At 43.7% G+C, this 121,896-nt stretch overlaps 6 protein-coding genes, 1 long non-coding RNA gene, 1 other non-coding gene and 3 pseudogenes across 18 annotated transcripts in view, besides 15 other annotated features; 7 read left to right on the forward strand and 4 right to left on the reverse strand.

Annotated features, from left to right (window-relative positions):
• Positions 1-6,976, reverse strand: part of WFDC10B (WAP four-disulfide core domain 10B) — a 20,369-nt gene extending 13,393 nt beyond the window's left edge. For both annotated transcript variants that reach the window (NM_172131.2, NM_172006.2), the window contains exons 1-2: positions 6,875-6,976; positions 6,454-6,518 (exon numbers count right to left, since the gene is read on the reverse strand). In NM_172131.2, the coding sequence (NP_742143.1) occupies positions 6,454-6,518; positions 6,875-6,948 (139 nt within the window). In that variant the 5' untranslated portion in view covers positions 6,949-6,976. The remainder of the gene's footprint in view (positions 1-6,453; positions 6,519-6,874) is intronic.
• On the forward strand, positions 3,995-10,774 carry WFDC13 (WAP four-disulfide core domain 13). The gene is made up of 4 exons (NM_172005.2): positions 3,995-4,168; positions 6,401-6,551; positions 7,820-7,884; positions 9,815-10,774. Exons 1-3 carry the CDS (start codon positions 4,081-4,083, stop codon positions 7,860-7,862), a joined length of 282 nt encoding a protein of 93 aa, NP_742002.1. The 5' UTR covers positions 3,995-4,080; the 3' UTR covers positions 7,863-7,884; positions 9,815-10,774.
• MIR3617 (microRNA 3617) lies at positions 7,059-7,137 on the reverse strand. Its single transcript, NR_037411.1, has one exon. It is a non-coding gene; the product is annotated as a microRNA 3617 (primary transcript).
• A 13,529-nt stretch (positions 10,775-24,303) lies between the features above and the next one.
• On the forward strand, positions 24,304-27,787 carry SPINT4 (serine peptidase inhibitor, Kunitz type 4). The gene is made up of 3 exons (NM_178455.3): positions 24,304-24,439; positions 25,837-26,014; positions 27,586-27,787. The coding sequence occupies exons 1-3, from the start codon at positions 24,325-24,327 to the stop codon at positions 27,590-27,592; spliced, it is 300 nt and encodes a 99-aa protein (NP_848550.1). The 5' UTR covers positions 24,304-24,324; the 3' UTR covers positions 27,593-27,787.
• On the reverse strand, positions 47,331-48,161 carry HNRNPA1P3 (heterogeneous nuclear ribonucleoprotein A1 pseudogene 3; annotated as a pseudogene).
• On the forward strand, positions 51,877-52,031 carry SPINT5P (serine peptidase inhibitor, Kunitz type 5, pseudogene; annotated as a pseudogene).
• LOC124904915 (uncharacterized) lies at positions 64,018-69,537 on the forward strand. The gene is made up of 2 exons (XR_007067610.1): positions 64,018-64,284; positions 67,115-69,537. It is a non-coding gene; the product is annotated as an uncharacterized LOC124904915 (long non-coding RNA).
• Positions 64,824-65,756: an enhancer, noted in NCBI's record as "H3K27ac-H3K4me1 hESC enhancer chr20:44391506-44392438 (GRCh37/hg19 assembly coordinates)". NCBI's record gives its function as "activates a minimal SCP1, AML or CMV promoter by ChIP-STARR-seq in primed H9 embryonic stem cells {active_cell/tissue: H9 hESC(primed)}" and the evidence as "EXISTENCE:reporter gene assay evidence [ECO:0000049][PMID:30033119]".
• Positions 66,690-67,622: an enhancer, noted in NCBI's record as "OCT4-NANOG-H3K27ac hESC enhancer chr20:44393372-44394304 (GRCh37/hg19 assembly coordinates)". NCBI's record gives its function as "activates a minimal SCP1, AML or CMV promoter by ChIP-STARR-seq in primed H9 embryonic stem cells {active_cell/tissue: H9 hESC(primed)}" and the evidence as "EXISTENCE:reporter gene assay evidence [ECO:0000049][PMID:30033119]".
• Positions 67,623-68,554: an enhancer, noted in NCBI's record as "OCT4-NANOG-H3K27ac hESC enhancer chr20:44394305-44395236 (GRCh37/hg19 assembly coordinates)". NCBI's record gives its function as "activates a minimal SCP1, AML or CMV promoter by ChIP-STARR-seq in primed H9 embryonic stem cells {active_cell/tissue: H9 hESC(primed)}" and the evidence as "EXISTENCE:reporter gene assay evidence [ECO:0000049][PMID:30033119]".
• Positions 73,024-73,617: an enhancer, noted in NCBI's record as "H3K27ac hESC enhancer chr20:44399706-44400299 (GRCh37/hg19 assembly coordinates)". NCBI's record gives its function as "activates a minimal SCP1, AML or CMV promoter by ChIP-STARR-seq in primed H9 embryonic stem cells {active_cell/tissue: H9 hESC(primed)}" and the evidence as "EXISTENCE:reporter gene assay evidence [ECO:0000049][PMID:30033119]".
• Positions 73,618-74,210: an enhancer, noted in NCBI's record as "H3K27ac hESC enhancer chr20:44400300-44400892 (GRCh37/hg19 assembly coordinates)". NCBI's record gives its function as "activates a minimal SCP1, AML or CMV promoter by ChIP-STARR-seq in primed H9 embryonic stem cells {active_cell/tissue: H9 hESC(primed)}" and the evidence as "EXISTENCE:reporter gene assay evidence [ECO:0000049][PMID:30033119]".
• WFDC3 (WAP four-disulfide core domain 3) lies at positions 76,170-93,840 on the reverse strand. Of its 2 annotated transcripts, none has more exons than NM_080614.2 (7): positions 93,789-93,840; positions 91,851-91,939; positions 90,888-91,016; positions 89,793-89,939; positions 79,032-79,166; positions 77,374-77,559; positions 76,170-76,401 (listed from the first exon to the last, which is right to left on the reverse strand). In NM_080614.2, the coding sequence occupies exons 2-7, from the start codon at positions 91,930-91,932 to the stop codon at positions 76,385-76,387; spliced, it is 696 nt and encodes a 231-aa protein (NP_542181.1). In that variant the 5' UTR covers positions 91,933-91,939; positions 93,789-93,840; the 3' UTR covers positions 76,170-76,384. The 2 variants fall into 2 exon arrangements, with proteins under 2 accessions (NP_542181.1, XP_011526855.1); XM_011528553.3 differs by having other exon boundaries at positions 93,664-93,840.
• Positions 77,534-77,703: an enhancer, noted in NCBI's record as "experimental_60389 CRE fragment used in MPRA reporter constructs". NCBI's record gives its function as "activates a minimal promoter by MPRAs in K562 erythroleukemia cells, with activity observed for both the introgressed and non-introgressed 20:44404301 variant alleles {active_cell/tissue: K562}" and the evidence as "EXISTENCE:reporter gene assay evidence [ECO:0000049][PMID:34662402]".
• Positions 79,907-80,201: an enhancer, noted in NCBI's record as "tiled region #12827; HepG2 Activating non-DNase unmatched - State 21:Repr, and K562 Activating DNase matched - State 8:EnhW". NCBI's record gives its function as "activates a minimal TATA promoter and a strong SV40 promoter by Sharpr-MPRA in HepG2 and K562 cells {active_cell/tissue: HepG2 | K562}" and the evidence as "EXISTENCE:reporter gene assay evidence [ECO:0000049][PMID:27701403]".
• Positions 80,655-80,779, forward strand: RNU6ATAC38P (RNA, U6atac small nuclear 38, pseudogene; annotated as a pseudogene).
• Positions 81,897-82,397: an enhancer, noted in NCBI's record as "H3K4me1 hESC enhancer chr20:44408579-44409079 (GRCh37/hg19 assembly coordinates)". NCBI's record gives its function as "activates a minimal SCP1, AML or CMV promoter by ChIP-STARR-seq in naive H9 embryonic stem cells {active_cell/tissue: H9 hESC(naive)}" and the evidence as "EXISTENCE:reporter gene assay evidence [ECO:0000049][PMID:30033119]".
• Positions 83,247-83,541: a silencer, noted in NCBI's record as "tiled region #6194; HepG2 Repressive non-DNase unmatched - State 20:ReprD, and K562 Repressive non-DNase unmatched - State 23:Low". NCBI's record gives its function as "represses a minimal TATA promoter and a strong SV40 promoter by Sharpr-MPRA in HepG2 and K562 cells {active_cell/tissue: HepG2 | K562}" and the evidence as "EXISTENCE:reporter gene assay evidence [ECO:0000049][PMID:27701403]".
• Positions 85,800-85,969: an enhancer, noted in NCBI's record as "experimental_60411 CRE fragment used in MPRA reporter constructs". NCBI's record gives its function as "activates a minimal promoter by MPRAs in K562 erythroleukemia cells, with activity observed for both the introgressed and non-introgressed 20:44412567 variant alleles {active_cell/tissue: K562}" and the evidence as "EXISTENCE:reporter gene assay evidence [ECO:0000049][PMID:34662402]".
• Positions 93,911-113,375, forward strand: DNTTIP1 (deoxynucleotidyltransferase terminal interacting protein 1). Of its 2 annotated transcripts, none has more exons than NM_052951.3 (13): positions 93,911-94,066; positions 94,634-94,704; positions 95,878-95,974; positions 97,302-97,400; positions 103,031-103,099; positions 103,359-103,415; positions 103,956-104,014; positions 105,290-105,335; positions 107,103-107,161; positions 107,263-107,323; positions 111,071-111,142; positions 112,842-112,897; positions 113,014-113,375. In NM_052951.3, the coding sequence occupies exons 1-13, from the start codon at positions 93,962-93,964 to the stop codon at positions 113,150-113,152; spliced, it is 990 nt and encodes a 329-aa protein (NP_443183.1). In that variant the 5' UTR covers positions 93,911-93,961; the 3' UTR covers positions 113,153-113,375. The 2 variants fall into 2 exon arrangements, with proteins under 2 accessions (NP_443183.1, XP_024307591.1); XM_024451823.2 differs by lacking the exon at positions 93,911-94,066 and adding an exon at positions 94,145-94,233.
• Positions 93,994-94,263: a silencer, noted in NCBI's record as "silent region_12960". NCBI's record gives its function as "represses an Ori minimal core promoter by ATAC-STARR-seq in GM12878 lymphoblastoid cells {active_cell/tissue: GM12878}" and the evidence as "EXISTENCE:reporter gene assay evidence [ECO:0000049][PMID:35858748]".
• Positions 94,474-94,613: a silencer, noted in NCBI's record as "silent region_12961". NCBI's record gives its function as "represses an Ori minimal core promoter by ATAC-STARR-seq in GM12878 lymphoblastoid cells {active_cell/tissue: GM12878}" and the evidence as "EXISTENCE:reporter gene assay evidence [ECO:0000049][PMID:35858748]".
• Positions 112,207-112,376: an enhancer, noted in NCBI's record as "experimental_60428 CRE fragment used in MPRA reporter constructs". NCBI's record gives its function as "activates a minimal promoter by MPRAs in K562 erythroleukemia cells, with activity observed for the non-introgressed 20:44438974 variant allele {active_cell/tissue: K562}" and the evidence as "EXISTENCE:reporter gene assay evidence [ECO:0000049][PMID:34662402]".
• Positions 114,404-114,593: a silencer, noted in NCBI's record as "silent region_12962". NCBI's record gives its function as "represses an Ori minimal core promoter by ATAC-STARR-seq in GM12878 lymphoblastoid cells {active_cell/tissue: GM12878}" and the evidence as "EXISTENCE:reporter gene assay evidence [ECO:0000049][PMID:35858748]".
• Positions 114,601-118,909, forward strand: UBE2C (ubiquitin conjugating enzyme E2 C). Of its 8 annotated transcripts, none has more exons than NR_104037.2 (6): positions 114,601-114,753; positions 115,394-115,421; positions 116,341-116,350; positions 117,618-117,702; positions 117,811-117,870; positions 118,666-118,909. NR_104037.2 is itself a non-coding variant. In NM_181799.3 (6 exons), the coding sequence occupies exons 1-6, from the start codon at positions 114,653-114,655 to the stop codon at positions 118,722-118,724; spliced, it is 486 nt and encodes a 161-aa protein (NP_861515.1). In that variant the 5' UTR covers positions 114,601-114,652; the 3' UTR covers positions 118,725-118,909. The 8 variants fall into 8 exon arrangements, 6 of the variants coding, with proteins under 6 accessions (NP_861515.1, NP_008950.1, NP_001268671.1 ...); NM_181799.3 differs by lacking the exon at positions 117,618-117,702 and adding an exon at positions 117,347-117,497 and having other exon boundaries at positions 116,341-116,427; NM_007019.4 differs by having other exon boundaries at positions 116,341-116,427; positions 117,498-117,702.
• Positions 120,572-121,220: an enhancer, noted in NCBI's record as "H3K27ac hESC enhancer chr20:44447254-44447902 (GRCh37/hg19 assembly coordinates)". NCBI's record gives its function as "activates a minimal SCP1, AML or CMV promoter by ChIP-STARR-seq in primed H9 embryonic stem cells {active_cell/tissue: H9 hESC(primed)}" and the evidence as "EXISTENCE:reporter gene assay evidence [ECO:0000049][PMID:30033119]".

The following is a 121,896-nucleotide window of genomic DNA, read 5'->3' on the forward strand; positions in this document are numbered from 1 at the left end:
GGATTTTTCTTTATTTGAGAAACAGAAAACTTGATCCTCGAGTTCATACAAAACTGCCTTTTCATTGTTGTACTTTGTAGGGTCTCCCATTTCCCCCATTTTGTGCGTTCTGAGTGAAAAACAGAGAGTGCCTTGTTGGCTGTGTGACCCAGCCAGTTGCATGTTTTTCCCAGCAAGGCTGAACCGAAGCCAAGGCTTTGGATAGCCAAAGCAGTCTTCAAAAAGTAGAATTCACACTTCCTGATTCAAAAATAAGCCAATGATTTAAATATAAAAGCTACAGAATTCTTAGAAGAAATGTAGAAGTAAATCTTCATGACTATGGATTGGGCAATGGATTCTTAGAAAAGACACCAAAAGCACAGTAACAAAAGAAAAAAAAATCGGACTTCATCAAAGTTAAAAATTTTTGTGCCTCAAATGACTATCAAAAAAGTGAAAAGACAGCCTATGGAATGGGAGAAAATATTTGAAAAAATCATCTATCTGGTGAGTATCCAGAATATATTAAAGAACTCTTATGACTCAAGAAGAAAAAAAAAAAAAAACCCAATTACAAAATGGGCAAAGGACTTGAATATACATTTCTTCAAAGAAAATATAAAAATGACCAACAAGCACATGAAAATATGCTCAATATCGGCTGGGCACGGTGGCTCATGCCTGTAATCCCAGCACTTCGGGAGGCCAAAGCAGGTGGATCACCTGAGGTCAGGAGTCCAAGACCAGCCTCGCCAACATGGTGAAACCCTGTCTCTACTAAAAATACAAAAATTTGTCAGGTGTGGGTGGCAGGCGCCTGTAATCCCAGCTACTCAGGAGGCTGAGGCAGGAGAATCGCTTGAACCCAGGAGGTGGAGGTTGCAGTGAGCTGAGATCACACCACTGCACTCCAGCCTGGGCGACAGAGTGAGAATCCATCTAAAAAAAAAAAAAAGAAGAAGGAGGAGAAGGAGGGGGAGGGGGAAGAAGAAGAAGAAAGAAATGCTCAACATCATTAGTTATTAGGGAAATACAAATAAAAACCATGAGATACCACTTCACATTTTTTGACTGGCTATAATTTCTAAAAAGGAAAATAATAAGTGCTGACAAGCATGTGGAGAAATTGGAACCCTCGTGCATAGCTGATAGAAGTATTAAATTGTTCAGCCGCTGTGGGAAGAGTTTGGAGTTTCCTCAAAAAAGTAAACATACAAAGTTAAACATATGACCCAGCAGTTCTACTCCCAAATATTTACCCAAATGAGTTAAAAATATATACTCAAAAAAATATTCATCTACAAATGTTCATAGCTGCATTATTTGCAATTGCCAAAGCAAGGAAACAGCTGAAATGTCCATCAACAGATGAATGGATAAACAATTGTGATATATATATATACAATGGAGTATTATTCACCCATAAAATGGAATGAAGTACTGGTGCATGCTACATAGTAAATGAACCTCAAAAACTACAGAAATAACATTTCCTACCCAATTGTTTTGGAAAAAATTCAAAAGCATGACAACACGTTCTGTTAGTGAGACTGTAGGAAACGTGCACAGTCACATTGTTGGTGGCATTACAAAAAGGTATAATCTTTATGAAGTAGAAATCGGCAATATCTAGCCAAACTATATGTGCATTTATCCTCTTTTTTCTCTTTTGAGACAAAGTCTAGCTCTGTCACCCAGGCTGGAGTGCAGTGGCTTGATCTTGGCTCACTGCAACCTCTGCCTCCCGGGTTCAAGCGATTCTTCTGCCTCAGCCTCCTGAGTAGCTGGGACTACAGGCATGTGCCACCACGCCCATCTAATTTTTGTATTTTTAGTAGAGATGGGGTTTCACCATGTTGACCAGGCTGGTCTCGAACTCCTGACATCATGATCTGCCCTCCTCAGCCTCCCAAAGTGCTGGGATTACAGGCGTGAGCCACCGCACCCAGCCGTGCATTTATCCTTTTAACCAATGATCACACTTTTAGAAATTTACTGATATTATACCTCCAACAATACAGAAAATTATGCATAATTGTTCATTGCAGCATTATTTATAATAGCAAAATCTTGGAAACTACCTAAATGCCCAAATATAGGAGACTGGCTATATGACTAAGGTGTATGTCAAATGCAGCTGTAATAGAGGAAAAATTGTTATGAACTACTGGAGAGCAGTTTTCAGGATATATTGTTAAATGAAAACAACAAGGTGCAAATGGGTATATTCGTGCAAGAAAAACAGAGTTGAGAGTTCAAGTAACTAATTATCTTAAATCAAGAATTTATAGAGAATTGATAAAGAAGGGCTGCTACTCAGCACATCCTATGAAGTCAGCATAAACTTGCTATGAAACCAAGCAAGGACAATATGAGAAAGACAAGTTACAGGCCCAGTTCATTATGAACATAGATGTAAAATACCTTAAAAATAGCAAACTAAACCAAACAATATAAAAATGATAATATTCAATGATCACCTTATATTACCATAGAAATGGCTTAATGTTTGAAAATCTGAATGTTCACTGCATTAACAGATTAAAGGATATAAAAATGTTATCATCTCAATATACATAGAAAAAAGCAATACATATAATCTGACATAAACTAATTTAAAATTTCTTGTTAGGAATGAAAGAAAAATTTCTAAACCTGATAGAGGGTACTTATGAGAAACCTAAAGTGGAGACAATTCTAAAAGGGGAAACAAGAAGTTTTCATTTTAAATCAGGTATCAGACAAAAATACACACTATCACCACTTACATATGATGTACTCAAGGGCCTAGCGAGCACAGTGAGGCATTAAAAATGGCATAAAGTTTGAAGAAGAAAACTATAACTGCTTATTTGCCTATGATAAACACTGAAGAGAACACACAAAGAAACCATAATAAACAATGGGAGAATTTAGCAAGCTAACTAGTTACAAATTTGTGGAAAGAAGAAAAGATCCAAGCTTTAAAGAGAGGAAAGCAAGTTTGAAATAGTATTTGTAGAAAGTGGGAACACTGGCTTACTGAAGAAACTTAGTAAGATTGCCAGACCCTTTTTGGTTTGGTGATGGTGCATCTATTGTGCTGTTTAGTAGCCCAGTTGAGTTATTTTCCCCCAGCAACAATTATCTGCCTAGGTTCAAGCTTCAATGAAATTGATGGTTGGATTCATTCAGGGTTGCAGTTTTTGTAGGTAGATTCAAGCAAGGAGATTTAAATGACAGGTTCTGAGTCCTACATTGATAGAAAGAAAAGTAAACGCCTATAGGGGAGGACTACGAAATAGGGAAGTGAAGAGTCAATGTTTATTGGTTTCAGTGAGGTCAAATAATTGTCATGGTGGAGATTTTTGAGCAAACTGGAAAGTTAACTTCTCTACATTAGCAGTAAACAAAAGGAATTAGTTGAAAAGTTATGATAACATTTACAATTTCCTTTTAAAAACTTCAAGCCTCAGACCAGGCGCGGTGGCTCACACCTGTAATCCTAGCACTTTGAGAGGCTGAGGAGGGCAGATCACCTGAGGTCAGGAGTTCAAGACTAGCCTGGATAACACAGTGAAACCCCATCTCTACTAAAAATACAAAAATTAGCTGGACATGGTGGTACACGCCTGTAATCCCAGCAACTCAGGAGTCTGAGACACAAGAATTGCTTGAACCTGGGAGGAAGAGGCTGCAGTGAGCAGAGATCGCACCACTGCACTCCAGCCTGGGTGACAGAGCCAGACTCCATCATCTCAAAAAAAAAAAAAAAAAATTCAATCCTCTGTGAATAAATATAACATGTACAATTTCCACAGGGGAAAATTATAAAAAAATGTTAAGGGACATGAATAAGATCTAGATACAGATGAAAGAGATAGCAAGGTCAAGATTAGGGGAATAAAGGAGGATATGAAAACACTACGTGACCCTGGAGTGGGTGTGATTGGGAGGTGCTTGGATTCCTGCCCTGCCGGTTTTGATTGGAGTACACGGTGAAAGGCTAGTCACACTGGGCCTCCACTTTGCCCTCTTTCCTTCTCTTCTCCTCACAGCAGTGCCTGGTCAAACCCAGCAACCCTTGGCCAGAACTTACTCACCCATCCCACTGACACCATGAAGCCTGTGCTGCCTCTCCAGTTCCTGGTGGTGTTCTGCCTAGCACTGCAGCTGGTGCCTGGGAGTCCCAAGCAGCGTGTTCTGAGTAGGTGCTGGATCTGGGCCCAAGGAGGGAAGTAACATGTGTGGATAGGAGAGGATCTGAGGGCTGACAGTCTGTCACACCTCTTGGAAAAATACCGTGTCATGTTCAAGGGCCCAAGCTTTATTGTTGGCAAGATCTAGGTTTGAATCCCTGCTCTGTTGCTGAGTGACCTTGGGCATAGTATCTGGGCCTCAGGTTTTTATCCTTATAATGAATACAGGAGGAGAACAGATAATGCATGCAGACATAGCTCACTCTTACTAAACCATGGTAAATGCTCAGTAATATTAAATGCTGTAAATGTGATCAGCCTCATCATCCAGCTTAGTCTTGCTGCCCGTGGCTCCTTCATGGATGCTTGGACTCACTTTTCAAGCAATAAAACAGAGAGACAACGAAGTTGGTAGAACTCAAGCTAGAATCTACATAACCTTGGCCTTGGAGGATGTTTTGGGAAGGAGGGAAAGGAAGTCTTGCCTTTTATTCCACATTTTCAAACTCCAGAGGTACTGTACAATTACCGGTAATTAGCATCAATGGGACAGTGTAGAGTCCATCTCAGCAGCCACCACTGCCCAGCTCAACTCAAAAGAGCTCTGGCTCTAGTAATGTTGACCTTAACCAATACCAAGTGGGAAAAGAACTGTTATTCATCATACATCCACTCTTCTATGGGGAAAACATCTTCAGAATACTGGCGGCTCAGAAGAGGGATAAGTGTGGTAGCTCATGTGTCTGGGGAGGCTAGGTCCTGCTTAAGAAGTTTCAGAAAAGGCATGCAGGTTTGTAGGACTAAGAGGGACTAAGCAAGCTACAAGAAAATAGGAGTGCCCAGGGTAGAGTTAATTGGAGAATCAGAATTTGAGGAAAGGCACAAAGAGGCTTTCTAAAAGACTGGTAAATGCTGTGAGTGAAGTTGGGACCAGATACCCAGAAGAGGGGTCAAGACTTGAAAAGGGTGACCTCTCTGAGATCTCTGGATCATGGTGTCTATCTCTAAACTGCTCTGTTGAGCCCCAAGCTCTTCAAAGTGTGGATTAGTTCCAATTTCTTGCAGTGCCCCAGTGAGCTATAGAATAGCTGAGAGGCCAGGGGTGAGTACTAGTTATTGGTCTCTGTTAAATTGTCAACAGCTTGAACCTCAGCTTCTTTTACCCCAATTCTGGTGCCATTTGCTACTACAGTTATAGTCATGACCTCTTTCTTCATTCATTCCTTTCAAATCATCATAATATCCTATAGATTTCCTTCTAATTGCAAATATTTGCAGAGGAATAGACCCACAATTCCTCTATTTGCAATAGAATGCCCCACTTTTGACTTTTGCCCCCAAAGAAAGGGAGAATCACAAGGTACAAAAATTAGGACCTGGAAGGGCTTGGGGAAAGGGATTAATGGGGCCCATCTTTAGAGTCCAGGAATAGAAAGGAGATTGTGGGTTGTGGACTTAGGGAAGACTCTCCCAGGGCAGGTAGGTCTTAGCTTTGAACTGAAATACTTGGGGGTAGGGGAGGAAATAGGAAGTCAACATAATGATGCTTATTCTTCTCTAACAGTAGAAAGTGGGGCATCCTGGTGCTCTGGCCTCCTGATCGAGAGACACCAAGGAAGAAAAAAGCTGAATCTTTGAACGCCATTCTGAAATCCCCACCCTTCTTACCATGAAAGAAGTCACTCCCAGAACTTACTTGTGAATTGGGTCCCAGCTCTCTGATCCAGTACCTTCAGTTTAATGCATGGTCTTCATCCTTTACCAAAACTTACCTTTCACTCATTCTTCCTGTACACAAATAACCCATGTTAGGTTAACCCCAGGGTAAACTATGTTGTTAATGAGAAGCTCTACAACTTGCTCAAGACCACACAATGAATCAGTGCAGAACGAACATACAAACCTCTTTCTTGTTCACCACATACACCATTGATACCCTTGATATGGACACAACCATAGTCAATGGGGGCTTGGCATCTGAACTACAAGGATGGTGAATGACCAATGGGTGCAGGGTTCTACCAAACTCTGTTCTTGATCAAAAAATATCCATGCCCTGCTTCCCTGCTCAGAACTCAGAGGAAGGCAGCAGCTGAGGACAAAACCTGATGCCACCACCCTGGAACCATGCAAGGCAGATGAGGGTGGCAGGTTTCCTGGCAGTTCCCTGGGCTTTCTGAGTTCTGAACATTACTCCAGCCTGTTGGTGAGGCCCTTCTCTTACTTGTTCTGTGTTCCAGAGTATATCTTGGAACCTCCACCCTGCATATCAGCACCTGAAAACTGTACTCACCTGTGTACAATGCAGGAAGATTGCGAGAAAGGATTTCAGTGCTGTTCCTCCTTCTGTGGGATAGTCTGTTCATCAGAAACATTTCAAAAGCGCAACAGGTAAGAGATATCTCATATCCAGGTCTGATCCTAGAGCTGCTGGTGGGAGCCCAGCAGAAGAGTCCCTTACCAGCAACTGTGCTGGATCTCTCCTTTTTTTTTTTTTTCCTTGGTGGCCATGTTGCCAACATGCCCCTTCTCTTGACCAAGGATAATTTCCATAAAAGTCCTGATTAGAAAAGCCCTCCTCCCCTCCCAATCACCACATCCCATCACCATATCCGTGAATTTCTGACTCTGCCTCTCTGAACACACCCACAAATGCCTTTATCCACAGACCTTCCCCCGACCCAGAATCCACCCTTATCCCAGGGACACTGTACCTGCAGGTGTAACCAAAATCCCAAAGCAAAATTTGTCCTACACTTTTGCTTGCCCTCCTTTCACAAGACACCATCCTTTGGCCACCAGTGTTCTTGGGCTCTGGAGATCCAGCCCAAAGGAAGTTTTGATTAATTGTCCAGACATTAACACTAGCCGCAAGCCTGCTAAATGGAGTGTGCTCCCAGGGCAGAGAAAGGACATAGGGTGCTGATGAGACATATGGTTTCTAATCCCATCTTGCAACTATGTCTTTCTATGACCTTGAGTAAGACAATTCCCTCTTTTTTACTTTCTTTTTCTCATGAGTAAAATAAGTACTCTTGTTTTTTCCTGCTTTGCAAGGCCCATATGAAATTTCAAAAGACTCACAGTGGAAGACTCAACCAATGAGCCCTTTGAGGGAAGCCTGGCAGTCTTGTTCCCTGCTGTATTCCCTACCATGAGCAGAATACCCAGCATGAGATAATGTGCAGAGTGATTAAGCATGGGCTCAAAGCCAAACACCTGGGCTCAAATCCTGGCTTCTTAGCTAAGTGACCTTAAGTGATCTTAGACAAGCTAATTAACCTCTCTCTGGGCATCAACTTCCTCATCCTTAAGACTGGAACAATAATAGTGAGGTTAAAATAGACAATCCATGTAAGCTTTAAAACATTACTTGCCAACATAATTGCTGTGAATTTTGGGGATTAGGCAACCACTTCTCTTTGAAGAGACTAGCCCTTGCAATTAAATTCCACATCTTTCAATGCTCTACATTGGAATGCAGAAGCATAAATATAACTCTTTGGTGTCATTGAGTTTTTTGAGGTTCTGCCTTCCCTATGGCAAGAGAAATGAGCTTCATGGTCTAATATTAATGGTGGAAGTAATTGAAAGAAAAATATATATCTCTAAAAGTAAAACTTCACTAGTTAATATTTGAAAATATTTTTCTTCTACAGAATCAAACACAAGGGCTCAGAAGTCATCATGCCTGCCAACTGAGGCATATTTCCTAGATCATTTTGTAAGTACAGGGATTTGGTCTCGCCTTCCTCATGTGAGATTCCCAGGGATGCTCACTTTCTTCCTGTAGCCTCACCAGGGGCACTACATTCCCACAAGCTCAGAATGGCCTCTCATTACCTGATTGCCTCCTCCTCCATCATTCCCCTCCAAGGGCTATCTTTGCACTCCCTGGGGGAGGCACGGTGCAGTCCAGCATGAATTCTGCAACACAGAGCAATGTAAGGAACCAAGTCATGGCCCAGGGGGAACCCAGGGCACTCAGATCTGAGGCTTTGTCAAGGAACAAGCTCTTCTAGCCTCCGGGTTGACAGCACCCTGGGCAGGGACTCAAGCTGAGCCCTTCACGCTCTGAGACTTTGGTCTGCTCACTGTACCTCTCTGAGACAGTCACCTCCCTCATGTGAAATATGAAGAAAACATCCATGCCTTGGGGTATTGGGAGGACAACACAAGGCCATGTAGATGGAAGAACTTGGTCTCTGCAAAGGTAGAAACTGCCAGCAACTCACTTACAAGGTCACTCATTCAGGTTCCAGTTTTTTCTCTGAAAAAAGAGGGAGTGGGCCGGGTATGGTGACTCACACCTGTAACCCCAGCACTTTCGGAGGCCAAGGTGGACGGATCACGAGGTCAGGAGTTCAAGACCAGCCTGACCAACAGAGTGAAACCCTGTCTCTACTAAAAATACAAAAATTAGTTGGGTGTGATGGTGCACACCTGGAATCCCAGCTACTCAGGAGGCTGAAGCAGGAGAATTGCTTGAACCCAGGAGGCAGAGGTTGCAGTGAGCCAAGAGTGCACCATTGCACTCCAGCCTGGGCGACAGAGTGAGACTCCGTCTCAAAAAAAAAAAAAGAGGGAGTGGGAATCATCTTTATTATTTTACTGATGCTTCAAGAATGGTGAACAAAATGGAGTCCTGTGGAATTCCACCACCAAAAAAATGATAGTATTCATAAGTTGGTGGATTTCGTTTCAGAGTATTTGAAAGAAAAAGTTAGAAGTTTAGGGTCTTCTAATGGGCCTTCTGATGTCTCCAGATGTTCCAAATTAGAATGGTGGTCTTTCAGCTTAGTCCTTTTATTAACCCTGTACAAAGGAGCGTGATAAATAGTAGCAGGTGGAGGCCAGTGGAGCAGTTTAGACGCATGAGCACTTGCCCAGGCTCCGGTGAGCCCACCATGCTGCGGATGAGCTCCCACTCATGCTTCAAGGTTTCTATTAAATTAAACACTCCATAGAAACTTCACCAGTTCACTCCAGACAGAATTAGTCCCTCTCTTTGTCTTTTGTAGTGTCCTATCTTTGGCCTACCATAACCTAGTGACCCCTGATCCAGGGCAGGAAATACTGTTCAGAAAAATCTATAGACTCTTTTACTACCAGAAACTGACCATATGTGGTTCGAGTTGACCTGAGTGAGGCAGGTCTCTTACATACAGGTTGGCTATCACTGTTTTAATAATCTGAGTTTGATCTATCCAATACTGTAGGCACTGGTCACGAGAGGCTATTTAAATGTTAATTCATATGAATTACAATAAAATAAAATATTCAATCAGTTCCTTAGCCTTATTTTCCATTTCAAGTGTTTAATAACCACATGTGGTTAGTAGCTACCATATTACACATTATAAATACAGAACACAGAAAGTTCTAATGGAAAGCATTGCTTTAAGCTACATAAAGCTGATGTCTAAAAAATGATGGCTAATTAAAGGTGATCATGACAGAGGACACCCTCTATGACAGCCTCATGTTAGACTCCAGGAAAAGTTTTTGGGGGCTATTTCTTTAAGGAGTTCCTAAGCATAGCCTGACAACAGACAGTTCAATGACAGTAATTCTCTAGAGACCCAACATGATGTCCAAGGATGTTTAAAGAATCAAGAAGAATAAATGGACTAATTATCTTTCCTTCCCCACAGGCCTCTACGATGTTTTTTCTTGGTCCACCTTTAGGAAGGTATTGAGAAGCAAGAAACTGGAGGCCCAATATCTAACCTGCAAATCGTTTTTGAGTTTGGCAATAAAGGCTAATCTACCATAAAACTCTTGAAGCTTAAGCTTTAGGTCAACACTTGCAAGAGCCCCTTCCAAAGCTCAGCACAGTTTCCTCCTGGGATGAGGAGAGGAATCAGAAACCCCACTTTGGCATAGAGACAAGCAGCACTGTTCCAGTCCAGGGATGCTGTGTGTGCCCTGGTGGTGGTCTTAAGGACCTACCACATCAACATCTGGACAACCCTCACTGATTACCTGCCCTTGGTTGCACTCATCAGGCTAATTGATCCCATATTTAACCTCAAGGAGAAATATCAACCAGACACTGCATGGCAACCTCCTTGGGGCCAGCCTTCAAGGCTTCATGGCCATATCATGAACCCAGGACAGGCACAGTGGGGGTGGTGAGGACCTGATAGAGTTGGATCAGTGACTAAGAGGCTGCAATAAGGTGCCATGAAATCAAAATCAAAGGGCTAGAACTCTCCAAGGTCTTGCCCCCGGCATGTAGCACCACCTGAGCCAGAAACTGCAGAGGACATGACAGTGTGGCATTACTGATAAGTTATGGAAATGGAAATAATCTTTCCTAAACTACCAATAATAACTTTAAATTTTTGATCAACCATGCTAGAGCAAAGATTGAATTATCCTTCTGTTCTCTCTACAGAAATGATATAAAAACTATAGTCATAAGAAGAGACAATCAAAAATAATCAGCCATAAAATATTAAAAAGGTATTATAAAGGTATTTAAAATAATAATAATAAAGTGTTATTTTCCTGGGATTCATGATATTTGATATATTCGTAAGCTTTTGTTAAGTTTGTAATTTGTTGCAATTTCTTTTTCATTTCAAATAAATATTCACTTACGTGTCTAATTTTGTATTAGTAGTTCTGCATTATTTTTCTAAAACAAGGTATCCATAATTATACAAGCATCAAGCTCCACAAAGCCTGGGCCTTTCTCTGCTTGCCTCCATTCCTTCCAACTCTGTACCAGTGAGCCTTGTGTTCCTCATTAGGAAAACAGCATAAGCAATTGTTCTTCATTTTCACAAGACTGTACAAAAAGATTAAACAATATAATATGCATAAAAATATGTTGTACGCACTGTGACAGAAATATGAATGGTTATGATTATTGTTAACATTTTGAGGACTTACTGCAAAGGGTGAGATATAAGGAATGGCATTAAGGAAGAAGAAAAATGGATTTTCACCCCTTCATCAGTGAATATAATCTATACACCATGACTTCTCACTTAACCATAGTTGTGCTACTATGGCACATCATCTAAATTCTTCAAAACTTGAATTTTTCATGCTTAAAATAGAGATAACACCACTTACCTTACGTAATTTGTGATACTAAGTTCTTGATTGTAGTCTGGTGGTTGGGAGGCTTAATTAAATAACCAGTAACTCAGCAGTATCAACTTGCTTTGAAGGGAACATGGCTGGACTGGAAAGTACCTGACACACAACCACACAGGACAGGCTGACCCTCCAGGATGAAATCTTGAAGGGATGTTTCAGCCAATCATGAGTTTATTTAGTTTATTAAGAACAAGTGACAGGCATGGGGAATCTTGGAAAAGATGCTCTAATAGATAGGTCCAACTCTTCCCCAGGGGAGTGAATAAAGATGAAAAGCTAAGAGACAAGAATTTGGCCACAATGAAGCCAGAATAAAACTGTTCAAAAAATAACAATGCTTATGGATATCTTGCAAATTCTTGCTGGGAGTTCTCTTCTCAGTCCATCCCAGCAGAGATGGTGAAAGATCAGTAGTTCAGTAGGGGCTATACCAAGTCAATAAGGATACTTGGGAGACACAATGAAAAAAGAGTCACTTTTTCTTGCTGTCACCTGGGAAGAAGATAAATATGAAGACTATGGCCCTTTGGAGAGCACTCTTGTACTCTGTCACTGCCTCCTATAAGTGCTTAGTCAACAATCCAACATAATTTTAGGTTTGCTGGGAAAGGTGGGTTTGGCTGTGTTAGGAATGGAATTTACAATTTTGAAGGTGAAATCTTGTTTGTTCATGGGTTCTGCTTCCCAGCCTTGCAGCCAAGACTCGTATACAACTTTTGAGGACAAAACTTTAATTCATTTCTATATACCCAACATTGAGAATAGTTACTGAAATATAGCAGGAGCTCAATAAGTAAGTACCTTTTAATGAGATGAGAAAGGATAAAATGCTAAAATATTGAGGCAGGGGAATTGCTTGAATCCAGGGGGTGGATGTTGCAGTGAGCCGAGATCATGCTACTTCACTCCAGCCTGGATGAAAGAGTAAAACTTTGTCTCCAAAAGAAAAAAAAAGAAAGAAAGAAAGAAAAAGCACTTGAGAAAAATTCAACATTTTTTTCATAATAAAAGCTCTCAACGAATTAGGTATACAAGCCACGTATCTCTATATAACAAAGGCCATGTATAACAAGCCCATAGCTAACATCATACTCAATGATGAAAAGCTGAAAGCTTTGCCTCTAAGATCAGGAATAAGACAAGGATGCCTACTCTCACCGCTTCTATTCAACAAAATACTTGAAATCCTATCCAGAAAGATTAGGCAAGAAGAACAAATAAAAGGCATCCAACAGGAAATTTTCCAATAGGAAAATTGTCTCTGTTTACAGATAGCATCTTATGTATACAAAACTCTAAAGACTTGATAACAAAAATAACTGTTAGAATTAATAAATTCAATAAAAGTGCAGGATAAAATCATCAATATACAAAAATTAGTTGAATTTCTCTACACTAACTACAAACTATCCATAAAAGAAATCAAGAAAAATAATCCCATTTACAATAGCATCAAAAAGAATAAAATAGGAGTAAATATAACCAAAGAGGTGAAGGATCTGTACACTAAAAACTATAGAATATTGATAAAAGAAAGTATAGATGACACACAAAAAATGAAAAGATATCCCATGTTCATGAGTTGGAGAAATTAATATTGTTAAAATGTTCATAATGCTTAAATTACTCCACAGATTCAATGCAATCTCTAACAAAATTCCAAAGATATTTTCACAGAAATAGAAAAAACAATCCTAAAATTCATGTGAGCCACAAAAGACACTGAATAGCTAAAGAAATTCTGAGCAAAAAGGACAAAGCTGGAAGCATCACACGTCATGATTTTAAACTATATTGCAAACTACAGTAATCCAAACAGTATGGTACTAGCATAAAAACAGACACATATGGCAACGAAACAGAATAGAGAGCCCAGAATTAAACCCTTGCACGTACAGTCAACTAACTTCCAACAAAGGCACCAAGAATATACAATGGGGAAAGGATAATCTCTTCATTAAATGATGTTAGGAAAACTTACACCATACACAAAAATCAATTCAAAATGGACTAAAGACTTAAACATAAGACCTGAAACTGTAAAACTCTTAGAAGAAAACATAGGGACAAAGTTCCATTGGTCTGGACAATGATTTTTTTTTATTTGAAACCAAAAGCACAAGAAACAAAAACACAAATAAGGGAGACCACATTTTCTGCACAGCAAAGGAAACAATCAACAAAATGAAAATGCAACCTATGGAATGGAGAAAATCTTTGTAAAAAATACATTTGATAACAGTTAATATGCAAAATATATAAAGAACTCCTACAACTCAATAACAAAAAATAAAAAATAAAAAAATAGTAAAAGTCCCCAAACAGACATTTTTTCAAAGACATACAAATGGCCAACAAGTCTATGAAAAGATGTTCAACATCATTAATCATTATGAAAATGCAAATCAAAACCACATGAGCTATGACATCACACCTGCCAGGTGCCTATTATCAAAACAAAAGATAAGTGTTGGCAAGGATATGGAGAAAAGGAAACCCTTGCACACCATTAGTGGGAATTCAAAATGGTGCAGCCACTATGCAAAACAGAGTGAATGTTCCTTTTAAAATTAAAAATTGAACTACCATGTGATCCACTAATCCCACTTTTGAATATTTATTCAAAATTACTGAAATCAGGATCTCAAAGAGATATTAACACTTAGCACCTCTATGTTCATTGCAGCACTAGTCACAACAGCCAAGATGTGAAAACAATCTTATGTACGTTGACAGATGAAGACATTTTTTTGAAATGTAGTATATGCATACAATGGAATACTATTCAGCCTTTTAAAAAAAGGAAATTCTGCAATATGTCACAACATAGATGAACCTTGAGGACATTATGCCAAGTGAAAAAAGCCAGTCACAGGAAGATAAATACTTCACGACTCCACTTATATGAAGTATCTAAAATAGTCAAATTTATAGAATCAATAGTGGAACAGTGGTTGCCAGGGCCTGGGTGGAGGTGAAATGGATAATTAGTAATTAACAGGCATAAAGTTTCAGTCAAGCAAAAGAAATAAGCTCTAGGGATCTAGTATACAACACTGTACCTATAGTCAACAAAAACGTATCATACACTTAAAAATATGTTAAAACAGTAGACTTCATGTTAAGTGCTTTTACCACAATAAAATAAAATTTGAAAAAAGAAAGAATAGGGGCTGGGCACAGTGGCTCATGCCTGTAATCCCAGCACTTTGGGAGGCCAAGGCAGGCAGATCATGAGGTCAGGAGTTTGAGACCAGCCTGGCCAACATGGTGAAACCCCATCTCTACTAAAAATACAAAAATTAGCCAGACGTAGTGGTGCACGCCTGTAATCCCAGCTACTCAGGAGGCCGAGATGGGAGAATTGCTTGAACCCAGTGGGCAGAGGTTGCAGTCAGCCAAGATCACGCCACTGCACTCCAGCCTGGATGACAGAGTGAGACTCCATTTCAAAAAAAGAAGAAGAAGAAGGAATAGGAAGTCATTAAACAAGTTTACTAAGTAGAAACAATCTCCTAAAACAGAAAACACCAAGTCCACATGATTTTCAGAAAAGTTCAATCAAATCTTCAAGGAATAAACCATTTCAATCTTATATGAAATCATCCAGAGACTAGAAATGACTATTCCTGAATTCAGTCTTTGAGGCCATATAGTCTTAGTGCTCAAACCAAATAAGGAGAGCATGAGAAATGAAAACTACTGGCCAATCTAACTCACAAACGTAGATAGAAAAATCTTATACAGCATATTAGCAAACTAAATTCAGTAGTGTATAAAAAGATTATTTAGCATAAGCAACTTTATCCCAGAAATGCAAGAGTAAAAATGAGAAAAACCTACAAATACAATTCACCGTATAACAATTTAAAAGCCATGTGATTATCCCAACAGATGCAAAAAATAGTTTTATAAAATTCAAATTTTGACAGATTACATTTTTAACACACTGGGAATATAAGGGAATATCCTTAACAAGATAAAGTGTAGGTATTTTTTTTAAATAAAACCTACAGTATACATCATTCTTAAAGGTGAAACTATTAGAAGCAGTCCCTTAAAATCTGCAAAAAAAAGACAGGGATGACCACTACACTGCTTCTATTCCACAATGTACTAAAGATTCTAGCCAGAGTGATGTTAAAAAATAGAAATTTAAAGCATTCATAATTGGAATAGAAGGCACAAAACCATCATTAGTCACAGATGATAACTGCCTATTTTTGTAGAAGGCAAAGAGAACCACATACAAATTATTTAGAAATAACAACAGAATATAGGAAGGTGACTGGATATAAGATTAATATATAAAATGAATTACATTTTTGTACACCAGAAAAACATAGAAAGAAATATAATGTTTAAAGATACCATTTAAGATGGCCAATTACAGGCAGCTGCGGTCACAGCACTGCTGAGGAAGGAGAGCAGCAAAGTGAATTCACCACCTTCAACTGAAATATCCAGGTTCTCACATTGGGACTGACTAAGCAATCAGCTCAACCCATGGAGAGCGAAGAAAAGCAGGGTGGGGTGAGGGCCCACCTGGAGCAACATGGAGCCGAAGGAACCCCCATCCCCAAACAAGGGAGGCAGTGAGTGATTGTGCGACCCTGCCTGGGAAACCACACTTCTCGCACAGATCTTTGCAACCTGCAGATGACGAGATCCCCTCATGAGCCTACATGAGCAGCGCCTTGGATTCAATGCACAGAGCTGTGTGGAGTCTCAGCAGAGCAGCAATCCAGCACACACAGAGACCCAGGAGTTTTACATACTCTGGCCTCGGGATCCCCAACAAGGGGGCAGATCCATCTGTATATTCCCCTAGGAAGGTGGCTGAATCCAGGGAGCCAAGCAGCATCATTCTGCAGGCCCCACTTCCACAGCACCTCACAAGTTGGGACCTGCTGGCTTGGAGTTCCAGCCACAGTGGCAGTAGGCGGAGTCTGCCTGAGACTGGGGGAGTTTCCAGGACCTGGGGGGAGGGGTGGCTGCCATTTCTGCAGTTTGGTCAACTAGTATTTCAGCTTGCCAGCTCTGGACAGTCCAGGCAGTCTGGACTAGTCCCCTTCTATGCAGCACACCTGCTTTGCCAGATCGTGACAGACTGCTTCTTTAAGCAGGATCCTGATCCATTCCTCCTCACTGGGTGGGGCCTCCCTGCTGGGAGCCCTCAGTCACCCCAGCCAGGCTTATATGGACAGAATTCCGATCTCTCCCTGGGATGGAGCTCCTATGGGGAGAGGTGGCCACCATCTCTGCAGTTGAGTTGACTCAGCTGTTCCAGCCTGCCAGCTCTGGAGAGTCTAGGTGGTCCAGACAAGGAAGGGTCCCCACCAACACAGCACACCTGCTCTACCAAAAAGCAGCCAGACTGATTCTGTAAGCAGGTCCCTGATCCCATTCCTCCTGACTGGGTGAGACCTCCCAACAGGGGTCTCCAGACACCTCCTACAGGAGCATTCAGGCCAGCAACAGGTCAGTACCCCCTGGGATGGAGCTTCCAGAAGAGAAGCGGGCTTTGCTGTTTCGCAGCCTTCACTGGTGATACCTAGAGTTACAGGAAAAGCCAAGGCAGCTAAGGTCTGGAATGGACCCCTAGAAAGCCACAGCAGTCCTACAGGTGCTAACAGTCAGTGGCCTGTTAAAAGAAAAACAAACAAATAGAAAACAACAACAACAAAAACCCCACCAAAAAACCCCACTCAAAGGTCAGCAACCACAGAAAATCTAAGGTAGATAAGCCCACAAATAAGAGAAAAAAAATCAATGCAAAAATGCTGAAAACTCAAAAAGCAAGAATGCTTCTTCTCCTCCAAATGACCACAATACCTTTCCAGCAAGTGCACAGAACTGGGCTGAGGCTGAGATGACAGATGAGATGAAGCTTCAGAAGGTGGGTAATAATGAACTTTGCTGAGCTAAAGGAGCATGTTGTAACCCAATGCAAAGAAGCTAGGAATCATGATAAAACAACACAGGAGCTGACAACCAGAGCAGCCAGTTTAGAGAGGAACATAACTGACCTGAAGGAGCTATAAAATACAACACAAGAACTTCACAATGCAATCACAAGTATAAATAGCAGAATAGACCAAGCAGAGGAAAGGATCTCAGAGCCTGAAGACTATCTATCTGAAATAATAGAGGCAGACAAGAATAGAGAAAAAAGAAAGAAAAGCAATAAATAAAAACTGAGAAATATGGGATTATATAAAAAGACTGAACCAGCCAGGCACGGTGGCTCACACCTGTAATCCTAGGACTTTGAGAGACTGAGGCGGGTGGATTGCCTGAGGTCAGGAGTTCGAGACCAGCCTGGTCAACATGGCGAAACCCCATCTCTACTAAAAATGCAAAAATTAGCTGAGCATGGTGGCAGGTGCTTGTAATCCCAGCTACTCAGGAGGCAGAGGCAGGAGAATCGCTTGAACCCAGGGGGCAGAGATTGCAGCGAGCTGAGATTGCGCCACTTCACTCCAGCCTGGGTGTAAGAATGAAACTCCATCTTGGAAAAAAAAAACTGAACCTACAACTGATTGGGATACCTGAAAGAGATGGACAGAATGGAATCAAGTTGGAAAACATCCTTCAGGATATCATCCAGGAGAACTCCCCAACCTAGCAAGACAGGCCAACATTCAAATTCAGGAAATGCAGAGAGCCCCACTAAGATACCCCATGAGAAGATCAACCCCAAGAAACATAATTATCAGATTCTCCAAGGTCAAAATGAAAGAAAAATGTTAAGGGCAGCCAGAGAGAAAGGCCAGGTCACCTTCAAAGGGAAGTCCATCAGACTAACAGTGAACCTTTCCGCAGAAACCCTACAAGCCAGAAGAGATTGGGGGCCAATATTCAACATTCTTAAAGAAAAAAATTTCCAACCCAGAATTTCATATCTTGCCAAACTAAGCTTCATAAGCAAAGGAGAAATAAGATTCTTTTCAGACAAGCAAATGCTGAGAGAATGCATCACCACCAGGCCTGTCTTGCAAGAGCACCTTGCAAGGAAGGAAGGAAGCACTAAATATAGAAAGGAAAAACCATTACCAGCCACTACAAAAACACACTGAAGTACACAGACCACTGACACTATGAAGCAACCATATAAACAAGTCTGCAAAATAACCAGCTAGCATCATGATGACAGGATCAAATTCACACATAATGCTAACCTTAAATGTGAATGGCTAAATGCCCCCAATTAAAAGACACAGAGTGGCAAGCTGGATAAAGAGCCAAGGTCCATCAGTATGCTGTCTCACAAGCAAAGATGCACATGGGTTCAAAATAAAGGGAGGGAGGAAAATTTACCAAACAATTGGAAAACAGAAAAAAGCAGGGGTTGCAATCCTAGTTTCTGAGAAAACAGACTTTAAACCAACAAAGACTTTAAAAAGACAAAAAAGGGCACTATATAATGGTAAACGGTTCAATTCAACAAGAAGAGCTAACTATCCTAAATATATATGCACCCAATACAGGACCACCCAGATTCATAAAGCAAGTTCTTAGAGACCTATGAAGAGACTTAGACTTCCACACAATAATAGTGGGAGACTTTAACCCCCCACTGACAATATTAGACAGATTATCAAGACAGAAAATTAATAAAGATATTCAGGACTTGAACTCAGCTCTGAATCAAGCAGACCTGATAGATATCTACAGAACATTACACCCAAAAACAACAGAATATGCATTCTTCTCATCACCACATGGCACTTACTCCAAAATTGATTACATAATCAAAAGTAAAACAATCCTCAACAAGGGCAAAAGAACTGAAATCATAACAGTCTCTCAGACCACAGCACAATCAAATTAGGATTCAAGATTAAGAAATTCACTCAAAACAACACAACTACATGGAAATTGAACAAGCTGCTCCTGAATGACTCCTAGGTAAATGATAAGGTTAAGGCAGCAATCAAGAAATTCTTTGAAACTAATGAGAACCAAGAGACAACATACCAGAATCTCTAGGATCCAGCTAAAGCAGTGTTGAGAGGGAAATTTATAGCACTAAATGCCCACCTCAAAAACCTAGAAAGATCTCAAGTTAACAATCTAACATTACAACTAAAAGAAGCAGAGAACCAAGAGCAAACAAACCCCCAAACTAGAAGAAAACAAGAAATAACCAAAATCAGAGCTGAACCGAAGGAGATAGAGATACAAAAAAACCCCTTCAAAAAATGAACAAGTCCAGGAGCTGATTTTTGAAAAAAAAATCAATAAAATTGATAGACTGCAAGATAGACTAATAAAGAAGAAAAAAGAGAAGAATCAAATAAACACAATTAGAAATGATAAGGGAGACATCACCACTGATCCCACAGAAATACAAACTACCATTTGAGAATACTATAAACATCTCTATGCACATAAAATAGAAAATCCAGAAGAAACTGATAAATTCCTGGACACATACACCCTCCCAAGACTGAACCAGGAAGAAATCAAAACACTGAATAGACCAATAACGAGTTCTGAAACTGAGACAGTAATAAACAGCCTATCAACAACAACAACAACAAAAAGCCCAGGACCAGATGGATTCACAGCTGAATTCTACCAGGGGCACAAAGAAAAGCTGATACCAGCCAGGCACGGTGGCTCACATCTGTAATCCCAACAATTACACATCTGTAATACCAGCCAGGCACGGTGGCTCACATCTATAATCTGTAATCAGAGGCTGAGGCAGGTCTCTACTAAAAACACAAAAACTAGCTATGCATGGTGATGCATACCTGTAATCCCAGATACTCGGGGGGCCTGAGACAGGAGAATCGCTTGAACCTGGGAGGCGGCGGTTGCAGTGAGCCGAAATCACACCACTGCATTCCAGCCTGGGTGACGGAGTGAGACTCCATCTCAAAAAAAAAAAAAAGAGAAAAGAAAAGAAAAAAAGAAAAGCTGGTACCATTTCTACAGAAACTATTCCAAAAAACTGAAAAGGAGGGACTCCTCCCTAACTCATTTTATGAGGCCAGCATCATCCTGATACCAAAACCTGGCAGAGATACAACAAAAAAAGAAAACTTCAGACCAATACCCCTGATGAACATTGATGCAAAAGTCCTCAATAAAATACTGGCAAACCAAATCCAGCAGCACATCAAAAAGCTTATCCACCATGATCAAGTTGGCTTCATCCCCAGGATGCAACATTAGTTCAACATATGCAAATCAATAAATGTGATTCATCACATAAACACAGCTAAAGACAAAAACCACATGATTATCTCAATAAACACAGAAAAGGCCTTCAATAAAATTCAACATCCCTTCATGTTAAAAATGCTCAATGAACTAGATATTGAAGGAAAATACCTCAAAATAATAAGAGCCATATATGACAAACCCACAGCCAATATCATACTGAATGGGGAAAAGCTGGAAGCATTCCCCCTTGAAAACTAGCACAAGAAAAGGATACCCTCTCTCATCACTCCTTATTCAATATAGTATTGGAAGTTCTGACCAGGACAATCAGGCAAGAGAAAGAAATAAAGCACATTCAAACAGGAAGAGAGGAAGTCAAATCATCTTTGTTTGCAGATGACATAATCCTAGATGTAGAAAACCCCATCGTCTTAGCCCAAAAGCGTCTTAAACTGATAAGCAACTTTAGCAAACTCTCAGGATACAAAATCTGAGTGCAAAAATTGCTAGCATTCCTATATACCAAAAACAGGCAAGCAGAGAGCCAAATCATAAATGAACTCCCATTCACAATTGCCACAAAAAGAATAAAATACCTAGGAATACAGCTAACAAGTGAAGAGCTTCTTCAAGGAAAACTACAAACCACTGCTCAAGGAAATCACAGAGGACACAAAAAAATGGAAAAACATTCCACACTCATGGATAGGAAGAATCAATGTTGTGAAAATGGCCATACTACCCAAAGTAATTTATAGATTCAATGCTATTCCCATTAAACTACTATTGACATTCTTGACAGAATTAGAAAAATCTATTTTAAAATTCATATGGAACCAAAAAAAGAGCCTGAACAGCCAAGACAATCCTAAGCAAAAAGAACAAAGCCAGAGGCATCATGTTATCCAACTTCAAACTATACTACAACGCTACAATAACCAAAGCAGCATGGTACTGGTACAAGAACAGACACATAGAAAAATGGAACTGAATAGAGGGAACTAAGAAATAAGGCTGCACATCTACAACCATCTGATATTCAGCAAACCTGACAAAAACAAGCAATGAGAAAAGGATTCCCTATTTAATAAATGGTGCTGAAAAAAGTGGCTAGCCACATGCAGAAAATTGAAACTGGACTCCTTCCTTATACCACATACAAGAATTAACTCAAGATGGATTAAAGACTTAAATGTAAAACCCAAAACTACAAAACCCCTAGAAGAAAATCTAGGCAATACCATTCAGGACGTAGGCATGGGCAAAGATTTCATGATGAAAACACCAAAGCAATTGCAACAAAAGCAAAAATTGACAAATGGGATCTAATTAAACTAAAGAGCTTCTGCACAGCAAAAGAAACTATCATCAGAGTGAACAGACAACCTACAGAAATGGAGTATATTTTTGCAATCTATCCGTCTGACAAAGTTCTAGTATCCAGAGTCTACAAGAAACTTAAACAAATTTATAAGAAAAAAACAAACAATCCCATTAAAAAGTGGGCAAAGGACTTGAACAGGCACTTCTCAAAAGAAGACATATATGTGGCCAACAAACATATGAAACAAGGCTCAACATCGCTGATCATTAGAGAAACGAAAATCAAAACCACAATGAGATACCATCTCATACCAGTCAGAATGGTGATTATTAAAAAGTAAAAAAAAAAACAAAAAACACAGATGCTGGAGAGGTTGTAGAGAAAAAGGAACACTTTTACACTGTTAGTGGGCGTGTAAATTAGTTCAACTATTGTGGAAAACAGTGTGGAGATTCCTCAAAGATCTAGAGGCAGAAATACCATCTGACCCAATAATCCCATTACTGGGTATATACCCAAAGGAACATAAATCATTCTATTATAAAGACACATGCATGCATATGTTCATTGCAGCACTATTCACAATAGCAAAGACATGAATCAATCCAAATGCCCATCAATGATAGACTGGATAAAGAAAATGTGATACTGAAATATATATATATACACACACACACCATGGAATTCTATGCAGCCATAAAAAGAAATGAGATCATGTCCTTTGCAGGGATATGGATGGAGCTCGAAGCAGTTATCCTCAGCAAACTAACACAGGAGCAGAAAACCAAACACTGCATGTTCTCACTTACAAGTGGTAGCTGAATGATGAGAACACATGGACACATAAGTGGAACAACACACACTGGAGCATATCATGGGGGTGGTAGGGAGAGGGAGAACATCAAGAAGAATACCTGGTGAATGCTGGGCTTAATACCTAGGTGTAGGGATGATCTGTGCAGCAAATCACCATGGCACACATGGTTTATGTATGTAACAAACCTGCACATCCTGCACATGTACCGCTGAAATTAAAATAAAAGTTGAAGATTTTTTTAAAAGATAGCATTTACAATAATATTAAAAATATAAATAAGATTGTAACACCTGCATGAGAAATGTCATAAACCTTTCTTTAAAATATTAATGAAGGTCAAAATAGATGGAAATATATATATCAAAGACAATATTATAAGGATATCATTCTTTTCCAATTGATTTGTAGATCCAGTGCAATTCAAATGAATATCCAAAATAGGTGTTTTGTTTTTGTTTTTGTTTTTGTTTTCGTTTTCGGTCAGAGTCTTGCTCTGTCACCCAGGCTGGAGTGCAATGGCACAGTCTCAGCTCACTACAACCTCTGCCTCCCAGTTCAAGCAATTCTCATGCCGCAGCCTCCCAAGTAGCTGAGATTACAGGAACTCACCACCATAACCAGCTAATTTTTGTATTTTTAGTAGAGACGGGGTTTTGCCATGTTGACCAGGCTGGTCTCCAACTCCTGACCTCATGGGATTCACCCACCTCAGCCTCCCAAAGTGCTGGGATTACAGGCATGAGCCACCACGCCTGGCCCGAAACAGGTCTTTTGAATAACTTGATAAACTGACTAAAATTTATATGAAAATACAAAATCCTAAGATAAACAAAGTTCAAGAGATTAAGTGTGGCTTTGGAGTGGGGGTATACAGTGGAGTGAAATAAAGGGCTCAGAAGCAATCCCACATAATTAAGCAAAATTATTTTGCAGTTAAATAGAAGAGGAACTCATTAATAAATAGGTCTGGAACCACTGAAAAATGAAAAAGGATCCTTATGTTATACCTTACCAAAAAATCAACATCAGGTGGTTTTAGGGTGTAAAGGTAAGCCAAAACTTCAAAACTTTTAGGAGAAAACAGATCCAAGATGTCCTCATGTTCCTAGATAACATAGTGTAGTGTGACTAAGAACAAAAACTCTGAAGCCAAGTTCAAATCTTGTCTCTACCACATAATAAATGAGTGACCTTGTACATGTAACCTAATCTCTGTCTCCATTTCATCCTTAAATGATGGTAATAACTGTACTTACTTCATAGGGTGTATATGATGATAAAGTATATACAAATTACTTAAAAATAGCACCTGGAATTAAGTAGTACTCTAGGTTATAACTAACCCTGTTACTATTATTATAGTGCTATTGCACTCTTTCTCTTGTGCCATGATTAGTTTCTTCTGTGCATAAAAGGTCAAAAAGAGAAAGGAAGAAATCCCTTTTTAATTCCTCACTCTGATGATTCTACCCTTCATGATTAAATATATGCAGAAGCTCTGATCCTTAAGTTTCTATTGCTTCTAGATGAACATGGGACTCACTATCAAGGGTCTAATCAGTTTGGGGCCTTCAGCTTCATGGCTGGGTACCCAAGCACTCACTGTTCAACTCAACACCTAGTAATGTCCAGTCCTGGCCCTTGGGGTAGGTGAGCTCAACCGTCTCAAGTATCAAGCCCAAAATATAACATCAGGTGATACCACAACTATCCTGCCTGCTGCTTGCTGCACCATGAAGTCTGCCAAGCTGGGATTTCTTCTAAGATTCTTCATCTTCTGCTCATTGAATACCCTGTTATTGGGTGGTGTTAATAAAATTGCGGAGAAGATATGTGGAGACCTCAAAGGTATGAAGCTAAGGCAGAAAATAAATCCAAAGGTCAATTATGAATGAGAGAGAAGGTATTGGGAGAAAAGTGTGTTATCTAGGTAGTCCAGGAAGGTCTTCCTTTCATGACAATACCCATAGACACTTAGTCCCTTGACTCAGGGCATTACTTACACTAGGGGTCCTCTGGATGTTTGATGAGAAAAAACAGAAATGACACAAAGTCCTTTCCAGATGGAGACCTCTTTTATAGGAGGTCCAAAGGACTGGAAGTATTTTGAATCAGAGGTTGTGTGACAAATTTCAAAGATCCCAGACCATTGATGATTATGTATTGGGATGAGAGAGAAAGGGGGTTGGAGACAGAGCAAATTAAGACATTTTCAGTATCTGGGCTATGGACATATACAGAACTCTTGGACAGATGATTCCTGTTTAGAGGAGCTCACAATGTAAATGTGAGAGGCAATGAGACTTTCTTCCATAGATAGTGTGTGAAGGCTCAGCGCTTCCAGGGGACGAGAAAGTAGCACAGTTTATACCGTAAGTCAGACACTTCAAGTTCTGGACCTGTTCACTTAGCAGATATGTGCCCTTGGACAAGTCACTCAACCACTTATTATTCTCTTAGTCTCAGTTTCCCCATGTGTAAAATGAAGATCAGAAAAGTGCCTGCTGCAGAGGGTGTTTGTGAGTATGAAATAAGATTATGCACATAACTTTACCAGAGAGTAAATTCCAGGCTGGCTGCTTGAGTAAGGTGGATTGTCAATACAACCATGATTGTGGCTGTTCCAACCACTTACTACCCAACTCTTAACAATAAAAACAGAGGGTTTGCCTCTGAGAAGGCAAGAAAGGAGAAGATGACGGGGTATGAGGATGAACGAGCATCACCCCAAGGTTATGCATTTTAGCATTTTAGTATGCATCCTGCTTTAAAGATAGCAGCAGCCATGGTTACTTAAATTTTGAAGTATAGGTAGTATAGTGAATGTATGAAACTGGGGAGGAGGCACTCTGAATTGCATGTCCTATGTGGGCAATTAAAAGGAAAGGAAGATGATGTGGGGAAGCAGGAGGATACTGTACTTTAATAAACTGTAAGATAGGAAATGTAGGGAAGCTCATCGCCCTGCACAAGCTAGTGGTGGAACCTCCTTTTTCACTGATCACTACTTCTCCTTCTCCAATACACTGCTCACGACAACAACCTGGAATTTTAACCAATTTGCATTGTGCAAGGGCAACATTTCCAAGCAACTCTAACTCCAAGAGAAAACCACATCTTTCAGAGTCCTTGAATATGAGAATAGTTCCAGGCTAAACGTAGGAATTTTTAAGGGCCCATAAAGACAAGTTCTCCTGCTGAGTCCTTACCAATTCCCACTAACTCAATGGGAACCTCTCATGCAGATCCCTGCAAATTGGACATGAATTTTGGAAGCTGCTATGAAGTTCACTTTAGATATTTCTACAACAGAACCTCCAAAAGATGTGAAACTTTTGTCTTCTCCGGCTGTAATGGCAACCTTAACAACTTCAAGCTTAAAATAGAACGTGAAGTAGCCTGTGTTGCAAAATACAAACCACCGTAAGGAATCTAATCCTGTCCTTGGTCCTTGGGGGTAGTAAAAGAAGAGGTTTTGACATCCTAAGATAGAGAAAATTGATCAGGGGCTAACCTTGCTTGGAGTGGGAAGAGGGAGGATTGCTCAAATAAGAAGTTTTAACAGTTGGGTTGGCCGGGCGCAGTGGCTCATGCCTGTAACCCCAGCACTTTGGGAGGCTGAGGTGGGTGTATCACCTGAGGTCAGGAGTTCAAGACCAGCCTGACCAACATGGAGAAACCCCATCTTTACTAAAAATACAAAATTAGCCAGGCATAGTGTCGCATGCCTGTAATCCCAGCTACTCGGGAGGCTGAGGCAGGAGAATCACTTGAACCCGGGAGGGTTCAAGAAGTTCAGAGGGTTCAGAGGTTGCGGCGAGCCGAGATCGCGCCATCCATTGCACTCCAGCCTGGGCAATAAGAGCAAAACTCCATCTAAAAAAAAAAAAAAAAAAAAACCACATTTGGGTGGGCTGTCAGGATCATTTGCTCATTTTGCAGTTAGGAAATCAAATGCCCAGAGAGAAAATAATAGCCACCATCTATTGGACAATTACTGTGTGTCAGGCACTGCACTAAGCAATTAACATATATTGATATAATTTAAAATTATATCAAGGTAGGGCCAGGCGTGGTGGCTCACGCCTGTAATCCCAGTACTTTGAGAGGCCGAGGTGGGCGGATCACAAGGTCAGGAGATCGAGACCATCCTGGCTAACACAGTGAAACCCCGTCTCTACCAAATATACAAAAAATTTGCCAGGCGTGGTGGCAGGCGCCTGTAGTCCCAGCTACTCGGGAGGCTGAGGCAGGAGAATGGTGTGAACCCGGGAGGCGGAGCTTGCAGTGAGCCAAGATCATGCCACTGCACTCCAGCCTGGGAGACAAAGTGAGACTCCATCTCAAAAAAAAAAAAAAAAATATATATATATATATATATATATATATATATCAATAGATATATATCATTATTTTTATGTGACAGATGAAGAAACCAAGTACAGTACAAGTAACCAAGCATCTCGAGGTCACATTATTAAATGGCACAGCAGGGTTTCTAACCAGAGCTGACAGTCACAATGGTCTTGACAATCTTACATGGACAAGGTCACCCAAACCAAATTCTTGCACTCTCATACCTTTGAACTCTTCATAGCAACTTGCTGCTTTATACAACTAAGCTCCCAGCCCATGCTTGACTATTTCCCAATCATTGGAAATAGAAGGTCAATGGTGCCTAACAGGGCTGTGGTTTGGCTGATTCCCAGGAGAACTGGCTGGAGAGTGGCCTTGGGAGTAACTAGAAAGCAGAAATGTTGTTTTGTTTATTTTATATTCCTAGTGGATCTTTTCAGTGCCTGGCACATACTAAGCAATGATTAAGTGTTAAGTGAATGAAAAAGTGAAAGATTAATCAATAAAATAAGGGAAACATTGAGATAGAAGGCATCCTCTGTGCTTTCCCTAGGATAAAAAATGACCTGCATTAATCCAGGGAGACCTTCAAAAACCTGTAACACCGATTTGGGTTTTTCTTTCCTTTGCTTAAACAGGAGGTGAGAGGATGTGAACTCATGAAGTTGTCTGCTGCACCATCCGAAATAAAGACACAAGAAAATTCAGACTGATTTTGAAATCTTTGTAATATTTCCATAATGCTTTAAGCTTCCATATGTTTGCTATTTTCCTGACCCTAGTTTTGTCTTTCCTGGAAATTAACTGTATGATCATTAGAATGAAAGAGTCTTTCTGTCAGCCCTGGCTCTCTTAATTTCTCTCCACTTGTCTTATCTGGATTTGCAGAGCTGAAATGTCAGCTGGTCCCATCCATTGATTTCCCCCTCACTCCTGAGCCATCCCTTACATATGCACACTTAGCTTCATTTATCCTAAACTGCTAAACTGTTTCAGGTTTGACAAGTCTGTACAGGTTTGCATCACCTCCCCTGTCAAATTGAACTGGTTAGTGGAACCAAAGTACCAAACCTATACTCCCTTTTGATCTTGAAATCAAACCTAGCAGCGAACTGCACACTTATGTGAAATGTCCCTGCACTCATAACAAATTTTTCTTTGTCGTGTTTCCTGATTCAAGTCCCTCAATTAGTTTAATTACCTCCCAACCTGGTCCCTGTTTAGGAGTAATTATATGGACCTCTGTCATTGCTATTTGACTTGATTATAGTCAGTCCTTCTGGAAAAGAATCCTCAACTTCAGTCCAGTGACTGTGTTTCAGCTACCAAAAAATGATTATCCAAACACAGGTTCCCAAATCTTCTGCATATAATGCTACAAGGTTTGGCATGGCCATGATCAGCCTAGCTGTAAGATTTACAAGTTGACCACTTCACCTCTGAATTTTTTCAGGCATCCAAACTGAACCTGCACTGAAGTAGGAAAACCTATCCTGGCACCTGTTATTACCCTCTGCATATCTACCATGTCCATCTTATAGACAAAGCCAATCCCTCACCTGTGAATCACAACCTGGAACAGGGGTAGCTAGGGCCAACATTGTAAACCAGTGAGACCATAACTAGACACACAAGCCTGATCTCTGCTCCATCTTAAGACTAGGAAGATCAATGCCCTAAATTAAGATGCTTTTCTGCAAAAATTCTGGTAACTACAAGATCATACCCTCAACCAGACAGGGTTTATTCTGAGCAGGTAAAGTGCTAATAACCCAGTTGATTCTGGCATATTTCATCTTCAATGAAGATCCTAAAATTATAGATCATTCTTGAGCCCAGCCAGCTGCAAGACCCTAAAATAATAGAGATGAGACTAATCTAATTAGTCCACATACACAGAAGTTCTGAGATTTTCCTGTTATGAATCATGAAACTGGGTGTCCCAGAAGCAGACAGTCTTTCAGGGACAAGATAGCATATTTCGGGAGCCTGTTTGCTTCCTACTTCAGCCAACTCCTTGAAAAGTCAGAGAAGTAAAAAAGAGGTGTACAGATATGAATAAAGTCAAGACTAAGAATCCTCTGAGGAAAGAAGGCAATTGTATCCTGGTGAGAAAAGGAAATAGATGCCCAGGACAGATTGTTGAGCATCAAAAGTGAGATAATGAGTTGAGTAAGAGCTTTTGAGGCTTTCGAGTTGTGTTATTCTCCCCACCACAAAGATCTGGATCAGTCATTGCCTGCTCTCTTGCCAAATCACTAACAGCCACAAAATACCAGATAACATAGTGGTCGTTCCAGAGTCCAGCTAGAGAAGTATAAAAGCATAAAAGAAGTGAGAAGCATAAAAACAGGTGCAACTGAGCTAGCCAGACACAGAGTTTACTGTTTTCTCTTCCTCCTATATACAGTAAGGTTTATGTGACTAAAACTAAGAGGAAGAAAGGTTCCTAGAAAATACATCTAGGACAGAAGTGTAGATATTTTCTCTGGTTGGAGGTGGGGGGAGGAAGATAGAGAAATAATGTTATTTAGGAAGAAGCAAATGGAGTAAGGAAGCCCAGGCTGTATCACTGTAAAGTCTCTTCTCTGGAATCATCTACCACCACCACAACCACCCTTGAATCCACCAAGAGCAGCACAAGTTAAAAAAGTTGGGCTTTGGGGAGCTAAGCTATTAAAGTGCAAAGGCATAAGAAGAAGGCTGGGCTCAGTGGTTCTAGCCTGGATTCCTAGCAGAAACCACTGCTCAAGGAAATCAGACAGGAAATAAAAAATGGACAAACATTCCATGCTCATGGATAGAAAAAAATCAATATTGTGAAAATGGCCATACTGCCCAGAGTAATTTATAGATTCAATGCTATTCCCATTAAACTACCATTGATATTCTTCATTAAATTAGAAGAAAACTATTTTAAAATTCATATGGAACCAAAGAAGAGTCTGAATAGCCAAGGAAATCCTATGCAAAAAGAACAAAGCTGAAGGCATCATGTTACCAGATTTCAAACTGTGCTACAAGGCTGCAATAACCAAAACAGCATGGCACTAGTACAAGAACAGACACATAGAACAATGGAACAGAATAGAGAACTCAGAAATAAGACCACACAGCTACAACCATCTGATCTTTGACAAACCTGACAAAAAAAAAAGCAATGGGAAAAGGATTCCCTATTTAGTAAATGGTGCTGGGAGAATTGGCTAGCCATGTGCAGAAAATTGACACTGGACTCTTTCCCTATACCTCATACAAGAATTAACTCAAGATGTATTAAAGATTTAAATGTAAAACCCAAAACTATAAAAACCCTAGAAGAAAATCTAGGCAATACCATTCAGGATTTAGGCATGGACAAAGATCTCATGGTGAAATTGCCAAAAGCAATTGCTACAAAAATAAATAAATAGCAAAATTAAAAAAGCAATTGCAACAAAAGCAAAAATTGACAAATGAGATCTAATTAAACTAAAGAGCTTCTGCACAGCAAAAAAAAAACTATCATCAGACTGAACAGGCAACTTACAAAAATGGAGTAAATTTTTGCAATCTATCCATCTGACAAAGTCCTAATATCAAGAATCTACAAAGAATTTAAACAAACTTACAAGAAAAAAACAAACAATCCCATTAAAAAGTGGGCAAAGGACATGAACAGATACTTCTCAAAAGAAGATAAAATATGCAGCCAACAAACATATGTAAAAAAGCTCAACATCACTGATCATTAGAGAAATGAAAATCAAAACCACAGTGAGATACCATCTCATGCTAGTTGGAATGGCGATGCTGGAGAGGTTGCAGAAAAATAAGAATGCTTTTACACTGTTGGTGGGAATTCAGTTAGCTGAACCATTATGGAAGACAGTGTGGTAATTTCTCAAAGACCTAGAGACAGAAATACCATTTGACCCAGAAATCCCATTACTGGGTATATACCCAAAGGAATATAAATCATTCTATTATAAAGATCCATGCATGCATATGTTCACTGCAGCACTGTTTCAAGGAATTATTTATTTTCATTCTTAATTTCTTCCTTCACCCATTCAGGAGTATGTTGTTTAATTTTCATGAGTTTGCATAGTTTCAAATGTTCCTCTTGTTATTGATGTCTAGTTTTATTCATTTTGGTCATATAAGATACATGATATGATTTCAATTTTTTTTATTATACTTTAAGTTCTAGGGTACATGTGCACAACGTGCAGGTTTGTTACGTATGTATACATGTGCCATGTTGGTGTGCTGTACCCATTAACTCTTCATTTACATTAGGTATATCTCCTAATGCTATCCCTCCCCCCTCCCCCCACCCCACATCAAGCCCCAGTGTGTGATGTTCCCCTTCCTGTGTCCAAGTGTTCTCATTGTTCAATTCCCACCTATGAGTGAGAACATGCGGTGTTTGGTTTTTTGTCCTTGTGATAGTTTGCTGAGAATGATGGTTTCCAGCTTCATCCATGTCCCTACAAAGGACATGAACTCATCATTTTTTATGGCTGCATAGTATTCCATGGTGTATATGTGCCACACTTTCCTAATCCAGTCTATCATTGTTGGACGTTTGGCTTGGTTCCAAGTCTTTGCTATTGTGAGTAGTGCCGCAATAAACCTACGTGTGCATGTGTCTTTATAGCAGCATGATTTATATTCCTTTGGGTATATACCCAGTAATGGGATGGCTAGGTCAAATGGTATTTCTAGTTCTAGATCCCTGAGGAATCGCCACACTGTCTTCCACAATGGTTGAACTAGTTTACAGTCCCACCAACAGTGTAAAAGTGTTCCTATTTCTCCACATCCTCTCCAGCACCCGTTGTTTCCTGACTTTTTAATGGTCGCCATTCTAACTAGTGTGAGATGATATCTCACTGTGGTTTTGATTTGCATTTCTCTGATGGCCAGTGATGATTAGCATTTTTTCATGTGTCTGTTGGCTGCATAAATGTCTTCTTTTGAGAAGTGTCTGTTCATATCCTTCGCCCACTTTTTGATGGGTTTTTTTTTCTTGTAAATTTGTTTGAGTTCTTTGTAGATTCTGGATATTAGCCCTTTGTCAGATGAGTACTTTTTGTTACTTGTTTCATGTCCTAACATATGATCAGTCCTGAAGAATGTTCCACATGCCAAAGAAAAGAATGTGTATCATTCAGTTACAGGATGAAATGTTCTGTAAATGTCTGTTAGGTTCATTTGGTCTATGGTACAGTTTTAAACCAAAGTTTTTTTGTTGATTCTCTGTTTAGATATCTGTCCAATGCTGAAAGTGGGGTGTTGAAATCCCCAGTGATTATTGTATTGGGGTCTATCCCCTTAGATCTAATAATATTTGCTTTATAAATATGAGTGTTGTGGTATTGGGTGCATATACAATTATTTTATCTTACTAAATTGATTCCTTTATTATTATATAATGTCCTTCTTTGTCTACAGATTTTTACTTGAAGTCTGTTTTATCTAAGTAGAGCTATTCCTTGCTTTTGTTTCCCTTGGCATGGATTATCTTTTTCCATTCCTTCACTTCAGTCTATGTGTGTCTTTACAGCTGAGGTGAGTTTCTTGTGGGCATCATATAGTTGGGTTTTGTTTTTTATCCATTCAACTAGTCTAAACCTTTTAAATGGGGAAATTAATTAATTTACACTCAAGGTTATTATTGATAGGTGAGAACTTACTCATCTTTTTTTTGTTGTTTTCTAGTTCTTTTTTTTTTTTTTTTTTCTTGAGACGGAGTCTCACTCCATCACCAGGCTGGAGTGCAGTGGCACGATCTCAGCTCACTGCAACCTCCGCTTCCCAGGTTCAAGCAATTCTCCTGCCTCAGCCTCCTGAGTAGCCGGGATTACAGGCACGTGCCACCACACCCAGCTAATTTTTCTATTTTTAGTAGAGACTGGGTTTCACCATGTTGGTCAGGCTTGTCTCGATCTCGTGACCTCGTGATCCACCCGCCTTGGCCTCCCAAAGTGCTGGGATTACAGGCATGAGCCACCGCGCCCAGCCTTTCTGGTTCTTTTATAGTTCCTTTGTTCCTTACTTTCTCTCTTATTATTTTTGCAGGTAGGTGGTTTTCTGTAGTGGTAAGATTTGATTCTCTTTTTCCTTTGTGTATTGGCTCTTCTAGTGAGTTTTATCATTTTATGTTTTCATGATGGTGGCTATTGTCTTTTCACTTCCAGATATAAGACTCCCTTGAGCAGTTCATGTAAGACCAGTCTAGTAGTAATGAATTCTTAGTTTTTGTTTGTCTGTGTAAGATCTTATTTCTTTTTTTTTTTTTTTTTTTTTTTTTTTTTGAGACAGAGTCTTGCTCTGTCGCCCAGGCTGGAGTGCAGTGGGGCGATCTCAGCTCATTGCAAGCTCTGCCTCCCAGGTTCACACCATTCTCCTGCCTCAGCCTCCTGAGTAGCTGGGACTACAGGCGCCCGCCACAATGCCCACCTAATTTTTTGTATTTTTAGTAGAGATGGGGTTTCACCGTGTTAGCCAGGATGGTCTTGAAGATCTTATTTCTTCTTCATTTTTTTTTTTGACAGGCTCTCATTCTGTTACCTAGTCTGGAGTGCACTGGCACAATCATGGCTCACTATAGCCTCAACCTCCCAGACTCAACCAAATCTCTCACCTTCTTTTGGCTAGCTGGGACTACAGGCACACACCATCATGCCCAGATAATTTTTTATATTTTGGTAGAGACAGGGTCTCACTATGTTGCCTAGGCTGGTCTTGAACTCCTGGGCTCAAGTGATCCTCCCACCTCAGCCTCCCAAATTACTGGGATTACAGGCATGAACCACGACATTCAGCCTCTCCTTCATTTCTGAAGGATAATGTTGCTGGGTATGATATTCTTAATTGGCAGAGTTTTATTTTTATTTCAGTACTTTAAATATGTCATACCATTTTCTCCTGACCTGTAAGGTTTATGCTGAGAAATATGATAGTCTAATGGAGATTCATAGCTAATGGTAATTCCCCTATATGTGACTTAATGCTTTTCTCTTGCTGCTTTTAAAATTCTTTCTTTGTCTTTGACTTTTGACAAGTTAACTATAATGTGCCTCAGAGAGGACCTGTTTGGGCTGAATCAATCTGGGGTTCTTTGAGCTTCCTGGACCTGAATGTCCATCTCTCCCAAGACTTGGGAAGTCTTCTGACATTATTTTATTAAATATGTTTTCCTTACCTTTTCCCTTTCTTCTCTTTCTGGAACACCCATAATATGCATATTGTGCACTTAATGGAAAATGGAATTCCACAAATCCTGTAGGCTTTCTTCATTCTTTTTTTCTCTTTTCTTTTTTAATCTGCCTATGTTATTTCAAAAGTCCTGTCTTCAAGTTCAGAAATTCTTTTCTTCTGCTTGGGCTAGTCTGTTGTTGAAGCTCTCAATTGTGTTTTTTATTTCATTCATTGAATTCTTCAGCTCTAAGGTTTGTTTGGCTCTCTTTATGATATCTATCTCTTCATTGAATTTCTCATTCAAATAATGAATTCTGTTCCTAATTTTGTTGACTCATCTATCTGCATTCTCTTATATCTCACTGAGTTTCCTTAAGATTATTATTTTTAATTCTTTTTTAGCATGTCATATATTTCCTTATGCTTAGGGTCTGTTATGGAAGAATTATTGTTTTCCTTTTGAGGTAACATGTTTCCTTGGTTTTTCATGGTTGATGTGTCCCTACATTGATTTCTATATATCTGGTAGAAAAGTTGCCTCTTACAATTTTATAGAGTAGGTTTTGTAAGGAAAGACTTATTCATTTTCATAGGTATTGACTCAGTGGAGTTCATTGGCCTTGGTTCTAGGTGGATGCAGTAGTATAGTATCCATTTAGTTTCTTCTACCTTAGTCCACACTAATAGTGTTTGTGAATTTCTCAGCGGCCTAGGCTAAGAGAGTTTGTGATAATAGTAGTGAACTTTGCCAGAAATGGGCTTTCTAGGCTTTTCTCAGGTGGGGAGTGCATGTGTGTTTCTCAGGTGGGTCAGCCAAATTGGGGTTGGGGCCACAGAGCTGTTATTCTGGCTGGGAGCACTGGCATGCAGTTGCTCAGTCAATCTGGACGTGTGTCTGCCAGGAGCAACCCACAGGGCTGTTTCTCAAGCCCAGCATATGGGTGTACAGCTGCTTGTAAAGGAGTCTTTACTAAAAGAACAAATCACCTAGCTGACCTATGGAGTGATTCCCTTCAAGCATGGTAACAAATCAGTGTCTTAGCAAACTAGATAGTCAGAAGGTGGAAGTCCCTCTTGTTAAACTTATACAAAATTTACAGCCTAAAATTCCTTGAAACAAATTTTCCAATCTTTCTTCTTCAAAATACTTTATGACATGGGCAGACCCTTATCCACTGCCCAAAAATCTGTTGCCCCCACCACATGAAATGAATGAGGACAAGTTCATTTGGGCTTGTTTGGGCTGTTATAACAAAATTCAGTAGATTGGATGGCTTATAGGCAATAGAAATTTCTCACAGTTCTGAAGACTGAGAAGTCTAAGATCTAAGATCTAGGTCTAAGTATAAAATCAAGGTACCAGCAGATTTGAGATCTGGTAAGACCAGAACTATTTCTTAGTTCATAAATGATAACTTCTCCCTGTGCTCTCACATGGTAGAAGGGGTAAACAAGCTCACTTAGGCTCATTTTAGAAGGGCACTAATCCCATTACTTAGGGCTCTGACCTCATGACATAATCACCTCCCAAAAAGTCCCATCTCCTAATACTATCACCTTGGAGTTAGGATTTCAACATATGTATTTGAGGGTATATGAACATTCAGAGCATCGAACTAAGAGTATAAAGTTTAAATGTTCTCACCACAAAAAAACTACATGAGGTGATAGATATGTTAATTATTTTGACCATAGTAATCACTTTGCAATGTGTATATGTATGCATGTGTGTATATAGTATATATATATATACACACATATATATTAAAACATTACATTGTACACCTCAAATATATACAATTTTTATTTGTCAATTATACTTCAATACAGTTGGGGGAATTAAAAAATAAAGTTTCAAGAGAAAAAAGAATTTATCTACTTAATACAAAACCATGAGTAGTATACAAAAGGTTCCAGGTACCAGTCATAAATAACAATTTTAAAATGGCTCAACACCCTTTCATGATAAAAAAAAACTCTCAACAAATTGGGTGTAAAAGGAATATATCTCAACACAATAACGGCCATATATGACAAGTCCTCAGGAAACATTATACTAAACAGTGAAAAATTGAAAGCCTTTCCTCTGAAATCCAGAACAAGACAAGGATGTCCATTCTTCCTACTTCTATTCAACATATTATTGAAAGTCCCAGCCAGAGCAATTAGTCAAGAGGGAAAAAAGGGCATCAAATAAGAAAGGAACAAGTAAAATTGTTGGTATTTGCTGATTACACAATCTTATATATAGAAAACCCTAAAGATTCCACCAAAAAACTGTTAGAACTAATAAATGAATATGGTAAAGTTGTAGGATACAAAATCAACACAAAAAGATCATTAGCATTTCTATACACTAATAATGAACTATCCAAAAGAGAAAACAAAAGAACAATCCCATTTATAATAGCTACTAAAGAATAAAATAATCAGAAATAAATATAAACAAGGAGATAAAAGACCTGTACATGGAACCCTATAAAACATTAATGAAAGAAATTAAAGAAGACACAAATAAATGGAAAGATATCCCATGTTTATGGGATGGAAGAATTAATATCGTGGAAATATTCATCTACCCAAAGCAATTTACATAGTCATTGCCATCTCTATCAAAATCCCAATGTCATTCTTCACATAAATAAGAAAAAAATCCCAAATTCATATGGAACCACAAAAAAAATAGCCAAGGCAATCATGAGGGAAAAAAAAAAAAAAAACGTAGAGGCATCATACTACTAATTTCAAACTATACTACAAAGTGATAAAAATGGCACTGACATAAAAATAGACACATTGACCAATAGAATAAAGAGTGCAGAAATGAACTCATACATATACAGTCATTTGACATTCAACAAAGGTGCCAAAAATACACAATAGGAAAAGGAAAGTCTCTCCAATAAATGGTGTTGGGAAAATTGGATATCCAAATGTAGAAGAATGAAATTGGACCCTTATCTCACACCATATACAAAAATGAACTAAAATGGGTTAAAGACTTATACACATAATGGGAGGCAGAGGTTGCAGTGAGCTGAGATCATGCCACTGCACTCTGGCCTGGGCAACAAAAGCAAAACTCTGTCTCAAAAAAAAAAAAAGACTTACACAGAAGACCTGAAACTGTAAAACTACTACAAGAAAACAGAGGGGAAAAAAACTACAGGACATTGGTCTGGGCAATGATTTTTCAGATTTGGCCTCAAAAGCACAGGCAACAAAAGCAAAAATAGACAAATGGGATTACATTAAACTAAGAAGCTTCTGCACAATAAAGGAAACAACTAACAGAGTGAACAGATGCTCTACAGTTTCGGAGAAAATACCTGCAAGCCATGTATTTCATAGGGGGCTAATATTCAAAATACATAAGGAATTCAAACAACTCTTTAGCAAGAAAACAACCCCATTTAAAAAATGGACAAGGGACCTGAATGTTTCTCAAAAGAAGACACACACATGGCCAACAGATATACAAAAAAAAAGCTCAATGTTCCTAACCATTAGAAAAATGCAAATTAAAACCACAATGAGTATCATCTTGAGAGGTGACAACATGCTGGTGGCCCTCGCTCGCTCTCAGTGCTATCTTGGCCTCGGTGTCTGTTCTGGCTGTGCTTGAGAAGCCCTTCAGCCTGCAGCTGCACTGTGGGAGCCTCTCTCTGGGATGGCCGAGGCTGGGGCTGGCTCCCTCTGCTTGCGGGGTGGTGTGGAGGGAGAGGCACGGGCAGGAACCAGGGCTGCATGTGGCACTCGTGGGCCAGCGTGAGTTCCGAGTGGGTGTGGGCTCAGCAGGCCCTGCACTTGGAGTGGCCGGCCGGCACCGCCGGCCCTGGGCAATGAGGGGCTTAGCACCTGGGCCAGCAGCTGCAGAAGGTGTGCCGGGTCCCCCAGCGCTGCCGACCCACCTCCGCTGCACTCAAATTCTCGCTGGGCCTCGGCCGCCTCCCCATGGGGCAGGGCTTGGGACCTGCAGCCCACCATGCCTAAGCCCCCGACAGTGGGCTCCCACATAGCCGGAGCCTCCCTGATGGGCACCGCCCCCTGCTCCATGGCTCCCGGTCCCATCGACTGCCCAAGGGCTGAGGAGTGCGGGCGCATGGCGCGGGACCGGCAGGCAGCTCCACCTGCGGCCCCAGAGCGGGACCCACTGGGTGAAACCAGCTGCACTCCTGAGTCTAGTGGGGACTTGGAGATCCTTTATGTCTAGCTAGGGGATTGTAAACACACCAATCAGCACTCTGTGTCTAGCTCAGGGTTTGTGGATGCACCAATCGGCACTCTCTATCTAGCTAATCTGGTGGGGACTTGGATAACCTTTATGTCTAGCTAAGGGATTGTGAATACACCAATCAGCACTCTGTATCTAGCTCAAGGTTTGTAAATGCACCAATCAGCACTGTGTGTCTAGCTCAGAGTTTGTAAATACACCAATCAGCACTCTGTATCTAGCTAATCTAGTGGGGACATGGAGAACTTTTGTGTCTAGCTCAGGGATTGTAAATACACCAATCAGCACCCTGTCAAAATGGACCAATCAGCTCTGTTTAAAACAGACCAATCGGCTCTCTGTAAAATGGACCAATCAGCAGGATGTGGGTGGGGCCAGATAAGAGAATAAAAGCAGGCTGCTGGAGCCAGCAGTGGCAACCGGCTCAGGTCCCCTTCCACACTGTGGAAGCTTTGTTCTTTCACTCTTTGCAATAAATCTTGCTACTGCTCACTGTTTGGTCCACACTGCCTTTATGAGCTGTAACACTCACCACAAAGGTCTATAGATTCACTCCTGATGCCATCGAGACCACGAACCTACCGGGAGGAATGAACAACTCCAGACATGCCGCCTTAAGAGCTGTAACCCTCACCACAAAGGTCTGCAGCTTCACTCCTAAGCCAGCGAGACCACAAACCCACCAGAAGGAAGAAACTCCAAACACATCCAAACATCAGAAGGAACGAACTCTGGACATGCCGCCTTTAAGAACTGTGACAGTCAGGCCAGGCGTTGTGGCTCATGCCTGTAATCCCAGCACTTTGGGAGGCCAACGTGGGTGGATCAAGAGGTCAGGAGATCAAGAACATCCTGGCTAACACAGTGGAACCCCATCTCTACTAAAAATAGAAAAAAATTAGCTAGGCGTGGTGGCACACACCTGTAGTCCCAGCTACTCGGGAGGCTGAGACAGGAGAATCGCTTGAACCCAGAAGGCAGAGGTGGCAGTGAGCCGAGATCGCGCCACTGTACTCCATCCTGGGTGACAGAGCGAGACTCTGTCTCAAAAAAAAAGAACTGTAACAGTCACCGCGAGGGTCTGCGGCTTCATTCTTAAAGTCAGTGAGACCAAGAACCCACCAATTCCGGACACAATCTCACACCTGTCAGAATGGCCATTGTCAAAAAAATGAAAAATATCAAGTGTTGGCAGGATGCGGAGAAAAGGAAACCCTTGTACACTGTTAACAGGAATGTAAATTAGTACAGACATTATGGACAACATTATAGAGGCACCTCAAAAAATTAGAATAGAATTAACCTATGACCCAGCAATCCCACTTCTGGGTATTTACTCAAAAGATTGAAACCAGTATGTTGAAGAGATGTCTGCACTCCTATGTTCATTGCATCGACTATTCACAATAGCCAAGTTGTGGAATCAGCCTAACTTTCCATCAACAAATGAATGGATAAAGAAAATGTGTGTTTAGTTATGTACAATGGAATACTATTCAGCCCTTAAAAAGAAATTCATCCTGCTCAACCTGGTCCTAATGCTGCCCTGGCTGCTCAGCTGACCTCCTTTTACCTTCTGATACCTGGATATCCCTCTCCTGTTCAGCCCCACAGTTCCCAACAATTTGGTTCCTGCTCCATGATCAGCATTTTCAATAAACCAGACACTCCAGAGAAAAAAAAAAAAAGAAAGAAATTCAGTCAGTTGTGACAACATGGGTGAAACTGAAGAACATTATCCTAAATTAAAATAAGTCTACACAGAAAGACAAATACCATATGTTCTCACTTACATGTAGAATCTAAAACAATCAAACTCATAGAAGCAGAATTAGAATGGTGGTTACCAGAGGCTGGAGTGTTGGGGGAAATGGGGAGATGATTGTAAAGGGTACAAAGCCTCAGACTAGAAGGATAAGATTTTTTCAAGATCTATTAACACAATGTGGTGAATATAGTTAATAATAGTATATTGTGCACTTCAAAATCACTAAGAGTAGATTTCAAATGTTCTCACCACAAAAAAATAAGTATTTGAGATTATGAATATGTTAATTTGGTTGATTTGATTATTCCAATCAAATCATAAATTATAACATCACTTTGTACCCCATAAATATATACAACAAGCTCGACACAGTGGCTCCTGCCCATAACCCCAGCACTTTGGAAGACTGAGGCAGGAGGATTGCTTGAGCCCAGGAGTTCAAGACCAGCCTGGGCAACATAGTGAGACATTGTCTCTACAAAAAAAAAAAAAAAAAAAAAACACAAAATTAGTCGGGTGTGGTGGTGCCCACCTGTAATTCCAGCTACTCAGGAGGCTGAGGGGGGAGGATTGCTTGAGCCCAGGAGATCGAGGCTAGTGTGAGCCAAGATCATGCCACTGCACTCCAGCCTGGGTGACAGAGCAAGACCCCAAGTCAAAAAAAAACCTATATATAGTTATAGTTTACAAAACTATATATATAGTTATATATAGTTATAGTTTACAAAACTATATATAGTTATATATATAGTTATAGTTTACAAAACTATATATAGTTATATATAGTTATAGTTTACAAAACTATATATAGTTATATATATAGTTATAGTTTACAAAACTATATATAGTTATATATATAGTTTACAAAACTGTATATATAGTTATATATAGTTTACAAAACTGTATATATAGTTATATATAGTTTACAAAATTGTATATATAGTTATATATATGGTTTACAAAACTATATATAGTTATATATATGGTTTACAAAACTGTATATATAGTTATATATATGGTTTACAAAACTGTATATATAGTTATATATATGGTTTACAAAACTATATATGTAACATATACAAGTTATAGTTGCATATATATATATAGATACACACACAACTATAACTTGTCGAAAATGAATTTTTTTTAAAAAGCCCAAAAAATGGCTCAATATAAACAAATCCCAGTGTAGAAAATGCCTCAGTTCCCCGAGATTTACAATAATGATCACAGCCCCCAACTGTCCCATCCTTAATTTTCTCAAGTTTATATGTTTAGGCAACTTAGGGCACTATGAATGGGAAGGACAATTCTACAAGGAAAAGTTGGAATGCTATTATTAGATGTGAAATATACTGATGAGCAGACCTAAACAACTGCTGTTCACTACCTCCCAACCCTTGACTATTCCATGCATATACTCTCTCCTTTCTGTTCATAAATATGTTTAATGCCTTGGTCTAACATCACAAAAAGTACTTACCTACTCCTTAAAGGGAGACAATCGAAAGTCAGCTCCGACTCCTTCAACTGGCTACAAGTATAAAATCTCTAAATGAGCTCTATCTGTATATTACCAATAAATACTGTGAAAAAAGTGGTTAATTATATCATAAACCAACATACCCTATATAAAACAATAAAAGAAATAAAAAATAAATGCTTGAAAAATATTAATGCTACAACACAATGATTAGGAAAATACAGGTAGCTTTATTTGTGCTGTTCATTATAAGCCCGTAATAGCTGACTTGCGTTAACAATCCTCCTCTATTATGCATTTCATACTTTTGTGTTTAGCCAATACCACAAATAAGCTGTGTTCTTTATGTAAAACTTCATTTCTGTGTGATATTAGCTTTTGAGAGAACTGCCTGGGCAGGCTTTACATTTTCCCATCTTTTGGACTTTAATGGCTCCCATTATATTTTACAACTGAGATGGGGTACAATTATATGTATATATTTTTCAAGGTAGCTAAGGTGAAAATTAACCCTATTTTATCTTCACAGTTTCAAAAATTGCAGGCAAACTGTAATACCCATCTTTTGTCAATTTTTTTATTCTTATGAAGAGACTGAAGTGGCCAGATATAAATGTCAACTCTGAATTGAACAGGTCCATTTTTTAATTGCTTGATGAAAGTATTCCCCCATTTAGACACAAAAACAATCAAACCAGTAGAGTGCATAATCATAAGAATGGGAAGCAAAACTATTACAAAGTAGAATCTTAAATACTACCTACACCAACTTGGTCCCCAAACCTATGTGTTTTGACGATGCTACAAAGAACATAAGCTCAGGGCTTATACTGCATACAGCAAGGGAAATCCCCAGCCTTGAAACATAGTTGCATCTTCAACTTTATAAGACAATATGCCTCTAGAGATGGTAATACACTAGGTAAGTAGATACATAAGCACTAATATATTTTCTTACTTCTTGTAGTGGGAAGTAAGTTCCTAAAACAGGCAGGAACAATATAGTATTATTTGCTAAGATGACCATAAGGTATTGGACAAGCCCATCAAAGCTGATATTAACAAGATATGGTGGATGAAAAAAGCAAATCTAATGGGATGATTACAAAATTCTAGGTCAGGCACGGTGGCTTATGCCTGTAATCCCAGCACTCTGGGAGGCTGAGGCGAGCAGATTGCTTGAGTCCAGGAGTTTGAGACCAGCCTGAGCAACATAGTGAAATCCATCCCTACTAAAAATACAAAATTATCCAGGCATGGTGGCACATGCTTGTAATCCCAGCTACTCAGAAGGCTGAGGTGGGAGAATCACCTGAGCGGGGGAGATCAAACCTGCAGTAAGCTGGGATCACACCACTACATTCCAGCCTGGGCAACCAGAGTGAGATCCTGTGTTTAAAAAAAAAAAAAGTATAGGCTGGGCATGGTGGCTCACACACATAATTTCAGCACTTTGGGAGGCTGAGACAAGAGGATCACTTGAGCTCAGGTGGTCAAAACTGCAGTGAGTCATGACTGCACCACTGCAGTCTAGCCTAGGTGACAGAGCAAGACCCTGTCTCAAAAAAAAAACCTGAAAAACATGACATTTTGGACCAGGTAATTTTTTTTTCAAGTTCTGAAGATGAACAGTGGTAAGGAATCCACAACAATGTGAATGTACTTAATGTCACTGAAATGTACACTTTAAAATGGTTAAAATGGTAAATTTGGCCAGGTGTGGTGGCTCACGCCTGTAATCCTAGCACTTTGGGAGGCTGAGGATGGCGATCACCTGAGGTCCAGAGTTCAAGACCAATCTGGCCTACATGGTGAAACCCCATCTCTACTAAAAATTGGGTGGGTGTCATGGCACACACCTGTAATCCCAGCTACTTGGGACACTGAGGCAGGAGAATCACTTGAGCCTGGGAGGCAAAGGTTGCAGTGAGCTGAGATGGCACCACTGCACTCCAGCCTGGGTAACAGAATGAGACGCTGTCTAAATAAATAAATAAATAGGTAAACTTTATGTGATGTATATTTAAGTACAATAAAAAACCGAGTCTAAGTTCATTATAACAGCATAGTAATGAGGAAAAATGTCCCAAATGATCTATTTGGTTCTTTTGTAACATGGGACTAAATTAGTATCATACCAACAAGGACACTTAAAAGTTGAAAGTCACTTGGGTTAAATTTATGCACAGTTTCTGTGTCTAAGACTATGGCTATATCAAGCCCATTACTTGGTTAATGGACTGCCTGAGCAAGAAGATAGATGGAATTTACAGAGTGACATATCTGGTCCATCTGATTATTAAGGATATCTTCTATACTGAGGACCCCTGATAAACAGTTACATGAAACATGAATAATCTCACATTATAGATCCATTTATTCAACAAATTTTTTTTTTTTAGATGGAGTCTTGCTCTGTCACCAGGCTGGAGTACAGTGGCGCGATCTCGGCTCACTGCAACCTCCGACTCCCTGGTTCAAGTGATTCTCCTGCCTCAGCCTCCCAAGTAGCTGGGATTACCAGCACATGCCACCATATCCAGCTAATTTTTGTATTTTTAGTAAAGACAGGGTTTCACCCTGTTGGCCGGGATGGTCTCGATCTCCCGACCTCGTGATCCACCCATGTCGGCCTCCCAAAGTGCTGGGATTACAGGCGTGAGTCACCGCGCCCGGCCCAACAAATTATTCTGTGTGTGTGTGTGTGTGTGTGTGTGTGTGTGTGTGTGTGTGTGTAGACAGGGTTTCACTATGTTGCCCAGGTTGGTCTCCTACCCCTGGGCTTAAGACATCCTCCTGCTTCAGCCTCCCAAAGTGCTGGTATTATAAGCGTGAGCCATTGCACCCAGCTGTCAATAAATTATTCTTGACAAATTAATATGTCATAATAGAATTTCCATTCACATTGTCCTTCTCTAAAACTTGTTCTCACCAACTTTCTAGTCTTACTTATTCCGCTACCCTTGCAATACAAGGTCATTCCAACCACTCCCAAATCCATGAATTAGGCTATCTTTGCTTGCAGGTAAAATAGACAAGAATGCATTTTCCTCAAGTTCTGCCTACTGGGAAATTTTTCATTCCCCGCTGTCCTTCAGGGCAAATGAGTTAAAGCAGCTTGTTTACAATTAGTCCTAAAACACATTTCACTGGAGAACTTGCGCAAACCAGGCAACAATTTTTCCAACATTAGACATCTGGTCTTCAGGAATTCTCAAAGAAGCCATAAGTGTGGATTTCAAATTCTGTGACAACACAACAAAAACGGGATATTTCATGGGCTGGGAATATAATCTACTTGCTCATAAAACTTACTTGCACCTTTAGGGCCATAGTATACCTGGTAAAATGTAGAGTCCTTTTTTTTTTTTTTTTTAATGAACTGCTTATGGGTTCAATGGGTACTCCAAGATTTTCTCAAGCATCTTTCCTTCACAGGCCTTTACCAAACAAACAGGAAGTTAATGATCCTCACTGTTTTCCATCTCATAACATTTTCACTCAATGTCTTAAGGCCCACACTCTCGAATGGAACATATCATCTCTCCCTGGGGACATGCAGCTCAAAATATTCACTCCCACACTCACACATGATCATACAGGCACTTCAGGAACCCAACATTTAAATAATACTGTCATTAGGAAGCCCTCCTTCTCAACACACACGGGCAGAACACAAGGCATCTGGCACTTGGGAACATATTTATCCCGCCATTGTAGCCTAGGGTCTTTGCCACTCAACCCTGCCACCACCCAGCCTTATCTTAATTGGAACAATGAAGCTGGTGATATGGAGGAGCAAAAACATTAGCTTTGTTGGAAACATGGAACCAGCACCTTCAGATTCCTTTTACTCAAAGCTCTGGTCCTAACCTTTCTCCACACTGTGGGGAATGTAGTCTTGCCAACACCAGACAGTTAGCCTCTACCCATTGACTATAAAATCAGATTTCAACTCTTTTATACAACTTCTTTATGAAAACCTTGAAAAAAAGAATCGTATCTTATTTGGCTCCCTTTAACAATATATTATACAACAGAGAAACTAAATATCTGTATATTGATTATGCTAACATGCAGGACAGGATCAAAACTAACACAATAGAATTCAAATATGCAAAATCATTCAGAGTTATTGGAAAGGTAAAAATGCAAGTTTAACATTTTTTCAAAGATAATGTCCTGGCTATATCTATATTGAGGTTCCCTACATTTGGTGCTACATAGAATTTATGTTATTAATCTTATGGAGCTATAGTGTCAGGATATATAACAGAATTGATACTTTATTTATACTAGCTGGACCTTTTAAATACCTTCTCATTTATAATGCCCAAATGGAAAATAATAATTTATTTCCTTAGCAAGGCAAATCTTCACACTAATAAGAGAATTGAATTAAGATTTGCCCAATATGAACCAAAATCCTTGAACATTAAAACCCTGGATTCCCTCACTCTTTTTTTTTTTTTTTTTTTTTTTTGAGACAGAGTCTCACTCTGTCGCCCAGGCTGGAGTGCAGTGGCACCACCTCGGCTCACTGCAAGCTCCACCTCCCGGGTTCACGTCATTCTCCTACCTCAGCCTCCCGAGTAGCTGGGACTACAGGTGCCCGCCATCACGCCTGGCTAATTTTTTGTGTTTTTAGTAGAGACGGGGTTTCACCTTGTTAGCCAGGATGGTCTCAATCTCCTGACCTTGTGATCCGCCCACCTTGGCCTCCCAAAGTACTGGGATTACAGGCGTAAGCCACCGTGCCTGGCCTCCCTCACTCTTACCCAAATACTCACAGCTCCCAATCCTCCCATTCATGAGTTGTTTCTGTCTACACTCATGAGAAATAATGGACACTGTGACTGAGAGTCCATTACATGAAAGGGCAGTTCTACAAAGAAAAATTAGGATGCTGGCTGGCCATGGTGGCTCATGCCTGTAATCCCAGCACTATGGGATTACAAAGCGGGTGGATCACCTGAGGTCAGGAGTTCGAAACCAGCCTGGCCAACGTAGTGAAACCTCATCTCTACTAAAAATACAAAAAATTAGCCAGGTGTGGTTGTGGGTGCCTGTAATCCTAGCTACTTGGGAGGCTGAGGCAGGAGAATTGCTTGAACACAGGCAGCAGAGGTTGTAGTAAGCCGAGATAGCGCCATTGCACTCCAGCCTTGGCAATAGAGTGAGATTCCATCTCTAAAAACATATATATACACACATATATATATACATATACATACATATATGTGTGTACATATACATACATATATGTGTGTACATATACATACATATATGTGTGTATATATACATACATATATATGTGTATATATATACATATATACACATATACATATGTATATGTGTATATATATACATGTATATATGTGTGTGTATATGATTGATATTTAAATTAGTAGACTGAGTAAAAGAGATTACCCTTCATGATGCAGGTGGGCCTCATCCAATCAGTTGAAAGCCTTAAGAGGAAATAGGCTGAGGTCCCACAGAGGAAGGAGGTATTCTGACTCCAGACTGCCTTTGAACTCAAAACTGCAACATCAACACATTCCTGAACCTCCAGCCTGCCAGCATGCCCTGCAAATTTCAGATTTGTCCATCCCTACAATCACACAAGCCAATTCCCTAACATTGGTTTTGTTTCATTGATTCTGTTCCTCTGGAGTACCCTAATACATAGACTTTAAAACAAAAATTATAACTAGAAGTACATTTTACAAAAAGAAAAGACAGATTTACTCAGCATCATTATCAGACTATGACATTTAGCAATCAACAGCATGGGTGCAAAAAAAAAATCTACTTTAAAACCCTTTGTTGGAATGCTTTATACTTTCCACAGAACTGAAACTAAAATAACATGTTATTCAATTAGTCACAAATATAGTCCTTGAGTTTTTTGCCTATACACATGAATATTTGTCTAAAGCATGTCTTCTTTGTAGCAGCTAGGCCCTGCCACCACTGTGCTTGGCTGCATTCACAAATCTGTTGTAACCTGTAGCTTCCCTGTCACTTCTCTGGCTCTCCTCTCCTGCTAAGCTTTGTTTCCCGGCAGTAATTAAAATCTTCTGCCACTGCCATAGCTACTACTGCTACTGGAACCTCCATGGCCACCTTGGTTTTGTGGTTTGGCAAAGTATTGTCCTCCACCACCATAGGGGTCAGAGCTTCTGCCTCCAAAGTTGCCTCCCTTCATGATTCCAAAATTTGAAGACTGATTTTTGTAATTGTCAAAATCATTGTAGCTTCCACTACCTCCAAAATTACTTCCATCATTACCAAATGCATTATAGCCATTCCCACTGCCACCATATCCACCACCACCATGGCTGCCACCAAAGCCACCACAACCACTGAAGTTTCCTCCACGACCAAAATTGTCATTCCCACTGAAGCCACCTCCAGGACCACCACCAAAATTTCCAGAACCACTTCGAACTCTTTGGCTAGATGAAGTACTACCCATCTCTTGCTTCGACTGGGCTTTCGTAACTTCTAAGCTGTGGCTATTCACAGTATTGTAATTTTTTTTTTTTTTAAGATGGAGTCTCACTCTGTCACCTAGGCTGGAGTGCAGTGGCATGATCTCTGCTCACTGCAGCCTCTGTCTCCCAGGTTCCAGCGATTCTACTGCCTCAGGCTCCCAAGTAGCCAGGATTACAGGCACACACCACCATGCCCAGCTAATTTTTGTATTTTTAGTAGAGACGGGGTTTCACCATGTTGGCTAGGTTGGTCTTGAACTCCTGGCCTCAAGTGATCTGCCTGCCTCCCCCTCCCAAAGTGCTGGGATTACAGGTGTGAGCCACTGCACCCAGTCAAGCATGTTTCTAAGAAAAGGGCAAACAATTCTCAAAGAGGCCCCTAATATCTAAAACCAGTTTAGAATCCCTGCCCTAGGTGAATACAGGAAACATTGTCAAAACTAAAAGGAAACTTGTAGGGCATCTTAATCAATCAGCCAAGATGGGTGCCAAAGCCCAAAGCCAGGTAGAGGCTTGTGCAAGATCACAAGCAGAGGCGCAGTTTGAAGCTAGATTCTCCCACTCTTAAACTAGTGCTGGACAGACTGAGGCCTAGCAAGTTGGCTACAGAGCCCTAGCAGATTCCTGTCTCCACACTGAGCCAGGAGGGGTTGCTGCCCAGGGATACCGACAGCCATACTTAAGCTGGACAAGGCACATGCTCTTGGTGGAAGCAAACACGTCCGCTACCTCATACAGAAATAAAAATGATTATAAAGGAATCCTGGGAATATCTGTATGCTAAAAAATTAGATAACTTAGATGAAATGAACGAATTCTTAAAAAGATAACAACTACCAAAACTGACTTAAAATAAATGGGAAATCTGAATAGATCTGTAAAGAGTAGACACCAAATCACTAATCAAAAAATATTCCACAAAGGAAATCCCAAGCTCAGATGATTTCAATGGAGAACTCTACCAAACTTTTACAGAATTAACTCTAATCATTTACAAACTCTTCCAAAATATAGAAGAGGATGGAATACTTTCCAACTCATTCTATGAGGCCAGTACTACAGACAAAGATATCATAAAAAAGAAAACTACAGACCAATAGTCCCTATGAATATAGGCACAAAAATTCTCAAAAAATATTAGTAAAAAGATTCAGCCACATATAAAAAAAGATTATATGCCATAATGAAATCCAATGGAATTTGTCCCAAGAATGCCAGGTTATTCAAGCATGCAAAAATCAATGTAATATACCACTTTAACAGAGCAAAGGGCATAACCAACATAATCAACTCAATAGACACAGAAAAAAAAATTGACAAAAATCTGTCAACCTTTTATGATAAAAACACTCCTCAAATTAAGAATAGAACTTCCTCAACCTAAAAAAGCACATTTATGAAAAATCCCGAGATAACATCATACTTAATGGGAGAAATTAAAAAGTTTTCCTTTAAGATCAGGAGCAAGACTATTTCCTGGTAAATTTTTCCTCTCCTCCGTGTTTGAGTTCTATCCATTTCACATTTCTATTACCGAACGTGTTTATTTCTTCTATGTTTTTTCCAGCCATTATTGGCAGTTTTGTCTATTTTAATGGTATTTTTAAAATACAAACTTTTAGTTTTATTTGGCAATTTTAGTGTTTCTTTTTTTCTAATTCACTAATTTCAACTACTTTCTTCAATTATCCTCTACTTTCTCTTTACTTACTTTGCTGTTTTGTTCCAGTTTCTTAGGTTCAAGCCTTAGTTAATTTGCTTTCAAGTATTCACATGTATATATTAAAGCATTGGTAAGAATTTATTTACAACTGTTCATTATAGAGATGTTGATGTCCCGAGCAATAGTGGTCATGATCCCTAGATGTGGAGGAAAGAAGGGGGGAAGGCTGAGGTTAATCAGTAGGGTTCTGGTAAAGCATGGTCTTTCAAGCTACATGGCTGGGTACCCAAGAACTTAACTGTTCTGCTCACAAGGCTGATTCTGGATGCACCAGAACTCTGCCCAGGCTTAAGCCCTGGAAAGATAAAAATCAGAGATATGAATTCAACTCCTCACATGAGAAGGACAGCTAACCCTTCAGATATTTCAGTCAAGTCCGGGATTCTTCTATCTGCTGTCTGCAACATCATGAAGCCTGAATGGGCTCACTTTTCTCTATGGCTCCTCATCTTGTCCATGCTTCTCCACACACCTTCAGGGAACATATTTCCTCCACAACTCAGAAAACAGTTACGTGAAAGTGGACATCTTGGAGGTAAAGAAAAACAGAAAGGGCAGACCAATGTGACACTGTGAAGGAGAGGGAGGTCTGGGCAGCCTGGGTGATGTTGCTGCCAGTAATTAGAATCAAGTCTCCTTTTTATCTCAAACCGTATGGCTCTAGGACATCTGATTCAGAGAATTACATTGAGTTTCCTCTATGGAGTGGAGAAGGAGGAAGACAGAAAGCAGAATCAACTTAAGTTTTAACCATGAGATTTCAGTATAAGAGTGGGGGTTATGAAAATGGGATTGATTTCAGAGGTGTCCAAGAAATTCCTTTGTTGGGGTGTGTGTCTGTACATTAGATGAGTTTTGAGTCTATTCAACACATATGTGTAGAACCACTATGTTATATTCCACTGATACAGATATGCAGAGGCCATCATTCCCCCATATATGTATAGAGCACTCCTATCCTACTTATTTAAATTAATTTGTTCTTCATTCAAATTAACATGAGCATCTGTGAAACACTCAAGGCAAAAGGGGCAAGTTCCCAATCATGGATAAGAATTGCAGTTGGGCGGCCAGGCGCAGTAGCTCACCCTTGTAATCCCAGCACTTTGGGAGGCCAAGGCAGGCGGATCACCTGAGGTCAGGAGTTTGAGAACAGCCTGTCCAATGTGGCGAAACCCCATCTGTACTAAAAATACAAAAATTAGCCGGGTGTGGTGGCGCATGCCTGTAGTCCCAGCTACTTGGGAGGCTGAGGCACAAGAATCACTTGAACCCAGGCAGCAGAGGTTGCAGTGAGAGCCGTGATAGCGCCACTACACTCCCTCCTGGGCAACAGAGCGAGGCTCCATCTCAATTAAAAAAAAAATTTAAAAAAGAATTGTAGTTGGGCTTCAAGAAGACTAACATTAACTCTTTCTCTGTCTCCAACTCAGTCATCATGGCTTCTGCTCTAACCACTTAATCTCCATGGTCTCAGTAAAACCAGGTGAGTCTGGATGGGTAGGCAAAAGTGGGGCTGGATAGGAGAGGAAATAGACTGATGGAGGAAAGGAAGATCTGCCAGAGTGGACATTTTAAACCTGTCCTTCAGAGTAGGTGTAGTGGGTGAGAGGTCTTTTTAGCTTGTGTATTTGCACAGACTCTGGCGGGCAGAGAGGAGAGAGTGAAAGTAAGGGCTCTGAACTATGTCCTTGAGGAAGCTGATGAGTTGTTCACTTCCAGTGACATGGGAAGCATGTGGAGTCAAGAAATGGGATATCTTTACTGCGAAAGATGAAGGAAACCTCAGGTCTTTCTTGTTCTCAGCTCTAAAATAGTATAAGAACCTCATTGTGCTTCTCTATTTCTGTGTCATGGACCCAGTCTGTAGTCTGGAACAATTTCCCCATATGCTTAGGGAACTCTGTCTTGTTCCCCAGGGGTAAAATTAGTTAGATTTATGTGGGTTGGAAGTTTTAGTAGTCTGAGCCTGTGAGAACAAGAATGCCAAAAGAGTAGTAAAGAAAACCTGACTCTGGAATTCTCATTCACAGAATACTGCAACTATCCTCTGAAGAAGGGCACCTGTAATTCATATTTGACCAGATTCTACTACAACACTTTGACATTTTTATGTGAGCCCTTTGTCTTCAGTGGCTGTGGAGGCAACAGAAACAACTTTAAACAGAAATATTTCTGTGAAAAAATGTGTATTACTGAAAAGTAAGTCTCTGGATATCTTACCCAACCCTCAATGACACCAAACACTAGGGATCAAAGCTTTTTAAGGAAAAAGGAAATGAAAGGCAAGGGCAATGAGCAGGGAGGCAAGAAATTATACCTAAGTTAGGGATAGCCTGTCATAGGTATTAATTTCTCAGGTCACTTAAATGTCACTATAATCAGTCATAGGCATAAGTTTTTCAGGTAACTTAGTTTAATAACATTCTTGAAATTGTGAAAATTGAAGTTCAGCCAAGCACAGTGGTGTGCACCTGTAGTCCCAGCTACTTGGGAAGCTGAGGCAAGAAGATTACTTGAGCCCAGCATTCAAGACCAGCCTGGGCAATACAGCAAGACTTCCATTTAGATAGATAGATAGATAGATAGATAGATAGATAGATAGATAGACAGACAGACAGACAGACAGACAGACAGACAGACAGATAGATATAGATAGCCAGGCGCGGTGGCTTATGCCTGTAATCCCAGCACTTTGGGAGGCTGAGGCGGGCGGATCATGAGGTCAGTAGATCAAGACCATCCTGGCTAACATGGTGAAACCCCTTCCCTACTAAAAATACAAAAAGTTAGCTGGGCACGGTGGCACACACCTGTAATTCCAGCTACTCAGGAGGCTGAGGCAGGAGAATCGCTTGAACCCAGGAGGCAGAGGTTGCAGTGAGCCAAGATCATGCCACTGCACTCCATCCTGGGCAACAAGAACGAGACTCTGTCTCAAAAAAATAAAAATAAAAATAAAAATAAAGCTCAGAGAGGCTACTGATTTGCCCAAATTCACTCAGAAGAAGGACATGGATCCAGAGCTCCTAGCTCCCCACCAGCATCTCAGTACTACCAGGATGGCATCAGCTTTTTGAGATTGTGTTCAACATCTTATTGTTTCACAGTTAAATGGAAAGCTATGAGAATGTCAGAAGAGTAGGAGAAGACAAGGATCATGGTTTAGTATCCACTATAAAGAATAGCTAAACAATGGTCTTACACGCAAGAGCAGAGATATCACTTTATTCATCTGTATATTCTCAAAGTCTAGTACTATGTTTGCCCATTAATATTTTATGGATAGATGCATGGGTCAGGAGGAATATTAGTATTAAAGAGAGCTGTGAAGTTCTGCTGAGATGTTAAGGACCCATTGTTTGGGTCCTTATTGATACCAATGGCCATAATAATCTCTAAATTTATTTATTCATTAACAGGGACCAAAGTCAATAGGGCCTTAATATGACAGAAGGAGGAAACAAGGAAAAAGGAGTATGCTCTATGAAAAATCATGCCAAAGTTATTCTGAGAAAATAAATTGGATTATTTCTAAAAGATTTTTGAATTCTGAATTCTTTCTAATTTCCTTGCCCAGGTTTACCTTTCATACTAATTAGATATATAAAACTTTAACTGAAAATTTTCTGTATGTCAGCTCTGGTCTGAATTTATTCATCTCTCCCATTCTAGATTCTTCCAACATATACTGCAAATGACCTCTCTGCAGGGACCAACCTATCCATGTAATGCATCAGTGTATGTAAAGGCAATCATTATTGATATCTCCTCGGCATGACATGCCAAAACTGAGTTTCTTTCTGTATTTTGTCACTGACTTCAGTGGGATTTGCATGTAGGTGGCACCAAGATAATCATTATTAAATTCTTTCACCTGCTCCAAATCAAAGGGCATTCAACCCACAAAAGTGATCATATTCTAGGGAAATATCTTCAGTGCCCTAGCTACAAGCCATATGGAAATTGTGACTTTACAGCTGAGAGCTATGAGTCTTGAACCAAAGTGAACCTCTACTCTCAGAGCATGAAGGGCCACTCCCTTCTTCTCTGTCTTATTCATATTCTTGTCAAGGACTAAGCCTCACAAATGAATCTATTGATATAAATAGCTTATGCCAGTGTTCTAAGGGCCATAAACAGTAGAATAAACTGAAGCTCAGAGTGAAGCCACTTGTGGGTATTCTAGCTCGATCTCAACACTGGCAACCCCTAATCCTGAATTATGGGCATATCCTAGGAGAAATCATGGGAATTAGCAAAAAGTATGTGTTAAAGATGTCACCTAGTTCTGCTTCCAGGAATTACTCCTGTGCAAAAAAGGGACAAAGGAAACAAGAATGTTCTGGTAGCTTCTAGGTATTGAGGCAAAGTCTAGAATCTCAGACCATGCTGTGTCTTGGGCCTGAATGTCATGGTGCCTATTCATGGATTCTGAAGATTTTCCTTCCTCTGATTACTGTAAAAAACAGTGTTACATAAACAAGATTCAAGTGCAATTTTTTAAGTCTTTCAAAACTATAGTCTAGTCCAAAGAATTAATATAAGTAAAATATTCTCTGGAGACAAAGAATTACCGACAATGATGACCCAAAGTTCATTCTAGCCTCAAGTTTTCAGATTTCTTCTGGGCACTTGAGTAATTGCCCAAGTTTCTTTCTCAATCAATCCTATATTTGCATCTAAGAAAAAGGTATGTGTGTACTGTCTGTAGTGCTGAAGGAATATTTTATAATTACCCACAAAGATTAGTAAAAAGGCCCAAAGATATATGTGCATTGCAGACCTTCATAGAAAACCACATACCCAAGGACTAATACAGGACACAAATCCACAAGAAACCCAAGTGGATTTCACATTAAATTCAAGTGAGATATTTTGAGGAGAAAGTCACAGATAGAAGAGTAACAAAGATAAAAATATAAACCAAAACCTCAGAGTACAAACCAAAGACAGAATGAAAAGATTTTGGTTCTGACTCTAGCCTCTTCCCCTGAGTCATATCTTACCACTGGAGAAACTGAAAGGAAAAGATCCCATTACATATGAGATGGAAATTAAAAGTGGTTTAAGAAGATTCTGATTTCTCATTTAAAAAGCCCCAAAGAGTAGGCGTAGTGACTCACGCCTATAATCCCAGAACTTTAGGGGGTCAAGGCAGGAGGATCACTTGAGGCCAGGAGTTTGAGACCAGCCTGGGCAACACAGCAAAACTTGTCTATTAAAAAAATACAAAAGATGGCCAGGCCCGATGGCTCACACCTGTAATCCCAGCACTTTGGGAGGCCAAGGTGGGTGGATCACCTGAAGTCAGGAATTCGAGACCAGCCTGGCCAACGTGGTGAAACCCCATCTCTACTAAAAATACAAAATTAGCCAGGTGTGGTGGCGCATGCCTGTAGTCCCAGCTACTTGGGAGGCTGAGGCAGGAGAATCACTTGAACCCAAGAGGGAGAAGTTGCAGTGAGCCAAGATCATGCCATTGCACTCCAGCCTGGGCAACAAGAGCGAAACTCCACCTCAAAAAATAATAATAATAATAATAATACAAAAGGCCAGGTCCAGTGGCTCATGCCTGTAATCCCAGCACTTTGGGAGGCCAAAACAGGCGGATTGCTTGAGTTCACAAGTTCAAGACCAGCCTGGACAACACGGCAAAACTCCATCTCTACTTAAAATACAAAATTGGCAAGGCATGGTGGTACATGCCTGTAGTCCCAGCTGCTTGGGAGGCTAAGGTAGGATGCCGGCCTCAGCCAGGAGACAGAGGTTGCATGAGCCGAGATGGCACCACTGCACTCCAGCCTGGGCGATAGAGCCAGATCTTGTCTCAAAAAAAAAAAAAAAAAGGTGGTGGGGAGAAGAAAAAAAATTGTAATACAAAAGATAAACAAAACAAAAAGTTGTTTTTTTGGAAAGATAACAAAACTGGCAAACCTTTAGCTAGACTAACCAAGAAAAAAATGAAGACCAAATAAATAAAATCAGGGATGAAAAAGGACACATTACAACTGATACCGCAGAAATACAAAGAATCACTAGAGACTTTTTTTTTCCCCTGAGATGGAGTTTTGCTCTTGTTGCCCAGGCTGGAGTGCAATGGCACGATCTCAGCTCACTGCAACCTCCACCTCCCGGGTTCAAGCGATTCTCCTGCCTTAGCCTCCTGAGTAGCTGGGATTACAGGCATGTGCCACCACACCCAGCTAATTTTATATTTTTAGTAGAGACAGGGTTTCTCCATGTTGGTCAGGCTGGTCTTGAACTCCCGACCTCAGGTGATCCACTCGCCTCAGGCTTCCAAAGTGCTAGGATTACAGGCGTGAGCCACCGCATCCGGCCTGGATCATTAGAGGCTATTATGGAAAACTACACACCAACAAATTGGAAAACTAAAAAGATAAATTATTTGACACATACAACTTACCAAAATTGAATCATAAAGAAACAGAAAACTTAAACAGGCCAACTATGAGTAATGAGATGAAAGCAGAAATTAAACGTATCTCTTTAAAGAAAAGCATAGGACCTGATGGTTTTACTGCTGAATTCTACCAAATATTTGAAGAAGAATTAATACAAATTCTACTCAAATTATTCTAAAAAATTGAAGAGGGAATACTTCCAAACTCATTCTACAAGGCAAGAAGTACCCTGTGGCCAGGCATGGTGGCTCACGCCTGTAATCCCAGCACTTTGGGAGACTAAGAGACCAAGGCAGGTGGATGACTTGAGGCGAGGAGTTCAAGACCAGCCTGGCCAACATGGCGAAACCCTGTCTGTACTAAAAATACAAAAATTAGCCAGGGAGGTGGCGCATGCCTGTAATCCTAGCTACTCAGGAGGCCAAGGCATAAGGATCGCTTGAACCCAGGAGGTGGAGGCTGCAATGAGCCAAGATCGTGCCACTACACTCCAGCCTGGGCAACAGGGCGAGACTCTGTCTCAAAAAAAAGATCATTCACCATGATCAAATGGGATTCATCCCCAGATGCAAGGATAGTTCAACATATACAAATCAATAAGCGTAATACACCCCATCGACAGAATCAAAAGAGCCATATGATCATTTCAGTAGATTGTGAAAGAGCATTTGATAAAATTCAACATCCCTTCATGATAAAATTCTCAAGAAATTGGATATAGAAAGAACATACCTCAATGCAATAAAGGCCATAAGTGACAAGCACATAGCTAATACCATACGGAATGGGGAAAAACGGAAAGCCCTTTCCACTAAGGTCTGAAACAAGATAATGATGCCACTTTCACCACTGTTATTCAACATAGTACTAGAAATCCTAGCCAGAGCAATTAGGCAAGAGAAAGAAATAAAGGGCATCCAAATTGGAAAGGAAGAAGTCAAATTAGCCTTGGAAACACATGACATGATCTTATTTTTAGAAAAACCTACCCCACCAAAAAATTCTTAGAACTAATCAACAAATTTAGTTTAATTGCAGGATACAAAATCTACATACAAAAATCAGTAGTGTTTCTATATGCTAACAATAATCAATCTGAAAAAGAAACCAATAAAGCAATCTCCTTTACAATAGCTACAAAAAAAAAAAACCTAGGACAAAATTAATTAGAAGATCTCCACAAGGAAAACTATAAAATACTAATGAAAGAAACTGAAGAGTACACCAAAAAATGGAAAGATATCCCATGCTCATAGGTCAGAAGAATTAATATTGTTAAAATGCCCATAATATCCAAAGTGACCTTCAGATTCAATACAATCTCTATTAAAATATCAATGGCATTCTTCACATAAACAGGAAAAAAAAATTCTAAAATTTGTATGGAACGACAAAAGACCCCGAATAGCTAAAGCAATCCTGGGCAAAAACAACAAAGCTGGAGGTATCACACTACCTGAATTCAAATTATACAACAAAGCTATAGTAACCAAAACAAAGCTATAGTAACCAAAACAGCATGGTATTGGCACAAAAACAGACACATAGACCAATGGAACAGAATAGAAAACCCAGAAATCAATGCATGCACATATAGACAACTCTTTTTTTTTTTTTTTTTTTTTTTTTGTGAGACGGAGTCTTGCTCGGTCACCCTGGCTGGAGTGCAGTGGCGTGAACTCAGCTCACTGCAAGCTCTGCCTCCCGGGTTCACGCCATTTTCCTGCCTCAGCCTCCTCAGCAGCTGGGACTACAGGCGCACGCCGCTATGCCCGGCTAATTTTTTTGAGACAACTCATTTTTGACAAAGGTGCCAAGAACATATATTGGGGAAAGGACAGTCTTGTTAATAATTGGTGCCGAGAAAGCGGGATATCTATATGCAGAAGAATGAAACTAGATTGCAATCTTTTACCATATGCAAAAATCAAATAAAAATTGATTAAATACTGAAATCTAATGCCTGAAACTACAAAACTAGAAGAAAACATTAGTCAGGACATTGGTCTTGGGAAAGATTTTCTGGGTAAGACCTCAAAAGCAAAAGCAACAGAAGAAAAAACAAACAAATGGGATTACATCATTAAAAAGTTTCTACAGCCAGGCGCGGTGGGTCACGCCTGTAATCTCAGCACTTTGGGAGGCTGAGGCAGGTGGATCACCTGAGGTCAGGAGTTCAAGACCAGCCTGGCCAACATGGTGAAACCCCATCTCTACTTAAAATACAAAAAATTAGCTGGGTGTGGTGGTACACAACTATAATCCCAGCTACTTGGGAGGCTGAGGCAGGACAGTCGCTTGAACCTGGGAGGTGGAGGTTGCAGTGAGCCGAGATCATGACATTGCACTCCAGACTGGGGGAAAAAAGCAAGACTTCATCTCAAAAAAAAAAAAAAAAAAATTTCTGCATGGCAAAGGCCAGTTGCCTTTAATCCCCTATAATCCCCACACTTTGGAGGCCAAGGCAGGCAGATCACCTGAACCTGAGGTGGAGAGTTTGAGACCAATCTGGGCAACATGGTGAAACCCTGTCTCCACTAAAAATATAAAAATCAGCCAGATGTGGTGGTGCACACCTGTAATCCCAGCTACTCGGGAGGCTGAGGCACAAGAATCACTTGAACCCAGGAAGTGGAGGTTTCAGTGAGCCATGATTGCAGCACTGCATTCCAGCATGGGCGACAGCGTGAGACCCTGTCTCAAAAAAGAAAAGACAAGCTACAGGATGGAAGAAAATATTTCCAAACTACCTCATCAACAAGGGACTAGGCTATGCACAGTGGCTCACACCTATAATCCCAGCACTTTGGGAGACAGAGGCAGCAAGATCACTTGAGGCCAAGAATTTGAGACCAGTCCGGGCATCATAGCAAGACTCTGTCTCTACAAAAAAAAGGCAACAACAGGAATTAAAAATATATAAGAAACTCAAACAACTCAATACCAAAAAAAAAAAAAAAAAAAAATCTGGCTGGCACAGTAGTTCTCGCCTGTAGTCCCAGCACAAGGCCAAGGCAGGTGGATCACTTGAGGCCAGGAGTTTGAGACCAGCCTGGCCAACATGGCGAAACCCTGTCTGTACTAAAAATACAAAAATTAGCCAGATGTGGTGGTGCATGTCTGTAATCCCTGCTACTTGGGAGGCTGAGGCAGGAGAATCATTTGAACCCAGGAGGCAGAGGGCAGAGTTTGCAGTGAGACGAGACTGGGCCACTGCACTCCAGTCTGGGCAACAGAGCAAGACTCTGTGTCAAAAACATATATATATATATGCGTATATATACGCATATATATACATATAAGTATGCATATATATATGTGTATATATATGCATATGTATGTATATATATCTGTATATATATGCATATGTATGTATATATATCTGTATATATATGCATATATACATGTATATATATATCTGTATATATATGCATATATACATGCATATATATGTGTATATACATACAGATATATATATACACACACATATATACATATATCTCAAATAAAGAGACATTCTTGGGCAAAGGGGATTTGTCCCAGTGGTCTTGACAGTGCCACAAATCATTTTAACACTTTTGGGTATAGCCAGAACCATCCTAGTGGTCTGAAACACAAAAGTGAGGCCCAGACTACTTAGGGAGATCAGGCTGGGTGCCAGAAATTAAAAGGATAGGAGCCAGAGACAGGTAAGCAGAAAGTTTACAAGAAAAAAAAATGGAAGATGAACAAAGACCCTAGGCCTCTGCCAGGTGGGCTGTGAGAGAAGAGGTTTCAAAAGAGGAAGAACTTAAGATGACATTCTTACAGACAGACCCCTGGCCATTGCAGAAGCATTTCTGGGCTCCTTGGCGCCCCCCAGTCCAGGAGGCACTGCAGGACACAGGAGGCCTTGGAGCTCATGGGCACCAGAGCCCAGGCTTCCATGTAGCTGAGATACGATCTGGCACTGCAGTCCTCAAGGTCTTGCAGGGGCCCTCTGACCCCCGGTTCCAGCCCTGGGACACAATTGCCCTGCTACATGCTTCCTTTCTATAATTAAAGAAGGAAACCCTCAGGGCACCCCACTCCACCACTCACCTCTCGCCAGGGACCAGGTACCAGGGTGGGTGTCCTCTTCCTGAAAAAGAAAGGCTTAGATGAAGCAGTCCCTTGTGAAACAGGCAGCCATTAGCACCAGGGCCCAGCCTAGGTGAGAACTCTCAGGCCCTGCCTGGCAGCCCACAGCCAGGCATGGTTGAGATACCAAGTTACTCTACAGATGTCTTTGTTTTTTGTTTTTTTTGAGTCAGAGTCTCACTCTGTTGCCCAGGCTGGAGTGCAGTAGCGTGATCTCGGCTCACCGCAACCTCTGCCTCCCAGGTTCAAGCAATTCTCCTGCCTCAGCCTCCAGAGTAGCTGGAATTACAGGCGCCCACCACCAAGCCCAGCTAATTTTTGTGGGGGTTTTTTGGGGTTTTTTTGTTTGTTTGTTTTTGAGACAGAGTCTGGCTCTGTCACCCAGGCTGGAGTGCAGTGGCGCAATCTCGGCTCACTGCAAGCTCCGCCTCCCGGCTTCACGCCACTCTCCTGCCTCAGCCTCCTGAGTAGCTAAGACTACAGGCACCCACCACCACACCTGGCTAATTTTTTTTTTGTAATTTTTGTAGAGACAGGGTTTCACCTTGTTAGCCAGGATAGTCTCAATCTCCTGACCTCGTGATCCACCCACCTCAGCCTCCCAAAGTGCTGGGATTACAGGCTTGAGCCACCGCACCCGGCCAATTTTTGTATTTTTAGTAGAGACGGGGTTTCACCATGTTGGCCAGGCTAGTCTCAAACTCCTGACCTCAGGTGATCCACCCGCCTCAGCCTCCCAAAGTGCTGGGATTACAGACATGAGCCACCGTACCCAGCCTGCATTTTTTTTTAAGCATTAGGTTGGTGAAAAAATATTTTGATTTTTTTTAAAACAAGCAAGCATTACTTTTGTGATCTTTTAAAACTGATTGGATGAAAAAATGGAAAATGTAACATAAGAAGTGTCAGACCTCTGAGCCCAAGCTAAGCCATCATATCCCCTGTGACCTGCACATACACATCCAGATGGCCGGTTCCTGCCTTAACTGATGACATTCCACCACAAAAGAAGTGAAAATGGCCTGTTCCTGCCTTAACTGATGACATTGTCTTGTGAAATTCCTTTTCCTGGCTCATCCTGTCTCAAAAAGCTCCCCTACTGAGCACCTTGTGACCCACCCCCCAACTCTGCCCTCCAGAGAACAACTCCCCTTTGACTGTAATTTTCCTTTATCTACCCAAATCCCATAAAACGGCCCCACCCTTATCTCCCTTCACTGACTCTCTTTTCAGACTCAGCCCGCCTGCACCCAGGTGAAATAAACAGCCACGTTGCTCACACAAAGCCTGTTTGGTGGTCTCTTCACACGGACGCGCATGAAATTTGGTGCCGTGACTCGGATTGGGGGACCTCCCTTGGGAGATCAATCCCCTGTCCTCCTGCTCTTTGCTCCGTGAGAAAGATCCACCTATGACCTCAGGTCCTCAGACCGACCAGCCCAAGAAACATCTCACCAATTTTAAATTGGGTAAGCAGCCTCTTTTTACTCTCTCCTCCAACCTCCCTCACTATCCCTCAACCTCTTTCTCCTTTCAATCTTGGTGCCACACTTCAATCTCTCCCTTCTCTTAATTTCAATTCCTTTCATTTTCTGGTAGAGACAAAGGAGACACGTTTTATCTGTGGACCCAAAACTCCGGCGCCGGTCGCAGACTAGGGAAGGCAGCCTTCGCTTGGTGTTTAATCATTGCAGGGATGCCTCTCTGATTATTCACCCAGGTTTCAGAGGTGTCAGACCACGCAGGGACACCTGCCTTGGTCCTTCACCCTTAGTGGCAAGTCCCGCTTTTCTGGGGAAGGGTAAGTACCCCAACCCATTCTCTCTGTGTCTCTACCTCTTCTTTGCCTTTCTGGGGGGCAAGAAACCCCCAACCCCTTCTCCTTCACCCTTAGCGGCAAGTCCTGCTTTTCTAGGGGAGGGGCAAGTACCCCAACCCCTTATATCTCTGCACCCCGATCCCTTATTTCCACGCCCCAACCCCTTATATCTCTGTGCCCCAATCCCTTATTTCCACGCCCCAACCCCTTATATCTCTGCTCCCCGATCCCTTATTTCCGTACCCCAACCTCTTATATCTCTGCACCCGATCCCTTATTTCCACACCCCAACCTCTTATATCTCTGTGCCCCGATCCCTTATTTCCACACCCTGACCTCGTATCTCTGTGCCCCAACCCCTTTCCCACTTTTCTGGAGGGTAAGAACCCCCGAACCCCTTCCCTCCGTGTCTCTACTCTCTCTTTTCTCTGGGCTTGCCTCCTTCACTATGGGCAACATTCCACCCTCCATTCCTCCTCCTCCTTCTCCCTTCCTGTGTTCTTAAGAACTTAAAACCTCTTTAACTTTCACCTGACCTAAAATCTAAGCACCTTATTTTCTTCTGCAACACCACTTGACCCCAATACAAACTTGACAATGGCTCTAAATGGCCAGAAAACAGCACTTTCGATTTCTCCATCCTACAAGACCTAAATAATTTTTGTGGAAAAATGGGCATTTTTCACACTTCGTTCCCTCCCTAGTCTCTGTTCCCAATACGATTCCTCCCAAATCCTCCTTCTTTCCCTCCCGCCTGTCCCCTCAGTCCCAACCCCAAGCGTTGCTGAGTCTTTCCAGTCTTCCTTTTTTCTACAGACCCATCTGACCTTTCTCCTCCTCCCCAGGCTGCTCGTCGCCAGGCCAAGCTAAGTCCCAATTCTTCCTCAGCCTCCGCTCCTCCACACTATAATCCTTCTACCACCTCCCCTCCTCACACCCGGTCCAGCTTACAGTTTAGTTCTGCAACTAATTCTTCCCCACCTGCCCAGCAATTTCCTCTTAGAGAGGTGGCTGGAGCTGAAGGCATAGTCAGGGTACATGTACCTTTTTCTCTATCAGACCTCTCTCAGATCAGTCAGCATTTAGGCTCTTTCTCATCAGACCCCACTAAACATATACAGGAATTCCAATATCTAACTCTGTCCTACAATTTAACCTGAAGTGACTTAAATGTCATCCTGACTTCTACCCTCTCCCCAGATGAACAGGAAAGAGTTTTTTCTCTAGCCCAATTTCACACTGATAACCGCCGGCTTCGTGAACCTGACCTCCAGGAAGGCAGTAGAGCAGTTCCCCGAGAGGACCCCCAATGGAACTATAAGGCAGATTCCCCAGGTACAGCTAGGCGAGATTACATGGTTTCCTGCCTAGTTGAAGGGCTTAAAAAGGCAGCTTACAAAGCTGTTAATTATGACAAGCTTAAAGAAACTACCCGAGGTAAAGATGAAAACCCAGCCCAGGTCGTGGCCCGCTTAGCAGCAACCCTTACACACTTTACCGCCCTAGACCCAGAGGGGCCAGAAGGCCGCCTTATTCTTAATATGCATTTTATCACCCAATCCACTCCTGACATTAGGAAAAAACTTCGAAAATTAGAATCGGGCCCTCAAACCCCACAACAGGAATTAATCAACCTCGCCTTCAAGGTGTACAGTAATAGAGAGGAAGCAGCCAGACGGCAACGCATTTCTGAGTTACAATTACTTGCCTCTGCTGTGAGACAAAACCCAGCCACACCTCCAGCACACAAGAACTTCAAAATGCCTAAGCCGCAGCAGACAAGCATTCCTACAAGACTTCCTCCATCAGGATCTTGCTTCAAGTGCCAGAAATCTGGCCACTGGGCCAAGGAATGCCCGCAGCCCAGGATTCCTCCCAAGCTATGTCCTATCTGTGCAGGGACCCACTAGAAGGCAGACTGCCCAGCTCGCCCGGCAGCCACTCCTAGAGCCCCTAAAGCTCTAGCCCAAGGCTCTCTGACCGACTCCTTCTCAGATCTGCTCGGCTTAGCGACTGAAGATTGACGCTGCCCGATCACCTCGGAAGCCCCCCGGACCATCATGGACGCCAAGCTTCAGGTAACTCTCACAGTGGAGGGTAAGTCCATCCCCTGTTTAATCGATACGGGGGCTACCCACTCCACGTTACCTTCTTTTCAAGGGCCTGTTTCCCTCACCCCGATAACTGTTGTGGGTATTGACGGCCAAGCTTCAAAACCCCTTAAAACTCCCCCACTCTGGTCCCAACTTGGACAACACTCTTTTATTCACTCTTTTTTAGTCATCCCCACCTGCCCAGTTCCCTTATTAGGCTGAGATATTTTAACCAAATTATCTGCTTCCCTGACTATTCCTGGACTACAGCCACATCTCATTGCCACCCTTCTCCCCAACCCAAAGCCTCCTTCGCGTCTTCCTCTTGTATCCCACCTTAATCCACAAGTATGGGACATCTCTACTCCTTACCTGGCAACCAATCACATGCCCATTACCATCCCATTAAAACCTAATCACCCTTACCCTGCTCAATGCCAATATCCCATCCCACAGCACACTTTAAAAGGATTAAAGCCTGTTATCACTCGCCTGCTACAGCATGGGCTTCTAAAACCTATAAACTCTCCTTACAATTCCCCATTTTACCTGTCCAAAAACCGGACAAGTCTTACAGATTAGTTCACTATTCCCCTGCACCCCTCGTCCCAGCCTCTCTTTGCTTTCACTTAGACTGACCCTGACACCCATTAGGCTCAGCAAATTACCTGGGCTATACTGCTGCAAGGCTTCACAGACAGCCCCCATTACTTCAGTCAAGCCCAAATCTCATCCTCATCTGTTACCTATCTCGGCATAATTCTCATAAAAACACATGTGCTTTCCCTGCTGATCATGTCCGATTAATCTCCCAAACCTCAATCCCTTACAAAACAACTCCTTTCCTTCCTAGGCATGGTTAGTGCAGTCAGAATTCTTACACAAGAGCCAGGACCGCACCCTGTAGCCTTTCTGTGCAAACAACTTGACCTTACTGTTTTAGCCTGGCCCTCATGTCTGCGTGCAGCGGCTGCCGCTGCTTTAATACTTTTAGAGGCCCTAAAAATCACAAACTATGCTCAGCTCACTCTCTACACCTCTCATAACTTCCAGAATTATTTTCTTTCTCACACCTGACACATATACTTTCTGCTCCCCGGCTCCTTCAGCTGTACTCACTCTTTGTTAAGTCTCCCACAATTACCATTGTTCCTGGCCCGGACTCCAATCCGGCCTCCCACATTATTCCTGATACCACACATGACCCCCATGACTGTATCTCTCTGATCCACCTGACATTCACCCCATTTCCCCATATTTCCTTCTTTCCTGTTCCTCACCCAATCATGCTTGATTTATTGACTGGCGGTTCCACCAGGCCTAATCGCCACACACCAGCAAAGACAGGCTATGCTATAGTACAAGCCACTAGCCCACCTCTTAGTACCTCTCATTTCCTTTCCATCGTGGAAATCTATCCTCAAGGAAATAACTTCTCAGTGTTCCATCTGCTATTCTACTACTCCTCAGGGATTATTCAGGCCCCCTCCCTTCCCTACACATCAAGCTCAAGGATTTGCCCCCACCCAGGACTGGCAAATTGGCTTTACTCAACATTCCCCGAGTCAGATAACTAAAATACCTCTTAGTCTAGGTAGACACTTTCACTGGATAGGTACAGGCCTTTCCTACAGGGTCTGAGAAGGCCACCGCAGTCATTTCTTCCCTTCTGTCAGACATAATTCCTCAGTTTAGCTTTCCCACCTCTATGCAGTCTGATAACAGACGAGCCTTTATTAGTCAAATCAGCCAAGCAGTTTTTCAGGCTCTTAGTAGTCAGTGACAGACTAATGGTCTATTAAAAACACACCTCACCAAGCTCAGCCACTAACTTAAAAAGGACTGGACAATACTTTTACCACTTTCGCTTCTCAGAATTCAGGCCTGTCCTCGGAATGCTACAAGGTACAGCCCATTTAAGCTCCTGTATAGACGCTCCTTTTTATTAGGCCCCAGTCTCATTCCAGATACCAGACCAACTCAGACTGTGCCCCAAAACACTTGTCATCCCTACTATCTTCTGTCTAGTCATACTCCTATTCACTGCTCTCAACTACTCATACATGCCCTGCTCTTGTTTACACTGCCAGTTTACACTGTTTCTCCAAACCATCACAGCTGATATCTCCTGGTACTATCCCCAATTAGATGTCCTAGGTCCTCCCAATTCTTAGTCCTTTAATACCTGTTTTTGTCCTTCTCTAATTCCGTTTATTTTTTAATTCATACAAAACTGTATCCAGGCCATCACTAATAATTCTAAATGACAAATGTTTCTTCTAACAACCCCACAATATCACCCCTTACCACAAAATCTTCCTTCAGCTTAATCTCTCCTACTCTAGGTTCCCACGCCGCCCCTAATCCTGCTCGAAGCAGCCCTGAGAAACATCGCCCATTCTCTCTCCATACCACCCCCAAAACTTTTCGCCGTCCCAACACTTTACCACTATTTCATTTTATTTTTCTTATTAATATAAGAAGACAGGAATGTCAGGCCTCTGAGCCCAAGCTAAGCCATCATACCCCCTGTGACCTTCACATACACATCCAGATGGCCGGTTCCTGCCTTAACTGATGACATTCCACCACGAAAGAAGTGAAAATGGCCTGTTCCTGCCTTAATTGATGACATTGTCTTGTGAAATTCCTTTTCCTGGCTCATCCTGTCTCAAAAAGCTCCCCTACTGAGCACCTTGTGACCCCCACTCTGCCCTCCAGAGAACAACTCCCCTTTGACTGTAATTTTCCTTTATCTACCCAAATCCTATAAAATGGCCCCACCCTGATCTCCCTTCGCTGACTCTCTTTTCAGACTCAGCCCGCCTGCACCCAGGTGAAATAAACAGCCACGTTGCTCACACAAAGCCTGTTTGGTGGTCTCTTCACATGGACGCGCATGAAAAGAAGAATACTTTAAAAAAAAAAAAAAAAGCAGCATCAGCACCACCTGGAAGCTTGTTATTTATACAGAATCTCAGACCCACCTGAAACCTACTGCATTGGAATTTGCATTTTAACAACTCTGGTGATTTGTTTTCTCATTTCACAAGTTGTAGTCTGTGAAAAATCAGGAGCTATCAGGAAAGGAGATCTACTCCCCTGGCTACTGCGAATCAAGGTTTCTTCTGCATCTACGACTGCTACCCATAAAATGTGAAATACCCTTCAGGAATCTATACGGCTCTAAAGACTCATAGTGAGATGTTAAGTATCCCTTTCTCCTTCCTAATAGCAGCCTATTTCCTTTCAAGGAATTCTCTTCCCCTGTTCTATGTCTTGTTGTGAGGGTTAATTTCAGGTGCCTGCTAACCCAAACAAGCCAGAGAAGCAATTCTTTTCTCTAGGTTCTCAACCAGGGGTGATTTTGCCCCCCAGGGGACATTTTGGCAACATCTGGAAACATATTTGTTTGTGACAAATGACAGGGAGAGATTCTGGCATCTAGTGAAAAGCAGCCGGAGCTGCTGCTAAACATCATATAGTACCCAGGATGGCCCCTCACAGCAAATAATTATCCAGCCCAAAATATTAATAGGACCAAGGCTGCGAAACCCTGAATGAGTAATTACATATATTCTCCCTCTTTCAGGAAGTCTCAATCTTGAGAGAAGGGGGAAAGAGAAATAGAACATCGCTGTCACAGCAGCGTCACTGTGACCCAACTCTTCCTGCCTAGATGACCTGCTTCCTCCCTCTTGACCCTCCAGAGTGCTGTCAATTCCCTACCATGGAGCCCTAGCTTTGCATAAATCATACGAGCCCCAATTTCCTTCCAGTTCACTGTCATTTGCCCAAGTCAGCCAGTATCTTTCTGTTGATGGTAACCAAGAACCCTTACGCCCAACCATCCAATTAGAGGAGGGCTCCATTCCAGGGCAGGGCAGGCTTACCCAGCTGCTAGGCTAAGCACACACTTCAAGCATCAGCAAGTAACTGACAAGTTCAGCTTGAATGAACTTAACCAGAATTTGCAGTCAAGAAAACTAGAAAGAAACTGTTTTAATTTCAGTATAAGTGTTTCATTTTGCATCAAGTGATTTAAACAGTTCATTATTTGGGACCCTGATGTTCTGGGCCATCAGGTGGGGCAGGTTTGCTCTGGTTTTGAGTTTCAGTGCTAAGAAGGAAGAGGAAAACGAGAGAGAAGAGATTGAGTTGTTTATATTATCTGGCCTCAGGTGAGAGAGTACTGGAATGAGAAGCCTATGTTTAAAGGAAAAAAATATTAAAACTGGGAAAGTATTGAACATGGAAAGATGTAACCTATACAATGAAGTACAGCACAATGGAAGAACCTAAAAATTAAAACCAAGAATACATATATATATTTCTTGATATATATATCAAGAAATAGCAATCTATCTGCAAGCCGAAAAGTGTTGCAGAAGGAATGGAGGCTTTGTCATCGAATACACCTGCTGGTTTAACCAAACTAAGATTGAAAGTAAAAACCTTAGCCTGGGAAACATAGCGAGACCCCATCTCTACAAAAACTGAAAAAAATAGCCAGGTGTGGTGGTGCATGCCTGTGGTCCCAGCTACTTCGGAGGCTGAGGTAGAAGGATTGCTTGAGCCCAGGAAGTCGAGGCAGCAGTGGGCCGTGTTTGAGCCACTGCACTCCAGCCTGGGTGACAGAGTAAGACCCTGTCTCAGAAAAAAAAAAAGAAAGAATGTAAAAGCGTTTGAAGCCATTTGGCAAAGATCATGGAAAACAGGGCAAGCAATAGCTACAGAGTTCCAGAGCCATGTTAAATTAATAAATAAGTAAATATTTAAACATTGAATACCTTAACAATTAAAAATCATATCTATCTATTATATTGTTGAATGACAAAAGCCTATTACAGGATGATTCTACCTATATCGACATTTGCATATATGCATAAAGCAAGTCTGGAAGGACCTTCACAAGCATGTTAACAATGGTCACCTATGGGTAGGGAGATCTTCTTTGAATTTTTTTTTTTTTTTTTTTGGTGCATTAGCGATCTTGATGGTTTCAAATGTCATCACCAGGGAATGATAAACGCTGGGGCCTACTTAGGGTGGAGGGCAATAGGAGAGTGAAGATTGAAAAACTACCTATCTGATATTATGCTGATTACCTGGGTGACAAAATTTTCTGTACACCAAATCCCCAAGACACACAATTAGTGCGTGTAACAAACCTGCATATGAATCCCTTTAAAGTAAAATACAAGTTGAAAGGAAAAAAATAAAACCTCTTCAATCATCTTTCAGATAGCAATTTTTTTCATTGCTTCTTCAGTGTACATAAATATTCTTTTACATCATTCACACTTCTTTGAACTTTTCTGTACTGTTTAAATATCGCAATAATGTTTATGCATCCTATTTTAAAAACAACAACAACAAATTAAAAAATAAAAAGGAGAAGGAGGAAGGTGAGGAGGAGAAAAAGAATAACAAAAAAGACTTGTGATCCTAAGCATATAGACAGCTCAGAAATTGCAGGAAAGCTGAAAAAGAAAAACAAGAGAAAGGTAAAGGAAGAATGATCATTAATAATATTACTAAATTGGGCCAGGCACAGTGGCTCACGCCTGTAATCCCAGCACTTTGGGAGGCCGAGGCTGGTGGATCATTTAAGGTCAGGCGTTCGAGACCAGCCTGGCCAACATGGTGAAACCCTGTCTCTACTAAAAATACAAAAATTAGCTGGGCGTGGTGGCTAATGGTGGGTGTAATCCCAGCTACTTGTGAGGCCAAGGCTGGAGAATTGCTTGAACCCAGGGAGCAGAGGTTGCAATGAGCCAAGAGCACACCATTGCACTCCAGCCTGGGCGACAAGTCTCTGTCTCAAAAAAAAAAAAAAAAATTACTGAATTGGGCTACAGATTCTTAGAGCTGCTGATGGGACTTTCATGAACTTCTAATTCAGAGATCCCCAAACCAGACCACACATTAGAATTCCCTGAGGGCTTTTTTTAAATATTGCTCTGAATAAACACATAAACAAGCAGTTCCCTTGGCCCAACCCATCTTTGACCTACTGAATCAAAATATCTGGAATGGGATTGGGGAATCTGCACATTGACCAGCCCGTGCAAGGATCTAAAACCAGCCCCTGGCAACCACTAATGTACTTCTGTCTCTACGAATTTGCCTATTCTAGATGTTCCATATAAATGGAATTATATGGCCTTTTGTGACTGGCTTCTGTCACTTAGCATGTTTTCAAGGTCCATTCATGTTATAGAATGTATTGGTACTTCATTCCTTTTTATGGCTGAATTAATATTTCATTGTATTGATATACCACATTTTGTCTCTCCATTCACCAGTTGATAGATATTTGAGTTGCTTCCACCTGTTGGCTATTGTCCACCTGTTTCTATTTCTATGAACATTTGTTCACAAGTTTTTGCTTGAACATCTAGGGGTTTTGTTTGTTTGGTTTTGGTTTGGGTTTTTTGTTTTTTGTTTTTTGTTTTTTCAGAGATAGGGTCTGTCACCTAGGCAGGAGTGCAGTGGCACCTTCTTAGCTCACTGCAGCCTTGTATTCCTGGGCTCAACTAATCCTCCCACCTCAGCCTCTTGAGTAGCTAGAACTACAGTTATGATGCCACCACACCCTGGTTATTTTTTTAATTTTTCTGTAGAGACAAGGGTCTCACTATGTTGCCCAGGCTGGTGTTAAACTCATGTTCTCAAGCGATCCTTCCACCCCAGCTTCCCAAAGTACTGGGGTTACAGGTGTGAGCCATCACACTTGGCCATTGGATACCTGTTTTTAGTTCTTTTGGGTATATACCTAAGAGTGAAATTGCTGGGTCATATGGTAATTCCACATTTAACTTATTGAGAAACCATCAAACTTTTTAGGGTTTTTTTTTTTTTGAGACGGGGTCTTGCTCTGTTGCCCAGGCCAGAGTGCAGTGGCACAATCATAGCCCCCTGCAGCCTCAATCTCCTGAGCTCCAGTGATCCTCCCACCTCAGCCTCCCAAGTAGCTGGGACTATAAGCACATGTCACTACACCTGACTGACTTTTTTTTTTTTTTTTTAAGTAGAGACAAGATTTTGCTATGTTGCTCAGGCTGGTCTTGAACTCCTGAGCTCAAGCAGTCCTCCCACCTCAGTCTCCCAAAGTGCTGAGATTACAGGCATGAGCCACTGTGCCCAGACCACTGTTTAGTTTTTTAATGTGGCTACTAAAAAACTTGAAATTACATACATGGCTTGCATTATGTTTCTGTGAAAGAGTGCTGCTCTGGATGCTTCTTTCTGCCCAAGTATTCTACTGGAACTTACCTCTCATTTACCTTTGCCCTCACCTGCTTCCAAACAAGACTCAAGGAGGAACTTAATACTATAAAACAGCCAGGTGCAGTGGCTCACGCCTGTAACCCCAGCACTTTGAGAGGCCAAGGCAGGTGGATCATTTGAGGCCAGGAGTTCGAGACCAGCCTGGCCAACTTGGTGAAACCCTGTCTCTACAAAAAATACAAAAATTAGCTGGGCATGGTGGTGCGCATCTGTAGTCCCAGCTACTTAGGGAGCTGAAGCAGGAGGATCACTTGAACCTGGGAGGTCGAGGCTGCAGTGAGCATGATTGCACCACTGCACTCCAGCTTGGGAGACAGAGTGAGACCCTGTCACAAAAAACAACAACAGAAAATAAAATACTACAAAACAAGTTACATGAAAATGAAAGTCTTTAAACCAAGAGTGAAAAAAGGTAGGGGATCCAGGCGCAGTGGCTCACACCTGTAATCCCAACACTTTGGGAGGCCAAGGCATGCAGATCATGAGATCAAGAGATCAAGACCATCCTGGCCAACATGGTGAAACCCCATTTCTACTAAAACTACAAAAGTTAGCTGGGTGTGGTGGTGGGCGCCTGTAGTCTCACCTACTCAGGAGGCTGAGGCAGGAGAATCGCTTGAACCTGGAAGGTGGAGGTTGCAGTGAGCCAAGATTGCACCACTGCACTCCAGCCTGGTGACAGAGCCAGACTCTGTCTCAAAAAAAAAAAAAAAAAAGGTGGGGGAGGACAAGTAATAAAAGAGGGTGGCAAGAAGGATCGATTTTGTCAGAGAAACTGAATAACAACAGCTAACATTTATTGAGTGTGTGCTTTGTGCCAGGCTCTGCTAAGTGCTTTCTTTATAATCTTTTTTTTTTTAGACGGAGTCTCCCTCTGTGGCCTAGGCTGGAGTGCAGTGGCACGATCTCAGCTCACTGCAGCCTCCAAATCCTGGGTTCAAGCAAGTCTCCTGCTTCAGCCTCCCGAGTAGCTGGGACTACAGGCGTCCACCACCATGCCCAGCTAATTTTTGTATTTTTAGTAGAGACGAGGTTTCACCATGTTGGCCAGGGTGGTCTCAAACTCCTGGCCTCAGGTGGTCGACCCACCTCGGCCTCCCAAAGTGCTGGGATTACAGGTGTGAGCCACTGCACCTGGCCAGTGCTTTCTTTATAATGGACTCTTCACACCAATTCTATGAGGTAGGCAGTGTGGTAATGTTATTATACACACAAAGCTGATAAGCAGCACAAGATTATAGATTCAGACCCAGGCCTTACTCCGAAACCTGAGCTCTTGGCACCCTGGTAGCCAATGCGAAGATGGAAACATCAGCTCTAGAAAGCCCCTACCACAGAGTCTGGAAAGACAGACGATGCCCAGTAAGTTATTTCCCTGCCCATTCTCACACTAACTCAGAGGGAGAAACTTTTTCTTGATCTTGAGCTCCACAGGGAATTTGACCCTGTGGCTTTGTACAAGAAACACTAATACGACATAGTGGGTAATGTCCCCCATATCAATGTTACCAGAAATGAAGCAGCATGCCACATCATATGAAAACAGAGGGCATAATGTTAGGTCTTAATTTATTAAGTGCAGTTCAGTCGGGATCCAGGAGCTTAGACAGCTGATAGCAAGCTTTCACTTTATCTTTTAGAATGCCCTTTTGCCCTTTTGAGTCTCTTGCCTGGAAATGGTCTATGACAGACCTCTGCTGCCCTCTGGTGGGCAGAGCATGAAGCACCCAGCAAAGAATTCTTTCCAGTCACATGGCCTCTTCTTTGTTTATATTGCTGAATCTGTGGGAAGCTGGGCTTCTCCACACAATCCCTTGAGGAGAAGGCTTAACTTGTATATGAAAGGAAAGACACCTCTCCCAACTCAAGAGCAACCCACTGCCAGGATACGCTCTGGGCCTCCTGCCTTCCTCACCCCACTTACACGCCTTACCAATAACATCATGCCCCCACGGGAGCAGTGGAGGCTGCAGGGGCCCATGGTATTGCTGGGGCCAAGGGCACATATGGAGTCTGAGATTTCTACAACCAGATGGTCAAGAAGCAGGGTGGAGAAGGGAGGAGCTGCGTGGTTCTGGTCAAAGAACAAGTCTTTCTCAGCCTACACTGGAGCCCCAGACATTCCTGCCCACGATGAGGAAGCTGAGGAGCAGGGCGGGGGAGAAGGGTGGCTTTTCAACCTGGTCAGAGGCTAATTTCGGGGTGCAAGGTGAGAGAGTAGGATCACGGTCCACTGAGACCTGCTCCTGGGTCATTTCCACCCCAGGACCAAGGCTGAAATGGACTTAAACCCTGAGGAAGGAAAGGTTCTAATGGCTTCTTTAGTTCAGGGTCCAACAGTAGAGAAAGCTGCCCAGAAAGACCTGGGGGTGGGAATTTGGCCCCAGCTCAGCCTTTAACCGCCAGCTTTCAAATTTAACCCTTCAGCACTCTCTCTCATCTCTATCTCTCTCTCATCTCCATCTCTATCTCTCTATACATCTATCTATCTCTCTATCTCTCTCGACGTTGCTACCTGTAAGCAGGTCAGCAGCTCCCTCTGGAAAGGGTGAGCCTCCAGACGAGGAGGAAAGGTCTGCAAGGAGCAGCTCTCCCATTGCTCAGCCTGAGCTGTGCCTGGGGCTCACACCTGTCTCTCCAGTCCCACTCTCCACCCTGACAGAACATCATTCTGCAATATGAGAGGATTCCCAGACTGTTGTTTTTCATTGAAAGTTCTACCATACTGATGATTTTTTTTTTTTTTTTTTTTTTTGAGATGGAGTTTCGCTCTTGTCGCCCGGGCTGGAGTGCAATGGCAGGATCTCGGCTCACTTGGAACTTCCACCTCCCAGGTTCAAGCAATTCTCCTGCCTCAGCCTCCTGAGTAGCTGGGATTACAGGCGTGCACCACCAAGCCTGGCTAATTTTTGTATTTTTAGTAGAGACGGGGTTTCACCATGTTGGTCAGGCTGGTCTTGAACTCCTGACCTCAAGTGATCTGCCTGCCTTGGCCTCCGAAAATGTTGGGATTACAGGCGTGAGCCACTGCACCCGACCACTGCTGAGTGTCTGTGCCTTCTCCCCCTTGTTTTCATCCTGGCATGTGAAATTCTGGTTTCTACCTGGTTCAGAACATTTATCTCTTTTCAGTACAGTAGACATGTCAATGTTGCCTGATCTGAAAAAGAGTGGCTGGCATGAACCTCGCAGTGGCCAACCCAGAAACATCCATGACTCCAGGATCATGTTGCAGGGAACTGGGAAGGGCCAGTGTCTGTGTGATGGGCTGCTGAACATTTTGGCAGATCCCTCTTCCACTGTTTTATCATTTTGTTGTTTATTTAAAAACTCGAATACATGCACATAGTTTTTTTAAAAATCATTATATCATCACACCACCACACCCGGCTAATTTTTGTATTTTTAGTAGAGACAGGGTTTCTACTAAAACAGTCAAAGGCACAGCTACTCAGAAGGCTGAGGTAAGAGAATTGCTTGAGCCCAGGAGGCGGAGGTTGCAGTGAGCGGAGATCGTGCCACTGCACTCCAGCCTAGGCGACAGAGCAAGATTTCGTCTCAAAAAAAAAAAAAGATAACTAGTTAAATAAATTACCCATTTCATAGAGTTCTATTAAAAGAATATACGTGATGACATGAAAGATCTCCAAGATACACAATATAATCCATTTCATATAAATAAAAAACATAACTTTAAAAAATTATCTTGGTCCCAAGAACCTAGGGATATCCCCTCCCTAAAATAAAGCTACCTGGAGGGGACAAACTGCCTGTCTTGGAGCCAAGGGCTGGCCCTCAAGGAAGGAGGTCCAAGGTGGGAACATTCCAACATCTATAAGAAACTAGCCACTCGGCTGGGCACAGTGGCTGACGCCTGTAATCCCAGCACTTTGGGAGGCCAAGGCAGGCAGATCACCTGAGGTCAGGAGTTCAAGATAAGCCTGGCCATCATGGTGAAACCCCGTCTCTACTAAAAATACAAAAATTAGTCAGGCATGGTAGCGCGCCTGTAGTCCCAGCTACTCGGGAGACTGAGGCAGGAGAATCACTTGAACCTGAGAGGCAGAGGTTGCAGTGAGCCAAGATTGCGCCACTGCACTCCAGCCTGGGCAACAGAGTGAGACTACATCTCAAAAAAAAAAAAAAACTAGCCACTCACCCTTGTTCCACCCTCAACCCACATTCTCCAATAAAAGAAAGAAGGTCAGCAGGTCTAAAAGAGACTGACCTCCACCCCCACCAGGGCTTGAGAAAGACATCTATGGCAAGTCACTCTCAGTTTAGTTTCCACCCTCAACCCACATTCTCCAATAAAAGAAAGAAGGTCAGCAGGTCTAAAAGAGACTGACCTCCACCCCCACCAGGGCTTGAGAAAGACATCTATGGCAAGTCACTCTCAGTTTAGTTTCCACCCATCTCTTCCCTAGCCACACCCAACCAAAACCCATTTTCAGTGTCCTCACAAAGAATGGATTACCCATCTGTCCTAAATATGTAAATCGTACAATCCCACAGGCACACACATACCCTCTAGCTCTCCCATATCATCTGAGCCCTCAAATAGCACAAACAAGAGGTCAGCACCAGCCTTTATCGGGAAAGAGAAGCACCACACACCCACTACCCAATCCAGGGCTATTTCCCATGCTCTGGTCAGCGGCAGGAGGAGAAGCAGAGCAGAGAGGGCCATGAGTGCCCCTGGAAATGTCACAAGCCCCAGGATGTCACCCTCTCTTGACTGCCAGGAAAAGCTTCCAGAATTACCAAAGAAGCTCCAGACAAATCAGCACAGCTAGGGCACCGGGATCTCTGCAAGTAGAAGAAACATCAAGTCACAGCTGTGCCCTCCTGGCTTCAGCTACCTGAAATGTTTTCCCTCCACCCTAGGAAAGCTTGGCCTATATTGCTCTCAAAAGTCTTAAATAGCTCCTTGCTTCCCAGACAATCCAATCCAAACTGGCACTGAAGGCTCTTATTATTCAGATGTCAACCTTGTATCTCCTGTTATAAAAAACTGGAATTATGGTCGGGCACAGTGGCTCATGCCTGTAATCCCAGCACTTTGGGAGGCCAAGGTGGGTGGATAACCTGAGATCAGGAGCTCGAGACCAGACCTGGCCAACATGGTGAAACACTGTCTCTACTAAAAATACAAAAATCAGCTAGGTATGATGGCAGGCGCCTGTAAATCCCAGCCTTGGGAGGCTGAGGCAGGAGAATTGCTTGAATCCAGGAGGCAGAGGTTGCAGTGAGTCGAGATTGTGCCATTGCACTCCAGCCTGGGTGACAAGAGTGAAACTCCATCTCAAAAAAAAAAAAAAAAAAACTGGAGATACGTCTGTTCCTTTACCCACCCTGCCCCCACTCCTCACCTCCCAAACATATCCCACACATTCCCACCCTGTGTTCCTTTGCCAGCAATCACCAGATTGCCTATCTGGCATGTCCCTGTGCTATCCTCCCTTTGTCGCATCTGCCTAGCCTTAAGCACCTCAATCAAATCCCACCTCTCCCACAGAGACCTTCCCAGGGAGCCACACCTGGGAACAGGTGTAAGCCTGTACTGTTTATATGAGGGTTCTCATCTGGGACACAGGTTTGCCACACCTGAGAACAGGTGTAAGCCTGTACTGTTTGTATGAGGGTTTTCATCTGGGACATAGGTTCTTTCTCTCCAACTAGACTTTTCCTGACCTTCTGAAGTCCCCTTCCCAGCACCTAAGCCAGTGCTTTGCACATAGCAGTTGTCTGTTATTGTTGATGACAATGGACTGTACTCACCTAATTCGGAATCAGACCTCACAGTCCAGTTGGGGTTCATGGTCAGTTTTGGGGGCAGGACTGGTGGGACACAGAAGCGGCCACAGCCTGACTTGCAACATTTTTCTCCAGCTTGACAATTCTCATCCATCACACAGCCAACAATGCACAGGCCCACCAGAACTTTTGGACAATCACCGCCCCGCCCTGTGGGAACAACAGGCACAGGAAAAGGGACAGGGCATCAGCTCTGCCATCTCCATGTTCCCATCGTGAACTTACACACAGAGGCTCTAGGTCAATCAACCCCTGACCCTCACTAGACCCAACTAAACTGGCTGGGAAACCATGGCGCTGGAGGATCTCAGAATCTTTAGGAACCCAAGAGACCTCTGAGCCCAGAGTTTTCAAATGGTGCCCCAAAGGGAGTTCCCAAGAGGTAACTCAGGGATTGACACCTCTGCAGGTTTGGGGTGGGGGTGGGTGAAGTGTGGCAGGGGCAAGCCTCCCAGACCACTCCCCCTCCCCCTATGCTCTGGATTCATAGTGTCACTTCTTCACGGTGGCCTCCTCTGCCACCCTAGACAAGGTTTGATGTCCCTGCTTTGTGCTCCTGTAGCACCCTGTATGCTTCCTCTCATCAAACTTTATCATAATCCCTTATTTAAAAGGAATATGTCTATCTTGCCTGATGGGCTATAAGCTACATACGGACAAGAGTCTGTCCTCAGCCTTGAGCACTGCCTGGGAATCTAAAGGGACTAAGATAGCACAAGGGTCAATGATTCTTTAATGGAGATCCACAGTGCCTGGCACTCAAAAATATTTGTTTTTTTAAAATGTTGAAGAAAAAAAGGCATTGGAACAGGAATGCTTTTATCTCTGTGTGTGTGTGTGTGTGTGTGTGTGTGTGTGTGTGTGTGTGTTTCCAGCTGGGCGTGGTGGCTCACGCCTGTAATTCCAGCACTTTGGGAGGCCGAGACAGGCAGATCACGAGGTCAGGAGTTCAAGACCAGCCTGGTCAACATGATGAAAACCCATCTCTACTAAAAATACAAAAATTAGCTGGGCATGGTGGCGTGTGCCTGTAATCCCAGCTACTCAGGAGGCTGAGGCAGAAGAAACCCCAGAGGCAGAGGTTTCAGTGAGCCAAGATCACGCCACTACACTCTAGCCTGGGGTACAGACCAAGACTCTGTCTCAAAAAAAAAAAAAAAGAAAAAAAAGAAAAAAAAAAAAAATATATATATATATATATATATATATGTGTGTGTGTGTTTCCAACTAAGATTTCATTTGGGGCAGGGGAGAAGCTTTTTGTTAAAAATTAGATCTGAAAATCAGGATCTTGGGCAACTCCTTCATTTTACAGATAAAGAAATTTGGGCTCAAAAAGACGGGTTTGCTTACCTAAGGTCACAAAGCAAAACCTCAGCAGAATCAAGACCAAAAGCCACACTGTCTGTCTTCCAGCCCAAGTAGTTCCTACTGCCCCACAGTGCCTTCCCCCAGTTCTTTTAATGTCGACAGGGCCCCTCGGCCCTAGAAGAATGGGTTGCTTTGGGTTGGGGGACCAGAGGGACAGGAAGGATGAGAATCCTAGCTCCTCCCAGGAAGGGAAAGAGAAGCACTCTTCTCAGGAAACACTCAAGGATTTCTTCCCAAAAGAGCCAACATACCTCCCTCAATGTCTCCGAGGCAGGTGCGGCCACAGCCGGTGCTGCAGCATTTATGCCCCTGGGGACAGGATGCATCCCCATCACACAGCTCCTCACACGGAAGGGGGTCAGCGGGACATTCACCACCAAACTCTGCTACATAATCAAAGCATTGGAGCCCAGAGACGCTCACAATATGAAACACATTTTTCATTGTGTCCCATGTGTATGTTTATATATAGTTATATATTTATATACATATATAATGTAAATATTTATGTGTATCATGTATCTGCAATACATCTGATTTTTTTTAAGACAGGGTCTCACTGTGTTGCCCAGGCCAAAGTGCAGTGGCATAATCATAGCTCACTGCAGCCTCAAACTCCTGCATTCAAGGGATCCTCCCACCTCAGCCTCCTGAGTGGCTAGAACTACAGGCACATGCCATCATGCCTGGCTTATTTATTTATTTATTTTGTAGAGACAGGGTCTCACTGTATCACCCAGGCTAAAGTACAGTGGCACAATCATAGCTCATTGCAGCCTGAAACTCCTGTGCTCAAGGGATCCTCCCACCACAGCCTCCTGAGTACCTGGGACTAGAGGCACAAGCCACCAGGCCTGGGTAATTTTATTTATTTATTTTGTAGAGACAGAGTCTCACTATGTTCCCTAGGCTGATATCAAACTCCTGGCTCAAGTGATCCTCCCGCCTGAGCCTCCCAAAGTGCCAGGATTACAGGCGTGAGCCCCCCCACCCAGCCCACCCTGATATTTTATATTCTAGTTCTTATTTTTCCTAATTACTAAATTGCTTTCAGGACTCACAGTTTGAAAAACACTGTTCAGGTCTAACCCACTGTGGCCAACATTCTCCCTGAATTCTCCCTGTGGCAGACATTTACAATGGTGGCCTCCAGTGAACTTTACCTCCTGGGATTCAGGCCCTTTTGTAGTCCCCTTCCATACCTACTCTGGGTTTGACCATCTGACTTGCTTTGACCAATGGGACATTAGCAAATGTAATGTAAGCAGAGCCTTGATAAGCACTAGCATACTGGGGCTTGTCCACTCAGAATACTTCCTCTTGGAAACCAGCCGCCATGCTATAAAGCAGCTTGAACTACGCTATGGGATGATGAGATGCCCCATGGAGACAGAACCTAGAAGAGAGGTCATCCTGGACGTTGTGGCTCCAGTTGAGCTCCCTGCTAAGCTCCCAGATGAATGCAGCTAAATGAATGACCACAGCTACATCATGTGGGTATATGAACTGCCCAGCCAAGCTCAGGCAACCTACACAACTGTGAGAAAGAGTAACTATATTGCTTTAAGTCATGAAGTTTGGAGATGGTTTCTTATGCAGCAATAGATACTGGATACCAAGTTTATTCTGAGAGGCAACAGGTCCAGCTAAAATGATTTGTTTCCCCATACTCTCTTGCAACAAGGGGTGACCACAAACTAGGACATAAACTGGGAAACTTTTGTATTCCTGACACAGGGAATACCCCTTTCAAACTGCTCCCTCACTTCTTTCTTCTTCCAGTCCAAAGATAGACATTACACAGAGAGGCAGAGTAGCCTTCTTTCAATGAGGAGGCAACTCAGCATAACGAAATGGTCAAGAATTGCAAAGAGGTGTTGTATGAAAGGAGAGAAGGTTAGCACTCCCCTCGACAAGGATGGAAGAGGCCTTTGGGCCTGACAACATGCATATGGTTCAAGCATTGCCACCTACTTTGTGGCATCTAACCATCGTCTTTTAAAATAAATAAATAATAAAATGTAAATGTAAAAAAAAAAAAAGAATTGCAAAGGAGAAAGAGGGAAATAGTTTCATCCTTGTTAGCATCATGGAGCCACCATCCCAGCCTCAGGAATTCTTGTTATATGAGAAAAACAAACCCCTATATGATTAATTTTCTGTTGTGTGCAGCCAAACACATTTCCTATGAAAATAAACTCAGAGAAGAATCTTGCCCAGAACTACAGAGTGAGTCAGCAGCAAGGCAGGACAACACTCAGCCTCTTGATTTGCGGTAAAGTACTTTTTCTACTACACTATCCTTAAAACATGCAGGCAACTGGCCAGGGCCCCAGGCGCAGGCACACCCAAAGAAGGCCACATCCAAACCAAACCAATTCACCATGACTCATTCATCTTAGTGTTTATTTCAAGCTTCTTAAGTAAAGAGAAAGGTGACAGGCAATTAAAGATTTCGCAGAAAACCAAAGCAAGACTGGCCCAGTGCCTCTGAGTAGGAACAGGTAAGTATGATTGCATACAGCTGGCTCTGGGAAGTCTGCCATGATGGAAAAAGCAAGTATTGGAATCCAAGGAGAATACATGCAGCTAAACAACCCAGGCGTAGTAACCCTGTATCCTGAGATTTTCCTGAACAGCCCCTATTTCAAATATCCTGTGCTACTGTGAGATCACATCAAAACTATGTGTCCTGATTTTTGACTCAGAAAATGTGGTCACTGTAACCACCAAATGCATCTCCCTGCACCTCCCCACCTGCTTGACAAACACTGAAATCCATTTAACAAGGAACAAAAGCCTTCTATCTCACAGCTGAGAAGGCTGGGAGTAAAAATCTCCCTGGTGGAAAAACCCGGTGACATAAACATCTCATAAAATTATGCCATGTGCCCTAGAAACTGGGAGTGCCATACGTCCCAGATTTCACCATTTTGCTGAGCTTGACCTTGAGATGACCAATGCCAGGAGCTCTCTGCTACTCTCTGCCCTCGTCCTCAAGACCAGGCATGGAGCACTTACCTCTACCCTTTTCCAGGCCAGGCTTCCTGGAGGCCCAGAGGGTCACAGCACCTCGCTTTTGACCAGTGCCCAGCAATGCCACCCAGTCTGACACCCTGCCTTATATGAATCCCTGCCACGTGATCCCTTTCTCTCAGCTCTAACACCTGGAATTAATGGGGCCTCACTACCTCCAAGCCAGATTATGCTATCCTACTTAAGCTAGACAGCCTTTATACCTTTTTTTTTTTTTTTTTTTTTTTGAGACAGGGTCTCGCTTTGTCACCCAGGCTGGGGTGCAGTGCCGCAATGGTGGCTTACTGCAGCCTCAAACTCTTGAACTCCTGGGCTCAAGCAATCCTCCAACCTCAGCCTCCTGAGTAGCTGAACTATAGGCACACACTACCAGGCCCAGCTAATTATTTTTATTTTTTATAGAGACAGGGTCTCACTATGTTGACTAGGCTTGTTTTGACCTTCTGGCCTCAAGCAATCCTCCCGCCTCAGCCTCCCAAAGTGCTGACGTCACAGGCATGAGTTACCATGCCTGGCCCTTTGTACCTCTTTATACTGACCTGAAATCTGGCTGGGCCTTTTCCTATCCCCAGAGACCTTACAAAAACCTGGCGGATGCCATTCTTTCAGGCAGGATCCTCTGTCTTTCACGATCCTGGCTTTGCCATGCTAGGTAAGGTCAGTTCCTCATAAGACATGCTCCCTAATCACCTCACAATTAGCTTACCAGGAATCAGGAAGAGAAATAGGAACAGTAGCCAGAATGGGGATGACGGTTCCCCACCCTCTATCAGCACCCATCCCAAGACTCTAAGCTATCACCAAAAAAGGAGTGAAGCTGAAGCCCAGGAAATACTCACTCACAGTCTGTCCTGCTGCCTCAGCTCCAACCTGCCACTATGTCTGAGAGAAAGATGCCAGTTGTTGTTGGAAAAGTAAAATTTCAGCACTTCTTAACCCAAGAAGGGCCCTCTGAGCTAACAAACTTACTCCCCTTCTCTTGTAAATAGAGAGACAGACAACTAGAGAGAGGGATTGGCCTGAGGTCAATGGTAGCAGAACTGAGTCACAAATCCCCAGCTCTGATATAAGGTCTCATGCCCTTTAAACCACATCATGGGCCTGGCTCAGTGGCTCATGCCTGTAATCCCAGCACTTTGGGAGGCCAAGGTGGGTGAAACACTTGAGGTCAGGAGTTCAAAACCAATCTGGCCAACATGTTGAAACCCTGTCTCTACTAAAAATACAAAAAAAAAAAAAAAAAGCCGGGTGTGGTGATGGGTGCCTGTAATCCCAGCTACTGGGGAGGCTGAGGCAGGAGAATTGCTTGAACCTGGGAGGCAGAGGTTGCAGTGAGCCGAGATCACACCACTGCACTCCATCCTGGGTGACAGAGCGAGACTCCATCTCAAACACACACATAGACACACACACACACACATCATCATGATCCCCTACACTGCAGCAAGGATCACACAAAAACCAAGAAGCACTGGGACTCACTCTGCCCAGTTCCACCAAAAGAGAAGATCCAGTGGTAGATAGTTTTAGAGGTTAGGAAAAGTTATCCACCAGTGTGTAGGCAGTCCTCAAGACCACTTACTTCCAGGTTCAGTGATTCATTAGCAGGACTCAGCGTATAGTCATACCCATGGCTATGATTTATTACAGCAAAAGGATACAAAGAAAAATCATCAAAGGGAAAAGTCCAGAGGAAATCAGGTGCTGATTTTCAAGAGTCCTCCCGGTAGAGTCACAGGATGCACTTAATTCTTCCAGCATGGAATTATGACATGTGTGAAGTGTTTTCTACCAGGGAAACTCATTAGACACTCACTGTGAAAGTTCTCTACTGGGGGCTGGTCACTTAGGCACCCTCTGCCTAGCACGTACCAAGATTCCAGACTCTCAGAAGGAAAGCAGATGTTCAGCCTAAACCACAATGTTTACACAAACAGTTTAGGCACAGTGAACCACTCTTATCAGTTAGAGTAGTACAAATACCCACAAAATCCAAGTTCCCAGAAGCCAGCCAAGGCCCAGCCTTGCCAGCAAGCCTTTTTAAGAAGAGCGGTCTCAGGCTTGTTATGTTAACTCTTTTCTGTACAACCTGCAGTGAGGTTTTAGAAAAGGGTCAGCCAGACACCCAGGGAGGCCATGCCATCAGCCCACGTAAAAGATAATACATATATGTTAATAAGCAAAACAGAGGGTCACAGGGGATCTGGAGTGGTCAGGTTTCATACAGTGGGGAGGTGAGCCATGAGGAGGCCCAAGAAGACAACTGTCAGGCCAGAATCAGAATCTTCACTCCAAAACCTCTTCCCCCAGGTTGTCCCTGTCTCAGTAAAGAACACCACCATCACCCAACTGCTCAAGCTGAATATCTACCACCCTTCTTGATACCCCGTCTCCCTCAATGCCTGCAGCCACTTACTTGTTCACCCAGTCCCATTAATTCTACCTTCACAAACATGTAAGCCTTCCATTTTTCTTTTTCATTGTTATTGGTTTTTTGGGGGCTTTTTTGTTTTGGATTTTTTTTTTCTTTTTTTTGAGATGGAGTTTCGCTCTTGTTGCCCAGGCTGGAGTGCAGTGGTGCGATCTCGGCTCTCTGCAACCTCCACCTCCTAGGTTCAAGCGATTCTCCTGCCTCAGCCTCCCGAGTAGCTGGGATTACAGACGCCCACCATCATGCCCGGCTAATTTTTGTATTTTTAGTAGAGATGGGGTTTCACCATGTTGGCCAGGCTGGTCTCAAACTCCTGACCTCGTGATCTGCCCGCATTGGCCTCCCAAAGTGCTGGGATTACAGGCATCAGCCACTGCGTTCGGCCGCCTTCCATTTTTCTATGTCTGCAGTATCTCCAACCCAGTCTAAGCCCCGATCATCTCTCCCAGCCTGCCACAATAGCCTCCTAACTGGTCTTCCATCTTCTACACTTGCCCCCATCCATTCTTCATATACTGGCAGAGTGGTCTTTTTAAAATGAAAACTGGACAAGGCCTCTCCTGCTTTTAAACCCCCTCAAAGGCTTCCTATTGCACTTAGAATAAAGCCTAAGAGAGAAGCCCTGAAGACCCCCGAAAGTCTGGGCCCTGCCTACCTCTCCAACCTCAAATGAAAGCAGCCTCCTTCTCTCTTCTTCCTTTACCTTCAAAGCACTCATGACTCATCATCATCTTGGGGTTATTATGTATTTGTTTTCTTGATTATTTCCTGTCTGTCACACTATATGAGCAAGCCCCAGGGTGGCAAGGACCACGGCTGCCTTCCTCACCACTGCAGACCCACATGCCAGGTAGGGTAGCCACACTCAATATACAGTGAATACATGAATAAGTGGGTGAGTAAACGGATAGGTCAGGCATCAGATAGGTGGGGAGGCAGAGAAGGGGCGGACCAGAACACAGAGGTACTTGGCATGACCATATGAGCTCTCTTGAGCATTATCTGGCAGGTTTACTGCAGACTTTTTTAAATGCATTTCTGGCCGGACACAGTGGTTTGTGCCTGTAGTCCCAGTTTCTCAGGGAACTAAGGCAGAAGGATCACCTGAGCCCAGGAGGTTGAGGCTGCAGTGGGCTGAGATCACACCACTGCACTCCAGCCTGGGTGATAGAGTGAGACCTTGTCCCAGATAAATAAATAAATAAAATGCATTTCTTCTCAACTGCATTATCACTCTGGGAGCTAAACATCCTTATCCCCATTTTACAGATAATAAAAGTGAGATTCAGAGAAATGAAGGGACTTGCCCAAGGCCACACAGCAAGCAAGCAGAAGAGCCAGGATTCAGACCCATGTTCAGACTAGAACAGTGTCATGAGAGCAGGACCCAATGTCTGCCCTTGCCCTCAGGCAACCTGACTGAACCTCCACTTTGCCAAACAGACCAGCGCTGGCTATGGTAAACCTCTGGCAATGTCAGAGCTTAAGGAAAGCGAAATTTTTCATAGCCCTGGAAGGAGAGCTTCCTGTAGAGTTGGGTATAGCAACCAGTCCTGTTGGGTGAGTAGCCTAGCCCTCCCCTAGGGCTGGAGCTATACAAAAGTAGTTAACTACCAATGCAGTAGCCAGTATCACCTCCCACCAGGCTAGGAACCCCGCTCAGCCCAGCAGGCTCTGGGACATCTGCGGGAGATCACTATTCTAGCCTGCCTGCCAAGCTCCAGTGGAAAAGGAAGCCCTATCTGGGCTGGCCAGGGGCCAGAGCAGCTCACAAAGGTACTGTGCCTGGGTGCCAGCCTCGCCCTTAGCCCCTACAATTCAGCCCTCAGCTTCAAACACTGGGAAGATTGTACCAAGCCCTACATGCCAGCAGTCAGTGACCTGCCTGAGACAGATTCCCAGGCTGGTTCCAGAGCTGGGCCTCAAGAGTCCTGGCAAGGAGAACAACCTTCCATTCTCTCTAATGGGCAGGCTGCCCAAGATAGCTGCCTAAGCCGGGCACAGACAGACCCAATGGGTACCAGCAAGGGGCCTCCTACCTGGAGAGGTTTGACTGGAAGGAAAAAGGTTGTCACATGTTACAGGGCTTCAGGTTCTGAGAGGAAGTGATCAGGGAAGAAGAAAACCATCCTGGTTTTGAATAAAGGGGCTGGTGAGAAATTGTACTCCTGCTGGGCATGGTGGCTCACACCTGTAATCCCAGCACTTTGGGAGGCCAAGGCCGGTGGATCACCTGAAGTCAGGAGTTTGAGACCAGCCTGACCAACATGCTGAAAAGCCGTCTCTACTAAATACAAAAAATTAGCTGAGCATAGTGGCACATGCCTATAATCCCAGCTACTTGGGAGGCTGAGGCAGGAGAATCGCTTGAACCTGGGAGGTGGAGATTGCAGTGAGCCGAGACTGCACCACTGCACTCCAGCCTGGGCAACAATAGCGAAACTCAGTCTCAAAAAAAAGAAATTGTACTTCTGACCCAGGCCACTTAGGAGGCAAGAGGAAGGAAGTTAATATATACTGAGGGCAAAACACTTTACATAATTTGAATAATTACAACAAGCCTTCGAGGTTTATTCTTCCCACCTTACAGAGAAGGGAACTAAGGCTCAAAATTACTTGCCCAGGGACCTGCTGGCCAGTAACTGGCAAACCTCAGGCTTGAACCCAGGACTCCGACAACCCAAACCTAGGATTTTCCACTCTAACATCCACCACATGCACTCAGATAAGAGAATGATTCCAGTTCCTTTAGAAAACATAATGAGAAATATTCAAAACAGCAGAGAAGAAAATAAAATACCTAGGCATAAATTTATGGAGAAATATTTTAACACTATAAAACACCCTGAAATATGCAAAATACACTTGATCAACAGGGAAGGCATAGGATTCAACATAGGCCAGGCACAGTGGCTCATGCCTGTAATCCCAGCATTTTGGGAGCCAAGGTGGGCAGATCACCTGAGGTCAGGAGTTCGAGATCAGCCTGACCAACATGGCAAAACCCCATCTCTTCTAAAAATACAAAAATTAGCTGAGCATGGTGGCACACGCCTGCAATCCCAGCTACTCAGGAGGCTGACGCACAAGAATGACTTGAATGTGGGAGCAGAGGTTGCAGTGAGCCAAGATCACGCCACTGTACTCCTGCCTGGGCGACAGCCTGTCTCAAAAAAAAAAAAAAAAAAGAACATTTCAGTACCATAAAACAGGGTAAGAAAAAAAAAAGATTCAACATTATAATAACAGCAGTTCTCCTTAAGCTAATTTAATTTATATATCTAACATCACTCCAGTGAACGTAGTCTTGGTATTTGGGAATGATGGAAGAAAAATAGATAATATTATAATAAAATATATTTGGAAGCACAAATAAGCAAAAGTAGCCATGAAAATCGTGAAACAAGAGGAAAATAGGAAGGGGTTAGACATAGAAGACATGCCATCAATTTCTAATATGTTTTAGGGGCCTCTCAAGGGAATGGAGAAGGAATAGAGCAGAGAGCCCTGTCACTTCTACCTCCAAATTTTCTCAACTATGTCACCTTTCTCCATCCCCGCTGCTACCTCCCTAGTCTCACGGGTCTACATCCTCATCTGCCTTCATTCTCTCCCTCCCATTTCTACTCTAACCGTACTAGCTTTCTTTCCATTTCTCAAATGTGGCAAGCTCCTAGTCATCTTAAGGCCTCTGTGTGTGCTTCTCTCTCTCCCTGGAATGTCCATCGCACCCTTCACCTGGCTAACTTCAAATCGCTCTCCAGGTTGCAGCTTAAATGTCACTCCACACATGCCATCCTCAACCACCCAAACCAATGTGAGTTCTCAGCCGGGCACGGTGGCTCACGCCAGCCCTTGGGAGGCCAAGGCAGGTGGATCACTTGAGGCCAGGAGTGTGAGACCAACCCAGCCAACATGGTGAGACCCCATCTCTCCTAAAAATACAAAAATTAGCCAGGTGGGGTGGCATGTGCCTGTAATCCCAGCTACTCGGGAGGCTGAGGCAGGAGAATTGCTTGAGCCCAGAAGGTAGGTGGAGGTTGTAGTGAAACAAGATCGTGCCACTGCACTCCAGCCTGAGCAACAGAGCAAGACTGTCAAAAAAATAAAAACAAAAATAAAAGTGAGTTCTCCGCTTTACTCTGTCTCTCAGCACCCTTTAATTTTCCTTCCCTGTCCTTATCAGAGTTTGAAATTATATATTTATTTACATGCTTATTTGTTAAACCTCTTTCTCTGCCATGAGACTATGAGCTCCATGAAAGCGGGCATGGGATCTACCGTATTTTCCACAATATACCAGGAGCCCGTCACTGGATCTCGCAAACAGTACACATTCAATAAATACTTGTTGAAGAAATGAATGCATAAATGGATAATTAGGTCACTGGGACTCTGCAAAAGGGAGAATGAATCTCTTTCAAATACCTCTCTACCAGGACCAGAATGAAAAAGAATCTGTTTCCCACAGGAGACAGCCCCGCCGTGTGTGTACATAGGGAACATAAGAATCTCAGGAGCAGGCCAGGCATGGTGGCTCACGCCTGTAATCCCAGTACTTTGGGAGGCTGAGGTGGGTGGATCACGAGGTCAGGAGATTGAGACCATCCTGGCTAACATGACGAAAACCCGTCTCTACTAAAAATACAAAAAATTAGCCGGGTGTGGTGGCACATGCCTGTAGTCCCAGATAATAGGGAGGCTGAGGCAGGAGAATTGCTTGAACCTGGGAGGCAGAGGTTGCAGTGAGCCAAGATCACACCACTGCACTCTAGCCTGGGAGACAGAGCAAGACTCTCTCTCAAAAAAAAAAAAAAAAAAAAAAAAAGAATCTCGGGAGCAAATGAGTGGGGAAATGTGTGCCACCTTCCATAGGCATCAAGATTCTTTTTTTTTTTTCTGTCTCTGCAGATTCTCAGGATAAGATTTTTTAACAGAGAATATTGCAACTGATTATGGGAACTGGGAATTACCCAGTGGTTTTCTTTTTTCTTTTTTTTTTTTTTTTTTTTTTTTTTGAGACAGAGTCTCGCTCTGTCACCCAGGCTGGAGTGCAGTGGCATAATCTCGGCCCACTGCAAGCTCCGCCTTCTGGGTTCACGCCATTCTCCTGCTTCAGCCTCCTAAGTAGCTGGGACTACAGGCACCCGCCACCACGCCCGGCTACTTTTTTTGTATTTTTAGTAGAGACGGAGTTTCGCCGTGTTAGCCAGGATGGTCTCGATCTCCTGACCTCGTGATCCGCCCGCCTTGGCCTCCCAAAGTGCTGGGATTCCAGGCATGAGCCACCACACCTGGCTACTCAACCGTTTTCAAAGCAGTCTGCAAATGAGGGTAAGTTGAGGCTGCCCTTCTGGCACCCTCCCTCTGCCTGCCCAGGCTACATACCACAAATGATTATGGCTTGTGCACCCTTTGTATATCTTTTTTTTTTAAGGTCTTAGAATATAGCAGCAAAGTAAAACCAACAAGCTGATATGTGCATATTTGAGAAATAAACAAGCAGACCAAACAGACCATGAGGTGTGGGGACAGCGTTTCTTACCCAGCTTCTGTTTAGAGATTGGGACTACACAGCTCTTGTTGCAGCCAAGCGTGCAGCATTTCTTTACACCTGGACATGTCTCATCAGTGATGCACCTTTTCAAACAGGATTGTTTCCGAATAACCCTAGGGCAATCTCTTTTCCTCCCTGTAGCAAAAAGGGAGACAGCAAAGAAAAGAGAAAATAGGCCGAGCGCCATGGCTCACACCTGTAATCCCAGCACTTTGGGAGGCCAAGGCGGGTGGATCACCTGAGGTAGGGAGTTCGAGAACAGCCTGGCCAACATGGAGAAACCCCATCTCTACTAAAAATACAAAATTAGTCGGGGGTGGTGGCACATGCCTGTAAATCCCAGCTACTTGGGAGGCTGAGGCAGGAGAATCACTTGAACCCGGGAGGCAGAGGTTGCGGTGAGCCGAGATCACGCCACTGCATTCTAGTCTGAGCAACAAGAGCGAAACTCCGTCTCAAAAAAAAAAGAGAGAGAGAGAGAGAAAATAGTGCCTGGCAACACCCACGGGCACAGCAGAAGGGAAAAACAGAAAAAGGAAGTCCTGAGATTTATTTAAGCCTCTCAACCCTGGTGCTAAGACAAAGAGACAATAATAACAACAATAGTAATAGCAAATATTTACTGTAACATTTACTGACGTTTACCTTGTGCCATGAACATCTTATTTGATCCTCACAATTATCCCCATTTTATAGATGAGGAAACTGAGGCTAAAAGCTTAAGATTTATAAAGAGCTAAGGCTTAAGGCTTAAAAAGGTCTGCTTGGCTCTAGGGTCTACTCTCTTAATCATTATCTTACACAGCCTTCCCTTTACAACTCTTCCCTCCAGCCTTCACAGGAACTTTGAGTCCAAAGTAAAAGACATAGATAATCAATGGTGCGCTCTTTCCTGATGGAAGGCAAACAACTGGGGGCACTGAATAATTAAAGGAGGAGGGACCCTAAAAGAGTAAAGAAGAAGTACTCTAGGCAAGGGAGACTTCCAGAGGCAACCTAGAAGGTGGGAAGCTCTCTACTTCCATCTATCCCAGAGGCAATGTCAGAGAGTATGCCCAGATTTTGCCCCTCATGCCAACATACCCTTAGGAATGTCTCGGCAGATCCGACCACAGCCTGTGGTGCAGCACTTCTGTTCAGCCGGACACAATTCATCACCCTGGCACAGCTCTTTGCATGGGTTCTTATGGGGAGGGCATTCTCCCTCTTTTGCTGCAAAAGATACTATTTGAGTTTGGGGTAACTAGCCAGGCCTCAGAAATGGGGAATGGACCTTCAGCCCCTCCAGGCATCTCTATCCAAAATATTTCTGCACCACTGCACTCTAGCCTGGGTGACAGAATGAGACCCTGTCTCTTAAAAAAAAAAAAAAATTCTGGCTGGGCACGATAGCTCATGCCTGTAATCCCAGCACTTTGGGAGGCCGAGGCGGGCGGATCATGAGGTCAGGAGATCGAGATCATCCTGGCTAACACAGTGAAACCCCATCTCTACTAAAAATACAAAAAATTAGCTGGGCGTGGCGGCGGGCACCTGTAGTCCCAGCTACTCGGGAGGCTGAGGCAGGAGAATGGCGTGAACCTGGGAGGTGGAGTTTGCAGTGAGCTGAGATCACGCCACTGCACTCCAGCCTGGGTGACAGAGTGAGACTCCATCTCAAAAAAAAAAAAAAAATTCTGCAACCACCTTCCCCTCCTCATACACAAATACTAACATATATCCACCACTGCTAAAGGAGCAGCCATCCTGCAGATAACGAGAGAGAAAGGGTGGGATGATCCTGTTCTCATTTAATGAGTTCTAGGGAAAAGCTAGAACCTCTAGTAAGCCCAACTGGAAGTCCTATCTCCTTGTCCAGAGAGGGTAAAGAAAGCCAGGAAGAATGACCCAGGCCATCCTGAGAATCTATTCATCCAGTCCTGTCCTATAGAGATGATCATCTCCACTTACAAGCAACCTTGCTCTGGGAGAAGGCAGGGGATGAGTTCTCCTCTCCTCTAGTCACTTTCTGTTACTGTTGGCCAGGGATCCCAAATGATAGCTCACCATGTTCTCCTGCAGTTATCCAGGATTCCAGAGACCCAAGAGCAAGAAGTGCCTTCAGAAGAAAGAGGCAGCTTAACATCATGATGATGCTGAGAGTTGGGACAAGAGCTCAGTTCAGGCTAGAGGTGTACACCTTGCCCAGAGTATCAGCTGAGGTATGAGCAGGACTAGGGATGGCCCCAAACCCAGTCCCAAAACCTTCCCTTTCACAATACTCCCCAAGAATATCTTCTCCTGACAAGAAGAAGAGGGATTGGCTGCTGGAGTGTGGGAAAATTCCTGGCACTACCAAAGGGGACCTGTGATGGGAGGATCAAATTCTGTAAGCAATATACACAATATTCCTGGATGATGAGAAACCTAGTGGGTGGCTGGAAAAATGGAGGGGTGGCCATTGGAAAAAGAATCAAAGAGAGCCCTAAAGGGCATTGGAAGGACATGGCTTTAGCCCAAATAACAGAGGGAGGGATTCACGACACTACTTAATGGCCAAAGCTAATAACATAACCAAGCATAATAAAATTGTGGCTCCTGTTCATCCTAGCAACCAAGAAAATACAGAATGGAACAGACCACTCAGAAACTATCAAATAGGCCAAGGCGGGCAGATCACCTGAGGTCAGGAGTTTGAGACCAGCCTGGCCAACATGGCGAAACCCTGTCTCTACTAAAAATACAAAAATCAGCTGGGCATGCTGGTGCATGCCTGTAATCCCAGCTACGTGGGAGGCTGAGGCAGGAGAATAGCTTGAACCCAGGAGGCAGAGGTTGCAGTGAGTGGAGATCATGCCACTGCACTCCAGCTTGGGTAACAGAGTGAGACTCTGTCTCAAAAAAAAAAAAAAGAGAGAAAAGAAACTATCAAAAACCTACAGAAAAGCAGTAGTTGAGTTTGTTAAGAACTAATGAAAAGCACCAAACACCTACATCTTTGTCCCTCTAACCCACACAGGCCATTCTTGGACTGTATGAAGTCTAGCTGGCAGAACCCAAGAGAAGTTGCTATGTATGACTCAAATAGTCTGCCCACATATACCTCCTTTATTTCTTTTTTCTCCATTTCTTTTTTTCTTTATCTGTCCTGGTCATGCCTTTGGTTAGCTGTGATACCTAATGGTGTCCACTGGCACTGCTTAGTCCTATGGGCAGGTACAAGGTAAAACCTCCTTAATAGGATCAAAAAGTTTGGAGCCAGGAAGTCGCCCTTATGGTTAGAAGGCTGATGTTGGCTCATGGAGATAATTAACATTTGATGATGACCTCATATGTGCCTAATATGCTTTTTTTTTTTTTTTTTTTTTTTTTTTTGAGACAGAGTCTCCCTCTGTCCCCCAGGCTGGAATGCAGTGGCGCGATCTCGGCATAATTAACATTTGATGATGACCTAACATGTGCCTAATGTGCTTTTTTTTTTTTTTTTTTTGAGACAGTCTCCCTCTGTCGCCCAGGCTGGAGTGCAGTGGCGTGATCTCGGCTCACTGCAACCTCCGCCTCCTGGGTTCAAGAGACTCTCCTGCCTCAGCCTCCCGAGTAGCTGGGATTACAGGTGCCCACCACCACGCCCGGCTAATTTTTATATTTTTAGTAGAGACGGGGTTTCGCCATGTTGGCCAGGCTGGTCTCGAACTCCTGATGGCAAGTGATCCTCCCGCCTCGGCCTCCCAAAGTGCTGGGATTACAGGCGTGAGCCACCGCCCCTGGCCGAGCATATTAAAATCTAGTTTTCAAAAACTGAACTGCAGGCGCCGCTGTACCAAACGCTTCCCTCTGCTCCCCAACCCCAGCCTACAGAAAACTGGTCCCTTCCTCCTACCCCGCAGTCATCCCCAGGCCTTGGCCCAGCGGGAAACATCCCTTGACTGAACCGCCACTGAACACCCACACTGCACAATCGAGGCGCAGCCCTCCCGAGAGGAAGCCCCAACGACCTCCACCTACAAGGCCTCTAAGTGTAACTGTCCTGGGCGAGGCGCGGCGGTTCGGTTCCCATGGTAACCCCGCAGCTCCAGCGTCGCGCTTCCGGGCGGACGAGCAGCGCGCTCCAGTGACGTCACGGCGCCACTTTCCGGCCGGTGACAGAGTCCAGCGGAGTTGTGGGGGCCGGGGGCGCCATGGGAGCCACTGGCGACGCCGAGCAGCCGCGGGGACCTAGCGGGGCCGAGAGGGGCGGCTTGGAGCTGGGGGATGCGGGCGCAGCGGGGCAGCTGGTTCTTACGGTGAGGGCGCCCCCGGTGAGGTCTGGGCTCAGGCCGGGCACGGCCTCGGGGCTCCTGGGACCCTGGCCCGCGGGCGAGAGAACGCGGAGGCTGGAGCTGCAGAGGGGGTTGGCGTTTTCGCAGCCCGACGACCTGGATTTAAATTCTGGTGCCGCCCTCCTAGCTAGGTGACGTGGGCCATCTCTGTCAACCCCCTGAGTCCCAGGATCCTCTTCTATAAAATGGAAATGATTAGTACCTGTCTCATAAAACTTGTTGTGGGATGGGAAGATAAAGGCGGGTACAACGCCCCGGACATCACCTGACACAGAGTTGACCCTCGGTAAATACTGCTTCCCTTCCTCCTGCCGTGCCAGAAGGCAGGGTCGGGACTTTTAAGGCAGGAAACTTCCTCAGTTCCTCTTTTGTGGAGGAGGCCTTACAACTATCGTCCCACCCCAAGGCGGGAGAGATGGTGACGGATCTGAGAAGCAGGGATGTCCAGGTTTAACTTCATACCCACCCTCCACCTCCACCCCACCCCAGTGTCACAGGCCGCAGTGACATTTGTTCCGTTGGTCCCCACAGAACCCTTGGAACATAATGATAAAGCACCGGCAGGTGCAGCGGAGGGGCCGCCGCTCACAGATGACAACAAGGTAAGGCTGGCCCTGCATGGGGCTTATATCCCAGCCACTGGCTTGCATGGCAGATTTGGGATCCCCAGTGCACAAGGCTATGGAGATCTACAGCCGGTAGAAAGAGCACAGGACTGAGGAAGAGGAGACTCCGATTCTGTAACTCTGTGTGATCTTGAACTAGTCAAGTCACTTCCTTCTCTGAACTCACGTACAAAATGGGGAAGGGCACAGGAGATGGGTTGTGGAATAAACAATACCTAAGATCCCTCACATTCACTGGCTCTGTGGTTGAGGGCTCTAAAGAGGTCAGTTAGCATGGAGTTTAAGAGAACAGGCTCTGGAGTCAGACAACTGTGTTCTCATCAACAGACTCTGATGAGCCCGTTTTCTCAACTATAAAGAGGGATTAATAGTATGCATGTCAGGGAAGGGAGAGAGCACAAGGTGGGCCTTTGGGATGCTGATAGTGGTGAAATGGATGTTCACTATAATTACTCATTAAAGTGTATAGACTTTTCTGTATAAGTATTATATTTCATAAAAACACTTTGGGCCGGGCGCGGTGGCTCACGCCTGTAATCCCAGCACTTTGGGAGGCTGAGGTGGGTGGATCACCTGAGGTCGGGACTTCCAGAACAGCCTGACCAACATGGAGAAACCCCGTCTCTACTAAAAATAACAAAAAATTGGCCGGGCGCGGTGGCTCACGCCTGTAATCCCAGCACTTTGGGAGTCTGAGGCGGGCAGATCACCTGAGGTTGGGAGTTCGAGACCAGCCTGACCAAAATGGAGAAACCCGGTCTCTACTAAAAATACAAAAATTAGCCGGGCGTGGTGGTGCACACCTGTAATCCCAGCTACTAAGGAGGCTGAGGCAGGAGAATTGCTTGAACCCAGGAGGCAGAGGTTGCAGTGAGCCAAAACCACGCCACTGCACTCCAGCCTGGGCAACAGAGTGAGACTCCGTCTCAAAAAAAAAAACTTTGAAAATAATATGCACTTCATAGAGTTATTATGAGAAAGAAATAAAGTCATGCCTCTGTGATTTGCACAAAATCTGAGCATGTAGCTAGTTTTCAATAAAAGCTGTCTAGTATTGTTAAGGAATTCTATGTCCATAATTAACTGGGGAGGCTGGGAAAGAATATGTTTGGGACATGCCCCCTCACCCTGTCTCCCTCCTGAATGCAGTTTCACAGATCCTGCCATCTCCATGGATCTCCTCCGAGCTGTCCTGCAGCCCAGCATCAACGAGGAGATCCAGACTGTCTTCAACAAGTACATGAAGGTGAGAGGGACACAGGATAAAAAATAACAGGAGAAAGACTCATGAGGAGCCCAGTCCTTGCCTGCATCACCAGTCTGTCTCTTTCCTACATACAGATATCTAAAGTTTTCCTTTCTTGTTGTTTTTGTTTTGTTTTGTTTTGTGTTTTTGAGACAGATTCTCACTCTGTCACCCAGGCTGGAGTGCAGTGGCACAATATCGATTCACCGCAACCTCCACTTCCCAGGTTCCAGCGATTCTCATGCCTCAGCCTCCCTAGTGGCTGGGATTACAGGTGCCCACCACCTTGCAGGGCTAATTTTTGTATTTTTAGTAGAGACGGGGTTTCACTGTTGGCCAGGCTGGTCTCGAACTCCTGACCTCAAATGATTTGCCTGCCTTGGCCTCCCAAAGTGCTGGGATTATAGGTGTGAGCCAGGGCACCTGGTCAGTTTTCAAATTTTTAATCCCCCAAGAATTTTATTCCCTCCTTGAGGGTAATTCAGATACCTTTTTTTTTTAAAATCTGCCCTTGTCACGCACGTGGTTTTTTTTGCTGACCTCTTATAAGGATGAAGTGACTTAAATGTACTGTGCTGAGCACTGTGCTCCAGACATAACAAGTGTCCAATAAGTATTCTTATTAGTTGTTTAATAATATAACCATTATTGGGGCCATGCACAGTGGCTCACACCTGCAACCCCAGCACTTTGGGAGGCCGAGGCAGGATCACTTGAGGCCAGGAGTTTGAGAACAGCCTGGGCAACACAGTGGGACCTCATCTCTACTAAAAAAAAAAAAAAATTTTTTTTTTTTTTTTTGAGACAGAGTCTCACTCTGTCGCCAGGCTGGAGTGCAGTGGCACGGTCTTGGCTCACTGCAACCTCCGCCTCCTGGGTTCAAGCAGTTCTCTGCCCCAGCCTCCCAAGTAGCTGGGATTACAGGCATCCGCCACCACGCCCAGCTAATTTTTTGTATTTTTAGTAGAGACGGGGTTTCACCGTGTTAGCCAGGATGGTCTCGATCTCCTGACCTCGTGATCCGCCCACCTCGGCCTCGCAAAGTGCTGGGATTACAGGTGTGAGCCACCGCGCCCGTCCTGATTTTTTGCACTATTTACACCTCAATCTGTTGGGCACCCCCACGATTATATCCGTAAGAGGGGGAATAAAGGGAGGAGGTCAAGCCTGAAATGTGAATCTAAATCTGGCTGATCCCAAAGCCCTGCTCATAATCACTTTTCCCTTCTGTATGAAGCTAGGATAAAGACTTATTTTATATTCAGTTTCCTTCAGGTTGATGCACATTAACAGGACTCTGACCTTGTCCTCTGTTGTGCTCCCCTAGTTCTTCCAGAAGGCAGCACTGAACGTGCGAGACAATGTTGGGGAGGAGGTGGACGCAGAGCAGCTGATCCAGGAAGCCTGTCGGAGCTGCCTGGAGCAGGTGAGACCAAAGGGGACAAGAGATGCAGGCACAAGGTTTAGCTCTCGAGCCTCTGATAAGAAATGCGATCTTAAGCCGGACGTGGTGGCTCACACATGTAATCCCAGCACTGTGGGAGGCCAAGGTGGGCAGATCACTCAAGGCCAGGAGTTTGAGACCAGCTTGGGCAACGTGGCTAAACCCCATCTCTACAAACAATACGAAAATTAGCTGGGCATGGTGGTGCACGCCTATAATCCTAGCTGCTTGGGAGCCATAGGCACGAGAATCGCTTGAACCTGGGAGACAGAGGTTGCGGTGAGCCGAGATGGCACCACTACACTCCAGCCTGGGTGAAAGAGCAAGATTCTGTCTCAAAAACAAACAAAAAAAGAAATGTGATCTTGTCATCAGTGGTATTTTGGGGAATGCCCAGCAAGCCACATATTGAGATAGGCTTGAGGCTGTTGCTGACAGGGAAAGGAAGGGAAGTAGCTACTATATGTCAGGTACCAGGATAAATGCATTATTTTTTTTTATGTCTCAGAAGAAACTATGTACAGAAGATATCTTTTAATTACTATTTTATAGATGAAGAAATTGTGACTTAGCAAACTCATAGAAGCAGAGAGTAGAATGGCAGTAGCTGGAGGGGAGAAGTGGGGGGATGTTAATCAAAGGGTACAAACTTTTAGTTATAAGATGAACAAGTTCTGGGCAATCTGATGTACAGCATGATGACTATAGTTTATCTCTATTGTTTACTTGAAATTTGCTAAGACCATAGATCTTAAGTGTCCACACACAAAATGGTAGTGGTGGATGTGTTGATTGATTTCATTGTGGTAATCATTTCACTATGTATATCTATGTCAATTCATCACATTGTACACCTTGAATATATACCATTTCTGTTTATCAATTATACATCAATAGAGCTAGAAAAAAATTTTTAAAAGCAAAGCAAAAAAAAAAAAAGAAATGGCTTAAGACACATAATAATTAGAATAGCTAAGATCTGTCTCACCCCTGCAGGTGCGTGGTGGATCAAGTTATCATGGCCCCATTTGGTATCATGGGGATGAGCACCCTGCTGCCTCCCTGCCTCTCTGGTGTGGTCAGGAAGCATGACATCAGGTCTATAAATGACTGTTCCCAAGATAGTAGAGAACCTGTTTACATGTGTCAGCTGCTGTTATTAGGAGGAATTGTTGCCATCACCATTTTATAGGGAGACATCAGGAAAGGTCGCCAATAGTCGCTGGCTCACTTTCTCACCTCCTATTCATTCTCTTCACTTTGTTTTCGCTTCAGTCCCCACTACTTCACTGGAACCCCTCTTGTCGGGGTCGCTAGTAACTTCCGTGTTGTCAAACCCTCTGGTCCCTAACTGTCCTCAACTTACTCAGCTTCTCAGTGACATCTGTCACAATGGATCATTTCGCGTTTCTTGGAATGCTCCTCTGTTGGCTAGAGTGCCTTGACTTTGCTCCAACCTCATTGCCTACTCTTCTCTCTCACCCCCCGCCTCTAACTGTTGGTGCCTTCCCAAGTTCAGTCCTCAAACCCCTTCTCTTTCATGGCTCACTGTTTTCATAGGTGTTTTCATCTAGTCCTGTGGCTTGGAAGCCAATTCAGCCGCTCATAATTCACACATTTATATCTCAGTCCAGAGTTACATTCACCGTTACCCAGTTCCAATCCACTCTTCTCACAGCAGCCAGACTGATCTCCGTAAAGATGAATTAGATCATGTCACTCCCCATTTTAAAAACCCTTCAGTGACTTTCCTGTTGCAGGGAGAATAAAGTCTTAATGCCTTACCATGATCCTGCTGGGAAAACTGGCTAGCCATATGTAGAAAGCCGAAACTGGATCCCTTCCTTACACCTTATACAAAAATTAATTCAAGATGGATTAAAGACTTAAATGTTAGACCTAAAACCATAAAAACCCTAGAAGAAAACCTAGGCAATACCATTCAGGACATAGGCATGGGCAAGGACTTCATGACTAAAACACCAAAAGGAATGGCAACAAAAGCCAAAATTGACAAATGGGATCTAATTAAACTAAAGAGCTTCTGCACAGCAAAAGAAATGACCATCAGAGTGAACAGGCAACCTACAGAATGGGAGAAAATTTTTGCAATCTACTCATCTGACAAAGGGCTAATACCCAGAATCTACAATGAACTCTAACAAATTTACAAGAAAAAAACAAGCAACCCCATCAACAAGTGGCCAAAGGACATGAACAGACACTCCTCAAAAGAAGACATTTATGCAGCCAAAAGACACATGAAAAAATGCTCATCATCACTGGCCATCAGAGAAATGCAAATCAAAACCACAATGAGATACCATCTTACACCAGTTAGAATGGTGATCATTAAAAAGTCAGGAAACAACAGGTGCTGGAGAGGATGTGGAGAAATAGGAACACTTTTACACTGTTGGTGGGACCGTAAACTAGTTCAACCATTGTGGAAGTCAGTGTGGCGATTCCTCAGGGATCTAGAACTAGAAATACCATTTGACCCAGCCATCCCATTACTGGGTATATACCCAAAGGAATATAAATCATGCTGCTATAAAGACACATGCACACATATGTTTATTGTGGCACTATTCACAATAGCAAAGACTTGGAACCAACCCAAATGTCCAACAATGATAGACTGGATTAAGAAAATGTGGCACATATATACCATGGAATACTATGCAGCCATAAAAAGTGATGAGTTCATGTCCTTTTTAGGGACATGGATGAAGCTGGAAACCATCATTCTCAGCAAACTATCACAAGGACAAAAAACCAAACACCGCATGTTCTCACTCATGGGTGGGAATTGAACAATGAGAACACATGGACACAGGAAAGGGAACATCAGACACCGGGGCCTGTCGTGGGGTTGGGGGAGGGGGGAGGGATAGCATTAGGAGATATACCTAATGTTAAATGACGAGTTACTGGGTGCAGCACACCAACAAGGCACATGTATACATATGTAACAAACCTGCATGTTGTGCACATGTACCCTAAAACTTAAAGTATAATTTAAAAAAAAATGCCTTACCATGACCCACAGAGCCTACCCTCGACTGGCTTCTGCCTGCTTCTTTAACTTCATTTCATCTCACCTCTTTTTTATTGACTATACTCTGGCTGTTCTGAACTCCTTTCTGCTCCTCCAGCACAAGCTTAGGCCATTTCACTTGCTGTTCTTAGTACCTGGGGTACTCTACCCTTAACTCTATAAAGCCGGCTCCTTCTTTTCTTCAGATCTTAGTTTAAATATCAGAGAGGTCTTCCCCTCGCACTCCTACCTCTGCTAAAATCTTGAGCTTTACAAGAGTTGAGGCCTAATCTTGTTCACCACTGTATTCCCAGCCCTGGAATATGACTCTTAGTATGTGTACAGAGTTTGCTGAATTATTGAGTAAATGAAGGAACAAACAAATGATAAATGAACAAACAAGCTTCCTGCTCTAATAGAACTTAACAGCCTACTTAAGCAGACAGGTGTGAATTAGATTACCAACAAATGTGTGCATAATTACACATTGAGACTTGATCACCCTTCACTGGAAAGGGACAAAGTTTGGAGGAGAAGAGCATGAATCCAATTATGGATTAGCAGCTTTGAGCCATCCAAGCATAGACATGGGGCAGACTATTTGGTATATAAGTCTAGAGCTCAGAGGATAACCTTTTGTCTACAGTTGAATTATGGAATCGTGGTTTATAGATGTTAATTGAAGCTGTGAGAATAGGTGAGAGCAGATAGAATATGTAATGAGAGAGGATAGGGAAAAGAACCAGATTGAGAAGGAAAAGCCAGCAAAGAAGGCTAAGAAAGAACGGCCAGAGAAGTAGAAGGAACACAGGAAGTGTGGCCACAGGAGCCTGTAGAAAAGAGTGTTTCCAGAAGGGGGAGCCCTCAGCACTGTCAAATGCCACTGGCAGAGGTCGGGTGAACCCAATTCTCCACCTGCTGCACCATCTCCCCTCTGCCCATTCCATCCTTTTCTTTGTCAAATGAGCCAGGTGTTCCCACCTTTGAGCTTCTGCACTCCTCCCTGCTGCTGAAACACTTCTGCCCAGCTTTTTTTACAGCCTCCTTCACATCTCAACTCAGAGGCCACCTTCTGAGCAAGGCCTTCCCTGGCCATTCCCGCAAAGTAGCCCTTCCCCTCTGGTGGTTCTCTGTCACATCTGCCTGGGTTTTTTTCTTTTTTTCTCACAGCATCTATCATGATCCACAGTTACCTTGTTTGTTTCTGTGCTTATTATCCAGATCACCCACAAACTATAAGCTCCACAAGAGCTTGTCCTAGTTACTGCTGTGTCCACAGCACTTAGGTCCCAGGTACTCAGTATTTATTAAAAGAAAAACAGCAGGCCAGGCGCACTGGCTCACGCCTGTAATCCCAACACTTTGGGAGGCTGAGGCGGGCAGATCACGAGGTCAGAAGTGTGAGACTAGCCTAGCCAACGTGATAAAACCCCATCTCTACTAAAAATACCAAAAAAAAAAAAAAAAAAAATTAGCTGGGTGTGGTTGCACGCCTGTAATCCCAGCTACTCAGGAGGCAGAGGCAGGAGAATTGCTTGAACCTGGGAGGCGGAGATTGCAGACAGCCGAGATCGCACCACTGTACTCCAGTCTGGGCAACAGAGCAAGATTCCATGTCAAAAAAAAAAAGAAAAAAGAAAAACAGCAGCTTACTGAGGAGTATGTGTTATACTAATGTATTTAGTTTGAAAAAACATACAGTATGTATTTACATGGGAAAAGCAAGGAAGAATTTACATTGAAACATTAATAGTAGTTTATGTAATGAGATTCCAGGTTTTTCTTATTTTGCTTTTTTACATTTTTTAATTTTTCCAGCCATGATCATTAATTCAAGTTTTTTTAAAAATAGATATCTATTTCTATGCATATAAATATATATATGTGTGTGGCTGGGCGTGGTGGCTCATGCCTGTAATCGCAGCACTTTGGGAGGCCAAGGCAGGTGGATCACCTGAGGTTAAGAGTTCGAGACCAGCCTGGCCAACATGGTGAAACCCCGTTTCTAATAAAAATACAAAAATTAGCTGGGCATGGTGGTGGGCACCTGTAATCTCAGCTGCCTGGGAGGCTGAGGCAGGAGAATCGCTTGAACCCAGGAGGCGGAGGTTGCAGTGAGCTGAGATAGCACCACTGCACTCCAGCCTGGGCGACAAGAGTGAAACTCCATCTCAATTTAAAAAAAAAAAAAAAATATATATATATATATATATATATATATATATATATATATATATATATATATATATATATATTTGGAAGTGGGCCGATCACTTGAGGTCAGGAGTTCAAGACCAGCCTGTCCAACATGGTGAAATCCCGTCTCTTCCAAAAATACAAAAATTAGCTGGGTATGGTGGCGCACCCCTGTAGTCCCAGCTACTTTGGAGGCTGAGGCATGAGAATCACTTGAACCCAGGAGATGGAGGTTGCAGAGAGCCAAGATGGTGCTGCTGCACTCCAGCCTGAGCAACAGAGCAAGACTCTGTCTCCAAAAAAAAAAAAGGAAGTAGGTAGGGTGTGCTTACCCACCAAAATAGTGACTGGTAACACTTGGTCTTTTTCCCTTCAGGCTAAACTGCTCTTTTCAGATGGAGAAAAAGTAATACCCAGATTGACCCATGAGCTTCCAGGAATAAAGGTCAGAGTCACTGTGTTCTCGGGTATTGGAGCGGGAGGTCCTTCAGGCTGGGAGGCAAGTGAAATATGTGGGCCCAGGGAGGTTCCATGTACTTCCATTTGTAGGACCAGGCCCACACAGCATCATGCTGGATGGGCTTCTTTGGCCTGGGTCAGAGCGGGGCTGGAGAGCTGTAGTCCAGGGCTGTCTTCTGCAACTCCAGAAGACCTGCAGCTCCCAGGCACTGGCCTTCCACTGACTCCCTTCCCTTTTCTTTTAGCGTGGCCGTCAGGCAGAAGAAGAATGTGCCCATCGAGGAAGCCCCCTTCCTAAAAAGGTAAACCATTTCCTTGTTTTGTTTTCTGGCTGAAAAAAGGCTTGTCAGGCCGGGTGTGGTGGCTCACACCTGTAATCCCAACACTTTGGGAGGCCAAGCGGGGAGGATCACTTGAGCTCAGGAGTTTTGAGACCAGTCTGGGTAACATAGTGAGACCCTGTCTCTAAAATAAAAAAAAAATTAGCCAGGCATGCTGGCACATTTCTGTCGTCCTAGCTACATGAGAGGCTGCAGTGGGAGGATCACCTGAGCCCAGGAGTTCAAGGCTGTAGTGAGCTATGATCATGCCACTGCACTCCAGGCTGAGTAACAGAGTAAGACCCTGTCTCTCAAAAAAGGCTCTTCACTCCGCAAGGTACTGGGCTTCCTCAAAGCCCTTTTGAGCCTTCCTAGACATGAGAGGCAGTTTTTCTCCCTGTCCCTGTCAAACATCATTTGATCTCTTTGGAAAACCATCTCTGCCAAGTGACCCTGGACCTGCCAATGGGGTATGGGGAGTAACCACAGGGTCAGACCTCTGACAGCTGTTTTTTGTGGCAGAGGAAAGGACGGCCTCCTGGACACATCCTGTCAAGCGACCGGGCAGCCGCCGGCATGGTGTGAGTAGGGACCAACAGTGTGGTGAGAGCATAGGGGAGCAGACGGAGAGAGGGGCCCTGAAGGAAAAGAGTCCAGGGTTCTGTGCCTGTCAAAATCAGATCCATCAGCTTAAGTCATCGTGGAGGGGGGTTATCCTGGTTGGAGGGGTGAGGAAGGAGGGTAGTGAGGAGGAAATTGTTTTACCCCCTGAACGGTTTGGCCCAGCTTGATGAAAGATTAAACTCCAGAGGTTTGTCATTGTTAGTATATATTGGATGCTTATGACTGGTCTAAATACGTTACATACTTTACCTTTTAATCTTTATAGCCACCCTGTAAAGAAGATATCATTAATTTTTCAGATAACAGACTCAGAGAATTACTTGCCTAATGTCATATCGTTAACATTGCCTCCAAGACGGTCATTTTCAAATATATATTTTTTTAAGACTTAATTTTTTTAGAGCAGTTTTAGGTTCACAGCAAAATTGAGAGGAAGGTACAGACATATCCCGTATACTCCCTGACCCTACACATGCACAGCCTCCCCCATTATCGACATCAGGCACCAGAGTGGTACATTTGTTACATTTGATGAGCCTACTTTGACTCGTCTTGATCCTCAGAGTGCATAGTTTCCATGAGGGTTCACTCTTGGTATTGTACATGAACTTAGACAAATGCATAGTGACAGGCATCCACCATTCTAGTATCACACTGAGTGCTTTCAGTGCCCTAAAAATCCTCTGTGTTCTGCCTGTTCATCCTTCCTTCCCCCTCAACCAACCCCCAACCCCACTTTTTAAAAAAAATTCTGAAGCAGCAGAATCTTTTTCAAACAAAACTTTACATGGGAGCCCAGTATTTAAATCAAATAAAGCCACACTGGTCTGGTTCAGGGGCGTGGGGTTAGTTTGGAACAGCTGGCTTAGTAGATGGGCTAGTATTAACTGTCATACCTTAGATGTGTCTCCTACACGAAGCAGTTTTATTCCTCACAAACACAAGATAGGTAGGGCAGTTGCTGTTTTTGTCTCTTTTGACAGATGAGAAAACTGCCACTCAGAGGTTCTTGGAGTTGCTCATGCCACTATGTAAGAGCAGAGCTAGTGCTAGAATGGCTTCTAGTCCAGTGCTTTTTTTCCCTTTGTTCCTCCTCTTATGTGTCACCACGAAGGAGGATGTCCAGGGCTAAAGTGAGAGTGTGTGAGGAACTCCTACCACCACCAGCAAGCTGGCATTTAGTCCTAGGTCTCACCTTGGAGAATTCACCTTTATTCTTTCCTTCCAAGCAGATGGAAACCAAAATCCTGTGAACCAATTCGCCGGGAAGGCCCCAAGGTATGATTATGTGAGCATGGCAGAGATCACGATCCCAGGAGATAGTCCCACTATCTCTAGGACCCACCATGAGGGAAAGGGGCAGGGGGCGAAGGGTGCATGCACACCATTCCAGAGCCATCTGCCCCTCTCCACCTCCAGCCACACTGGCCTCAGAGAGGATCCTGTGTAGGAATTGGAGTTAGAGGCAAAACAAAGAGAGGGCTTGAGTCTTTGCTGAAGCCTTCTCCTTATAGGAGTTAGTGGTCACTAATACTGATTCAATACTTAGTATGTAACGGGCAGTGTCCTAAATCTTTTGTGTAGACCATCTCATTTAATCTTTATAACAAACTTATGAGATCAATTCTGTGAACCATTCTATAAATGAGGCGTTTCCTTTTCTGCCAGCTTCCCTGTGGGCATAAATTATTTTATTCAGTTGTCTTATACACTTAATGCACTTAAGACTTGCCCAAAGTCACATAACTCGTAAGTGATCGAGCTGAGTCTCAAACCCAAGACCCGCTGACACCAGAGTCTGTGCTCTCAACCATTAGCCTCTGTTGCCTCCCTCTCTCTCCTGAGTTCTTCCTCAGCAGTGACTTATATAAATGGTTGTTCCCCAGAATTCTCTCCTTGGCCCACTTCTCCATCTAAAGTAACTCTCTGGATAATCTAAAACATATACTCTTATGGTTTCAGGGACCACCATGTTCTAAAACTCCCATACCTCTTTGTCCATCCCATGCCTCTTTCTACTTTAAAACTTGTTTATCCTACTATCTGCTTGACCACTCTGCTGGAAGTTTCATAGGCATTTCAGACTCAGCATATCCAAACATGAAATTAGAATCTTTCCTCACAGCCCTTCTTTACATTCGTTATCTTAATCATCTTTGCCTCCTCCTCCTCTTCCTTACCTCCCTACACCCAGTCGAGTCCTGGACAATTCTTCCTCTTAAATATATTGCAGTTCCTATTTCCTTCTGTTCATCCTTACTGCTGCCCTAGCTCAGGCCCTTAGCAGCTTTCCAACTGCTTTATCACAGCGGCCTCTAAACTGCTCTCCCTGCCTGTAGTCTTGCCCCTTCAAATCCATTATCCACATTGCTAGAAGACTAAGCTATCTTTAAAGGAAATCTGACTCTCACTCCCTGTTTAGAGGCCTTCAGCGATTCCCCATTGCCTACAGAAGAAATAAAATGCAGTCCCCTGAACATAACCTCCTAAGACCTCCAACTCCTCTGTGTTTCTCTCTCCAGCCCCATCAGCTGCCACTCCCTAATTTGTACTCTCTCTGTTAGCAGCACAGAATTACTAGTAGTTTCTCCAGCAGGCCAAGCTGCCTCTCACCTGTCTTTGCTCATGCTGCCCCCTGTCTGGAATGCCCTTGTTCCTGACCCCCTTTACCCCAACTTGTGCTCACCCTTTCAGAATTAACTTGGGAAATGCCTCTCTAAGGAAGCCTTCCTGGCTGGACCCTCCCCTCGGCAGCCCTCAGACCCTGCACTCACTTGTGTCCTTGCCTCATCGCACAATGGTGTAATTATCTGTACATATGTTGGTGGCATCCTAGAAAACAGAGACTGTATCTTATTCATCTCTTTATCCCCAGTATCTAGCACAGACAGGGCCTAGCATATTGTGAGTACTCAGTGTCTTGGGTCAACTGTTGATTAAATAATAGACAAGGGGAAGGGTTAGAAAAGGGTAGGGGGAGGAGTGTTTCTGTCCTACCCATCAGATTAAACTTCACCCTCACGAGCTTCTCTATTTTTTGCACAGTGGGACCCAGCTCGCCTGAATGAATCTACCACCTTTGTGTTGGGATCTCGAGCCAACAAGTAAGTTTAAGAGCTTTGGCACTGATTGAGGAAACAGCTCAGGAGTTCACTAGTAGGACTACACTTTCTGGAATCTTGACCACTTGGCTTTTACTTTTCAGAGCCCTGGGGATGGGGGGCACCAGAGGAAGAATCTACATCAAGCACCCACACCTCTTTAAGGTAGGTGACTGCTGGGAGGAAAGCAGGCCATTGCATTGGGAGTAGACTGGGAACTCCACTCAGCACAGAGAAGCTTAGAACAAACACTGATCTTGGAGTCAGGACATCTGGGTTCTAGTTGTGCCTCTGCCATTCACCTTTCCCTTTCATGATTTACTCAACACCTCTGTGCCTCAGTAATAACAGCTACTTTGCTTGCATGCTTACTGGGTGCCAAACACAGTTTTAAATCCCACACTTATATTATCTTAAAAAATAAGTATTGCCATCCTTATTTCACAAATTTGAAACAATCAGAGGTTGAGAAAGGCTGAGTGACTTGCCCACAGTTATTCAGCTAGAAATGGTGAGTCAGGATTCAAATCCAGGTCTGTCCTCACCAAAGCCTGAGCTCTTAACCACTACCATATTTGGTTGTCTGTAAATTAGAGTTTGGGCCAGGTGCGTGAGCTCACACCTGTAATCCCAGCACTTTGGGAGGCCAAGGCGGGTGGATCACCTGAAGTTGGGAGTTCGAGACCAGCCTGACCAACATGGAGAAACCCTGTCTCTACTAAAAATACAAAATTAGCTGGCATGGTGGCTCATGCCTATAATTCCAGCTACTCAGGAGGCTGAGGCAGGAGAATCGCTTGAACCCAGGAGGCGGAGGTTGTGGTGAGCCGAGATCACACTGCCCTCATATTTGCATTTTAAAATAACTCTGGGGTCTGGCACAGTGGCTCACGCCTGTAATCCCAGCACTTTGGGAGGCTGAGGCTGGCGGATCACCTGAAGTCGGGAGTTCGAGACCAGCCTGACCAACATGGAGAAACCCCGTCTCTACTAAAAATACAAAAATTAGCTGGGCATGATGGCGCATGCCTGTTATCCCAGCTATTCAGGAGGCTGAGGCAGGAGAATCGCTTAAACCCAGGAGGCAGAGGTTGCAGTGAGCCAAGATCTCACCATTGCACTCCAGCCTGGGCAACAGAGCAAAACTCCATCTCAAAAAAAAAAAAATAGAGTTTGGAGCAAGGCAGGGTCCTGTGCCTTTTCAAAGAGGGTACTCCTCTTCTGAGAGCAGCTATGTTTTGGTCCCCACTGTTTGAGGGAATAATGGAGGAAATCATAAACTCACTCACCCTCTTAGATGATTTTGTATTTTATCAGTCACGAGAGCATCGAAGTAGATTAGAAGAATAGCAGTGCATGTGTGTTCCACACATGGTTTTTTGCACTTATACGTAAGGCTTGGCACCTCTTGCCAGAACTGCACAGCCCTGTGGGATCCCAGAATCACGGGCTTTCTCTACCACATTCTGTGCAAGTTTTCAAGTTCTTTGAAAGGCATACCTGCTCACGCTTCTTCTCCAGTCTGATATCCTCGAGTCCCAACACTTAAACAGTTTGCCCAGTGGCTCCTTTGTTTTCCTCTCTTAATGTCGTCACTCTTGCTATTCCCATTGCCTGGGTGGCCTTTCTCTCCCACCCTTATCTGCCTGACTATTCTTTAAGATCCACCTCCTCCAAGAGCTTTGTTTGTATCATCCCCAAAATCAATATGCTTTTGGACCTACTTTGAATTCCCACTTCAGCGTGGTTTAAAGTATGGCTTCAGGCCTGGTTCCATTATTTTACTAGCTGCATGAACTTGAACAAATGGCTCCACATTTGTTTTTCTTTTTTCTTTTTTTTTAACTAGCTCAAGTCTGGGAATTGATCCACATTTCTGAGTCTGTTTTTGTCCTGTATAAAATGAGAATAGTGATAGACCAACCATTTTTTTTTTTCTGAGACGGAGTCTTGCTCTGTCACCCAGGCTGGAGTGCAGTGGCGCGATCTCAGCTCACCGCATCCTCCACCTCCTGGGTTCAAGCAATTGTCTGCCTCAGCCTCCCGAGTAGCTGGGATTACAGGTGCCCACCACCATGCCCGGCTAATTTTTGTATTTTTAGTAGAGATGGGGTTTCACCATCTTGGCCAGGCTGCTCTCAAACTCCTGAGCTCAGATGATCCACAGCCTCAGCCTCCCAAAGTGCTGGAATTATAGACTTGAGCCACTGCACCTGGCCCAACTTTACAAATTCTCTATTAGTGATTATAAGTATCTTTTCAGTCATTTAGAATCTATTTGTATTTCTTCTGTAAGCTGCCTGTTATATCTTTTGCCCATTTTTCTCTCCTTCAGAAGGCATTATTCAAATTCTTTTCCTTTTTTAAATGTTTTGATTATAGAAATAATATATAAACCCATTCCCGTGGTAAAAAGATTCAGACGATACACAGGAGGTAGTAGAGAGCAAAACACAGTTTCTCAGCCAGGTGCAGTGACTCACGCCTGTAATCCCAGCACTTTGGGAGCCCGAGGCAGGCGGGTCACCTGAGGTCAGGAGTTCAAGGCCAGCCTGGCCAACATGGTGAAACCCCATCTCTACTAAAAGTACAAAAATTAGCCGGGCATGGTGGTGCACTCCTGTAGTCCTAGCTACTCTACTCGGGAGGCTGAGGCAGGAGAATTGCCTAAACCCAGGAGGCAGAGGTTTCAGTGAGCCGAGATCACGCCACTGCACTCCAACCTGGGCGACAGAGCAATACTCTGTCTCAAAAAATATATATATCAGTTTCTCTTCACTCCTCGATTTTTTTTTTAAGGTGCTTAAATTCTGGTTTCTAGGTGCCCAACCTAGAATAGAAACCAGAATTTAAGCCTTATTTGGGTTGAGCACAGTAGCTCATACCTGTAATCCCAACACTTTGGGAGACTGAGTGGGTGGATCAGTTGAGGCCAGGAGTTCAAAACCAGCCTGGCCAACATGGCAAAACCCCATCTCTACTAAAAATACAAAAATCAGCTGGGTGTGTTGGCACGTGCCTGTAATCCCAGCTATTCAAGGCTGAAGCAGAAGAATAGCTTGAACCCAGGAGGTGGAGGTTGCGGTGAGCCAAGATCATGCCACTGCACTCTAGTCTGAACAACAGAGCGAGACGTCATCTCAATAAATAAATAAACAGCCAGGCACGGTGGCTCACACCTGTAATCCCAGCACTTTGGGAGCCCGAGGTGGGCAGATCACCTGAGGTCGGGAGTTCAAGACCAGCCTGACCAACATGGAGAAATCCCATCTCTACTAAAAATACAAAATTAGCCGGGCGTGGTGGCGCATGCCTGTAGTGCCAGCTACTTGGGAGGCTGAGGCAGGAGAATCGCTTGAACCCAGGAGGCGGAGGTTGTGATGAAGCAAGATCATGCCATTGCACTCCAGCCTGGGCAACAAGAGTGAAACTCCGTCTCAATCGATCAATCAATCAATCAATCAATAAACCAACCAACCTTATTTGTAACTCCAAAACCGAATTCTTAACCATGATGCTATTATGCGTCCGAGAGTACATGAGGTGTCCCGATTTTTGTTTTATTATGGTCACCATAATAATTACAGACGTTATAAGCCACCTCCGATCATTTTTTAAAAAGAGGAAGCTCTAAAATAATAGTTATCAGTCCCACCAGTTGCCCGGGGTGCTTTGTTGTGAGAAGGGGGTGGGGATTGGGAGTATACTAAGTCTCTGGGAATTGGGTCCCATGGTCTGCCCTCGGGGTTGGCTTAGCTTTCTCTGAAGAGATTAGTGAGCCCTCTAAGTCCACCACGCTTGGAGACAAGGACTTTTGGTAAGAACTGCTCAAGGGCCAAGAGTATGCTCTGGGACCAAATGAGAAAAGCCCCTTACCCGAGGCTAATTTTCTTACAACTTCATTCCTTACAGTATGCAGCTGACCCCCAGGATAAGCACTGGCTGGCTGAGCAGCATCACATGCGGGCAACAGGGGGCAAGATGGTAAGCATTATTCATTTGTGCCACTGCCAGTGACCCACCCCACCTGGGAACCAGGATTTTGGCTGTGGGTGACAGCCTACCTCCAAATCTGACTTCCAAAGCCTCACCAATGTGTGAGAAGAGAGACTTATAAGGCCTATTTCTTCATGCTGAAGAGCAAATTGTAATCTTCAGGTTCCCTTCCCTATCCCTAGGTCTCCCTTCCGCCCCCTCACACTTTTACCTCATGCCTCCAAGATCACATATTTGGATACTATTAGCTGTCCATAGGAATAGCAGGTATAAGACACACAGTACTACTTTTTCCCACTACTGCACCCACTGACAGATTTCACTCATTGATCACTCTTCCACCAGACACAGCTATAGAATCTTTTCTCAACACAGTACTTGAGGCAGCAACCCTTGTCAGTAGGAGTTAGCAATGAAATGTGTTTGCACACTTGGCAGCCCCTTCCAGATTTACCTCTACTTGAAGAGTTCTCAGATCATATGAAACAGCAACCTTAGGAAAATCATCATTGCATGTGTTCAAAAACTATTGTTGAGGGCTTTGTCCATCACACACAATGTCCCCCACCTGAGGACTCACTCACTCCCACCACAGGTACTGCTCCTTTTAGAATCTAAGTGCCTTACAAACTGATATGCCATCTCCTTTCTGGCAGTGAGAGCTACCTTTTATTTTATTTTACTACTCTATTTATGCCTATGCTTTACTTCAAAAAAGATTTCAGGTAAGCTTCATGCACATAAAATGCAACATTACATAAATAAGAAATAGATGGTAGGGGGTGGGGGCAGGACCTAAAATTAAGCCACCAGTAAAAGTAGTTCTTTAAAAAAAAAAAGTGTTTTTTATATTGCTGACCTGGGAGACCTGTGCACTTCTACAGATGTTGGCAAATTCAGCTGTAGGCCCCACTCATGGACACCTGATCTGTTATGGTTCATAGTGCCCATAAGATGTAGACAAATTACTCAAGGAATACACAATTATTCCTGACCCTAACATTAGAAAGTCTCCCACAGAAGACTTTCTAATATGATGAATATCTCTTCCTATATGTTAAGTTCACAAAAGGGCCCTCACCCACTGTAGACCGAGGCATTGTGACAAAGCATTTCTACAGGCCCCAGTACAATACAGGCCAATTACTAGACAGCAGAGCAGTTTATCATGTTTTCCATTTTGCCACAAAGTTCAAAACCAAGTTATCTTTGTCCTCAGAGGGAGCACATGGTTTCCTCTTCCTGATTTCCTGTTTCCATATATATTTTGCTGGCTTTCTTGCCATTTTGTTATAACCCACCTTGGGTCCTTTCGTATACTTGATCTTAACCAAAAGGTGTAGGAGCAATGGTGGATCCCTTTTTTTTTCTTTTTTTCTTTTTTTTTTTTTTTTCTTAATTTTCACCACACCATTCAAGAGAGAAATGGGTCCTTTTTTAAAAGAGAAGGCTATAAATAAGTCACCAGTCCCTACTCTCCCATCCATGAAGCATCTACTGTAGTAAAAGATTGTCTCAAGGAACCATTCCCATCCCTCCCCACTTACTCTTCCGTACTAAATTGTAAACCGCATCCCCCGCTTCCACCTAGTAGCAGGCCTTACATTAAACAGATGTTTAATGAAGTGTTACTGAGTTGGAGTGAAATGAATCAGGCAATGACCACTCTCCCTTGCTCCTGCCTCAGGCCTACCTCCTCATCGAGGAGGACATCCGGGACCTTGCGGCCAGTGATGATTACAGGTAAAACCAGTGGGTCTCCTGCCCCTTCTCCTCTCCCTGCCTCCAAATAGCCCCTAGAATGAGGCAGGGCCTACATCCTCACTTCCCCCAACTTCTCTCTTCAATGTCTGTTCCAGAGGATGCCTGGATCTGAAGCTAGAGGAATTGAAATCCTTTGTCCTACCCTCCTGGATGGTGGAGAAGATGAGAAAGTATATGGAGACACTACGGACAGAGAATGAGCATCGTGCTGTTGAAGCACCTCCACAGACCTGAGGCCGGGTCCCCTGGCCACACTTGGCAGCCCTCCTCCAAAGCCCTCTTCCTCACGTGGCTGAGGCCACCGCTGGGACTGCTCCTAGATGGATCTCAGCGGCATTAAGCTGTGCCTGAGCGAGTTTGTAGTGACTCACTGCACAGCACCCCCAGACTAGCATGTGGTTCTATATTTGTAAAGTTATTGGGATAAGAAACAATTAAACAGTTTGTAGTAAACACAGATGGTGAACCTGCTGTGCCCTCTACCTTGTGGGAATTGACAGAACATCAAGGGCTCTAGAAGTGGGTGTAGGAAAAAAGGACGAGATAACCCTCACCCATAACAGTATAGAGCCAGGCTTGATAAGACCAACCTGGGAGCACCATGTACCCTGCCCGTCTTCCCTTTGCCCATTTGTAGTTTCCTTACCCAGCTAATGTAAGGACATGGCAGAATGCGATGGAGTTTGATGACAGATCATATGAAAAATAGAGTTGGCTTTTATTGCTCCCATTTTACAGGTTAAGATACTAAAGGACCCGCCCCAAGGTTACACACTACCCACTGGGGAGGTAGGATATACAGGATATGAACCTGTGTTGTTGGGGTTTTTGTTTGTTTGAAGACAGTCTTGCTCTGTTGCCCAGGCTAGAGTGCAGCCTCTGGCTCAAGCGATTCTCCCGCCTCAGCCTCGCCAGTAGCTGGGACTACAGGCTCGTGCCACCTCACCAGCCTTTTTTTTTTTTCTTTTCTTTTTTTTTTTTTTTCTTTTAAGTAGAGACAGGTCTCCCTATCCTGTTGCTCAGGCTGGTCTCGAACTCCTGGGTTCAAGTGATCCTCCTGCCTGGGCCTTCCAAAGTGTTCGGGATTACGGACGTGAGCCACTGCGACCAGCCTGAACCAATGTTGCCTTTTTTTATTTCTGTCATCTCTGCGGAGATGTATGGACCTATGTTTTCTAATAGGGAGCCTGCTGCTCTGGCCATCAGCCTTTAGTTTTTCCCCTCGCTGGGATTTTCAGATACTTAGGACGCAGCAAAGGTGCCCAGGCGATTATAATGGTGGGAGGGTACCAGTGCTGCAGGATTGGAGGCACTCCCTGCCCGAGGGAAATTGGATCAAGGCTGGGCGTGCCGAGTGTTCCCACGCGGAGTAAGACGTGTAGCCAGAAGGAGGGGTTCATCCCACGTGGACGTTTTCTTGGCCCTTTAATGGTTAGCGTTTTCCAACGGCCACCAATTCGCTACGGATTCGTTAGTTAATGGCAGCATCATCTACCAATCGGTTGTCAGAAGCGGGATTCTGCCGCCCAATAGCGGTGCGCCAGTGGGTAGGTCTAGCAGTGGCGCAGCAATAGAGCGCTCCGGAGCGTCTCATTGGCTGGATCAAACCCAAGCGAGCCATTGATTGGTCGACGCCCCCAGAGGGTTACAATTCAAACGCGGGCGGGCGGGCCCGCAGTCCTGCAGTTGCAGTCGTGTTCTCCGAGTTCCTGTCTCTCTGCCAACGCCGCCCGGATGGCTTCCCAAAACCGCGACCCAGCCGCCACTAGCGTCGCCGCCGCCCGTAAAGGAGCTGAGCCGAGCGGGGGCGCCGCCCGGGGTCCGGTGGGCAAAAGGTGAGTGATGCGGCCTACCACTCGCCGGGCCTGCCATGCCCTAGGCATTGGTACCCAGAGCAAAGATTTCTAGGACCACCCCCCGCCGCCACCTCCTGGAGCGGGAGATCTGCGGGTGCAGGAGAACACACCAGGAGCTCGGGGCCTGGCATTCCCCTGGGCATGGGTGTCGAGGGCGGAGACTTCCGGGACTCCCACCTCCTTGCGCGGGTGAGATTCGAGAGATGGGGGACAGGCCAGGAGCTCAGACCGCTCTTTGAGACTCTCCCGAAGGAGAATGGGAGGGTAGGGGCGCTGCCAGACTCCTTCCCTGGTGGGCCTAGATGAAGACGCTCAAGGACCCTCGTGACTTGGCCGAGACAGGGGAAGGGAGAAGTTGAGTCGGGCAAGGAAGAGATGCTAAAGCCTGGGGAATTAAGAACATGCCAGAATCATCCCGAGGGAGTCTGGAATTAGGGAGGGTGAGGACTCGCTAGGATCGTCCTGTGGATCTGGTGAGTATACCCTGAGCTGAGCCTGACCTTGGTGATGTGGGGAGCCTCCATGACGGCTCCCCCTGAGATTCAGGTGGGAGAAGATGCACCGTCTGGAGGCCTGGCCCATCCAGACTCCCAGGTAACCCCGAATACTCTTTTTTCAGGCTACAGCAGGAGCTGATGACCCTCATGGTGAGTGATTAAGTGCCCAGAACCCCAGCCTTCCATCCAATTTTCAGTAGCCTCCTTTTTTCCGTCAGCTTTTTTGCTAGACATAGGGGTAATGTAATTTGCTCCCTCCTGGGAAAGAAGTTCATACACCCCACCTACACCATTTCTTCCAGCAGTCCCTCCTCCCAATTCCATCCCCCCACACGAAGTTATCTCGAACACTTCCCTGAAGTCATACAAGACCCTCCCTATCCAGTGTGTCCCTACTTCCTAGCCCCAACCAAGCTTTACCCACACCCAACTCCCCGCCCTTCTTGGTATTTCTAGCCTATGAATTTGGTTGCTTTATTTTGGATCAGAGTGATGAGATTAAGGGGAGGCTGGGCGCGGTAGCTCACACCTTATAATCCCAACACTTTGGGGGGCTAAGGTGGGCGGATCACTTGAGGTCAGGAGTTCGAGACCAGCCTGGCCAACATTGCAAAACCCTGTCTCTACTAAAAATACAAAAATTATCCAGGCATGGTGGTGCATGCCTGTAATTTCAGCTACTCGGGAGGCTGAGGCACAAGAATCATTTGAACCGTGGAGACAGAGGTTGCGGTGAGCCGAGCGCACCACTGCACTCTAGCCTGGGCGACAGAGTGTGTGTGTGTGTCTGTCTCTGTCTATCTCTCTCTCTCAATCTCTCTCTCTCTCTCTCTATATATATATATATGTAAATATATATTTTTTAGTAGAGATGGCATAACCCCATCTATATCTCATATATATACACATATATATGTGTGTGTGTATACATATATATGTGTGTGTGTGTATGTGAGCATATATATATATATATATATATATATATAAAATTAAGGGGAAAGCTCACCCACTGACCTTTGCTATGCCCAAAAGTGTACTCCACATTCCAACAAATGTGTTTTCTCCCCAGATGTCTGGCGATAAAGGGATTTCTGCCTTCCCTGAATCAGACAACCTTTTCAAATGGGTAGGGACCATCCATGGAGCAGCTGGAACAGTAAGTGTAGGGCTGGGATGGGTGAGTGAGTCTGGGGAAAGGTGGGAAGTGAGATCCAAGTGCGAGCTCTGCTTCAAGCCTTTGGCGGAGCAAGACACTCCTCCTGTGACTGTTTACATTCTCTGAGCCATGTGGCCTTGTTCTTTCCCTCTGTGCAATAAAGGGTGGGTTTAAAGCAGGGCTGCCTATCTTAGATGTTTACATGGGGGGACAGACAGCAAGGAAATGGATGAAGTGAGGACTTTGGCCAATAGGGCCAGATCTCAAGAAGGCAGCTTCCCATTGCTGCAGATCAGGTTTAAGATGAGTCAGAAGTCCAAATCTGTGCCAAATCTAATTTTTACGTATTAGCAACTAATATTCTTTTTTTTTTTTTTTTGAGACGGAGTCTCGCTCTGTCGCCCAGGCCAGACTGCGGACTGCAGTGGCGCAATCTCGGCTCACTGCAAGCTCCGCTTCCCGGGTTCACGCCATTCTCCTGCCTCAGCCTCCGAGTAGCTGGGACTACAGGCGCCCGCCACCACGCCCGGCTAATTTTTTGTATTTTTAGTAGAGACGGGGTTTCACCTTGTTAGCCAGGATGGTCTCGATCTCCTGACCTCAAGATCCACCCGCCTCGGCCTCCCAAAGTGCTGGGATTACAGGCGTGAGCCACCACGCCCGGCCAGCAACTAATATTCTAATTGAACTAAAGCACAGGATGCCAATTTACAATCCTTAGACCAAAGAGTCACTGATGTCTCCACCAGATAAGAGGAAAGCATCAGGCTAGGCATAGTGGCTCACACCTGTAATCTCAGCACTTTGGGAGGCTGAGGCAGGCAGATCACATGAGCCCAGGAGTTTGAGACTGGCCTGGGCAACATGGTGAAACCCTGTCTCTAAAATAAAAACTAAACTAAAAAAACTTTTTAAAAAGGCAGTGGGGAGCATCAGAACCAGCTCAACAGTTTGTCTACTGTCCGGTCCCAGAGAAACTCAAGATTCTAGCAAGCCCCTTGTGTGGGGCTTGGGTTGGGACATGAGGCTGCTGCTGGAGCTTACTCTGCAACTGTTTCTCCAAATGCCAGGTATATGAAGACCTGAGGTATAAGCTCTCGCTAGAGTTCCCCAGTGGCTACCCTTACAATGCGCCCACAGTGAAGTTCCTCACGCCCTGCTATCACCCCAACGTGGACACCCAGGGTAACATATGCCTGGACATCCTGAAGGAAAAGTGGTCTGCCCTGTATGATGTCAGGACCATTCTGCTCTCCATCCAGAGCCTTCTAGGAGGTGACTTTAGAGACCACCCCTCCCCTCCATGCAACTTGGGAACCTGTCAGGACTCCCTGGGGTCAGCCTCTTCTACCGCCTTGACCTTCTCTTTCTCTCCACCCACAGAACCCAACATTGATAGTCCCTTGAACACACATGCTGCCGAGCTCTGGAAAAACCCCACAGGTGAGTCCTCAGTCCTTGAGCCCAGGGTGATCCCTCCCCCAACCTTCAAAGGCTCCCTCAAACAAAAGGAGCCCAGTGACTTGGGACCGGGTTGGTTGGGGCAGGGTGGAGTGTCGGCAGCAACCCACTTCTGTTTCTGCCCCAGTGCTCCTATTTGCTATAAAATAGCAATTGTTTTATAGCAGAATAAAAATGTTTGGCGATAAATAATTTTGGGAAATTATTGGTGAGACCAAGGCAGGAGGATAGCTTGAGGCCAGGAATTCAGTAGAGTGCCTTGCCTGTGCCCTCCAGTCTCACTGGAAGCAAGCCCTTCCAGGAGAGCTGCCTAGATGGGCAGTGCAGGGAGAATGCCGGGCTGGGAAACCAGCCCCTCCTCCACCTCCTCCGACCTTTGCATCCCTGGTCCAGCTGCCTCTTGCCCACCTTAATTCATCCTGGGCCAGGCACAGTGGCTCATGCCTGTAATCCTAGCACTTGGGGAGGCCGAGGTGGGTGGATCACATGAGGTCAGGAGTTTGAGACCAGCCTGGCCAACATGGTGAAACCCCGTCTCTACTAAATACAAAAAAAATTAACCGGGTATGGTGGTAGGCACCTGTAGTCCCAGCTACTCAGGAGGCTGAGGCAAGAGAATCACTTGAATCTAGGAAGCAGAGGTTGCAGTGAGCAGACATCATGCTATTGCACTCCAGCTTGGTCAACAGAGTGAGACTCCATCTCAAAAATAATAAATAGTAAAGATTAACTCATCCTGTCTCCATCACTCACTGAGACCTGCCTGTTCTCTTCCAGCTTTTAAGAAGTACCTGCAAGAAACCTACTCAAAGCAGGTCACCAGCCAGGAGCCCTGACCCAGGCTGCCCAGCCTGTCCTTGTGTCGTCTTTTTAATTTTTCCTTAGATGGTCTGTCCTTTTTGTGATTTCTGTATAGGACTCTTTATCTTGAGCTGTGGTATTTTTGTTTTGTTTTTGTCTTTTAAATTAAGCCTCGGTTGAGCCCTTGTATATTAAATAAATGCATTTTTGTCCTTTTTTAGACAAGTTGTTGCGTTGTAATTTCACTAGGGTTGGAGGTACTCAGGGTAGGCAGAGGTGGAACTTAAGGATGTGGGGCCAAGCAATGGGGTGACAAAGATTTATTCCCTTGTACCTTATTTTATGACTCTGCATCTGTTTCTTCATCTATAAAATGAGTGTCACAATAATGCCTCCTGTCTATGGAGTCGGTGATGTGTACCAGCAATGTTAGTGAATGTTGGAGCTCCCTCAGCTGTGTTGCAGATGAGGCTGAGCCAGACCTTAGGCTGAAACCTACTCCTATAGCTGTAGAAGGAACAAGCGTGTGTGTTGGGGGGGGGATCCCAACACACAGCCACCCATGTTCTGTCCTGAAGAAGAATGCTTAGGTCACCCTAAGCAGGTCCAGGGCCTGGGGAGACAGCCAGGAAAAAAGCCCCTTCCCTGGCAGGACTCAGGTCTGAGCTCTGGTCTCCAGGCTCTAGCCCAGGTCCCCGGTGGAGCTCCACCTCCAAGGGGGCACAGTCGCCTCCTGCTGCATATCCCCCAGGGAGCCCCCAGCCCCTTGGGCTGCCTCTTTCCCCTGGCCTGATGAAGGCTCCAGTCTTTGAGCCCCTAGGAGGAAACACCCCTGCTGACCAGCTGGGTCCCCACAAGGGTCGGCAGGTGGAAGAGTAGGTTGAAGTGATAGGGCCCCCACAAAGCCCTTCAGGAAGATCTCCAAGGTAGATAAGCAGCATCCAGATGTGCTCCAACCTTGCACCCAACTCCTTCAGGTCTGTTAGCAGCTGGTTGGTTGTGCAAGCCTGAAGCGGGAGGGGTTTGGGATTGGAAGTTGGGTCCCTTCATGTCTATAATTGTGCTCTTAGGTCTCTCCTCTTGGGTTTTTTCTTAATCTAACATTCATACAAATACACTTGGGATCTTGTTAAATTCTTTTCTGTAGGTGTGAAGTGGAGCCTAAGATCCAGTCTGTTTATTTATTTTGGTTTCTAAATAGTTTCCAAGTGATGTCATTGCTGCGGTCTGCTTAAGAACAAAATTTAGAGCAATGTTCTTAGAATGTGGTCCTTCCAGCAGCAGCAGCATCACCCGGAACTTGTTAGGCAAATTCTTGACCCCAAACTGCCCTCCAGGTTCTGAAGGTCTCCCACGGTTGAAAATCACTAGGTTAGCGGATACTGGAGAAAACCAGAGCTCAGAACCTGGCACTAAATTAGTCAATATATGCTGGCCAGGGCCGGGTGTGGTGGCTCACTCCCTGTAATCCTAGCACTCTGGGAGGCGGAGGCAGGAGGATTGATTGCTTGAACTTAAGAATTCAAGACCAGTCTGGGCAACACAGTGAGACCCCCATCTCAAATAATAAATTTTAAAAGAAAAATAAATAAATCTTGGCCGGGCCTGGTGGTTCACATCAGCAATCTCAACATCTTGGGAGGCCAAGGTGGGAGGATCACTTGGGGCCAGAAATTCAAGGTTATAGTAAGCTTATCACTCCAGCCTAGGCAGCAGAGTAAGACCTTATCTCTAAAAGAAATGTTTCGAATACTAACTGTGGTGGATGTGTTTTCATCTGCCATGTGGTCCTTGGTCACGGTGTTTGGTACCTTAGATGGCCACATGGCCTGCCTTGGGCCAGTCACAGGTCTAAACTGTAGTTCAGATTCAACTGGTGTTGTCTGGAATTAATCACTGGGAGAGAGTAAAGTTATTTTACTAATGGGGTTGCTAAAAGAGAAGGGAGTCAGTCTCAGCTGCTGGGGGAGCCCGCTGCAGACGGAAGAAAGCCAAGTAGAGACAAACAGCTGGGAGTCGGAGAGATGACATTAACTGAGACTCTGGCCTCCAGTTCATGCTTTGCCATCCCAGTTCGATAAACTAACAAATCCCTTTTTGGTTTAAGTCCGTTTGATTTAGATTTCTGGCACTTGCAACAGAAAGAAGCCTGGTCAGGAAGTATTTGAATTTCTGGTTATTATGATTCCCATTTTATTGAATTCCTACAAGACAAAGGCCCTCTGCTTGGGGCTGGGGACAAAACAGGGAAAATACAGCTCTGCCCTTAAAGAGGCTGGAATTTGGGGGACAGACAGGCCCATCAACAGCGGGGACTGCGGAATAAGTGCCATACAGCCCAGTTATTAAGCTCAGACCAGTCTGGGCACGGTGGCTCATGCCTGTAATCCCAGCACTTTGGGAAGCCAAAGCGGGTGGATCACCTGAGGTCAGGAGTTTGAGACCAGCCTGACCAACATAGTGAAACCCCGTTTCTACTAAAAATACAAAAAATTGGCCAGGCATGGTGGCGAGTGCCTGTAATCCCAGCTACTCGGGAGGCTACGGCAGAAGAATCGCTTGAACCTGGGAGGCGGAGATTGCAGTGAGCCGAGATCGTCCATTGCACTCCAGTCTAGGCAACAAGAGCAAGACTCCATCTCAAAAAAAAAAAAAAAGAAAAAGAAAAGCTCAGACCAGGTAAGCAGAACTGTTTCAGGATCCTGGCTCCACCTCCATGTTGCCCGTAAACATGTAGGCAGTTACATTTAACCTCTCCGTAAAATGAAAATACTGGTACCTACCTCATAAGACAGTGGAAGGACCTTAGAACAATGCCTGGCACATAGTAAGCACTGAATAAATGTTGGTGCTGAACTCACATATTGCTATGTAAGTTCACAGGTGGAGCACCCAATAGAATAGGAGGGTCAGGGAAAGGTTTTTGGAGAAGGAAATTGAGCCCTGAGGGAGATGCACATTCCTTGGATAGCAAGAAGTTCAGGAGTATGTAAGGAGAGGAATACAGAGCTAGGCGTGGTGGCTCACGCTTATAATCCCAGCACTTTGCAAGGCTAAGGCGGGCAGATCACCTGAGCTCAGGAATTCAAGACCACCCTGACCAACATGATGAAACCCCATCTCTACTAAAAATATAAAAATTAGCCGGGCATGGTGGCAGGCACCTGTAGTCTCAACTACTCAGGAGGCTGAGGTAGGAGAATCGCT

The sequence above is a fragment of the Homo sapiens genome, chromosome 20, assembly GCF_000001405.40.
Source record: "Homo sapiens chromosome 20, GRCh38.p14 Primary Assembly".
Taxonomy (NCBI): Eukaryota; Metazoa; Chordata; class Mammalia; order Primates; family Hominidae; genus Homo; species Homo sapiens.

What these genes read in the sequence shown, in the direction of transcription:
- WFDC13 (NM_172005.2), top strand. Translation starts at nt 4,081, where the DNA reads ATGAAGCCTGTGCTGCCTCTCCAGTTCCTGGTGGTGTTCTGCCTAGCA. An exon ending in TCCCAAGCAGCGTGTTCTGA is followed by an intron (nt 4,169 to 6,400) that starts GTAGGTGCTGGA and finishes TCTGTGTTCCAG; the next exon opens with AGTATATCTTGGAACCTCCA. An exon ending in ACATTTCAAAAGCGCAACAG is followed by an intron (nt 6,552 to 7,819) that starts GTAAGAGATATC and finishes TTTCTTCTACAG; the next exon opens with AATCAAACACAAGGGCTCAG.
- SPINT4 (NM_178455.3), top strand. Translation starts at nt 24,325, where the DNA reads ATGAAGTCTGCCAAGCTGGGATTTCTTCTAAGATTCTTCATCTTCTGC. An exon ending in GATATGTGGAGACCTCAAAG is followed by an intron (nt 24,440 to 25,836) that starts GTATGAAGCTAA and finishes CCTCTCATGCAG; the next exon opens with ATCCCTGCAAATTGGACATG.
- WFDC3 (XM_011528553.3), bottom strand. An exon ending in GATAACTGCAGGAGAACATG is followed by an intron (nt 91,017 to 91,850) that starts GTGAGCTATCAT and finishes TATCTTTTGCAG; the next exon opens with CAAAAGAGGGAGAATGCCCT. An exon ending in CTGCCGAGACATTCCTAAGG is followed by an intron (nt 89,940 to 90,887) that starts GTATGTTGGCAT and finishes TTTTTGCTACAG; the next exon opens with GGAGGAAAAGAGATTGCCCT.
- DNTTIP1 (NM_052951.3), top strand. Translation starts at nt 93,962, where the DNA reads ATGGGAGCCACTGGCGACGCCGAGCAGCCGCGGGGACCTAGCGGGGCC. An exon ending in TCTTCAACAAGTACATGAAG is followed by an intron (nt 95,975 to 97,301) that starts GTGAGAGGGACA and finishes GTGCTCCCCTAG; the next exon opens with TTCTTCCAGAAGGCAGCACT. An exon ending in GGGCAACAGGGGGCAAGATG is followed by an intron (nt 111,143 to 112,841) that starts GTAAGCATTATT and finishes CTCCTGCCTCAG; the next exon opens with GCCTACCTCCTCATCGAGGA.
- UBE2C (NM_007019.4), top strand. Translation starts at nt 114,653, where the DNA reads ATGGCTTCCCAAAACCGCGACCCAGCCGCCACTAGCGTCGCCGCCGCC. An exon ending in CGGGGTCCGGTGGGCAAAAG is followed by an intron (nt 114,754 to 115,393) that starts GTGAGTGATGCG and finishes CTCTTTTTTCAG; the next exon opens with GCTACAGCAGGAGCTGATGA. An exon ending in GCTCTGGAAAAACCCCACAG is followed by an intron (nt 117,871 to 118,665) that starts GTGAGTCCTCAG and finishes GTTCTCTTCCAG; the next exon opens with CTTTTAAGAAGTACCTGCAA.